Here is a 112808-nt window from a genome sequence, read left to right on the forward strand (position 1 = left end):
GTTTGTTCATCAAACTAATGAAACTAACCAACTCGACCCGCAGTTGGTCGGTTTTCTAGTATTTTAGGTCGGCTTTGGTTCAAACATTCCCAATTCAACCAAGTTAGATCAGTTTCACTTTGGCCATTTGTAAACCGACCAAAATTGAATGACCTAACCATGGATATATATTAATATTTTATATTTAAAATATGTTTTTTAATGTGAAAAAGTGAGAAATTTCTCGTGATTCTTAGTCTAAAATGTTTTATATCATAAATCTAATTTTTATATTTACTTTTTAATAATTGCACTATAATTTTTAAAATTAAATTAAATTTTAAGTTTAAATCTTTTGAACCGATTGACCAGATAAAAAATCGACACAAACCGATACAACTTGAGTGGGTCGGTTTTCACAAAAAGGTCACTTGGTTTCTGCTAACAAACACCCCAACCTGGCCAGGTCAATTTGGTTGGCCAAATAGGCTACAACCGAATTGAACCAACTCACGAACACTCATAATTTCAGCTAAATTACTAGTCTCATCTCTGATAAATAACAATAGTTTAATCTCCTATAATTATTTAAAATTCATAGCAAAAATACATAATTATTGAAAATATATTGATAATGCAAAAAACAATAATTATAAAAATACAATAAGTACTAAAAATATATTAACTTAATCAATAAATAGTATAATCTCTTATAAATATTAATCAATAAGTTATAACGAAAATACAATATGTACAATAAACTAAATTTAAAAATTTCAGTAATAGTACTTTGTCTCCAATAATAATTTAAAGTTTTCTATTAAATAACAAAACAAAATAAATGTGGACATAGTCATTGAAAATTGATCACGAAAAACAATAAATAATTACTGAAATACAATAAATATGAATTTTAGTATATATAATTATATAATAAATACATTATCAGAGTTTAAAATTATTATTAATAAATATTAAGTTTTTTAAAAGTTATTTTCTGGAATAATAACTTGATATAAGTGCAATTATTATTAATTTCAATATTATGTTATAATCATTTTTCTACTTTTCAGAATTTTAATTTATTACATAATTTCTTTATTTTAACTACTTAAAATCTAGTTTGGTTATATATTTTGTTATTTAAAATATTTAGTTATTCCAATAGTTAAATAATATGTAAAATATTTAAATTTAAAAATATTAACTATTATTGAATTTATATATCCGTAAAATCATAATTTATACTATTATTACATAATTTCATTATTAATTTTATAATATACTAAATTATAATTAATTTCAATATTATATTATAATTGTTTTTCTACTTTGTAGATATTTTTTGACTTTATTACATAATTTCGTTATTTTAACTATTTAAAATATAGTTATGATTAACTTTTAGTTATTTCAATAATATATGAAATATTTTAAATTTTTTGTATTTTTAATTTTATTTATTTAAAGCTATTATATATTATTAAATATTTTATAAACATTTAAATTGATAATCCAGAATAAACATGATTTAAATTGTTAGTACATAATTTTGTGATATATTTTGTACAAATATAAAATTATTTTTTTGTGCTTTTAATAAATGTTTGAAAGTATTATACAATTTTGTTATAATATTTAAATAATCTAAAATTTTTAATCCAAACTTTCTTTGCATAGATATAGGAAAAAAGTAGGGGAGATGATAAATAGGAATTAGAGATAATTTAGGAGAAAAACTCCCTAATAAATTAGATATAATTTTGGAGAAAGTGAGGGATAGTGGGGGGGGGGGTAGTTTAGGATAAATTTTAGGAGAAGAGATTATTTAGTTTATTGAGAATGTACATATCATCGGTTATTTCAAAAATGACATGGAATAAAAATAAAAATAAAAAATAAAAATTAAAAATCTATTTACGATAAATTTTTCATAAATTTGTTATTTTATTACATAAATATTTCGTTTTTTCATTGAAATAACATTTATTTATTTTAAAGAAATATTTATGATAAATATTTATATGGTTATTTTACAAAATTGACTAAATAATATCATTATTTTAAATAATGATAATATTTGAAAATTCAAAAATCTCATTTATTACATAATTTTGTTATTTTAACTATTTAAAATCTAGTTATGATAAATATTTAAATAATCTATAAAAATTTTAAATTTTTTTGTTATTTGAATTTTATTTATTTTAAGTTATTACATATTACTAAATATTTGTAAAACAATTAAATTAGTAATCTGGAAAAACAAAATTTAAATTCTTAGTACATAATTTCACGATATATTTTGTAAAAAATATAAAATTATCTTTTGTGTTTTTAATAAGTATTTTAAAGTTATCATATAATTTTGTTACAATATTTAAATAATTCTTCAATTTTTTTAATCAAAATTCTTTAGATAGATATAAAGAAAAAGTAGGAGAGAGGATAAATAGGAATTAGGGATAATTTAGGAGAAACTCTCTAGTAAATTAGAGATAATTTTGGAGATAAATAGGGATCAAAGATAATTTAGAAGATTAATAGGAATTAGATATAATTTTGAAGATAAAAAGGAATTAGAGATAATTTTGGTGGAAGTGGGGGAGGTAGTTTAGGAGAAATTTTAGGGGAAGTGATTATTTAGATTATTGGGAAAGTGCATCTCATTGATTGTTTGAAAAATGACATTGATTGGGAAAGTGGGTGCGATGACATTGGAAAATGATAGATAGATAGATAAACTAGTGGGTGCTACGTTTGAGATTTATTAAGCGAAAGCTAAATAATAGAAAGGGTCATTTATTAAAATATCCTTATAGTTTCATGGATTTACTAAAATCCACCATATAGTTAGCATTTTACTAAAACACCACTAAAATACCATTTTTGCCCTTATTAAGACACGAACAACCACTCTATTAGATATATTTGGTCAATTTTGTTTTATTTATAAAAAAAGTGCTAAGGGTATTTTTGGAATAAAAAATCATGAGCCTAATGGCAAAACAAATACTCCTTAATGAAAGGTTGATAAAGTAAATGATGAGGGGTTTTTGGCCCGACCTGATAAGCAGAGAACACGTGGACGCGACTTGCCAACTAGATGATGGTTCAACATCTCTGGCCACCTCGGCGAATTAAGTCACCTCGGATGGCATTGAGGTTTGGGTACCTCGAATTACCAAATCTATTAAAGACGACACATAGTATATTCTAGAAGCCCACCAGCCGCCTCTGAACCGTTCAGGATCATGTCGCGCAACCGTAGGCCTTATCCTTGTCCCCCCGGAATCGGGTGGACACGATAAGCCATATCTGCTAACACGTTGGTCACCTTCCGAAGTGGAATGGACTCCTCCTGCTCAGCCCTCTGTACCTAGGTATGCACGATTAAGTGCATTCTAACTCTCAATATTACTAATTTCCAACTTGCAATTCACCACTAAGTACTAACTTAAGCATCTGAGCGACCTTGCCAGGTTAGCCACCTCGGGTTCTCTGTTCCTTTCTCTTGTAGTTCGACCAGCTAGCTGAGCATCGGCATCTGAGCTGCCCTCAAGCTAGGAGCATCCAGATCGCGCACAATCAATTGGCATTGTCTATGGGAAACGACCGAAAAGCGAAGTTTTCTACCACAACATTTTATTTACTTAATGGCTTCTTCAAGCAACATTGGAAAAAGCGCTGACATGACTGTTTCCAGGGGACAAGAGCAGACTGCAGCCAATCAAGAGTTCCCCACGGTCTGCATCGGCCAATTCACCATCCCCGTCACTGTCTTGGGGATCCCTACCGTACTGACTCAACAAAACCAGTACCGTACCCAACCGTTGAATTCCCCGCTGCCTCAGGTAAGCACCACCTTCTCCGTGTCGTAACCTTTTGTGGTCCCCCCTGGAATCGGACATCAACAGTTTGACGAGCTGGTCCAAAGTATCCGCAGCATGCAACTACAGATGCAGTAGATACATCAGCTCAAATAGTTCCAGCAATATTACTTTTATAAGCAGTACCAACAGTAATTTCCGCCGCTGCAACCAAACCAGCATCAACACCAAAATCAGCAGCAGAACCAGAACCAGAACCAACACCATGTCCTGAATCAGCAACAGGATGTGTGCCGATCTCCCCATCGAGGTGTAGAGAACCCTTGGGTCCCAACTCATTCCCGAGGTTGGACTCCTCGAGACCTCGAGATAAGGTTGAAGGTCAGTGCACACCCACACCTTCTAAAGGGGAAAGAAACCAGAAGGATTGGCCCAAAGTCAGTCATCGCACAAGGACCAATCAACAGCTGCACTCGCGGTATGAGAATCGCGATCCACAAGTTAGTGACCATCGGCTGTGGGCATGAGGTGCGGGCTAGCGACAAGAACCCTCTGCCCCTCGTAGCAGTCAACACCAAGTTCGTGACCAAGAAGATGTTGGAGGTAGGGACCCACTCCCACCTCGCAACCAAAATTGAGGTGCAGATAATACTGGGGTCAACAATACCAACATGGAAGCAGCGAAAAAGCGATGACGTCGCAGAACACGCCGACCATCCGCCAAGAATAGTCCACTGCCGAAGAGCAACCAGCCACTGGGACCGAGCAGAGTTAGGGAGGAAGTGAGCTCAGTAGCTACACAGTTGGCTTCTGTGTTGGTGAGCCAGCCCTCCCCCCTGGTGCCAGAGATCCTTGCTGCCCCGAGGCTGAACGATTTCAAGATACCCATACTAGAGACCTATGACAGAAATTTCAATCCCAACGACCACGTCGATGCATTACAGTCTCAAATGCACCTCGCTGGAGCAGATGAAGTGAGCATGTGCGTGGCTTTATCCACCACCTTCAGAGGGTTAGCTAGATAGTGGTACATGAATATAGCACCTGGTTTGATCAAGAGTTGGGCCCAATTCGCCAACAAGTTTACTGCCACTTTGTCACTAGTAAGAAGTGCCCAAAATCTGCAGCGTGCTCTGAACATGGTCCAGAGGGACAATGAGTAGATTAGAAGTTACATAAGGCGCTTCAACGAGGAGTGTTTGTAGATACCCAACCATGATCCAACCATGTGCCTCACTGCGGTGCAGAAAGGAGTTAAGCACATTGAGTTCGCATGGTACCTCGGGGTAAATCAATCGAACATGATTGAGAAGTTCCTCGACCATGCTGAAAAGTTCATGAGCATAGAAGAAGCCCTCGGCTCAAAGGCAAAAATCCAATAAGGAGAGAAGAGGAAGAGAGTGCTAGTAGCAGCAAGCATCGGCGGAAGAAGAACAAGTCACCAAGGAGAAGCATGTCTCCCCGTAAGAGAAGTAAGTCACCATCTCGGGGTTCTAGCTCAGGTTGGCGATCTAGGACCCCTCCTGTTGAAAGGACATCCTACATCCCTTCAATGTAAAGCGAGGCAAGATTCTGATGGCAATCAAGGATTCTACCTACATCAAGTGGCCACCCAGGCTGCCGGAAGATCCGGTAACCAAGAACTCGAATGTCTATTATCAGTTTCATCGTGACATCGGGAACACCACTGAGAACTGCCAGAATCTCCGCGACAAGATTGAAGAGCAAATCCACCGCGGGTATTTGAAGAAGTACATCCAGCATGAGAGTCGGGAGTTGTCAAAATCTTCGCCTTCGAATCGGAGACTTGCAACAACTTCATCTCGAAATCAGACTACTCCACCAGCGAGTGAATCATCGAGTACATCTACAAAAGAGGTGTTGATTAGTAAGACAAAAAAAAAACACAAAGAACAGATAAGTGAATTCAGAAACATACCACCATCAAACGACCCCACGCCGTGGTAAAGAGCTTGGAACGCGACACCCCAGTGTACTTGGAGACCTCAGTAGAAAAGACAACCTCCTTGCTCTTGAGAGTGGCAATTCGAGCGTCAAAGAAGCTCTGGCCCTCCTCGGGAATTGCGCTGGAAGTAGTAACCTCGGGTTGTACGACCCGTGGCTCGGGCTCGCAAGCTGGCGACTTGGTTCCCTAGTCATCCTCAACCAGATTGATCACAGTTGATCGCAGGGACGTCTTCTCTCCTTCTCGGGGCAGCAGGGACAGTGGAAGCGGCGATGGGCTTGGCGGCTGGGGGATCAGCGTGAGACACCTCCCTCTTCTTCTTCTTCTTCTTCTTCTTCTTCTTCTTCATATCAGATAAAAGTTTGGAGACTAGGATATCCGCCATGGTACCTGTAAGATAAACACCGATTTAGCAGAAAAGCTATAAGGGAAAGCCTAAGTGTGAGGAACTGAAGTGGAGACCCACCTGGACTCAGCCCCGCATTAACCAACTTCTCCTCGGCTAGGAAAATGTCCAACTCCAACCTGAGCTTCACCCACGCACGGGTTTGTTTCTTCATGTCTTTATCTAGCTTAGTGTCGGGGTTACTAATGGTTGTTTTCCAATGTGTCAGAAACGGCCACCCCTAGCCACGGTAACAATGAAATAGTGCCTCTTCTAGGGCCGAACCTTGTTGGGGTAACTGTGCAAGATCTTGTATCTAGGGCAGGGGGTCAAGTAGTAACTATGGTACTCAGAAGAAAGGAGACTAGCAGAATTCTTGTTGACGGAACAAATCGAACTAAAAGTGTCCATGGTTAAAGGTCTACCGAAGTGATGAAATAGGGAAATGATACCTACTATGGAGATAACTGAGTTCAATTGAAACTGGCCTATGGTGATGTTAAAAAACTTGAGGATCTCTACGATGAATCGGTGGAGTGGAAAGTGCAGCCCTTTGATTGGAAATAAAGTAGAATGTTACATTGATGACATGGTCGTGAAGACACAATTTTCAAATTCTTTATTGGATGATTTAAACCGTCTTTTCCAAATTTTAAGAAATCTTATCATGAATCTCAACCCGAAACAAGTGTGTCTTTGGGGTCACGTCGGGCAAATTTCTCAGGTACATTGTGAACCGTCGTTGCATCGAGGCCAACCCGGATATAATAAAAGCCATATTAGATATGAGACCTTATCAAAAGATAAAGCAAGTTCAAAGGCTAACTAGCTGGGTAGTAGCCCTAAACCGGTTTATGTCTAAATTGGTGGGTCTGTGCCTACCCTTCTTTAAAGCAATTAAATAGAATAAAGACTTTGTATGGACCGAAGAATGCTAGCTCGCGTTTGATGAGCTGAACAAATACTTAAGTACCTCACCGGTTCTGACCCAACCTGAGGAGGGAGACGAGCTGAAGTTATACCTCTCCGCGAGTGACAAGGTAGTCAACTCGATGCCAATTAGAGAAGTAGACTAGGTTCAATGGCCCATCTACTATGTAAGTAAGGTTTTGCAGGCCGTAGTGACTAGGTATCCTAACATCGAAAAGCAGGCATATGCGCTAGTAACGTCTCAAAAATTGCACCCGTATTTCGAAGCCCACACGATCATCGTCCTTGCAGACAAACCCTTGAGGCATGTTCTATTGAAGCCCGAGGTATTAGGAAGATTGACGAAGTGGGCCACCGAGCTGAGCGAGTACGACATCCGGTAAAGCCCAAGTCTTGGTGGACTTCGTAACAGAATGCACATTTAGCACGCTGGCCCTTAATGTGGTTGAGTCGGTTAGCACATCGGAGGAGTTAACCAGCGCCAACCATCATATATAAAAATTCATCACGTATGTACCTGGTCGGAGAAGCACCAACCTGAAACTAGGAGCCCTGGATCCTCCATGTTGACGATTCATCTAATCAGCAAGGAAGCGGTGCCAGACTAATACTATACGGGCCGAGCGAGGTGAAGTTGGAGTACGCTCTCCGGTTTGGATTCGAAGCATCGAACAATGAAGCGGAGTATGAGGCACAGATAAACGACCTGAATTTAGCAAAGGAAATTGGCGCGAAGCACCTCGTAGTATGCAGCGACTCCCAATTGGTGGTGAACCAGGTCAATGGCAAGTACGAGACCCGACCATGGAAGCTTACCTAGCTAATGTAAGAGAGCTCCTGCCATCCTTCCTCTCTTGGTTCGTTCGACAAATACCGAGGTCAGAGAACGTCGAGGCCAATGCCCTATTACGATTTGCGAGCATTGGTGACAACACGACGAGTACAGTTTACAAAGAAGACCTGCCTCAGCCCAACATTCTCGGGGGGGGGGGGCAGAAGAGGTTGCTCCAGTGTTGCAAGCAGAACCGAACTGGATTGATCCGCTCATCAATTATCTACTCCACGGGACCCTACCAACGGATCGTAATGCAACTCGGAGGGTAGAGCGTTAGTCATCTCGGTATGTTATCATCGATGGGTGGCTATATAGGAGGTCCTTCACTCTCCCCCTACCTACGTTGTTTGCGACCTTCGAAAGTAGATCAGGTACTTCACGACATTTCACAAAGGACTTGCAGAGGATGCTTGGGGGGTACGGTGTTTTGCCCAAACAGCACTAAGGCAAGGGTACTATTGCCCACTATGAAAGCAGATGCACTCGAGCTTGTCAAAAAATGCAACAACTGTTAGAGGCACACCAACATCCTCCATCAACCTACTGCCGACCTGAAGTACCTGACCAGGTTGTGGCCCTTCGCGCAGTGGGGGAGAGACATCCTCGGTCCTTTTTCGCCGGCAACCGTGCAGAGGAGGTTTCAAGAAGTGGCAGTGGACTATTTCACGAAGCGGGTGGAAGCTAAGCCGCTAGTAACGATTATAGCCCGAAACGTTCAAAACTTCTTCTGGAAGAACATAGTATGCCATTTCGGACTACCTAAGGTATTGATATTGGATAACGGAAAGTAGTTTGAAGATATTAAGTTCCAGAACTGGTGTGCCAAGATGGGGATCCAGCAGAATTTCACTTCAGTGGCGCACCTCCAAGCAAATGGATAGGCCAAAGTGATGAATAGAGCCATTCTCTATAGGCTGAAAGCTCACTTGGTGCGAGCTAAGGGTTTGTGGGTGGACGAGCTGCCCAGTGTCCTTTGGGTCTATAGAACGACTATCAAGACAAAGACAGGAGAAACACCTTTTAACTTGACCTATGGAACGGAGGCAGTAATCCCAACCGAGATCGAAATACCGACCTTTGCATATCAAAGCATACGATGATGAGGTAAATGACACCAAACTCTGAACTAACCCCGACCTGATTGATGAAGCGACTTAGTCTATATCCAGACTGCGGCCTACCAACAACGGGTAGCTCGGTACTACAATGCTCGAGTTAAGAGACGTCAATTCCGAGTTGGCGACTTGGTGCACCGGAAAGTGATGGTACTTGAGCTCGGTGTAGGGAAGCTCGGACCAAACTGGGAGGGTCCGTACATGGTGAAATGGGTGTTCAGAGAGGGGACGTACGAGCTCAAGGCGATGGATGGGAAGCAGGTACCCCGAGCTTGGAATGTCAACTACTTGAAGAGATACTACGTATGAGCTCGTGAGTTAGACACCTTCGAAAATTTACTAAGTCCAAAAAATCACCGAGCTAGTCAAAACACGTATTGGAAAGTGGACTATGAGTCGCTCCCAAAGCCTAAGGGCTATGGTGCCAAGTTGACAAAAGACTTCGATGCCAAATAAGACCCAGTCACCTCCTCAGCATGGGCAAGATAAGGCATAGTTGTCTCCTTGGCATGGGCAATATAAGACCCAATTGCCTCATCGGCATGGGCACGATAAGACCCAGTCGCCTCCTTAGAAAGGGCAAGATAAGACATAATTGCCTCATTGGCATGGGCAATATAAGATCCAATCGCCTCATCGGCATGGGCAATATAAGACTCAGTCGCCTCCTCAGCATGGGCAATATAAGACCTAGTTGCCTCTCTAACATGGGCAAATTAAATAGTTCACGTTCAACCTCATCGACGTTTAGACAAGTTGGGAACATACCCTACAATGTCAGCACACCTCGGCTTACATTGACTTTGGATTTTTCCCACCTATGCCTAGCCCACCAGCTCGACACCTCAGGGTAATCTACACTTAGAGAAATTTTGCACGATTAAGCACAAGATGGAAAGCAAAAGATGTTTCATTACTTCGCTACAAAAAGGTTCAATACATTTAAAAAGAAAAAAGAGATAACTACTTATCCGATCTCGGAGGCTCGAGACATTACATATGTCTGAGAGGTCCAAGAAAAGAGGCAAATGTCAATCCTGATGGGGCTCCTCACCCCTCCTTCGACGAGCTCGGGATCTTTTGTCGGGTCCACTTCCATAGATGTGCTCGTAGCAGCAACCTCATCGGTCTCTTTAACCTCGTCAACTACTACATCAGAGTTTCCCAGCTTCCTCACCGACATTGTCATCACCATCCTCCTCGGAGTTTGGGTCTTCCCCCGCTACTTGGATCACTGTCTCTATAGAAACCCTAATGGTTTTGAGTGGTTGGAGATCAAGCTGAGGAAACGCATGTCTAGCCATCCAGCGACAAACTTTGAAGCCCTTGCGGAATACCGAGGTTGCTGTGTTGCTCATGAAGTCATCAAACTCCGAAGAAGCCTTATAAGTTCAAATAGCGAGAGCACCGACCTCCTTTATCTCTTGGGAGAAGATGGCCTCGCGATTAGCAAGAAGAGCCTTGTGTTCTTCGACCTCCTTTACTAGTTCGTGGATGCGCTCATCCTTCCGCTTCGCGTCAGTCTCCCACTTTCTCACCATCTCCATGGCCTTCAGTGTTTTGGTCTGGCACTCTGTCACCTTAGACTCGGCAGCTAAAACCTTGGCCTCCAAAATCTTCGCCTTCGAATTGGAAACTTGCACCAACTCCATCAAGCAATCAGATTACTCCACAACCGAGTGAATCATTGAGTTCGTCTACAAAAGAGGTGTCGATTAGTAAGACAGAAAAAAAAAAAAAACACAAAGAATAGATAAGTGAATTCAGAAACATACCTTCATCAAGTGACCCCATGCCGTGGCAGCTAGCTTGAAGCGCGGCATCCCAGTGTACTTAGAGACCTCAACAGGAAAGACAACCTCCTTGCTCTTGAGAGTGGCGATTCGAGCGTCAAAGATGCTCTGGCCCTCCTTGGGAATTGCACTGGAAGCAGTAACCTCGGGTCGGACGAACCGTGGCTCGGGCTCGCGAGCTGGCAACTTGGTTCCCTAGTCATCCTCAACCAGGTTGATCACGGGGGCGTCTTCTCTCCTTCTCGGGGCAGCAGGGATAGTGGAAGCGGCGACAGGCTTGGCGGCTGGGGGATCGGCGCGAGATACCTTCCTCTTCTTCTTCTTCCTCTTCTTCTTCTTCTTCTTCTTCTTCATATCAGAGAAAAGTTTGGAGACTAGGATATCCGCCATGGTACCTATAAGATAAACACCGATTTAGCATAAAAGATATAAGAGAAAGCCTAAGTGTGTAGAACCGAAGTGGAGACCCACCCGAACTCAGCCCGCATTAACCAACTTCATGTCCTTATCTAGCTTAAAGTCGGGGTCATTGATGGTCGTTCTCCATTGTGTCTGAAACGGCCACCCCTAGACACAATAACAATGAAATAGCGCCTCTTCTAGGGCAGGACCTTGTTGGGGTAACTGTACAAGATCTTGTATCTAGGGCGGGGGTCAAGTAGTAACTATGGTACTCAGAAGAAGGGAGACTAGCAAAATTTTTGTTGACGGAACAAATCGAACTAAAAGTGTCCATGGTTAAAGGTCTACTGAAGTGATGAAACAGGGAAATAATACCTACTAGGGAGCGAACTGAGTTCAGCTGAAACTAGCCTAGGGTGATGTTAAAAAGCATGAGGATCTCTACGATGAATCGGTGGAGTGGGAAGTGCAGCCCAACTATCAGCTGCTCTTTGAATACTATGACCTCGTTGGAGTCATGACCCCAGGGATGCCCTTCTAAGGGAATACTCTAGCCATGGTCCTCGGGAAACTTGTAGTACTCGGCTAGTGTTTGGAGTCTCTTCGCAATCATCACAGAAGGACCAAAGAGATCTGGCCTTGGTTTCCGAGAACCACGGGTGGTCGGGGCTTCCTTTCCGGAGTCCTCTCGCTCCTTTGATTTGGATTCCACCTCGGATGGGCTGGGTTCAGAGCCATGCGCCGAAGTGCCCACCTCGGCAAGACCAGACTTTACCATCTGGCCCGAGGAGTTCACCTCGGCCCCTGTTGACTCATTACTGACATCTAGTAAGCTACCAATGCTAATACTCAACATCGCAATTGAAGGAATACAAACCAGAAATGAAGGGGGCTTACCTAAACCAGAGAGAGGAGGAGGCGATTTCGAGGACAAGGAGAGATGACACCGACCTGGAAGTAGACGCGCGAGCTCAGACCACAAACGCATGATTTACGACAAAGAAAATGAGGACCCCAAGGCCCCTATTTATAGCTACTGTAGCCGATCTTGGACGGTCAAGATCAACGCGATCTAATGGTTCCCTGGGAAACCGATTGCACGCCTCTCGATATTGAAATTGGTTGAGCGCGCATTTTGACGCCCGTGGGGTTAAATAATCCGCGTGACGTCCCACGTTCCTAACATGCGATCTGGCTTCCTAGTCGAGTTGGGAGGGTTGTTGCCATTCCGAATCAAACTAGTGAAACTGACCAACTTGATTTCTAGTATTTCCAGTTGGCTTTGCTTCAATAATTTCCCAACCCTACTAGTGGGAAAATCCCAATACTAAAATAGTTTATACCAGAAATTTAATTTTTAAATAAAGCGATTATATTGTTTTAAAAAATGAAATTCTTTTTTAAATTTATTTTTTAAGTTTAAATTTTGAACCGACTGACCAAACTAAAAATTGACCCAAACCAATAGAACCTGAGTGACCAACACCACAACTTGATCAGGTTGATTTGGTTGGCCAAACAACCTACAACTAAACCAAACCAACCCGTGAACAATAATTTAATCTCTAATAATTATTAAAAATTTATACCAAAAATATAAAATAAACTAAATTTAAAAATCTAAATAATAGTAGTTTAAAGTTTAAACTCCAAAAATTTTGTAAATTTTTCTATTAAATAACAAAAGAAAAATATATTTATACATAATTATTGAAAATATCTTTATAACAAAAAACAACAAATAATTACTAAAATATAATAAATATTAATTTTAGTATAGCTAAATATATAATAAATAAAGATTTAGTTTTTAAATTTATTATTAGTAAAAAATGTTTTTTTTGAAATTTATTTTCTAGAATTATTAATTGGTATAAATGAAATTAGTTATTTACAATGTTATTTATTTATTGAAATAATATTATTATTTAAATTTTAAAATATTAATTATTTGTTGATTTTAATGCATAATTTTGTTATTTTAACTATTTAAAATTTAGTTATGTTAAATATTTCGTTATTTAAAATATTTAGTTATTTAACTAAATGTTTAAAATCTTAATCTATTTATTATAATTGAAAGATATTCAGTAACTGTTTGAAATATATTATTAATTGATTTAAAATATTAATTTTAATATTTTGTTATTTAAGATATTTAGTCATTGAAATATTTAAATAATATTTATTTTTAATGTTAGATTTTTATTATTTGAATAATTTAGAAAATCATAACTTATATTGTTTGTACATAATTTCGTGATTAATTTTGTAAAATTATATAATTATTAATAATATGAATATTATTAAATCAATTATAATTATTTTTTGTCTTTTTAATAAATATTTTAATTTATTACATAAAATTTTTAGAATATTTAAATAATTTTTAAATTGTTTAATTCAAACTTTCTTTAGATATATGTAGATAAAAAGTGGGGGAGAAGATAAATAAGAATTAGAGATAATTTCGGAGAGAAACTTTAGGAGAAAATTTAAGGAAAGTTAGGAGAAAGTTGGGGATAGTGGGGGAGGTTATTTAGGATAAATTTTAGGATATTAGATATTTAGGTTATTGGAATGTGATATATATATATATATATATATATATATATATATTAGGAAGTTTTTTCTTGTGAAAGTAGAGTTTCTAATTGTAGTTTTGAAAATGACATGGATTAAAAAATTAAAAAATTCGAAAAAGGGAGAAAATTTCTAAACTTCATTGTTTATATATATATATATAGAAATGCTGACATGACAGTGTTAAACCCAAACAACTAAAAAAATTACAAGTGGGTCCCATTGAATGAAATAAAAAATATTTAATGTATAACTAATAAATAAAAAATATTATTTTTAAAAATTAATAGGTGGGCCCCACTTGAAATTATAAGTGGGTCCCACTTAAAATTTTCTCTTTCAAGAGAAAAACAATAAGCAAGCCCTATTTTAACTTTCATCCTTTAAGAGAAAAATATAGGTGGTCCCACTTTAAATTTTCTCTTTGAGGAGAAAATTGATATGTGGGTTCCACAAATTATATTTGGGCCCCACACATGTGAGTCGAGGTGAGGATGCATGTTTAATAACTTTCTCTCCAAAAAGTGGAAAGTAAAGAACCTATTAATAAAACCCACACATGTGAGTCGAGGCTGTCATGAAGTGAAACATGTAAATATGATTTGCGTAAATTTCATAAAATACCCTTATTGACTTATGGTTTAGGAAATTAATTAACTATAACCTCTTAGTTTCCATTTCATCGGTGCACTACCTCTTGAGCTTTAGTTGGTGATTACGCAACGTATGACAATCCCATGCCTTCAGACTCCCTTGTACCACCTCTTGAGCTTTAGTTGGATAAGCTTTCGGTTTCTTTATATTTTACATTTTCTCCCACCGTCAATTGCGTTATTGTAACATCCCTTGCATGGGTGTTCAAAGAGTCTCTGGGACAACCTATCTTTAGCAGTTATGTTCTTATGCAACATTGATGCCGGTGTTTGTTTATTCTCTCTAATCACATGCTAACTCCCACTGAGCACTTGTACATTGTTAGCACCCAATTTTTGCTTTGTCCCTTCACCATACCTCTTTGTACCCCTATCTTAGACCCAAAAAGCTTAGAAACACAGCCAGATCAACTTAACACTTTCCAAAACCTGAAATACCCTCATTTAACACAATCCGCGAGACGAATAAGTACCTTGAGATCAATATTCGATTAGATATCACCCCCATACTTATAAAACTACAACTTAGTTATACATCAATTTTCAAGACTAAACCCCAAATATAATGGCCCTTATCTATAAAATATTCAAATTCTTACTCCTCCAAAATCAAACCCAACACACCCATCACTTCAAGATCACTAAAAAGTAATCAACTAGCGAATCCCACGAAAAATCTATAATAATCAACTGCAAAAACATCAACATCCCATTATGATGGCCCTGAATGATTACCATGATCGACCATGTCTTTATCAAATCAGAACCATCCACTTGACTCATCACCCTAATCCATGCCTACTTACCAAATTATAGCTAAAAATTTCCCTGTTTGACCCCCATCAAGCCTAAATCCTATTTTAACAAATCTCATTAATTAGAGTTTACCATCTGTCATCCCAACTTTATATGGCCAATCAGATATTGCCACTGTGTTCAGAACCCAAGAAACCACAACACGTGAAATTTCATGACCAAACACCATCATTTGATCATTGAAAAAGTAAGATTCCATTTTGGGCCCATTTATTGATAGAAAAACCATAAGTTAAGACTATTATCTGAACTAAATCAGTAAATCTATACCTCTGATCAAAGATCTATCACTTTCATTAAATTTAGGACATCCAAAAGTGTCAACCCACCAAATTTCATCACAGAATTCCCATGGTTGACCATTCATCAAATAAATATTCTATTGTAGCAAATCTTATTAATCCGAACTTGTCAGCCATAGATCTCCATCATTCATACCCTATTTGACCAATCAGACATCACCACTGTGTTCAGAGACCCAAAAAAACTCTAGCACATCAAATTTCATGACCAGATTCATTTGTTTGACCGTCATACTAGAAATATACCATTTCGATGCACCAAATTAAATTGCCACATCACCTGTCTCAACTTGAAGCTTCAAAAGGGTGATGGCTTATGTCAAACCCATTATTGACCCATTAGAATACTTTAACTAATGAAATAGAGCCCAATAGTCCTAAAAAACCCAAAACCCCAAGATATCCCTACTTGAAACTATGAACAGACAAAATAACATTTAAAAGTTCATCAAATTTATATTTCCTACCATTGATAGCCCCAAATACGAGACTGCCATGACAAACACACCCCAAACTCCCATTTGATGCACAAACCCATGAAAAACACCCCCATATAAAAAAAAATGTTTTACCAAATAGGAAAGCTTGACTGACCATTTTATTTCTTTGAAAAATCTTTGCCTATTTGTGTGAAAAACCTCAGTTGAATCCTAGGCACTATAACTGGATGAATTCATACTTGACCCCCTTCCCATTCTCTATAAATACTGATCTAATTCGAGCTTAAAGGGGGGAAGAATAAGGAAATTTGAGGGAGGCCCTCAAAGAAAAAAAGAGAATAAAACTTTCTCCTAGCCCATATACTACCTCTTGTTTACCCAAAATTCGGAGATATTCTGAATTTCTGATTCTGAACTCGTCTTTTCCATTTTCAAGTGGAAGTTGTTGTAAACAGAAACATTCCCTAGCTCAATGACCCATTTGAACTTCATATTATTTCACCATAGCTACTGTAAAACTTTTGACAAGGTACATTTGAAAGGTATGTCTTTTTTAGTTTTTCTGGGTTGTTTGAGGTTCTGAAATATTGGAGAATCAACGTTTGCAATTTCTTCTTAATTGACAATAGAGGCAGAGAGGCGAGAGTCTTAGGGAAATCAGTACGTAAGACCCGATAACATCACCTCAAAATCGGTTTTAAGAAATTCTTGCAACCATTTATGTTTTTCTCTAAAAGAAATTGAGTTTGAACAACTCTTGTAGTGGGCTGCTACAACAACTTGGAGAGAGGAGTGCCTAATGCTTTCCCTCTCCCAATCTTTGGGACCTAAAATCACTCGGTTGTGTGCCTTTTTCATGGAGAACGGAGTCTCTATCAAGGCAAGCAAACCGTTTTTTTGAATCTAAAAATGAGGGTCCATTCCCTCTAAAAAATGGGTGGCAACTCTATCTCTTTGAGTTACTACCCCTGTCACTGAGAGTCTGAGACCAACTTTCCAATATCGATAGTTGACAAATCCCTCAATCTACAGTGGAAGACGAAGGACGATGCACAAATGTTATAAAAAATTATAGTTTAACGGGAATCCCTAAAATTCTCTAAGGTTGGATATCAAATGATGATGATGTAGCCTAGGTTTTATTTTGAATATTTGAAGAATAGTATAGGACAAATTCAAAATTTCGTTGTGCTTAAGGGCGATGTCAATTGTAAAAAAACTTGAGGGTACTCAAGGATTAAGGTATCGATAGATACTCTCGATATGGAGCGTATCATATTCGTATACATGATCATAGATATAGGATACATTATTAGTGGATATGTATCTCATGAGTCGTGCGTAGCGACACGATATGTTTCTGTATTGGGCCGTATCACATCGTATCGGTTTGATAAAATATTAAATTAATAAACATTCCCAAAAATTAATACAAATTAAAAATTATAATTATAAAATTGAAAGAGTGATAATTATTGTACAATATTTGAATGTTCTAGAATCGATTGTAATATTTCTCTTTATATAAACTATTGAAATATGCATTTCTCATGTGCTTATATCTTATTTATAGATAATTCAGCTTTTAATTTAATATTATTAATGTATTTTTATAACTTGAATGCATTTTTTTAATATATCTAAGTATTTTTATATCTTTTATTTGTATCTATGTATTTCCAAAATATATCCATATATTCGGATATGATACTCAAAGACTCAATACCGATAGAAGGATACTTTCATCCTTGAGAATACATGGATATTTAAGACTAAATTTAATCATTTTTCTAAACTTTATATAGGGGTGATTTAAGAAAGTTGCCCGTACGATTTGTAGTGGACTGTGCACCCCGGCACACCACGCCGAAATGCCGAATGCAGGAAATCCGGACTCCACTCTCTCACGGTACGCATACCTATTTGGAAATCCGGACTCCACTCTCTCACGGTAAGCATACCACATTTTGGGTTTTCTCGTTTAAAAGGACGCCGCAATGGCAATTCAGCATCCTTTTGTGGCGCGAAGCTACTGCAACCTGGCGGTTACTCGTGTGTCCTGATTCCTGACCTTTTTCTCTTTTTTGGCTTATGTTATTCATCTTTGTGCTCAAAATCTGTCATTGTTTTCACCAATTCGGATTCGGTTCCCTCTGTTTCAAGTTGACGCATTTTTTCGAACATCTGTTAGACCATTCATTCAAATGATACGATGATGGCCGGAATGCCAAGCGAACGCGACCTGCTCTGAGATGGGTTCATGAGCTCTTTACTTGTTTGAAGAAGCCTTTGCCCATGAGGAATGTGACTGCAGGCCTCAAACGGCGGCATTTAGCGGCTCTATTTCTCCACCACCCTGCAATTCTTGCCACGAGTAAGTCATCTTTTCCATTTTTTATAGTCACAGGTATCTGAAAGAAACTACAAACGTACTAGAGTGAAAATTGCCGAAACTATTAATATAGAATTCTCTAAGATATACAGGATGGGATTGAATAATTATTTGTCTGTAGGGGTCAAATCCCGCTGCCACCGGGGTGGGGGTGGGGGATAGGTTACCTTCATTCTGTAGCCCCATGAAAAAATGTATGCAATGCATTTTCAGCGAGAAAAAATGACAAGATTTTAATGAGTGTTGAATTTTAATCTCTGGCTCTCGGACCCCTTTTAAGTGCCTAATTTTAATTTCCCTGCACAAATATTGTTTTTTTTTTAATATAAGTTTTTTCCACATTTCCCCTTAATTTGAAAGCAGCTTCTTATCCATTGGTGTAAAACATGGTTTAGATCCCAACATATTTGCGCTGCGGTAGGCTAATTTTAGTCGACGATCGGTAAAAGGGCTTCAGTTCTTCAACGCCTTGCTTATCTTCATATGTAATAATAATGTCGTCTACATACACTGCCAAATGATTTGTCCTGCGATAATCTTCCTACAAAACACTGAATGATCCAATGACACTTCTTTAACGCAAAAGAAACCACAGCCTTATTGAACCTGTCAAACCAGGTTCGAGAGTATTGTTTTAGACCATAAAGTGCCTTCCTAAAGCGGCAAACCTTACCAGGGCCCTTTTGGGAGGGCTTCAGCTTTGATTAAGCTGCTTCGACTGAACTATTTTGAAGAAGCTACTAGAACAAAATTCACGGGAAAGCTAATCTTTTGGCTGAACGAAGTCATATCTAGGCTTTCTGGGTTTTTCAACAAAAATAACTTCTAGGCTGTCTATGTGGGGCCCACCTTGCAAAGCCAGAAGCCACTGTGTGAAAGCCCTCCCAAATGGGCACCTAGGCTCTTCCCAAACAGCAAACCTAGTAGGTTGCTCCATGTACACCTTGTCATGTAAGTTACCATGTAGGAATGCCTTGCATATCTTCACCTGTAATAACAATGTCATCTGTATATACTACCAAAATAGTTTGTCTCCTGATAATCTTCTTGCGGAACTTTGAATGATCCAAATGACACTTCTTTAATGCAAAAGCAACCACAGCCTCATTGAACTTTCCAAACCGGGTCCAAAGGGATTGCTTAGGATCATAAAGTATCTTTCTTAAGTGGCAAACTTTTCAAAGAACATATATGTTTTGGGCACATTTGTAATTCTGTCCCGGGTCAGCTTTTATGCTGATTTCTTTTGCAACTTCTTGTTGTATCCTAAAGCATTTTAATTAATGAATTTTTTTTCAAAGTTATTGATAAAAAAAAAACAAGTAACAACAAACCCAGGAGGTTGTACACCTTATTCTGTAAGTCATCATGTAGAAAAACCAGCCCCCTTTGGTCTACACCAGCTCTTGGATTTATCAAATTGAACTTTGATGATGAAGGGGAAGTTATTGCGCTGTATTCTGGACCTATTGGAGTGGGGGATTCTCTTAGAGCTGAGATCATGGCAGTATTGGAAGGGTTAAGGAAGGCTAAGGATTGAATCTATAACAGACTATTGTTAAAGGAGATTCTAAGGTGGTTATAGAATGATTGCAAAATGAGAAAAGCAGATTATGGAAATGTGCCAATGGAAAAAGGCAGTTCAAATGGTTAACTAAAGAACTAGAGATTCAGTTCAAATGCCCCTTAAGAGATTCAGATTCAAATGGTTAAGCAACGGGTGGCAAGGGAACAAATGTTTTGTGGGGGGGGGGATGGTTAAGAATGTTTATTTCTCCCAATAGCTTATTGTTGTATCCTGCTTAATATTCACATTAATAAAATGTTCTATTATTGATAAGAGAGAGTTACCATGAATGCTCCTGATGACTTTATGCAATGGCCTTTGGCCTTTGGAGACTCTATCAGGAACCTCCACAACCATTTTCCCAATAATGCACTGTTTTTAATTATCAACTTCTCAATTCCCAGGCCCCTACCCTCCTTTCCTCTACACACCATTCTCCAATTTATTAGATGATCCATTTTTGAAAATCCTGGTTCCCAAAGAAAGTCTCATTAATTTCTTAACCTCTTTTCTACCAACACAGGGAGTTTGAATACTGACAGTTACTACCCTTGCCTCCTTTCTTTTTTGTTTTTTGTTTTTCAAAAAATATAAATAAATGGACAGAATAGCTAGAGTTGACTTGATCAACGTAATCCTCTCCAAGTACCCCCCAAAGAGATGTAGTTTTTCTTGCAAGTTGAACAATTTCTTAGTGAGCTAGAGCCTATCCAAAATTGGGTTCCAAAAGCTACTAGACCTAGGATTGCTCCCTAGGGCCTAGGGATAATCCAAGATGTTTCATTGGCCATTCCCCTTTCATGCACCTTAGCATCTCTGCATACCTTTCCATTACTGAGTCCTCAATATTAATCCCCACAATATTGCTCTTTTACAGGTTGACTCTCAAATTAGAACCTTTCAAAGCACTTAATAAGAAACTGAAGGTTTCTTGGTCCTTCCTCCCTTATATCTTCACAAAAAACAATGATACCATCAACAAATTACATGTGTGATAATCACATTCTCTCTCTCTCTCTCTCTCTCTCTCTCCCTCCCTCCCAACCCTCCACCCATGCACCAAGTCCAAACTATCTGCCCTAGAAATGAGTCTACTTAGGCATTGGCTATGATTGCAAACTAGAAGGGTGAAAGGGGGTTGCCTTGCCTCAAGCTTCTTTTAGTAGGAAAGAAATCTCTAACATGACTGTTTACCAAAATTGAGCTGGCATCCCTTTATGTTATTAATGAAATATAATTTGTTTTTGTGATAGTTAATGAAATATATAAAATATAGTTTGATACCAACAAAAAAGGAAACATTAGGACATGGGTCATGGTTGAAATAATTTATTCATAAACCTCAAAATGTTTACTTATAAAAAAAAAAAAAACTAAAAATGCTTCATCTGCAGCATAAAGGGAAGTAACTTATATGCTTGTTTTTTTTGATGGTAAAATAAAAATTCATCAAAATAAAAGAGAAGAGAAATTTGCACCCTCCTTGAGGGATGTGAAAATGTAGGGGAAGAGGTTTGTCTGAAAAAATTGCAAGAGGAGGAATTAGAGAGGATATGGGGACAAATTTGCACTCTCCTTGCAATAGAAGAGGTCCTCTTGCGAGAAGAAATCTCTTGGAGGCAGAAACCTAGATGCAAATGGATCAAGGAAGGTGATGGTAATACAAAATTCTTTCATGAAATAGCCAATGGGAGGAAGAGGAAAATTATGGTGATTAAACTCAAAGTGGATGGAATGGTACTTGACTCCCAAGAGGAAATAGCCAATTGTTTTGTAGCTCATTTTAAATCTATTTTGAGGAAACCTTTAGAGAATAGAGTAGAGTTGGAAGGTGCGGATTGGTTGAGACTCTGAAGAAAATAAAAGCTGGTTGGAAGGAATTTTGAGGAGGAAGAAATTAGGCAAGCAGTTTTGTCATAAGCCATGGAGTCAATGCTACTTTTTTTTTGATGAATAACATAGTCTGACAATTTACGTATTTCATCAAGTCAATGCTACTTTTCTAGCCTTAGTTCCAAAGAAGAAAGAGGCTAAACATCCAAATGATTTTAGACCGATCAGTCTAGTGACTAGCATTTATAAGATCCTGGCTAAAAGGTCTTGTTTGTCTTTGAGGATTAAATGGATACTCCCCTCACTCATCTGTTAAGATCAAGGTGCTTTTGTTCACTCTCTGTTTCCAGCACCCACTCTGTGAACTGTTTTCTGTGGAACATGAACAGCAAGAGACCCAGAATCCCACATGTAGTTTCCTCACCCCCATCACCTTCTCTCTTTTCCATTCTAACGTCGCCCAAGTCTCAAGGTCTTTCGTCTCCACTTCTCTTTCTACTACCCTTCCTACTAAACTTGCATATAAAGTTTTCATCTTTTCTTCCATCTTCCCAGCTCTCCTTACATCCACTGCAATATTTTTCACCGCACCTTCCCTTCCCCGCCCCTTCATCTTCTCTACACCTTACCATAGATCATGTATAAAGCCATCTAGGTGGTGAGAATGCAGCATGACCATCATGTATAAATATGCTAGTCTATATATATATATATGACTAACAGCAGTGGAAATGACCTCAAAGTACCAAAAGAATGTTTGGAGAAGTATTATAATAATTTTCTGTCAATTCACTATTGTTGTATCTAATTTTTGTTTAAATTTTCTTTTCCAGATTTACATTGTGGTATTACTTCTGCAACCGTTTCAAGGAGGTACCATTTCACAGGAGGTCAAACAACTATTGGAATTGGGAGAAGATTATTTGATTGGAATCCATCATACTTGCTGCATAGAAATTCGTATGTGAACGCCTGGTAGTTAGGGAACTTTATTACTAAAGTTGCTTCTGTTATTGATCAAAAAAGAGAGGAAAAGTTCAGCTGATTTATTGTAAGCAGGGGATACTTTATCAATAATATATAATAAGATGGGATAAAGAAACCAAATATTCTAGCGGAAACTAAAATGATATCCCATTGAAAACTCCCACCAGAAACACAGGAAGGAATAGCATAATACAAGAGTTACTCAAGGTGGGGTGGGGTCAGCCCAACAGTACAACTGAATCCTGGAAACCCTATACTGATGAGAACCTTGGCTACCAAATTAGCATATTTAGAACTGATCTAAGTTATATGTTCAATCTCTCTCTAGGAACTGTCATATAGTGTCTAAGCCTCTAGGAACTGTCAAAACCCTCTCTCATCCAGCCAATGGCCTACCTGTGAATTACTCTCTACCTCATTCTTATGACCCATAGGGATCTAAAGTGATGCCCCTTATTACTTCAATTTATTCATCTCTCATATCCTGCATTCTGTCAATTACCCTCTATCTCATTATTCGTCTTGGAATTCTGTTTTTATATATATTATGTCTTTTATGCTAATGCTTGCTGTTTTTTTGCAGTTCTTCAACCAGCTTCACAAGTGTCCATGGTGAAAGCCCATCAGCTGAGTATGCAAAATTAAGGAAGGAAACGCTTGAGAGTCAATTTGGGCATGCACTAGGAACTTATAGCTCTAAAAGCTTTTCTGCTTACTTCCATTTTGGTCCTTTTTTGGCCTTGTATCGAGCAGCAATTATTTCATTCCAAGTGGCAAAATTAACCGTATGGCACTTCTTTCTTCAAGACATACATAAACGTGCAGCTAAGGTAATGTTTATATTATCTATGCTCACTTTACTATTCAACAATTTTTTCTATTATAAAATTGGTTTAAAACCTACTAAGTGGTGCAATGAGACAAACTTACTGGTGTTATCTTCACAGTGTTGTGTTCTTGAATTACTAAGCTGAGAGTATATACTGCTATGACTGCAAAGGTATTCCTTCTCTGATCAACCTGGAAACAAGAGGTCCTTGAAGTGCAAGTGGGGGGGGGATTCATACACCTATTGCACTAAAATGTTAAACCTGTAATACAATTTTCCCTATTGACCTTGTTTGTTTTGGTAGTTTGGTATTTGTGGGGTTTGAGAGCCCTGTTGGCCCTACTTTTCATTAAAAGGCTTGCCCTATCACCATGATGGTCTAGGTAGTTTTAACTTTTAAGGGAGGGTCTAGAACTTTGGTCCATCCTAGTGGAGTCAAAAACTTTTATCTAGAAGGTTCACAAAGGGAATTATAGTGAACACAATTTTATTAAAGAAAGATCTATAAAAAAAATTATTAAAAAAAGGACAAGGAACAAGGAATTTATAAGCTGACCAACAAATGAGAAAAAAACGATTGAAGAGGAGAAATGAGAGAGAAAGAAGAAGAGAGAGGAGAAGAGAGAAAGGGAGATGTATCAAATAGGGTGTTTACCATGGGGCTGGCCCACCCTTTCTTATTTATATTAATGTGTTTAAAAATAAGAAATATGCCCTTCTTTACATAGAACTAGACATTCCTAAGCTCCTCCTAAGTGGAGCATAGATCTCAATCATGCTCAACTCGTCTTGTACAAAGGCAAGTTTCTTCTTTATTAGGTCCTTTGTCAGAAACTTAACGAGTAGGTCTTCAGTCTTGACATATGGAAAGCAAATCTCATTCTTGTCAATCTTCTCCCTTACAAAATGTTTGCCAATTTCTACATGTTTAGTTTCATCATGCTGTACAGGATTATGGGCTATATTAATGTCTGCTTTATTATCACAATACAACTTAATGGGGTCTTTAAACTCAAAACCAAGCTCGTTCAAGCATTTTTAACCCCAACAACTGTGAAATTCCATTTGTCATAGAACAAAATTCTTCTTTTGCACTAGACCGAGACACCACATTTTGTTTTATGCTCCTCCAAGTAACTAAGTTGCCTCATGGAAACTAGGGAAGGGAAGAAAGATCATCTGATTAGATGGGAAAAAGTGTGTGAAAGGAGGGTGGCTTGGGATGGGTAATGCGAGTAAGAAGAATCTCTCTCTTTTGGGTAAGTGGTTTGAAGGTACCCCTTGGAGAATGATTAGATGATTGAGATGCTGGTTTGTTGCACAAAGCTAATTTTGTTGCACCCTAGAAAGCCAGAACACAGGTCTTCTGGTAATAAGATGAAATTTTGGGAAGATATTTGGATAGGGGAGTCTCCTTTGAAAGACTTATTTCCTTCTCTATATGCTTTATCCAACCTTAAAGAGAGACCTGTGTTCGATTTTTTTTTTCTACCTTTCATCCTCAAGACTGAATTGGAACCTGGGTTTAAGGAGGAATCTTAGAGATTTAGAAATCTCCTCTGTGTCCAACCTTTTGAACCTATTGGGTGGGGTGGTACTTGATGATTCTGTTGGAGATGGCTGTGTGTGGTCTTTCAATCCTAATGGTAGTTTCTCTTGCAAATCCTTCTTTAACTCCTTAATGGCTGGCCTTTCCCTCTTCTCCATACTTCCCTGTAAAGGAGGTGTGGTGTGCTCCTATTCTCCCAACAATCAGTGCCTTTTGCTGGGAAGTTTTCCACGGAAGCATTAGTACTTGTGATATATTGCAAAGAAAAAGACCGTATTGGCTTTTGCCCCTTAGCTGGTGTATCATGTGAAGATTGAATGGTGAGACTGCCCATCACCTCTTAACCTTTTGTCCATTCATTTGCTCTCTAGGTTTTCTAGAGCAAAGTTACAACAGTGCCCAAAACATTTGCTGTCTATAGACCCCTTGCTTTGCTAAAGTGTGATCCATCCTTTAGTGTAGGGTTTCTGAGTCAGTTCATGCAGAATCCCACAATCATTCATTGGGAAGGTGTTGTGAGAGTATTGAGATATCTGAAAGGTGCTTCAGGCCAGGGATTACTATACAAGAAAGGGGGAGAATTAACCTTAGAGGGACATTCCAGTGCAGATTGGGCAGGTTCTTCAATGGACAGGAGGTTTACTACAGGGTACTGTACCTTTTTCTATGGCAATTTCATTACTTGGAAAAGTAAGAAGCAAGGTGTAGTCGCTCGGAGTACTGTTGGAGCTGAGTATAGAGCAATGACCCACACCACCTATGAGTTGATATGGCTGAAACATCTTCTTCAAGAGATAGGTAAATCTCCAAGGGCCCTCATTCAAATTCTTCATCCAATTGGTTACGATTATAGAGTCAACCTTCCAGCACTACCAAGGAGGTTTTCAGCCTTAACACCTTCCTTAGGCCCTCCAGTAAGGCTTGGATCTCTGCTTCTACAGCTTCAGCCACACTAATTGGACCACTGAAAGCCCAGATCAGATCATCAAGTGAATTTAGAATTCTACCCCCAATACCTGCCTGACCTCTATGATTAGAAAAACTGATGCAGATGCCAACAAACCGAAAAAAGTACTCAGCTAAGTTCTTGGGACAGTATTGGGTCTAATAGAAACTGTCAAAGGTGACAAATTCAAAACCTGCACAAGGTTTCTTTCTAAGTCTCCTACAGAGATACCTCTGATCAGCATGGACACTCTCATCCGTGAGTTTACTAAAGCATTTGTTTCTAAACACTCTTTTGTTGTTCTTCCCATAGGCACCACATTACACCATGAATAATAGCCTTACCATAGAGGATTCCTCTTTTACTGAACTTACAACCTAGCCATTGAAAGAGAAAATCAACCACTACGTTAGGGGGAACCCAAAAGAAACTGCTATTAAGAACCTGGCCCCAGAGTTCATGAGCAGATGTACACATGATTCACCATCACTTAGGCACATCACACACACATGAGGAGCAAAATAGAGGATCCCTTTCCTTTTCCTCAATATCCTGTCACAGGCGTTAATGCTACCATTGGAAACCTCCCAGACAAAAAACAAACTCTAGGAGAAACTGCTGCAAGCAAATCTTTTTATGGGGGAAGGGGGAGCTAACTAAACCTTGCACCAGCTTAAGGAAGAAACAGTTCACAGTAAACAGGCCATTTGAAGAAGGCCACCATTGTCTTATCAATGGACTGAGGGGTGAGGAAGACAGAGGAGAGAGAAGACAGGAGAGAGAAAACATCGCGGGCTTCTTCATCAGATAAGGCTCTATGGAAGTTGAAATCGAAAGAAAGACCATGCTCCCCTCTAGAAATTACAGAGGAGGTGGTGACCTCTTTATAAAGAGGAATCCTAAAAAGGAGAGGGTAGGAAGAGCAGAGAGGCTGTTGACTGAGCCACAGGTCAGTCCAGAATTTAATTCTAGTACCATTACCAGGACTATATCACAAAAAAAGTGAGAAGAGCTCAAAGTAAGATATTATACCTTTCCAGGGACTGAAGGAGGAGATTTTACGAGAGAAGTTGTTATCCAACTATTCCTGGTTAGTTCCATATTTGCTCTGAATTACTGAAGCCCATAAGGTGTCTTCTCCAGGGGGAACCCTCACAGCCACTTGCCTAGCACAGCAATATTCCTCTCCAAGATGTGTTCCAAGCCCAGCCCCCCCTTTTGACTTGACTTATTTATCAAGGCTGTGGTTAAGTCTGAAACTCTAAATTTGTGCACAACTTTGGCAAGCTGGGCATGACTAATGTCTATGCTCAGCTTGATGGTGAGTATTGACGTACTGTACTATTTCCTCACAGGGTTATTTTTAGTTTTTATATCTTCCTTTATAACTATAAAGATAGAAGGCTAAGTGGTAACTATTTATTGCCTGTATGACCTTCTTTTTTCATCTTTGTATTTCTTCACAAACACTAGTCAATCCAACTTAAATGTTAAAATATGAGTTTTCCCTACTTTGGACTCTGTTAAAGTTGTATTGTTTTTTTCTTTGTGCATCGTGACTAGAAAAAATGAAGAGATGAGAACTTAGAATTTTGTGGTATAAATTTTCCTTTTTCATTTTCCAGTTATTTGGCTTTGGATATGTTTAGAAGTCACCATGTCATCATAAAATAATTGTAGCCTGTCCATTTAGATTTGGTGCAGTTCTAAAATTTATATACTCATTTATTTTGCAGTTTCGGGAGACTCTGATTCGCTTGGGGCCCTTCTATATTAAGGCAAGTCATATTGCTTTTCTTTTTTAAATTAGTTAGGTGGCAATTATTTTTGTTTCACCTTTTTTTATCAGCAAATTTTACATGTAAAATTGAATGAGTAACAGTTTTTTACAGTCTGAACTGAAACCATTTGTTCTGCTGTTTAATATATAGATTGACACGTATATTGTCTCTATGAAGAATGGCATTCTAAAGAGAAGTTATAGGGCTTAGTACTAAGACAAAGAAAATTGCAATTGTAACTTGTAAATGCTGTTCAGCCGAACTGAGAAAAGAGAGAGAAAAGAGAGAGGAAGAAGAAGAGAAGGAGAAGAGGAAGAATAGTGTCGAACTGAGAAGACGCTTCGTCTAACCCAGTCAACCATATGCTTAAACATTACAAAATAAAGTACAAAGATTGAAATGCCCCTGCATATGAGGAGACATACAGTCAACACCTTACTTAAGGGGAAAAGACCAAATTACCCCTCTTTAGTCGACTCTAACACTCCTCAAGCTGGAGAGTATATCATATAATCCCAGCTTGTTACATATATAGCTCACTCTTCCCGAACTCAACCCTTTTGTGAACAGATCTGCCCATTGATCACTTGTTCTCACATGCTGAGTACTTATCTCACCATTGATGACCTTTTCCCTTACAAAGTGGCAATCTACCTCTATGTGTTTAGTTCTCTCATGAAAAACTGGGTTGGATGAGATGTGAATTTCAGCCTGATTGTCACAATATAGCTTCATGGATTTGCTTATTAAAAACCCGATTTCTTGCAATAGATTCTTCAACCATACTAGTTCACATGTATGTGCCATGGCCTTGTATTCTGTTTCTGCACTACTCCTTGCTACAACAGTCTGCTTCTTTCTCTTCCATGTCACTAGATTTCCTCCCAGGAAGGTGCAATAACCTGTAATGGATCTCCTATCTAATACAGAGCCAGCCCAGTTTGCGCCAGTGTACCCAACTATTTCAAGATCACCTCCTGGCTTGTATAATAACCCACGACTTGGGGCCCCCTTCAAATACCGCACAATTCTAAGAACTGCATCCTAGTGAGGTACTCGAGGATTTTGCATAAACTGGCTTACTACACTGATAACAAAAGAGATGTCAGGCTTAGTGATAGTTAGATAATTTAGTTTTTACACTAGCCTTCTATACCTTCTAGGATTATCAAACAATTCACCTGTGTCACTTCCCAACTTTACATTCAGTTCCATGGGAGTTTCAACTGGTTTAGCACCTAGCAACCTTGTTTCTTCTAACAGGTTAAGAACATATCTCCGCTGACAGAGGTTGATGCCTTCCTTTGATCTAGCAACTTCTATACCCAGAAAATACTTCAACTTCCCAAGATCTTTTGTCTGAAAGTGATTTTGTAGGAATTTCTTCAATCTATCAATCCCAACTCTATCACGACCAGTTATGACTATGTCATCCACATATACTATTAGCAAGATCTTCCTGGCCGCAGAGTCGTAGCTAAATATTGAATGGTCAACTTGACATTGTCTCATTCCAAACTCCTTCACCCCTTCACTGAATTTTCCAAACCAAGCAGGGGGAGACTGTTTGAGCCCATAGATTGCCTTCTTGAGCTTACACACCTTACCATCCTCCCCCTGAGCAACAAACCCTGGTGGTTGTTCCATGTACACTTCCTCTAGAAGATCACCATAGAGAAAGGCAGTTTTAATATCAAGCTGAAAGAGAGGCCAATCATGTAGGACAACTAAGGAAATCATCACACGTACTGAGCCAATCTTTGCAACGGGAGAAAAGGTTTCAACATAGTCTACACCATAAAGTTGAAAGTACCCTTTTGCAACTAAACAGGCTTTCGGGTGTTCTACTCTCCCATCTGGTAGATACTTAACAGTATACATCCACTTACAACCAACAACATGTTTACTTGGGGGAAGATTGGTGAATTCCCATGTGTGATTGTGATGAAGAGCAGAGAGTTCCTCTTCCATAGCTTTTCACCACCCTGGTGAAGTAAGAGCTTCCTGAACATCCTTAGGTGTGGATACAAAGGACAACAAGGTAATAAACTCACGATGGGAAGCAGAAGGTTGAGATACATAAACATAATTGGATATAGGATGTAGCGTGCAACTACGTTTACCTTTCCGCAATGCAATAGGAAGGTCAAGATCAGAAGGCAATCCGGTTGTGGAAAGAGCTTGATCAGCCACTGGAGTAGAAGGTGGTGGAGGTCTTGGCCTCTGTCGATGAGTATACACTTGACGAATTGGTGGTCTTTTCAGTACGCTCCTGCATTGGGGAAGGTGTAGACTCAGGCATAATGGGAACCACTGGGATGTAATTATCAACTGGAAGAGGAAGAAGAACCTCTGTAGGAGAAGGGATATTAGAAGTAGAGAAGTATGGCACCGATTCAAAGAATGTAACATTAGGACATACAAAGGATTTTCGAGTAATAGGGTTGTAGCGTTTATACCCTTTCTGGGTCCTAGAGTAGTCAAGGAAGATACATTTAATGAAACGAGCATCCAACCTGTCTAGCCCAAGACCAAGATTTTGAACGAAGCACACACACCCGAAGATCCTGGGATTCAGAGGATATGGAGACAAAGTGGGAAATAAGATAGAGAACGAAGAATGGCCATCATGAATAAATGAGGGCATGCGATTAATGAGAAAACAAGCAGTCAGGAATGTATCACTCTAGAAACATTTAGGAACATTCATATGATGAAGGAGAGACCGAGCTGTTTCAAGTAGATGTCGGTTCTTCCTCTCAGCCACCCCATTTTGTTGAGGGGTGTGGGCACAAGATGTTTGATGAATAATACCATGTTGTTCCAAGTATTGCTGAAATGAAGAAAGAAAATACTCTATGCCATTGCCGGAATGAAGAATTTTAAGTGAAACACCAAATTGTGTACGCACTTTAGCATGAAACTTTTGGAAAATGAAAAATAATTCACTTCTTTCTTTCATTAAATAAAGCCATGTCATTCTTGAACAGTCATCAACAGAGAAAACAAAATATTTGTAATCGTTATAAGACTCAATTCTGATTGGACCCCAAACATTTGAATGAACTAAATCAAAAGGACTCAACATACGACTATCAACTCTAAGACTGAAGGAAACCCGATGGTGTTTCCCATATTGACACGACTCAGATTGCAAAGACGACAAATGACTCAATGACGGAACAAGAAGCTTGAGAGCTTTAAGAGATGGACGACCGAGTCTACAATGCCACTGAAGAGGAGTCAAAGAGGTTTGAAGTGCAACCGTAGATCCACCACCGTCAAGATAATACAATCTGCTAGGTTCATGCCTTCCACCAATCTTCTTCTTCGTCGTTAGATCCTGAAAAACACAAGAGGAAGGGTAAAATGTGTTCGAATAATTGAAGGGTTTGGTTAGTTTACTAACGGACATAAGATTAAAAGGAAACTTGGGAATGTATAAAGCAGAAATCAAAGAAAGAGATGCTGTGTTAACATTACCAACACCATAGATGGGGGAAGTAGATCCATTGGAAAGGGTAACATTATTTGATGTAGAGGTTGGAGAAAGGGAGGAAAACACACATGGAGTCCCGATCATGTGATCAGAGGCTCTAGAGTCAATTATCCAAGGTGGGGGTTTGGATGCTAGGCAAGCTATACTTGAATGAGCAAGGGTGGCAGTATTCTGATGTGAGGTGGCCTGAAGAAATCTCTCATACTCCTCTCTTAGAATACTCATCATCTCTTTCCCAGAAGTAGTTGTGATTGTAGAAGATGCTGGATCAACTAGTTGAATATCACTGACTTCGCTGCCACCAACAGCTGCATGATTAGCCCATGTTGATGGAGGGCCATGCAAATTATAGCAGAAGTTAACTGTGTGTCCTTCTCTCCCACAATGTGTGCATTTTCTAGTAGTGCTCCCCCTTCCTCTGCCACGACCTCCCCCTGAATCACGACCTCCTCCACTACCACGACCTCCCATAGGGTTACCATGGCCTCCCTTAATTGTACGACCACCTCCTCTGTGCCCATAAGAACCACCTCTAGTGCCAACAAGTGCTGATCTGTCAGAAGGTATGTTACACTCTGTGGGGGTGAGAGATATCCTACGGAGACGGGCAAACACTTCTTGTAGAGTAGGGAGAGCAGACCCTCCCAATATCTGTGCCCTGACAGGTTCATATTCTGCTTTCAGTCCCACCAAGAACCGTGTAATATCTAGTTGTTCCCTTTGTTTCTGCTGAATTTTGACATTCGGAGTCAAGGGATGATAGACATTAAGTTCATTCCAAAGATTCCTCATATTGGCGTAATATTCTTCAAGAGTCTGATTTCCCTGCTGCAAAATGAAGTATTCCTGTTAAAGTTGATAAACCCTAGTGGTGTTGTCTTGTCCAGAATAGAGTTTCTTGGCATGTTTGCATATATCCCTTGTTGTATCTAAAAGCATGAAATTAACACTGATTCTAGGATCCATACTGTTCCACAACCACGTCATAATTTGAGCATCCTCCACCGACTTGGCCCACGGAACATAGTTTTCACCATTAAGTTTGATGGAGGTCATCTAGACATTTAAAAAATCAGGAGATCATGACACTAGATTTCTGGTCACCACTCGCATCACTCACTGAAGCCATTTCAATCTACAAAGTAGGTTCTGCCTGTCACACACAAAAAAAAAGTTCCAACCACTGTATTATCGTTCGTCAACTACCACACCAGCACACTCGCAATCACCACATACTTGCCCTAGCATACATTCGGCCACTTCAAACACCACTGTACTGCTAACAAACAGATTTAAAACCACAAAGAATCCCTCTTGAAATGGCTCATTAGAGGGTTCAGATCACCACGACTGCACCTACTCGACCACCACAGCTGTCACACATGGTGACAGCAGTCCACGAGAAAAAAAATTGTTTTTCTGTTCACTTGACTTTTGTACTCTTCCCTTGTCACCAGAAGTCAAGCCACTGAAAGCCTAGAGGTTGCCACAGGAATCTGGGTTGTGCCGCATTCTTCTACCCCAGATTTCTCGCACCAGAAAAAAACGAGAAAAAAAGAACTGAGAAATGTTAGTTGAGAGAGCTGTAATCGACTGCTGTCAATGGCGCTCTGATACCATGTCAATGCTGTTCAGCCGAACTGAGAAAAGAGAGAGGAAGAAGAAGAGAAGAAGGAGAAGAGGAAGAGCAGTGTCGAACTGAGAAGACTCTTCGTCTAACCCAGTTGACCCTATGCTTAAACATTACAAAATAAAGTACAAAGACTGAAATGCCCCTGCATATGAGGAGACATACAGTCAACACCTTACATAAGGGGACAAGACCAAATTACCCCTCTTTAGTCGACTCTAACTTAAAATACTTATTATTATTGTAGAGATACAGTAGATTAGACTGGTGTGATCCCTCCTTATGTTTTATGTCATGCTTTTATGTCTTTTATTAGTTGCTGTTATTGTTTTTTCTTTCCTTATTTGGGCAGCAGGTGTATGTACCACTTTAATTTTATAACATATAAATACTAATAGTGGGGCAGCAGGAACATCATAACTGCACTCTTTTTTTTTTTTTCTCATTATCTCTTGTCTTTCTCCTCTTCTCCTCTGTTCTCTTCTTCTCTTTTTCCTTTTCTTTTCTTTGCTGAATTCACATCAGAACATAGATTGACTGTGAACTCTTTCAGCCAACCTGGTATCAGAGCCAAGTTTAGGGTTTGTTAGGGTTCTCATGTGGTCTTAATCCAGCTAGTTGCATGAGAACTTCTTAAGGCTGGTTTCAGTCTTGTTTGCCTGATTCTTGGAGGTTATTGGAGAGACCTGTTGCTGCCCAAGACTTGTGTTATCTTGAAGATTGCCCATAGCCAGGAAGAATCAGAGATTTCAGGCTGATCATAGGTTTAGGGTTTAAACCTTTAATTGGTAGTGGCGCTCAATGTTTTCTGAGTAGAAAATACATCTCTCTTGAAATCGACAACTTGTAGGGGTTGATTGATTGGATTCTTTTTGAAGGAGCTGCAGTTTTTTTTTTTTTTTTTTTTTTTTTTTTTCTAGGGCTGGTTCTAGGGTTTTCATTGGGAAATTGATCAGTTCTAGGGTTCTAGCCTCTCTTTAGTTACTTTTTCCTACCTCTTGTTTTTCTGAGAGCTTTAATTGGCCTTGGGTTGCTGTACAGACATCTTTCAGCCTATAATTGGTGTGTTTCTGAACCTCTTCCCTATAGATTTGCGAGTTCTTGGTGGTGTGTTTACCATGGAGACAACCAGGAAGGAATCAAAATCACTTGGGGAAGGATCTATGGGGTTTGGAAGTATGTTGGACAATTCTTTTCAGATTACTACTGTTAAATTTGATGGTACAAATTACTAGGAATGGGTTAATTGGCCTTGATCTTTTTGATCAATAACAGAATTTCATTAGAATTATAAAAAGATAAATACAAGATTAGGAGAGGTAAACTTTCTTTTCTTTTCTTTTTTTTTTTTTTTTTTTTTTTTTTTGAGAATGGGTCATAGTTGTCAAGGCGTCAAAGTACCATAGCCATATTTCCTTAATATTTTTTCATAATTTTCATGAGAAAAGTATAAAGTTCATGTTAAAGTATAGAAAATCAACATATTGATGAGAAGAAAAAGAAGAAAGAAAAGAGAATTGAAAAAATATGGGGGCTGAACCCTTATTTTTGTTATAGGAAAAGAAGAAAAGAAAACGTAGAAGATATGGAAGAAAAAGTAGAAGAAAAGAAGAAGAAGAATATATGGAAGAAGAAAATGTGTTGAGTAGACAAAATTTTAAGTTCAATACAGCATTTAGCCATTTAGCAATGTTTATGTTGATTAAACCCTAACAAATAGGAAAATAATAAAAAGAAATTAGTATATAAACACGCAAAATGAATATTTTAGTTTAATAATGTCTATTTTATAATTATAATCTCAAAAAATAATGAACAAAAAGTATTTTATAATAGGAAGTACAAAACTGCTTGATGATTAGGCGAGGTGAGCCTCCAAGGGCACCTTTTCACCTAGGTGTCGCCTTGACAACTATGGAATGAGTAAAGTGACTATTACAAAATGATCAAGAGATTACAACAGCAGCCCCAAAAGAGGAGCCGGATATACAAGATCCAAGCTCTAGATCACATTACAAATCTAACAGACTTCTGGTCCTCAGCTGTGCCCCAAGAACCGAGGTCTGGAGACCTTTTACAACCGCAATTAAGGACATTAGAAATGAAGGATGCTGCACCTCCGAGGCTCTCGCCGACGAAAAGCCCATCTTGGATAAGAGCATTGTGGCAGTAATTCCCAACCACTAGACCTTAGCGGGTTACAACATCTGGTTGTTGCTGCTCTTCTCTCACCATAGCTTTCAGAGTTGAGAATTTGTTGTTGATCCTTGTCTGTGCCTTTTGGTATCATGACTCATGAGTGCTCATAGAAGCCAGGGTTAGGTTTTGCGAGGTCCCATGAAAATGGAGAAAAGAGAGAAAGGGGAAGGAAGAGAGGAGTGGGTCTATGCAATGCAAATGAGGTCAAACCAAGCTTCCTTCTCTCTCTCTCTTGTTTGTAAAATATTCGATACAGAGACGATATGTGCCTTGAGAAGGACAAGAGAGATGGTTTTGTTAGTTTCTAGAGCAAATTTTATTCTCTGACCTATATAAAGGTTTCAATTTTCTAACGGTTAGGTCACTGGATCAGAGTGGGGGAGAGAATTAGAATTTGATTCTCGATGCTTGTATGGGAATCTTTATAGAAGTTGATGGTTGTTGGCTTGTTGTATTGGTGACTCACCAACTACTAATATCCCCGGTTGAAGAAAGGAGAGGGATATAAAAAGCAATGTTTTAAAACGCGGAGGAGTGACGCGAGGCGTGAGGCATAGTTCAGAATGCAAGAGGCATAAGCCTTCCGTACACAAGGAGGCTTACGCCTCCTTAAGTGGGGAGGGGGTTAGGAGGAGGATGAAGAGGAAGGGGGGATCTCATTTTTTTTTTATTTTAAATAAAAATCTTTTATATTAAAAAGAATAAAGATGCATAGCTTCGACAAGACCCCCCTAACTCAAAAAAAAAAATTGGGCTGCATCGAAAAGGGGGGCCGGGGGGTTTGGGGGGTGAAGCCCCCCAGCTCAAGGGGCAGGGGGCAAACCACTTTCTTTCCCCTTATCTTTTCTTCCCTTCCCTTCCCTTTCCTTTCCTTTCCTTTCCTTTTCTTTCCTTTCTTTTTTTTTCTTTTTTCTATCTTTTTATATCAGATGTGCATGAGGTGCATGAGGCGTACGCCTCTAGCACGCCTCATGAAAAAACTCTAGGCGTACACCTCCCACACCTTTTAAAACACTGATTAAAAAGAAGACATAAATCAATGGTATATTTTTGAAAATTTGAAAGAAAATGAAGGACAAAAGAGTCACAAGTGCTTATTGGAGAAAAAACCACAAAACGCCCAAAGCAGTTGAAAAAGTTGGGTGCCAAATGCAAATTAGTGGTTATTCGAATAAGCACTTGTTTTTAAGCACTTATTCAATAAGCACTTATTTTTAACATAAGCACTTCCAAACTTGGCCTAAATATTCTAATATATAAGATTATATATTGTATAACATATATAATAATATGTTGATACTTAATGTATAATAATATATTAAAGTAGTCGTACAAGACTACAGAGACTTTTTAGGTTTTGAACAAAAAATAAAAAAGGAGAAAAGGAGAAGAAGAGAGAGAGAGAAGAAGCATTCGTGGGAGAAGCTTTGAAAGAAGAGAATGGTTGGAGTGCTTAAAACAGCCCGCCCCACTCCTTAATTTATATACATGTTTTCCTAATTGTAAAAGAACTTTAATGCTTACATGGCAATAAAAGATAAGATTAAAATAAAGCTAATCTTAGATAAGATAGAATAACTAATCCTAGATAAGATAGAATAAAATTTATCCTTATCCTACTAGGAAAGCTGATCCTAATCAATTAAATCTAAGTACATCTCAGGGTGTTACACGAATACTCTCAATGTGGGGTCCACAGTTTCTTGCACTCCTCCTCAAGTTGGGTAGTAGATATTTGTCATTCCCAACATGCATAGATCTTCTTCTAACTTCTTTCTTGAAACAGCCTTGGTGAGAAGGGGTTTCTCATAACCAATACCCAATTCCTCTATTAATGACCTCAACCATAAAATCTCAGCCACACCATTTGCCATGGACCTATATTCAGCTTCAGCACTGGAACGAGAAACAACACTTTGTTTCTTACTCTTCCAGGAGACCAGATTACCTCCAACAAAGGCACAATATCCAGAGGTAGATCTTCGGTTATCAACACACCCAGCCCAATCAGCATCTGTGTAGACTTCTATCTTCATGTGGTCATTTTTCTTGAACAAAATGCCTCTGCTTGGGGACCTCTTCAAATATGCTAATATCCTTTCAACCGCATGGAGGTGAGTAGCTCTAGGAGAGTGCATATACTGACTAACTACACTGACTGCATAACTAATGTCAGGTCTTGTGAGGCAAAGATAGAGAAGCTTTCCAACTAATCGTTGAAACATAGCTTTATCTTCAATAGGCTCTCCACCCTCTGCACTAATCATGTGGTTCTGTTCAATAGGTGTGTCCGCAGGCTTAACTTCCAACTTTCCTGTTTCTTCTAGCAGATCAAGAACATACTTTCGTTGAGAGACAAAAATCCCATGCTTGGATCTAGCTACCTCAATGCCCAAGAAGTATCGTAGTTCCCCCCAGATCTTTTACCTCAAACTCTTGATGAAGGAGTTGCTTAAGAGACTCAATTTCACTAGTATCACTCCCAATTATTACAATATCGTCCACATACACTACAAGCAAGGTTACGGAGGAATCCACTCTCTTAATAAACAAGGTGTGGTCTGGCTGAGCCTGCACATATCCAAACCTATCAAGGGCTCGTCTGAATCTGTCAAACCATGCTCTGGGGGATTGTTTTAGTCCATATAGAGCTTTGTTCAACTGACAAACCTTTCCTGTCTTCGTACCATAAAATCCTTGAGGCAACTGCATGTAAACTTCTTCCTGTAAGTCTCCATTGAGAAAGGCATTTTTAACGTCCATCTGATACAACGGCCAAGAGTAACTAGCTGCAAGAGATAATAGTACTCTGATAGTGGTCATCTTTGCTACTGGTGCAAAAGTTTCTAAGTAGTCAATACCATATGTCTGAGTAAATCCTTTTGCAACTAATCGGGCCTTATACCTTTTAACAAAACCATCAACATTATGCTTCACAGTGAATACTCATCTACATCCAACCGGTTTCTTTCCTTTAGGTTGATCAACTATCTCCCAGGTATTGTTTCTGATGAGGGCATCCATTTCTACTTTTATTGCATCTTTCCATTTTGGTACTTCCAATGCTTCCTGTATTGTTCTGGGAATGGGAATATCAGCAATGGATGCAAGAAAAGACTTGTAGGAGGGAGACATGCAGTGAGCTGTGGTGCAACGGCGTTTGCCTTTATGGACTGCTTTGGGGGAGATCAAGGTCACTGAATGAAGGCGAAGGCTCCATGGTTGAATGTCTCTCATCTGTAGTATCTGTGGTACCTGGATCTAGATCTGCAGAAGGAACTGGGGCTACTGTGGTACCAGGATCTGGATCTGTAGTGGGGACTGGGACTGGCCTGCACTGCTGATGTCCAAAATCAACTTGTCTCCATCGTTTGTGATAAGACTCTCACATCCTTGCACCTTTGACATCCTTCCCCATTACATCCTTCTTCACTTAATGGGATTGGAATAGGAACTTCCGATGAGCTACTCCCGACTTCACTATTCTCCCCCTGAGAAGAAACCCTTGGATAATAGGATTTATCCTCAAAGAAGGTGACATCCATTGAGACAAATCTTTTTCTAGAAGTCGGTTCATAACAACAATATCCCTTTTGAGTTTGGACATAACCAAGGAAAATACATTTGGAGACCTTGGGATCAAATTTGGAACGATGAGGGCCTAGGATTTGAACGAAACAAGTGCACCCAAAGGTTTTGAGGGGAATGGTAAATAATTCTTTATTAGGGTATAAAAGGGTAAATGGAGTTTTCATGTTAAGAACCCGTGAGGGAATCCGATTGATGAGATAAACAGCTGTAAGAACAACACTCCCCCAGAAACGTATAGGCACATTTTAGGTAAACGTAATGCCTCTGGCTACCTCCAATATGTGTCTATTCTTTCTTTCTGCAACCCCATTCTGCTGTGGTGTATGTGGGTAGGTACTCTGATGGATAATCCTATGATTAAGCATGTAGGAGGCTAATGGGTTTGCAAAATATTCTTTTGTATTATCTGATCTAAAAATTTTAATTTTGACCCCAAATTGGGTTAAAATCATTTGATGAAAGATCCGGATTAATGCTGGAACCTCATCTCGAGAACGTATAAGGTAAACCCAAGAAAATCGAGTGTAATCATCAACAAATAATAGGAAATATCTGTACCTCCCCATGGCAGTGGTATGATAGGGTCCCCAAACATCAGTATGCACAATTTCAAAAGGAATATTGCTTCTGTTATTACTTAATGAATAGGTAGTCCTGCAATGTTTTGCAAGCTCACAACTTTCACATTTCAAACTAGTCATTTAGACAGATTCAAATATACTGGGAAACAAACTTTTCAAAGCCTGAAAGGATAAATGGCCCAATCCATTATGCCAAAGCATCACCTGATCAACAGGCTGAGAAACAAAGGATTTCTTAGTTTCACTATCTTCTTGATGAGCACTTCCTCCAAGTAGGTAGATTCCATTTGTCTCACGACCAGTCCCAATCACCTTCCTTGTTTCCAGATCCTGGAAAACACATCGATCGGGAAAAAAGGTTACTGAACAATTTTGCCCTTTTGTAATGCTACTAACTGAGAGCAAATTAGTATTAAGCTTAGGAACATGCATGATAGAGGATAGGGAAATTGTATCAGACAACTTGATGTCTCCTTTGCCAGAAATAGGGACAAGAGATCCATCAGCAATGGACACTTTGTGTTTACCAGAAGATAAATGATAGGTAGAGAATAGTGAAGGCAAGGTAGTCATATGATCAGATGCTCTTGAATCTATTATCCAAGAATGTTCTGAATTACCTGGAGCTGAAGCATGATAAGCTGAGTCCCGATTACCTGATTGAGCAAAAGATGAGGTTGAAGGAGCTTGTGGTGGCTAAGGAGATGATACTGAATTACTGACTTCACTTTCTAATTGTGTCAGAGCAGCTCAGAGAACAACTAGGGTATCAAAAGGGGTACCTCTTAAAGCCGTTGAGGCTGCACTATCAGTGTTGACAGCCATATTGGCATTACCCTTTTTGTTTATGAGTTTTGCTGGAGCTAGATGTGGATGCAACTTCCAATAGGTGTCTTTGGTTTGTTTAGGTTTCTTGCAATGTTCACAAACTAGGTCCTTTTTAGCCTCTTTCTTCATATCCCTTTCCTTTTCTCCCCTTGGCTTGGGTTTAACTGCTGCCAGGGCAGATTCGAAAGGCTGCAACTGTAACATGACCTTTCTCCTAGTCTATTCATTGTGCACTAGGGAATAGGCTTGAGATAGAGTCACACTTTCTCTTGTCAATAGATGCTGTCTTACAATATCATATTTTCAGAATTTAGACCAGCCAAGAACTCAAATACTTTGTTAGTTTCAATCTGCCTTCTGTAAGTCTATGCATCTTTCTGACTCTCCCATTCAATCGTCTCAAGGTGGTCAATCTCATGCCACAGGGATTTTAGGGTTGAGAAATAAACTAAGACCTGTTTTTCCCCTTGTCTGAGATTTTTGACCTCACATTTTAGCTCATAAGCCCTAGCAACATTAAGGGGCTGAGAGTAGGTTTCTTTCACAACATCCCAAATTTCTTTAGCTGTTTTTGTCCATAAGTAATTTCGGATGATGTGTGGCTGCATAGAGTTGCACAGCCATGTCATCACCAAATAATTTTCCTGAATCCACTTAGCATAAGTGGGATCCTCCTTGGTTAGTTCCTTCACATCGCCCAAAAAATAGTTCAGCTTTCCTCTTCCCCCAATGGCCATCATGGCTGATTGGGCCCACTCTAAGTAGTTTGAACCATCAAACTTCACAGTTGTAATCTGGAAGGTGTTTTCAACCATGCTGCCTGAACCCCCAAAAACACCCTCCCCTTGGTTTTAAACTCCATTAGAATGCTTCCTAATTACTATACCAATTGGCCTATTGGGTCTGTAGCAGATAACAGGAGAGTTCTGATTTAGAAACCCTAAGTTTGTGACAGTTGGCCTATTGAGATTGAACTGTATCAGTCCTGTTAAAAGGAACTACTGGATCTTCCAAAGAGCAAAGAAAAAATAAAGGGAGAGGAGACAAATCTGATTACCTCCCTGAAGCAATAAGAACCCTGAAACTTGAGGGTTTTCTCTTAAACCCTAAAAAATGCAGAAAGGAAGTTTTTTTTTTTTTTTTAACCGTACCTCTTATATCAAGAGATCCTTGCTGCCGATTTCTGGTAAGGCTTGAAAACTTACCAGAAAATTCTGAGAAACTCTGTTCTTGATAATCAGCTTCAGTCTTGAATAGCGGAAACCGATCTTGAACCAGAATTCTTCTGAAACTTTGATCACCACCTCTAGTCTTGATCAAGAACTGACTTGATCCTCTTCTCTTCCTTTGATTCTTCCTGGTTATCAAAGATCTGATCCAATCTTTGGACTGTTGCTGTAGATAACCTCCAAGAATCAGCCGAAGGGAGCTTTCTCTATTCTTCCAGCTCTAGGCGGTTCTCATGTGGCTGGCTGGTTCAAACTCACATGAGAAGCCCTGAATTTGGCTCTGATACCAAGTAGTCTGTTACGGGCCCGAGCGTAGGATCGCGTCACGGGTCGTTCCACGGCAGGAACCCCTGATCTTCCCTTGCCCTTGGCCTTGCGCACAGACCCTATTTTGCCTATCTAGTGGGTGATTTGTCCAAAGAGACCACCCGAACTCTCCCTTGGGGTGATTTGTCCAAGAGACCACCCAAACTCTCCTCACTCTTTTCTTGGCTGGAAAACTGAATGCTTTATTTCAATTCGTGGCTCCTTAAATAGGAGCTTACAGAAGGAAATTCCTAATTAAACTCAAACTCCAATTTGAACTCAAACTCCTAATTACCTATTCCTAATGGTAACTCACTCTTACTTAAGATAAGGATAAAGATAAGGGATAAGGGATAAGATAAGGATAAGGTGAGCTGGCGGCGAGTTGGCTTGATGTGTCCAGATAAGGGTGGGCCCACCCCCATGAGCTGTCGTGTGGGCCCCGCTCTACTGCTGCTGCCGGGTGCGTGCGTGCGGCTCATGGTGCCACTGCCGCGCGGTGCGTGCGCGCCGTGCTGCTGCCGCGCAGTGCGTGCGCACGCCTCAGGGTGCCGCTGCCGTGCACACGCCTCATGGTGCTGCTACCGTGCTGCTGCCTGGCGGTGTGTGCTGCGCCATGGTGCCGCTGCCGTGCGGTGCCGTGTGTGTGCGCGGTGCGTGCTGGCGTGCAGTGCGTGCGGTGCGCGCTGCTGCCTGGCGGTGCGTGCTGCGCGCCATGGTGCTGCTGCCGTGCGGTGCCGGGCGTGTGCATGGTGCGTGCTGCTGTGCGGCGCGTGCGGTGTGCGCTGCTGCCTGGCGATGCGTGCTGCGCGCTATCGGCGGTGCATGCTGCAGTGCTGCCAGGCGGTGCCCACTGTTGTGCGGCCTGTTGTGTGGGCTGCTGCCTATGACTGCGCCGCGGTGCCTTGCCGGATGGTGTGACCATAACATAGTCGTACAAGATTACAAAGACTCTTTAGGTTTTGAACAGAAAATAAAAAAGGAGCAAAGGAGAAGAAGAGAAGAAGCACTCGTGGGAGAAGCTTTGAAAGAAGAGAATGGTTGGAGTGCTTAAAACAGCCGCCCCACTCCTTAATTTATATACATGGTTTCCTAATTGTAAAAGAACTTTAATGCTTACAAGGCAATAAAAGATAAGATTAAAATAAAACTAATCCTAGATAAGATAGAATAAAACTTATCCTTATCCTACTAGGAAAGCTGATCCTAATCAATTAAATCTAAGTACATCTCAGGGTGTCCCACAAATACTCTCAATGTGGGGTCCACAGTGTCCTACATATATAATAATATGTTAATACTTAATGTATAATAATACAATAAAGAAATTAGGTTTTAATCGAAATAACTGAAAATTGAACCTTAAATTTTGGTTTCGGTTCGGTTTCCCATTTCAAACTTTGGTTTATTTGGTTTGGTTTTTAACCGAATAGACTGATTTCCTCTAGGAGTGTAGAGATACAGTAGAGTACAGTAGACTGGTGTAGTCCCTCCTTATGTTTTATGTTTTGTTTTTATGTCTTTTATTAGTTGTTGTTAGCTGCTGTTATTATTTTTTCTTTTCTTATTTGGGTGGCAGGGGTATTAGTGTCTTTGTACTACTCTTTAATTTGCTAACATATAAATACTAATAGTGGGGTGGCAGGAACATCATGACTGGACTCCTTTTTTTCTCATTCTCTCTTCTCTTTTTCTTTTCTTCTGTTCTCCTTGTAAGCCCACCAAGGGATGAGGATGGCCTGGATTCAAAATTCTGGAGGAGAATAGTGGTGGTTTGCAGAGCTTGGCGGTTCATGGGGGAGGAGAGAGAAAATGTGGGTCTTCTCCTCCCCCTTAATGGATTTGGGATCTGCTCCTCACAGAGGGCACCTCACATGGACCTCACAGCCCCATCCCACAATGTATTGGGAACATCTCCCAATGAATAATAACACAGAGTATGGGAGATGTTCCCAATACATGGTGAGATGGAGCTGTGAGGTCCGTGTGAGGTGCAATCTGTGAGGAGCAGATCCGGACTCTCCTTAATGGGTTTAATCAACATGGTGTTAATCGGCCCCCATATGGGTATGGGGTCCTATTTATAGTGTTTTGGACTGCATCTTCCAAAATCTTCTTATATTTCATTTTTGCTTATTTTGCCCTTTAATTAATGCACATGTGTTTAATTGCTATTCTGGACTGTTCTCAAATGTTATTATTCTTAGAAGATTCTAGCTCTTGAATTGTTTGTAAATAATTAGTGGATAATTGGTCTGACCCTGTCTGGTTTGACCCGGATTTATGCTGGGGATGCTGGGTTAATAATGTACTTATATAAACCCACTGTCTCACACTCCTCTGTTCTCTTCTTCTCTTTTTCCTTTTCTTTTCTTTGCTGAATTCACGTCAGAACATAGGTCGGCTCTGAACTATTTCAGCTAACTATTATGAAGGAAAGCTAACACTAGATTATTTCTAGTTTCAAATCACCACCAGAAGCATTCCAATGGTAAAATTCAATGAGAAGCGTGATTGGAGCCTTAGAATCACCTTAGGGTTCTCTAAAAATTACTTATATAGATTTGGGAATGGTTCCTTGGATAAATTTGCATTAGATAACTGAATATTTGCTGTGGGAAATAAAAGCTCAGTTATTTGCTTTGAATAAAGAACTGCCTCACTTTTTACCTAATTGAAGCAGTGCTCACAGAAATGATAAAAATGCCAGTGTCAGCCTAAACAAGAAGAAAAATGCTAATAATTCCTCAACTACTGGCTCAACTCTGAAAAATCTTGAGTTGACATTAGTTAGGATCTAATGGACATTTGGATATGTTTGCACCCTAAAAACAAGATGTGCAATGACTGAAGTACTTTGCTAGCTGTAAATTAAAAAAAAAAAAACAAAAGCCAACAGTATTGGATAAATTTGCATTAGATAACTGAATATTTGCTGTGGGAAATAAAAGCTCAGTTATTTGCTTTGAATAAAGAACTGCCTCACTTTTTACCTAATTGAAGCAGTGATCACAGAAATGATAAAAATGCCAGTGTCAGCCTAAACAAGAAGAAAAATGCTAATAATTCCTCAACTACTAGCTCAACTCTGAAAAATCTTGAGTTGACATTAGTTAGGATCTAATGGACATGTGGATATGTTTGGACCCTAAAAACAAGATGTGCAATGACTGAAGTACTTTGCTAGCTGTAAATTAAAAAAAAAAAAAACAAAATCCAACAGTATGAGACTTCAACACTTATAACACGTGCACTTTCCGAAGGTATATAGAGGGATTGTTTATCATCCCTGTGTATTCTTCCCAGAAGTATTCATTGGACTAGAGGCCTCTTCAGTTTGTTAGTTTTTGTGTTAAGTTCTTTTTCATTCTTCGTCAGCGGTTTCTAAATATTTAGGCAAATATAAATGCTTGATAGATTTTCAAATTTGTCTTGTACTCCTGTCTTCAATTACAATGTAATGCCTATTGTTATACCATTGCTCTACTACGACTGGCTATTGCCAGTGCCCATTAATATGTTATATGTTTTATAGTTGCAGGACATGAAGTTGGAATTAGAGCTCCAACTGTGGAAATGTTCTCATTCATTCGTTTGATCCATGTGTTATTTGACATATTAATTTTGATTTTTCTTTTTCTGAATAACAGCTTGGGCAGGCTCTAAGCACTAGGCAAGATATATTACCAACTGCATACTGCCAAGAGCTTGCTAAGTTGCAGGTACATTTTTTTTCCTCTTAGATGACTGTCAGAGAAAATTACCATCTTCCCATGTGTTCTATAGAATTTTTGTATGTGTGTGTTGTGTTAGTCCTGGATATTTCACAAGGGCAAAAGAGGAAAAAAAGAAATGGTATGCAATACATGTGTGAAAAGGGGGTTATAGAGATGAGAGGAAACACAAAACAATGGCCTTGACCTGAGGCTAAATCCTCTCTATGGCCAACATGCTTGGAAACATACCTATACAAAAGCACCTACTTTACATGAAACTCTAATTCTTTAATGCTGACTTTCCCTTCTTATAACTGGAAAGTTTCTATTTTTCTAGGATGAGATACCCCCATTTCCTACTCGGGTTGCAATTCAGTCTATTGAGTCTCAATTGGGTAGACCTGTTGCACAAATATTTGCTGATATCAGCCCGGAGCCAATTGCAGCAGCATCGTTAGGGCAGGTTTATAAAGGTTAGAGAGCTTGTTATTGTAAATAAGGGAATATTGTGCATTGCTTAGGCTATATCTATGTTGTTATATTATCAGTGTGCTTGTTTTAATCTCTTAAGTGAGTGTTCCCTTTTATTGTTTCAAGTTTGCAGCTCATTTGCATTCTGGGGAGCTTGTAGCTGTTAAAGTACAAAGACCTGGTATGTCACAGTTATTGACACTTGATGCCCTGTTGTTTAATATGATTGGAGGCCAGCTGAAGCGATTTGCTAAGGCTCGGAAGGATCTCTTAGTAGCAGTGAATGAGATGGTGTGTCTACTATTCTTTTCTTGTTTCTTTGTGATGCCATGAAAATTAACCTTAATTACCTATTTGTGATATATATTGCTACTTTTTTTTTGTCAGGAGATATACATTGCTATTTTGTTAAAATTTGTATTTACTTTTGGTTGATGCTGCAAATTCTAACACCTTGAGCATTGCTGACAAGAATAAATGGGGAAGCTTATGCTACAAGGGTATCTAATAATACATGATCATGTTCAATGTAATATGCATTCTGAGCTTATTAATTCTAGGCTCTTTCTAAGATTCTTTTTGGAGTTTCCATTATTTGTAACAATTGTTTATTCACTTGATCTCAATTTACGGTTATCCTTAGTGTTGAGAATGTTTCGGCAAGGGTGTTTCATCATCCTTTTGTATTTGGGCACCCAAGTATGGGCTTTATTGTAATTTTTCCTTCAAAATATAAATAACATGTTTGAGGATGTGAACAGTAAGAAACACACACCTCTTCAATACATTCTTCTTCTCCTTCTTCTCCTCTTTTATCTTCTTGTACAAACTCTAGATCTACAATTCTAGATTTGAAACTTGGTATTAGAGCAGGTAGAGTCTCTTGGGATTACCTTTCCTGCTGAAATATGCCGCAGAAATTCTCTTATAGATTAGCACTGATAGTGTTCATTGGGGAAATGTCGATTCCGGTAAAATTTCATGTCGTTACCCATGGAAGTGGAAATATGTCATGGAAATATTAGGGAAATTAGGGGCATTTTAAACCATTCTCTTGTTTAGTCATTGATTCCTTATTTTTATGGAAAAATACTGCCGTTCTCTAAACGAGTCCTTCAGCATCGCAAACAGCCTCTTCTGTGACCACCTTCTCTATCAAAGCCTTTTCAGCCTCTGGGGCCCCTGATCTATCTAAAGGGCTCTTAGCTTCTTCCGTCATTTATTTCCTCAGACTCAAACTACTTGGCTCAAGGAGTATGTGTTCTTCAAACTGCTCAACCCCGGAAAACTCTTGGGCTGAATAACCTTCCTAACTGGCTCCACCCTTGGACTCAATTCTAAAGGATTTAAATCTCCTGTGCCCTCTGTTATAATCCTTCTTAAAATTCAATTGTTTCCTGCCCAGATTGTCGCCCTCTTTTATGTCCACATGATGATGCAGGAACTGAATGGTCAAAATTGGAATTGTATGATATTTTATGTATTTCTGTATTTTTGGACAGTAGGGGTATTTTTGTCATTTTGCAAATTTCTGTGGGATCCAATGATAGGGTTTTAATTATCTAGGTATAGTTTGTTTATGTTTAAAATTTCAGAGTCATTACATAAGTAGGATTAGAGTTATTGAGTCTTCTTTAAATTGAAATAGGATATGACAGCTTAGTTCGAGTCCTACTAGGATTATTGAGTCTATCAGTTTGACACCTATGACTATTATGAGTCTAACAGTTTGACTCCTTGGATTATTATGAGTTTAGATTCTATAAATATGTATAGGCGTTTTACACAAAGGAAATGAATTATATTGAGTTTTCTTCAGCTTATGCTAGCTATGGTTGAGTGATTCTAGGCACCCTGTGAGTGATTTCAGGTAATATCTCTCTTCTTTCTCTTCTTATTTTCTCTCTTATTCCTACAAGAGGCCATTATAGCCATTGACAGCCATAAAACTCTGATCAAGAAGACCATTCAACATTCTCCAAGGACTAGAACTGAGCTGGTCCTACATCACATGCTCCCCAAAGGGATCACGTGTTGAGCTGCTGATAACAGGCCCAGCCAGTTGTTGTTGCTCTTCTTTCTCGCGAAACACCTGTTCGCCTTCCTCTTCTCCCTTTCCAATCTCCCTATTCTTGATATCAGCATTACAAGAACCTTTTTTCGAATAAACACCATAGGATTTATTCAGTCTCGAGCTTTACACTCAACATCTCTTCACTCTCTCCCTTCTTCCCCAAGCCTTCCAATCTGCTTGTGCCATGTGGATTACACCAAACCCTACCTGCATCATCTTCAACCTCTTGTCTCCCATACCACAGGGACGCTTCAGTTTCTGATGTCATCCAGAGCTTCCACCATCTCCCTTCAGCGAAGAGATTGATTGTGCAGGGAATCCTATCCAGTTTAGTTCCTCCAACTATAATCTTCACTGCATGAAGGTCAGCAGTGTAAATGTCTTCCAACACTCCACCACGTGCAACTTCTAACTTATCGAAGACATGATCCGTCTACAAGTTGAATAGCAGCCCAAAAATCTTCAAGATCACACTCCCTTCAGGTACTGAAATTTCATTGCAAGACGGTGTCCAGTTCGCCACCGTCACCAAGCCTTTTGACGTTTCAACATTCATGAACTATGCCTTTGATTTTCCTAGGTTCAGAGCTACTTTACAGTCATCAAAAGGAATAATCACAGCCAAATCTGGATTTGAAATTATAATCGTAACATCGTTAAGAATTCTCTTCCAATCACTTACCTTCTTCTTTGCTGTCACTGTCAATATTTTGCTCCAATCTTCCTCGCCTCCTCCCAACGCAAAATTAGGAGCGCCACCAGCTCCTTCAAGCATCACCTCTTGATTCCTATTGACCTTCTGTATCCTGAAACTTCTTCTCTACCCCTATTCCCTTTAATTTTTCTTTTTTCAGCTAATACCTTTCTTCGTACTCCGGCAGCACCTCAACAACTGCAACCCATCTTGTCTATTTCTTCCTTCTCGCAAACAAATAGTCTGCCTCCTGCCATCTTCCATCTCTTTGTCTAACCTCAAAACACACCCTTTGTTATTGACTTTTTTATCAATTGAGAAGAGCTTCTGATCCCTTCTCAAGTCACTTCTCTAGCTTGGTCTGGTCACCGTATTGATTGCTTCCTCCACAAATCCTTTAATCCAACCTGCAATGACTTGGGACAGGAAAACCGTGGCCCTCCCTTCCTCTTCATGCATCAAAATGTCTCCCCCTTTAAATTCCTCTACCAGAAAACTCTTTTTCTTGACGCAGTGGAGAGGTAAGAGGGAAAAGATGCACAAAAAGGAGGAAGGAAGAATGGAAGGATACTGAAGGGGGTGAAGTCAGGAATATAGAGGTCTGCAACTCGGGAGGAGAGTGAAGGAGAGAGCAGTAGTATTGACGCTACTGATAATGTGTTAAGAATTGAAGTCCAAGTTGGCAGACTTGGAGTGGACTTAGGATGGAGGGGACTGGTGAACAAGGGGATGAAGATGGGTCGGGGATGACGAAGGTCAGAGTTCCAGGTAAGTTCCATTTTCCAAATTGTTCACATTTCATTTTTTTTTTCAAGACAAAAGTATGGTCTGATTGGCATTGGTCCTACAAACAAGTTTAAGAAAGTTTATAGGAAGATAGGTTCTAGTGTCAGAGGCCTAAAGAAGAAGCTTGATGAGAAAGGGGTATTGAGACTCAAACTAGAGAGGGGGAGGAGCTGCATCGGTGTTCTGTTCCTAAGGATGGTGTGGCGATTAGGTCGGAAGCGGAAGAAAAGTAGCTTAGGGGGGATCGAGAAAGCAAGATGCCTCTAAATGATTCATTAACAGTCAGGGTGGAGAAGGGAGGAAGGATGGAGATTGAGAGTTTGGTAGAAAGGGGTTTTAGGATTGAAAAGAGTTTAGGCTTATTTTTCTTAGGTGGACTGGAGTTCGCTAGAAGGGCTTTTGAAGGTTTTGAAGAAGCAAGAGAGGAAAGAGTCTCAAGAAGTCTGTTATTGGCGTTGGTGGAGAGGCATTGAATGAGGATGGGGATGAACAAGATGAAGCGTTTGAAGCTGAAGATTAAGTTCTTTCTTGGTTGGGGGGCTTCTTTCTGCTTTATTTTTGAGTTGTAAGATTGAAGGGCTTTTGAAGCTTTTGAAGAAGTAAGAGAGAAAAGTCTCAAGAAGTCTGTTATTGGCGAAGGTGGAGAGGCATTGAATGAGGATGGGGATGGACAAGATGACGCGCTTGAAGATGAAGATTAAGTTGTTTCTTGGTCGGGGCCTTGGGGGGCTTCTTTCTGCTTTATTTTGAGTTGTAAGATTGAATTGCTCTGCTAATCATTGGGTTGGGTGTTATTGTAACACCTATTCTGCTGTTTGTAAGCTGCTCTTTTTATTTTAATGATTTTTTTTACCACAGAAAAACTAAGTTTGCTCAGTTTTTGCGCATGTCTTATGTTAGCGTAGGGTATTTCTATCTTTTTACCTAGATTAATGTTGCTGATCTGTAATGTTGTGTTGGAACCAATGCTCCTAACTTAAATAAAGGCACATATGTCTTTTCAATCAGTTTTAATAATATAAGTTTTGTCTGGCCGACTGGGAGAAGGTTATGTTGACTTCCAATTCGAACCAGAATTTCCCCTTCTCTCTCTCTCTTTCTTCCACCTTTCTACCTCTTTCTACCTAACCGATCGCAGACAGATAGAATTCTAAGGCAGGCCGAATCATAACATGGTATCAGAGCTTGTTGAATCTGCCTAGATTTCTGTCTGCCTAGATTTCTATTCTCTGCGCACCCTATCTAGGGTTTCTCCTTTTTTTTCTGCATTCGACTGGAGATAAGGGAAAGGGCTGAAAAGGAGTGATCGCCCTCTTCCCTTGGAGGTTTCTATGCCTCTAGTCAGGTCGTGTGTGGTCGGTTGCTGTGGTTTCTAAGATTGCCCTCCCCTAATCGATGAAGAATAGAGGGCCGATCTGTGTGGTGCAGTGGCTGCCATGTGTGGATTGATTTCCTGCTCGTGTGGTTGTTACTTCAGTGATAAGGTAAGAGATCTCAGTGCATGATATCTGTTATGGATCAAATAGGAAGTGTGTTTTAGACCATATACTAGGGTTTCAGACAGTAATGTGCTAGGGTGTATGTTGGTTTTTGTGTATTTCGAAGGAAGAGTTATAATCATATAGTGGTGAGATTTTAGGTAGTCGTAGGAGTAGGGTTTGTGGTGTAAAGAGCACACTTTTCAGCAACAAGTGCTGAAACCAATGTGACAGGTGTGATCTAGTTGTGTGTAGTGTGCAGAATTCAGTGGTAATAGAATTCAGCAAGTGTGCAGAATCGGTGATAACATAATGGGAGATAACAGTGATTGTAAACCTAGTGTGATGGTGCCTACAGACTACCTGAATGTTCAGATGATCTCCATTAAACTAAATGGAGAGAATTATGTGCCTTAGGATAAATCCGTCGAAGTCTTTCTGAAGGTAAAAAGAGAGGAGAAACCCTCCACTAACTCTCATGAGTATGAAGACTGGGAGCAAGAGGATGCTCAGATCATCACATGGTTGTGGAATAGTATGGAACCCGGGATTAGTGTAAACTTCATGTTTCTTGACACTGCCAAAGATGTGTGGGACCATGCGAAGAAATTGTATTCGGGTCCGAACAATACAACCAGAGTGTATCAGCTGTATCAAGAGTACTTTAACCTGCAACAGGGCAATCAGAGTCTTGACGAGTACTATGCCAACATGAGAAACATACGTAATGAGTTGAATGTCTATCACCCTCTCACTTCTGATGTCAAGATTCAGTAGCAACAGAGAGAACAACTTGATGTGACTAGATTTTTGGTGGGACTGAAGTCTGAATATGAACCAGTATGGGCTCATATATTAGGAGGATCAGCTCTTCCCTCCTTAGAAGAGGTATTTGCTTGACTCCGGAGGATTTCTATCGGATCTACTGAGAACTCTAATATCTCAGATAGATCTACCTTTGCTGTATTGAGGGGTCGTGGTACTCGAGGTGGAGCTCGGGGAGCTTAGTCTGGCCGTGGTGGTGGTAGTGGTTCTGTGTATGGCCGAAGTGGCAATGGTGGGCCTACTTATAATCGTGGTGGTGGTCGTACTGGGGGCAGAGATTCAGGGGGAGCCCGTGGTAGAGGACGTGGCTCAGGCCCGAGGAAGTGCACTCATTGTGGTATGGATGGACATACCATTAACTATTGTTATGATCTACATGGTCCACCCTCAACCTGGGCCAATCATGCCGCAACCAGTGACTCAAGCTCCAGCTTTAGACAGGAGAATCATTCATCTGATCAGATACCTCCCACACCCACAGATGGTCCCGTGAAGGAGATGGTGAGCGTTCCCCGTGATGAATATGAGAGGTTTATCCAATCACAACAGAACACGACGACTTTTGCTCACTCAGGTATGGCTTGTCTGGCATCCACACCCAATCCCTGGATCATTGGCATCCACACCCAATCTCTGGAGCCTCCGATCACATGATTGGAACTCTAGGTGTGTTTTCTTCCTTATCTCATTGCTCAACATCACAATCTGTCACCCTTGCTAATGGTTCCACATCCTCAATTTGTGGTGTTGGTAATGTTGACCTAGATCCTGTATCCCTCTCCTCAGTTTTGTATGTTCCTAATTGCCTTTTAATCTTATGTCTGTCAGTAAGCTGACCAAATCACCTAACTGCTTCATTACCTTTTATCCTTCTATGTGTGTTTTTCAGGATCTCAAGACGGGGATGAAGATTGGTGGAGGGCATGAAGCTGGTGGACTGTATTATCTTGACGGTGGTGGTGGTAGAACTTCAATAGCTCTCCAGTCATCCCTTTCTCCTCTCCAGTGGCACTGCCAATTTGGTCATTCGTCGCTAAAAGTCTTGAAGTCTTTGGTTTCATCCTTGAGTCAGCTTTCTGTTTTGGATTGTCAGTCATGTCAGTTTGGGAAACACCATCGTGTTCCCTTTAGTTCTAGGGTTGATAATCGTGTGTCGATTACTTTTTTTTTTTAATTCATTCAGATGTTTGGGGTCCTTATAAAGTGATGTCATATAATGGATACAGATATTTTGTCATTTTTGTAGATGATTTTTCAAGGATGACGTGGCTCTATCTAATGAAAGAAAGAAGTGAATTGTTTACCATTTTTCGGAAATTTTATGCTGAGATTCGTAACCAATTTGGTACCCACATCAAAGTTTTCCGTTTTGATAATGGCTGCGAATATTTATCCTCATCATTTCAGGAATACCTGGATCAACACGGCATTATACATCAGACCTCATGTACCTACACCCCACAACAAAACGGGGTGGCTGAGAGAAAGAATCACCATCTCCTGGAAACAACAAGATCCCTCATGCATCACATGCATGTTCCCAAACCCTTTTGGAGTGATGCAGTGCTTACCTCGTGCTTTCTGATTAATCGGATGCCCACTTTCATCCTTGATGGTCATTCTCCGTTTCAGGTCTTGTTTCCCGCTTTGTCTTCGTTTTCCTCTTACGCCGAGGGTATTTGGGTGTGTCTGCTTCGTCCATAATCTGGGTCCCGGGAATGACAAGTTCGATGCCCGTTCTCTTAAGTGCATCTTCCTTGGCTATTCTCGGACCCAGAAAGGGTATAGGTGTTACCATCCTAGTTCTCGACGGTCCTTTGTGTGTGTTGATGTCACCTTCTTTGAGTCTACTTTGTTTTTTTTGGGGTCTGGTGATGGTTCTTCCTCCTCTTCCACTTCCCGTTGTCGACCCTCTTTCCTTGGTTCCAGCCGTGACCAAACCCTTGCCTCCGGTGCCACCACCTGTTGAACGCCCACCTATCTGTCATGTGTATACACATCGCCCATGCGTACCAGCTACTACTCCTCCGGCTACATCTCCGTCGACGGATCCGACACCAGACCCGCACTTAGCATTTGAGCTTGACCTCCCCATTGCTTTGCGGAAAGGTAAACACACTTGCACCCTTCATCCTATTTCTAATTATGCTTCTCTTACTCACCTTTCCGCTTCCCATCGCCAATTTGTCACCTTGTTATCATCAGTTGTTGTCCCTAAGGATTTCCAGGAAGCCCTTGCCCTTCCAGGGTGGTGCCGAGCCATGGAAGAAGAACTCTGTGCCCTTCATCATAATCATACTTGGGACCTCATTGCTCTTCCTCCTGGGAAGCAAGCTGTTGGTTGTAAATGGGTTTATACGGTTAAGTATTTGCCTGATGGTAGTGTTGAACGCCTGAAAGCGCGATTGGTTGCAAAAGGGTACTCCCAAACCTATGGTATTGACTACACAGAGACCTTCTCACCGGTTGCTAAGATAGGGTTAGTTCGTGTTGTGATCTCTCTTGCAGCCATGTATGAGTGGCCACTATATCAGCTTGATATCAAGAATGCCTTTTTGCATGGTGACTTACTTGAGGAGGTCTACATGGAGCAACCTCCAGGGTTTGTTGCTCAGGGGGAGGATGGTAAGGTGTGCAGACTAAGGAAGGCTATATATGGGCTTAAACAGTCTCCTCGAGCATGGTTTGGTAGGTTCAGTGAGGTGGTAAAGAAGTTTGGTATGAAACAGTGCAAAGTTGACCATTCTGTGGGTGGTGTATCTAAATGATATTGTTATTACTGGAAATGATAACATGGGTATTGATAGGCTGAAGACTTGTCTGCAGGATCATTTTCAGACAAAGGATCTTGGTAAGCTGAAATACTTCTTGGGGATAGAGGTAGCAAGATCCAAGTATGGTAATAACCTGTGTTGGAGAAAATATGTGCTTGATTTGCTGGAAGAAACAGGCTTGTTGGGTGCCAAACTAGCTGAAACACCCATGGACACAAATACCAAGCTAAGTAGTGATATGGGTGAAGTGTTTGAAGACCCTGGCAAATACCGACGACTTGTGGGCAAACTGAACTACCTAACCATTACTAGACCAAACATCTCATTTGCGGTTAGTGTGGTAAGTCAGTTCATGCAAAAACTTCTGATTTCTCATTGGAATGCAGTTCTGAGAATTGTGAAGTATCTAAAAGGGGCTCCAGGTTGCGGTCTGATATACAAGAGTGGCGGAAAACTTGAAATAGAAGGGTATTCTGATGCTGACTGGGCCGGTTCTATGTCTGATAGGCGGTCTACTACAGGCTATTGCATTTTCCTGGGAGGTAACCTGGTGACATGGAAAAGTAAGAAGTAGATGGTTGTGGCGAGAAGCAGTGCAGAAGTAGAATATAGGGCTATGGCGCACACCGCTTGTGAATTAGTGTGGCTAAGGAACCTTCTACAGGAAGTAGGGTACAACATCAACACTCCAATGAAGCTCTATTGTGATAATCAGGCTGCAGTTCATATTTCCTCTAATCCGGTGTTTAATGAAACAACCAAGCACATTGAAGTTGACTGCCACTTTGTGAGGGAGAAGGTGCTGAATGGAGAACTAGACACTACACATGTTAATACAGGAAATCATTGGGCTGACTTATTTACAAAAGGCTTGAGTCGGGGAAGAGTGGACTACATATGTAACAAGCTGGGAGTATATGATATATACTCACCAGCTTGGGGGGGAGTGTTAGCGTAGGGGTATTTCTGTCTTTTTACCTAGATTAATGTTGCTGATCTGTAATGTTGTGTTGGAACCAGTGCTCCTAACTTAAATAAGGGCACGTATGTCTTTTCAATCAGTTTTAATAATATAAGTTTTGTCTGGCCGACTGGGAGAAGGTTATGTTGACTCTTCCAGTTCGAACCAGAATTTCCCCTTCTCTCTCTCTCTTTCTTCCACCTTTCTACCTAACCGATCTCAGACAGATAGAATTCTAAGGCAGGCCGAATCATAACATCTTACACAGGTGTTATCTTAACACCTGTTCTGCTATTTGTAAGCTGCTCTTTTTATTTTAATGAATTTTTCGTTTACCACAAAAAAAACTAAGTTTGAAAGAAGACTATAGAACTATGGAATCTATAGTTCTATGTAGAAGTTTGGGATGATATTGAGAGAGATGAAAGATTATGAGGATGTTATTGGAGGGCATCCAAATATGAGAGAAACTGGGGTTGGTTTGGCACAAAATGACGAAAATAATCAAAATGAGAAAATTTTGGGTTTTGATGAAAAATAAAGAAAAAATTACCTAGGTTAGTTCCATTCCTTTAAGAATGTTGAGAAGCGAATATCTTTAAGAACTTATGGCTATTGATGACTACAATGATTTATTGAATGATTAAAGAGAAAATAAATAGAGAGAAAGAAGAGAGGAGAGAGCCCAATATCACTCAATAGGGGTGCTTAGAACCACTCTAGGGCATGGAAATCACTCAACACTGAGCACACGTTTTAAGATCTTGAATAAAATCAAAGCATTCATCATTTTTTGCACCTCAATAGTGTATATAAACACTGCTTTATTCTTTCCTTTTGCTAAGTTACCTCAATTCATTTCATTAATATAAACAAATTTGTACAATAAGGATCCAAGAAAAGGGGCAAAGATCCCTAGAAAACAGCAGTTGTAACTGATCCCAGTACAACCTACTTACCCCTTTCTTAGCTAAAGAATCAGCCAACCCATTTGCATCCCTTAAGACCTATTGAAATAGTACTGTTATCCCCCTTAACCGCAATTTGATTTTCTTCCGTAAATCCAAACTATCTTCTTTTCATCCTTCATCCAACTTAGCTCCACTTGAGAGTTCCCTTAAATAACTAACCTTTCCAAACCCAATTCTTTTGCTTTGTGGGCTCCATATAGAACGGCAGACAACTTGGCTCTTGCGGAATCTCCTAGGCCAATAGGACCTGAGAAAAGAGCTGTTATATTTCCATCTTTATCTCTAAGCACTCTCCCAATCCCTGAAGGGCCTGGCTTACCAAAACTGTTCCCATTGAAGTTAAGCTTAATGAAATTTTCCAAAGGAGGTTCCCAAGCTTTTAAGGTCCTGATCTTCCCTGTTGATGATGAAGCCACTTTCTTCCACTTCCTACTTAAGTTGTCAAAGGAGTAGGGTGAGAACAAGTCCATAGATTTAATCCAATGGAAAAACAATAATTGTAGAATTTCCACTGTCATAAAAAGCTAAATAACTCCTAAACCACTTATTCAATTGCTTTGGAACTTTAAATATGAGTAAACCTTGACTAGAAAAATCAAACTCGTTAAGGCTGAACCATATAGACAAAATGTAAAATGACCACAATCCCTTGCTGTCTAAAAATACAAAAATATATAAAAATTTCAAAAGACTTCCGGCTTTGGTTTTCTTTGCTCTTGCATCACCTACCCTTTTTGGAAATGGAAGGATGATGTGGTCTATCCAAATTAGTGGACTGGAACAAGATTTGCAAGCCTAAATCCAAAGGGGGGCTGGGTGTTAAAAGGGTGAACGATATCAATAATTCCTTACTAGGGAAGTGGTTTTGGAGGTTTGGGGAGAGTCAAGGAGGGCTGTGGAAAAGAGTGGTACAGGCCAAATATGGAGATAGGAATTTTGGATGGGACAAGGAGCTTCAAATCAAATAGATAAATACTATGGGTGTTCAGTTTGGAAAGGAATTGAAAAAGCTTATAATTTGTTTGCAAAAGGTGTGAAACTCAAAATAGGAAGTGGGGAGCGGGTCAAATTTTGGAAGGATGTCTGGTGTGGGGAGAGGTCCTTGTCTGAGAGCTTCCCTGCTTTGCTTAAAGTGGCAATGGTAAAGAAATCAAGATTGGTGAATGCTTGCAAGTTCAAAATGGTAGCATGGTCTGGACCCTGCAGTTCAGGAAGAATTTAAACGACCAGGAAATGGATGAGTGGCTGGGCTGCTGCAGCTTTTATATAGTACACAGGTGGAGTTTGCTAGGTCTGACAGAAGTCTGTAACTGGAATAAAACTGGAAGATTCACAGTTCAATCCTTTTATAAGGCATTGGTCAATGCAGGACATTCAGTCCCAGCTCATATCATCTGGTGTAAAAATGTACCTTAAAAAATATCTTTCTTTGTTTGGATGGCTTACATCAATAGAATACTTACAAGGGACAACATTGCTCGGAAAGGCTTTTTGCTTGATTCAGCCAGCTGTGTACTATGTGAAGGACACTGGAAACAGTGGATCACCTATTACAGCACTGCAGCTTCTCCTTTGTGATTTGGAACAGAATTTCACACTTGTTTGAAATACAAAGTTGCTGCCCAGGATCAGTAGGACTTTGTAAAGGGTTGGAGGGTGGAAGGGATGAGTAAAACAAGAAAATTAATCTAGAATATAACCCCACCGGTGGTTTTTTGGTGCCTTTGGCAAGAAAGAAATGCCTGAGTCTTCAAAAGCAAGATAAGTTCTGCTGATTTTATTTATCAGAAAATTTTGGGAAAGATGTTCTCTTGGTTGGCTGGTCATTGGTTGTTTAAGGGTGTAGGTTGATTCTTTTTTTGTACATGCTAATCTTTTTGTAAAACAGGGTGGGGGTCAAGGTTAGAAGGAACACTTTTTTTTGGTTCCTGAGTACATCTTGCTGTACACTTTTTTTTTGTTTTGTGATGAATGAATAGTATTTTATTAAATGGGGATAGAAATAGTACAAGCATGAAGCACCCTAAGAGGAGGCACGAGGTGTTACCTCCCCTTAAAGGTGGTTCCAAACCCAACTCTTTTCAGATTACAGTTACAAAATAGCCAAAAACAGAGAATCCCTTGAAGCCCCTTATTTAGCTAAAGAATCTGCGAAAGCATTTGCCGATCTACTAACCCACTGAAAGCTAACTGACATGGTTCTCGTAAGCAATTTGACTTTTTTGATGATGTCTCTATATCCCCAAACAACAGTTTTTGGGTCCGACATCCATCCCACTATCACCTTAGAGTCTCCTTCAACTATCAAATTAGTCACTCCAAGTTGGTTGGAAATCTGTAGTCCTTGTTCCACAGCTTCTTAGCCCTTGTAGAGTCTCCAAAACCCATTGGACCTGAGAATAAGGACAGAATGCTGCCATCCTTATTCCTCAAGATCCCTGTTATACCCAATGGTCCTGGATTGCCTTGACTGCTCCCATCAAAGTTCAACTTTACAACTCCTTCCGTAGGGGGTAACTAACTTGCTTGTGTTCTATTTTTCTTGGATGAGGTGGATGCCACTGCTGCCCAACTCCTTCGAAGGTTATCACTAGAGTAATCCACAAAGTGATCAATAGTTTTTAGCCAAAGGATTGCCCTTGTCAGTATACAATCCTTTATTTCAGCAATGCTTATCTCCTCTTGGAAAATTCTAGCATTTCTTTCCCCCCAAATGGTCCATAAGAGGGCTGCCCTAATACATTTCCACATTACTTTCCCTCTCTTTGTTGGCCAACCAAAAAAAGATGGATCAAAAAGTAGATTTACTTTAGGAGGCAGGTTCCACCTGTACCCAAACAACATAAAAACCCAATTCCAAATATTTAGCTGTAAAAGAGCAAGAAATCAGTAGGTGATAACAGTTCTCATTCTGCACTTTACATAAAATGCACCAATTGGGGGACAAGCATGAATAAGGTCTCTTTTTTTGTTCATACTAATGCAATGATACTTTACCTTCTCTCTCTTTCTTTCTCTCAAAAATAGGCCTATCTAAATTGTTCATCATGAAGGCAACCTTTTGGGTCATGTTTTTCGTTTCCATCTCCACATCAGCCCTACAACTACAACCTATTTGGGCTTTTCTCAAGCAATATTAACCAGCCAGAGTGATAATTTTTTAATTTAAACAATACCAAAGAAAATGGTTATTCATTTTGGTTGGGGTGGGGGCTTTTGGGATGAAGTTTGCTTCATGGAGAAAGGGTTATAGCAGGAACAAAAAAGATTGCCAATCATGTCCCATAGGGGAAATGTTTTTCATGATTCCCAAACCTGACCACTTTAAACTGTCTCTTGTAATCACAAATTGTCTAGAGTTCCACCTATTCATATTGTTTGCATTCTTTTATGACATTTTTAGCTTTTATTCTATGATGATAATAATTTCACTGTGGAATACATGAAGTGACAGGTTAGGCACATGTTTGAAGAAATTGATTATGTCCTAGAGGCACAAAATTCTGAGCGCTTTGCTTCTCTTTATGCATGCTATCGAGGTAAGTTATTCTACACAATAACTTATGTCGCCATTTGCTAAATTTATTGTACCTCAACTCCAGAAAGTAATTTTTCTTGTCATCCCTGATCCTCTATGAATCCTAATGTCAGAGCATATATGTGATCCCTTACCTGTCTCATTGGACTTGTTGGAAAGTCAAATAGGATAAAATCTTATTCAGATCCAATGGTTGGTCTGTTTTGGGTGTCTCTCCAAGAAGTGACTCAATAATTGAATAGAATTTGTTGGTAGGTTATATGATAATTATGTGGTTAGTGCTCTTTGAGAATGATGCTTTGAAGTTCCTCTTATCTTTTGAGTTGATAAGTGCTAATCCTACTTTGAAGAATAGGATAGAGATCTGATTTTCTTTTTCTTGCTTTTGGTAGTCTTATTTTTTTCAGTTAAGAAGTGCTAATCTTGCTTTGAAGAGTAGGAATAGAAATCTTTTCTTCTGATTGCTAATTAAAATGCTTTATTAATTCAAGAAAAGAAAATTTTCTGAAGAGCCATAACACCTAAGCTCAAACAGTTGGAGTTTTACCCCGTATTTAGCCAATGCGTTGGCTAAACCATTTACTGTCCTTTGTAACCATTAGAAGGCTGCCTTTGGTTCCCTATCAATATGGGAAACACCATTGGGTTTCCTTTTGTCCTAGAGTTGATAGTTGTATGTTGAGTCCTTTTGCTTTAGTCCATTCAGATGTTTGGGGTTTGATTAGAATTGAGCCCTATAATGGTTACAAGTATTTTGTCATTTTTGTTAATGATTGTTCAATGATGACATTGATTTATTTAATGAAAGAAATGAGTGAACTATTCTCTATTTTCCAATTATTTCATGCTGAAATACGCACACAATTTGGTGTCCCAATAAAAGTTATTCATTCAGATAATGGCTGAGAATACTTTCTTACTTCATTTCGACAATGTTTGGAGCAGCATGGCATCGTTCATTAGACTTCTTGAGAGTCCACCCCCCCTCCCACACCCCCCCACAAAAAAAAAGGGGGGGGGGTGGCTGAAAGGAAGAACTGTCATTTACTTGAGGTTGCTCAGTAGTCAATCCCTTCTTCATCATATGAACATTCCTGAATAGTTTTGGAGTGTAGTGCTTACGGATTGTTTTCTCATTAATTAGATGCCCTCATTCATCCTTAATGGTTGTTCTCCTTTTTCTATTTTGTTTCCCATTTTGTCTCAATATCCTTTGACTCCCAGGATCTTTGGGTGTGTGTGCTTTGTTCATAAAGTCATTTGTTTGTCCTGATGTCATATTTTTTGACTTAGTGCCATTCTTCTCGGGTCTTGCTGTATCTCCCTCTTCTCCAATGGGTCCCCTTCCTCTTCTAGTTGATGATCCCATTCTGGTTGTCCCTATTGTGACTAAGCCTTTACCTCCTCTAGTGCAGAATCATACTAAACGATCACTGATTAAGGTTCAAAATATCGATACGCTTGATACGCCAGTACAGGCATATTGGGCAGTATCGGTAGTTTTTTTAGTTTTGTTTTTTCAAATCCGGTTCAGAGGAGCCGGTTTAAGGTCCGTCCACCCCTTGAACCAGTCAAAACCTTGATACACCCTCTGGAGGGGCGTATCGGGAAGCTTCTGATACAATACTTATTGATTGATACAAGCCGATATGTATCGATACTTTGAACCTTGCCATTGATCCGACAAGTGTATACTCATTGACAGACACTAGCACCTCCTCCGGCTTCTACTTCGTCATCGGATCTTGTAGTTGCTCCTATCACAGTGTTGCCTCCTTTTGAACTCAACCTTTCCATTGCACTGTGGAAAGGTAAACGTAGTTGTACTTTGCATCCCATATTGCATTATGTTCTATTTCTCATCTTTCCACATCATATCGCCGATTTGTTTCTTTGTTGTCATCTATATCTATACTTAAGCATCTCCAGGAGCCTCTTACCTCACCAGGGTGGTGTCAAGCTATGGAAGATGAACTCTCTGCTCTTAAACACAACCACACGTTGGAGCTCACCACTCTTCTTCCAGGTAAGCATGTTGTAGGTTGTAAATGGGTGTATACTGTTAAATACATACCAGATGGCAAAGTGGAGCGATTGAAGCGCGACTGGTTGCTAAGGGTTATTCTCATTAGCAAGTATGTATGATTGGCCCCTGTTTCAGCTTGACATTAAAAATGCCTTCCTCCATGGTGATCTTCTGGAGGAAGTTTACATGGAGCAACCACCATGGTTTATTGCTCAAGGGAGGATGGTAGGGTGTGTAAGTTCAAGAAGGCAATTTATGGGCTGAAACAGTCTCCTCATGCTTGGTTTGACAAGTTCAGTGAAGTAGTGAAAGATTTTGGGATGAGACAATGTCAAGTTGACCATTCGGTGTTTAGCTATGATTTTGAAACTGGGAAGATTTTGCTAGTGGTTTGTATAGATGACATTGTCATAACTGGCAGCAATAGATTGGGGATTTATAGGCTAAAGGCCTTTCTACAAGTTCACTTCCAGATAAAGGATCTTGGGAAGTTGAAGTACTTGGGTATAGAAGTTACCAAATTGAAGCAAGGTATAAATTTGTGCCAAAGGAACTATATTCTTGATCTATTGGAAGAAATGAGACTGTTAGGTGCTAAACCAATTGAAACACCTATGGAACAAAATTTTAAGTTGAGCAGTGATGTGGGTGAAATGTTTGATGATCTTGGAAGATATAGACAATTGGTGGGAAAGCGAAACTTCTTAACTATTACTAGAACAAATATCTCCTTTGCTATTAGTGTGGTAAGCCAATTTATGCAAAACCCTCAAGTCTTTCATTGGGATGCAATTCTTAGAATTGTGCGGTATTTGAAGGGAGCACCAGGTCATAGGTTGTTGTACAAGCCTGGAGAAAGTCTTGACATAGTTGGCTATATGGATGCAGATTGGGCAGGCTCGGTGTCTGATAGGAGATTTACTACAGGTTACTACACCTTTATTGGGGGAAATCTGATGGCATGGAAGAGTAAGAAGCAAACTGTTGTGGCAAGAAGTAGTGCTAAAGCTGAATACATGGCTATGGCACACACTACATTTGAGTTAGTATGGTTGAAAAATCTTCTGTAGGAAGTTGGATCCTCAGTGAGCAAACCTATGAAATTATATTGTGACAACCAAGCTGCAATATCCATCTCATCTAATCCAGTCTTTCTTGAGAGGACAAAACACATAGAGGTTGATTGCCATTTTGTAAGAGAGAAAGTCCTTATTGGAGTGATAAGCATAGAGCATGTGAGTTCAGGTGATTAGTGGGCCAAATTGTTTACAAAAGGGTTGAGTTCAGGAAGAGTGGATTATATATGTAACAAGTTGGGACTATATTACATATACTCTTCAGCTTGAGGGGGAGTGTAGCCAACTGAACCATTCAAACACTTGGCTAACTTTTTGGAGAAGTTTTCAAGAGTTGGGTTCCTAAAGTTACCTCCCTAGGGTTACCTCCAAGTGGGAGGTATCCACGTCTTCTAACTAATAAAACCCAACTTCCTCTGCCCCCAAATTTATTCTGACAATACATCTCGTTATAATTAACTTGTAGACTTGACATTTGCTGAAGCAAGTTGATCATAAATTTTAGGTTCCTCACTTCTTTACCCTCATCTTAAAAAAATTGAATGATGTTATCTGCCAATTACAAATGTATAACCTAGGGGTGTCCATGAAAAATCGAAAAACTGAAAAACCGAATCGAACCAAGAAAACCGAACCACAAAGTGCGGTTAACCGAACCGGTCGGTTCGGTTTTGGTTCAGAATTTTTGAAAAACCGAAGGACCGGTTTGGTTTTTGGTTAACCTATAAAAAAACCGACGGTTAATCGAACCGACCGGTATATATATTCATATGTATATTCTATAAATATTTTTAATATGTCACATATTTTCTATGTATTTTATATAAATATATATTCATTATATATAAATATTATACTTATATTATATTTATAATGATCTATTTACAAATATATTATATATTTTTAAAATATTTATAATATATTATATATCATTCATTATTTATAATATAATATTATACTTATATTTATATAATATATATTATAAATATAAAAAACCGAAACCGGTAGACTGGTTAACCGGTGGTACCGGTTCGGTTTCGGTTTGGCAAAATGAAAAAACCGGTACTACTGCTTCGGTTTACAAAAAGGGGCCATGGTTCGGTTACACCCCTAGTATGATCACTACTCTACTCATCTTCCATCCCTTTATCAATTGTAGTCTACCTACCCTCAAATTGAACCTAATGAATACATCAACTATGAGGGTAAATAGGAAAGAGGAAAAGGAGTATGGATCTTTTTTTACTCTTCAAATGGGGGTGGGGTGGGGGGGATATTATTTTCCTTGGGAAGTGGTTGTGGAGATTCAGCTATGTGGTGTTATAGACAAGAACTCAAGGAAATTAGATGGCTGACCAAGAACCTAGATATAGCAGCTTGGTGGGTACAAATATTGGCAAATAGTTTGGCTGATGCTGTAGCCTAGGGATCAAATCTGTTGGGCGTCTATATATGAGGCTGTATATAAGCATTCTACATACTTAATTGCTGTCCATATTTAATATAATTTCAGTTACTTACCAAAAAAGAAGAAGATATTTCCATAGTGTTAGTGTAAGGTGGCTTAAGTAGAGAGGTGCATTCAGTGTGTTCTGATCAGCATATACCAATGAGACTAAAAGAAAATTCTTCAAGTGCTAAGTAATCACGAAACAACATGTTTAAAAAATAGGTGTGGCTAATGATTTAAAAGGCATGCCTAGGCGCACAGGTGATGCACATTTTAAGCTATGTGCCATGCCTATGTCCTAGGTGAACCACTTTCAAAAGGCGTGCACCTGGTGCGGCTCAGCCCATGCATGCGCCTTTTTTTACTTTTTGCAGTTTTTATATCTTTTTAATAAAAGATATTTTTAAAAGATAATTAAAATTATAAAATCAATTATTTATGTGTTAAAATTTTTAAGACCCTAACATAGACATGTTTTGGCTTGCATCAAGGGGCTTGGTACAAAAGCAGCTTGTAGAATTTGGAACTAAAGATGTAACATCACATTAACTATTTGAAATAAGACATTTGAGAAAGAAATGAAGAAATTAAAAGTTTGACATCCTTGATTATGTTTTATATGTTATGTTTATGTATTTTATTTTAAGCAAATAGGCTTCTTTAAAATATCTAGTTTAAAATTATAGTTTGAATTTTCTTTATATGTTTTATATGTATGTTTATGTATCCGGTGTTTTGCAATTTCTTTTTGATTTTTTTTTTTCTTTAAATTTGTGTCTTGCTTAAAAAAGGTGTGCACTTCGCCTTGTGCCTTGCACCTCAGGTGCAAAGTGGCCTTTGCGCTTTTTTTGCGCCTTGTGCTTTTAAAACACTGGTTGTGGCTGAGATGGATAAGTAGCAAGACTAGAAAGAGCATAATATGAAATGAGACATTGGACAGGATTTAAGGGTAGCTCCAATTATTGACAAGATAGGGAAAGTTGACTGAGCTGATTTGGCCATGCGAATAGATGGCTGTACCAGCGAGGAGTAGCTTAGTAGGCTCTAAAAGAGCAAGGTGAGGACCAAGGAAAATGTGGTGTGAAGTGGTAATAAAAGATATTAAGGACTTATAATTTGACAGAAAACTCTCTCTTGATAGTGAAGAATGGTGAGACAGGAATCATGTAGCTGACCCCTAATGGTTGCGATTGAGGTTGAGTTGGATTCTGGTATTGTTGGTACTGGGAAACTCTTTAGAGTTTTTAGATTTCCATTTTAGATTTTTTTGATAGATAGATTTCCATTTTAGATTATTTCTCCATATATTTTAAAGTTATTATTCAGAGGAAAATTCTCATTGTAAATATGTATATTGTTAGATGGTCTAAAGTGTTGCAGTGTTAGTCATTTCAGTCTATGTTACTATGAAGTAATCTATAAATAGCCAATTGGAGAGAGGTGTATGACTTGGTTCTCTCAATCTTTTATCCTTTTTCTCTTATCTTCTTCTCCTCTACTCTTCTCCATTTATAGTAGGTTGAATACCAGAATATTTGTGTTCAAAAAATCTATGAATGATATAGTCTCTACTCTCTACATTTCGAAAATTACTGCAACACTTGTTTGCACTGTTCATTTTATTTTTCTCTCATCATGCCCTTCTTTTTTTGCTTTGAGATTTCAAAATTTCATTAAATTTGTTATTTGTTGTTTTTCAAGCATACAGACTGGAGTTGATCATAACTGCCTGTTGATTGACAGATCATGGTGAGAATACTCCACAAAAGGATACTATAAGAGAAGAGAAAGCAAACTTTATTAGGGTTCCCAAAATATATTGGAACCTTACTCGTAAAGCTGTGCTAACAATGGAATGGATTGATGGAATTAAGCTCACAGATACAGACCGATTGAAGAAAGCCTGTTTGAATCGGAAGGAACTGATTGATATGGTATATGATAGAAATTGCTCTTAGACATTTTATCTGTGCAATAATGTGTTCTTGAATCAACTTTAGAACTATTTGAATCCTTACAACTTTTTAGGAGAAAATCCTCAAATTTCCCTTGAGAATTTTAACAAATACTAAAATCTCCCTCAGTTTATTCTAATCCTTAAATTTCCCATATAATAAGATTCCACTGTTAATATCAAAATGGGAGCAGCATTGAAAATGCCATTATTACTGTTACAGGGTATCCCCAGAAGACAATCTTTACAGGGTGTCCTTAGAAGTAAATATATTGTTTGTAAGCAAAACCAAGCATAGCACACAATTGATGTTCAAGGAACTCAACGTTTTAGTGACTATTGAGCTATTCTGATATCTATATATATGTGTGTGTGTGCGTGCGTGTTATTCTCTCTCTCTCTCTCTCTTGTTAGAATAAGTGACGGTGATTTTTGTCTTGTGTTCCCATGTCAAACAACAGGGGAGGTTAATATCCTTTTAGAAAGGTGAGGGGAGGTTTTAGTATTTATTAGAAACCTCAGGGGAGGTTTAAGGAGTTCTCCCTGTTTTACTAACAATGTTGCCCAGCTGTATCTAATATGGTGTCTTGATACCTTGTGGGCTTATGTTTTTCACCTGGTTTTCTAGGGACTCTACTGCTCACTAAGGCAGGTGCTTGAAGTGGGTTTCTTCCATGCTGATCCTCATCCGGGAAATCTAGTTGCTACAGTTGATGGCTCTCTTGCATACTTTGACTTTGGAATGATGGGAGAGATTCCTCGCCATTATCGTGTTGGGCTTATTCAAGTGGTAAGAACTTCTTGCAAGAAGACAACAAAGAGATCATAATCTGTCACGTGGTTTCATATAGCCTTTTTGTATAGTTCTGTTAGTTTCATCTATGTAGATCTATATTCCTTAGGTTGGTATATGTTAAAACACTGGTAACTTGCAACCTATTATTGATATAAGATGTGGAATTTGGGGAATAGAGTTTCTCACAATCTCTTGCATGTTTCCAAGCTGTTTTGGTTGATTCTACAATCTACATTTCTAAATAAGTATTCCCCATATTAGACTTTGTATATTTGAAAAATTCCAATTGATAAACCGAGTAACTCATATTTCTTTTCTTTTAAATGTGAAAGTGAGATGAGTATTGTTGTCCATTGTTGATTTTAATGTACAAATGTATTAATTATCCATAACTTCCCGATAACATGGAATTTGTTTAACTGGAATCTATGTTACATGGATATGGGCTTGAGTTTTAGAATTTGACATGGATACGAGATGCCAGACTTGGTGAGCCCGAGAAAATAGGATTGATAGATCACATTGGTATATTTTAGTTTTTACTTTTTAATATTATGTTTTTCAATTCATATGCATAAACGTGGTGGAAGGCGGCTCTAGGCTGTCCGTTAGTTGGCTGCAGAAGGAAGACTTCAGTCTGTGGAAGTTCTTAAATGAGAAAAAGAAAATTAACCAGCTAACTCAGAAGTCAGAACATGGAAATTCAGGTTCAGTAGTTCAAGAGGAGTGCTAATTCTATGGCAGATTCTTTGGCCAAACAAGGGGTGGGAAGAGCTAATCTCTTTTGGGCATTGATATAATCTGTTTTCTACTTTTAGGGAAGGTTAAGTGATTTTACCCCTCCCTGTTGTAACTTTATCTTTTCTATTCCTCTTAATAAAAGTTTCTGTTATCGATAAAAAAAATCCATATGCATAAAGGTGGAGATCCCCCACCTCTGATGCTTTTTATTTATTTTAGTAGTGAAGTTGATGAGTGAGTTGTTGAGGAGTGTGGGTAATAGAAATCTATTAAAGGGTTTTAGAGTGGGAAGAGAAGAAAGAATTGTCTTACATTTGCAATTTGTGTGACGCAATCATAATGTGGGAGTTCAAAGGGGCTTAAGATATGAGATGTCTTAAAAGAATTCTAGAAATTGTAGAAAAGGTTTCTAGATTGAAAGTCAATATGGCTAAGTGCAGCTTAGTGGAAATCCAATTAGAGCCACATGAATTGGAGGAATGCGTAGCGATATGGGATGTGAAATTAGACCATGGCCTCTACAATATTTGGGTTTTCCAAGATAATCATCATTCTAGAATGTAATCATTTAAATGATTCTCTAAAAAATTGGCAGTGTGGCGAAAGAATTGTATTTCTATGGGAGGAAGAATAACATTCATTGAGTCTACCCTCTAATCTACCTACCCACCTCCATTTGGCGTTTAAGACCCTAGTGAGAGTAGTAAAGAGATGTTTGGGTTGGAGAGATTCCCCTTAGTGATAGGTTCCCTACTATTTGTTCACTGTTAGAAAATAAAAGAAGAGTGATCTCTTTCGCTTTTATTGATAATTCTTGGGACCTTGGTTTGAGGAGAGGTCTAAGGGAGAGTCAGAAATGGCAATGGTGGATGAATTAGTTACCCTTTTAGGGTCAACCTATCTGGATCAATCTTGTTTGGATAGTAGAATTTGGAAACCTACCCCATCTAGTGTATTCACTTGTTCCTCTTTCTTTGATGTCCTCATTCAGTCAACAAACCCTGCAAGGAGCCTTCCTTCAAAGGAGGTTGGCCTGTACCTCCAAAAATTTGGGCTTTTTGCTAGGAGGTGGTTCTCCAAAAAATCAATACTCTAGATATGTTGCAAATAAAAAGGCCAATTTTTTGCTTGTCACCCCATGTTTGTAGCCTCTGCTTGGGTTCTGGTGAGACAATCACACAACTATTAATTTCTTATCCATTTGTGTGCTTTATTTGGACTTGGTTGTCTTTTATCTTTGGTTGCAGGTGGTGTCCCCCCTTGGACGTGGGAAGCTTTTTTGACCCAAGATTTTTTAGGCAACCGAAGAGACGTGGAAGATAAATGTGGGGAACCATAAGAGCAGCTATCCTATGGTCAGTCTGGGAAGAAAGAAACAATAGGATCTTTAAAGGAGTGGAGAAATCCAAGGAGGAAACTATAGAAAAAATAACCATGACCACTGTTCAATGGTTGAAAACTTCGGATTTGTTTAAAGACTTCTCAGCTGAGGACATTTACAGGAATTGGGGAGTAGAGGCATCTACAACTTCCTTAAAACTTACTGTGCTGGAATTGTGGTCTCCACCAACACAACAAAGAGTAAAACTGAACTTTGTCGGGAGTTCTAGAGGTAACCCAGGCCCTTCAGGTATAGGGAGAGTATTCAGAGATGAAAATGGCAGAATTGTGGCTATGTTTTCGGGGCGAAATAGGAGTGGGGGACTCATTGAGAGCGGAGGTGATGGCCTTGCTTCAAGGTGTAAGATATGCCAAACAATTGGGGTTACACCAAATTGAGATAGAGGGAGACTCTAAATTGTTGATTGATTGGCTGCAATCAGGTAAGTTGGGAGCCTGGATTTATAGACAGCCCCCAAGGGAAATCCTAAATACAACAACGGAGGTTGGTGCTTGCTTCAAATGGACAAGGAGATCAGCTAATGGTTTAGCTGATATGTTGGCTAAACAAGGGACTGTGGGGGAGAGTATGTTTTGGGCAGTAACAAGGGACTGTTGGATGAGAGAGCATGGACCTGACACCCTAGTGGCATTTTATCTAGTGCTTCCTTTACAAAACACACCATGAAACCAATGTTCTGTCCTCTCCTTTCCTGATGGAAGCAATTTGAAATAGTCCCTCTCCAAAAATTCTAGTTTTCTATTGGGAGGCAATACTTCAAATCATAATACATTCTGCTTCAAAGGAAATGGAAAATCTGTTGTTTATCCCATCTTGTGTTGTGTTCTATGTTTCACTAGTGGAGAAGCCACAAACTATTTTTTTTTTACTTTCTTGTCAGTATGCATCTCAGGTATGGTACTTTCTACCTATTTTGGGACTTCTTGGACAGCACCATGAAGCATCTTAGATCTCTTAATGGCAAACGTGGTTAACTGCCATATGAAAAGAAAAAATGTACAAGCACTGGTATCCTATGGAAATTTGAGTTGAGAGATATGCTAGACTATTCATGAACAAAGAACAAGGTACAGTCATTAATAGATCTCATCAAGGTGACAATAGTTCATTAGGTTCTGGTAAGTGAAGAATTCAAGGGGGTCACTATGGATGTACTATTGAGACGTTGGAAAACAGTGGCTGGTTTCTCTGTTAAAAGTCAACCCAGAATAGTAGATTAGAGCCCTCCTGGAACAAGCAGATGAAATTAAACTTTGACGTTTGCAGATTAGGCAGCTTTACATGAATCCGGTATACAAGGGGAAGTAAAAGATGATAGAGGAAGAACCTTACTCAGATTTTCAGGGCTAGCAGGGTTCAGTATTTCATTGAGGGCTGAAATGATGGCTATAATTCAAGGTTTAATGTTGGTAGCATTAAACAGTTGGAGATATCTGATTGTGGAAGGGGATTGCCTAGTTGTATCCACTGGTGTGTACAGAAGAAGAGACCCCTTGGACTGTTCTTTTTCCTATTAGAGAAGCAAAATCAATAAGCAATAGCCTGAACTGCTCGTTCAGGTGGATCCCTACGACTGTTGATTGCCTAGCTGACAGTCTAGCAAAAAGCTGGGTGATGAGGTGGAGTCTTCTTTGGGGAGTGCCTGGGTCTGGGAATGAATTGTAAAGTTGTAAACGGAAGTTTTGTGGGAACTCACTTCCTATGGTGTATGGAGTCTTTTGGTACTCTACAAGTGTTGTGCAAGCCTTTTTTGTTGGATTCTAGGGCTGCAAACTACTATAGCAAGGTACTGTTGTACCCGTATTTGGGCTTAAAGTTGTTGTAGTGTGTTTTTCATCTTGCAGTTGGTGATTAGTGTTGTTGATCCTCGTTGTTTGGTGTCTTACCCCTCCAATGGCCGCTTCCAGTAATAGCTCCAAGCCCGCTCAAGTAGTGCAATTGGATTTCATGAATTCCTAGTTAACCACCGTTAAGCTCAATCATATTAATTATGTACTATGGGCTAAATCTATGGAAATTTCTTCGATTGATAGAGGGAAGTTGAAATATGTCAAGGAAGATCAACCCTAGAGTGGGTCTGAGGGTTAAAGTGAATGGGTGCAAGTAAATGCTTAGATTATGATTGCTTTATGGAATGATATGGAAAACAACATTAGTGTTAATCTCATGTTTCTGGACATTGCCAAGGAAATTTGGGAGCATGCCTAACAGTTATATTCATGATAGGACAATGTGACAAGGATCTATTAACTGTATCGGGATTATTTCTCTCTCCAATAGGGTGATAAGAGTGTAGAGGAGTATTATGCTACTCTGAAAAATTTACGGAATGAGTTGAATGTTTACCAACCTCTCTCCCTTGATTTGAGGGTACAACAGGCTCAAAGGGAACATTTAGATGTTGCTAGATTCTTGTCAAGACTGAGATCTGAGTTTGAACCTGTGAGAACTCAGATTTTAGGAAGTAGTGATCTTCCTTCCCTTTCCAAGGTGTTTTCTCGTATTTGTAGGACATGCCAACCCTAGAATGATCATTCTATCGCTTTAGAGAGGTCTGCCTTAGTAGCAACTAGAGATGGTGGTAGAAGAGGTGTTAGGGGGAGAGGTACATTTAGAGGTGCCTGTCTTGGTTTTAGTGGTGGTCATGGTGGAAGTGAGGAAGAGGTGGTGGAAGAAACAGTAGAGGTTGTGGTACCGTGAGAGAGTGCACACATTGTGGCCGTGAGGGACACATAGTTGCTTTTTGTTATAACTTGCATGTCCCTCCATCTTCCTGGGCTAATCATGCTGTAGTTGAGGATGACACTAGTATGAATAATGCTATTGATGCGTTGCCTACATAGGAGTTGGTAAGAGCAATGAACTGGTTCCATAATCCGTGAGGGATATGAAGGACTTCGTCAAACCTCTTTTTTGCCTTCCAAGTCCACTGCTACCGTTGCTAAGTTAGGGAGAACTTATTTAGTATACAGTTTTAACCATTCACCATGGGTAATTGATTCTGGAGCTTCAAATCATATGACTAGATCTTCAGATCTTTTTGATTTCTTGTCCCCACCCTCTACTACACCGTCTGTTACCTTAGCTGATGGTACTTCTCCCATTAATGGTATTGGTAATATTTCCCTTGGTTCTGATATTAGTCTTAACTCTGTTTTTTACATCTCTAAGTTTCCATTTAGTTTCTTGTCTGTAAGTAAACTTACTAAGTCATAAATTGTTCAGTCATCTTCTTTCCATCCTATTGTATTTTTTAGGATCTCGTGTTAGGGAAGATGATTGGTGGAGGTTGTGAAGCTGGAGGATTGTGTTACCTGGATGTCTTAGTTGGATTAGTCTAGTGGCATTGCCGTTTGGGTCATCCTTCACTTAGGATTTTGAAGAAATTAGTCCCTAATTTGGCATTAGTGTCTCAGTTGGATTGTGAAACATGTCAACTTAGCAAGCATCATAGAGTCACTTTTGTTCTCGGGGATGATCATAGAGTCCAAAGTCCTTTTGATCTTGTCCAGTCCAGTCAGATGTTTGGGGTCCCAGTTGTGTGTCGTCTTACAATGGGTTTCAATATTTTGTAATCTTTATTGATGATCATTCAACAATGACATGGATATATATATATATATATATATATATATATATAATGAAAGAACGTTCAAAATTGTTCTCAATTTTCCTTTCATTCCATGCTGAAATTCAATATCAGTTTGGTGTTTGTATTAAAGTAATTCGTTCTGATAATGCAAAGGTGTATTTTCATAGTTCATTTCAATCTTATTTTGACACTCACAGCATTACACATCAATCTTCTTGTTCCCACACTCCTTAGCAAAATGGTGTGGCGGAATGGGAGAATCGGAGAATCAACATATTATTGAGATAGCTCATGCCTATTTACTTCAAATGTCTGTTCCTAAAACCTATTGGAGTGATTCTGTTCTTACTTCATTTTTCTTGATCAATCGTATGCCGAAATCAGTCCTTGCTGGGGACACTCCATTCTTTATCTTGTTTCGTTCAAAGTCCCCTTTCTCTCTTCCTCCGCATATTTTTGACTATGTTCGTTTTGTCCATCGCTTGGACCCTGGACATGATAAAATTGAGTCCCAAGCAATCCGATGTATCTTTTTGGGCTCCTCTTGCACACAAAAAGGGATACAAATGTTATGGTCCTATCCTTCGTAAGTCGTTTGTTGTTACTGATATCACCTTCTTTGAGAGTCTTATTTTTCTGGATGGGAACCCTCTCCCTATGTTCCTCTCCCGTCTTCTTTAGGTGATGTGTTTATCCCTCTTCCCTATTGAGGATTCCATTTGACTATCAATTCACAGAGTGTACGTTAGATGTGCTTGAGAGCTTGCACCAATTTGTACACCGGGTCAGACTCTATCTTTTGCCCCTCCATCATCGGAACCATCAATAGATCCTCCATTTTCAGATCTTGATCTACCCAATACTGTACGTAAGAGCAAACATACTTTCTTCCCAAATTTGTCGATATTATGGTTTTTGCTCCCTATTCTCCTCAGTAAAGAGTTTGTTTTGAGTTAAAACCCAATCAGTTGGGTGCATCCACATGCAACCAAAAATCAAGAAAAACCACTACTAAATACAAGAAACAATAATGAATAGGGGAATGTGACCAGCAGTCACCTGATAGAAAATAAAAGACCTACACCTCGAAAGACCAATCTGAACCTCTAAAAACTCAAAATAACCAGACACACCACAAAAAGCAGCAATACCAAAAACATTCACCCTTTCTAAACAAAAACAAGACATGAACAACAGCCTACATCGCTATAACAAAATTTACCCAACTTTCCACAAGATTAATTAGAAGCCTCTTTGCTTCTCCTGCCAACTTTTTTCAATTTCACCTTCTTAGTAGGCCCAATTCCAAACAACCCCCTTTCAGTCTTCCAAACACTTATGAGACTTGAACTATTTGAGGAGTTTTCTGGCTGTTGAATCAAGGTTCTTTAATGACATTATGGATTCAACAAAGGGAAGAGTCCTCTCAAGTGTCATTTTAGTGTCAACATGGGTATGTCACCTATTTTGGAATTTCCATGTAACATAGATGGAATGTGTTGGACTACCAATTTGTATTCTGATAGGATTAAACTAGACATTGGAAGTGGTAGCCAGGTTTTAGAAATCTTTGTTTTTTTCCTTCCATAGTAAAGAAATATAAAATTTTGTTTTTTTCCTTCCATAGGATAGAAATCTGTGTTTTTTTCCTTCCATAGGATTAAACTAGACATCTGAAACCAACAATATATCATAAACCCTTCAACCAGTTCCGAAGTTTTGTTGCTGAAATATAAAATTTGATCAGATTATCTTTTTTTTTTTTTCAGCTTGTACACTTTGTCAACCGTGACTCTCTAGGCTTGGCAAATGACTTTCTTTCTCTTGGATTTATTCCTGAAGGAGTTGATATATTGTTGGTTTCAGATGCCTTACATGCATCCTTTCATGATGGAGCTAGGCAATCTCAAGATTTCCAGGTCAGTATTCTTAGTTCTTTTCTTGTTTTTCTCAATCGAAACATTTTCTTGACTGTTTAACCCCCACTAACTGAATGTGTTGTTTTTATTTCCTTTAAATATGATAATAATACAGAATTTTAGAATGTGTATGGTATGCAGATCAGGCAACGACATGACTGATGCTTTGGCAAGACAGGCTGTAAATAGATATCTACTTTCTTGGTGATTTCAAAATATTCAGGGCCTTAGGAAAAAATGTCTATACCACCCTTCATATTTTTGATAAATATCAAAACCTCCCTTTCTGTTCACCCTAGTCCTTAAACATCCCCTGTCAGGCAAGGCAGATGTCAGTCTTGACTAAATATGAAAAAAATGTCCAATGTGCTCTTATGGCTTTCCATGAAATCATTCCATTCTTCTCTAAATCCATATACCGTAAAATTTCCTTTTTGTTTTCTTACTGGCAACCGAGATTGATGGGATAAGGAATGAAACCTATTCTTATGTAATGAATTTGGTTGAAACCAGCCAATCATCTATAAAGTCCTGTCACCATTGGTAACCACAGCTAAATGATTCAAACAAATACAATTTTGTGCACACCCACTCTTCTACTTTTTCCTAAGAGTTACATATTAAAGTTTTCGTAGGGAATAAAAATTCCTATGAAATTGCAAACTATGCTCCTGGGTAATTCCAGGTTCTGTCCAGGAGCTGCTGTTAACTTGGCACATTTCTGGGCTGAGTTAGAGCTAAAATGTGTGTTGGAGGTTATTCCTGCGGCTGTTATTGGGCTGATGAGGGGAACAGGAGATTATTCAGTGGCAAGTATAAGGGGGTGGATGAGCTGATTAGGTTCCTGGTGGGCAAGTTGGATTCCTGGATCTTAGTCCCCAAGTATTTCTCTAATCAGAATGTATATGCGTATGAACTTCAGAAGTGTGGGATATGTAATCTTGTTTTTGTTCCTCCTTTGGGGATGGAGGCTGAGGCTTTACTCCTGTGCCCCAAGGAGCTTGTTGAATTGTATATCTGTTGCATCCAATAAAATTTTCTTTACCTTTTTCAAAAAGAAAAGAAAAGCTTCTTTGTACCCTGAAAAGGATTGGGTGAAGTCATACAAACAGCTGAAAAACTGACAGAACATTAATTTCCTAGTACACCTTTAAATCTCACCTTGATTTACAGAAATACCCAGACCTGGTGTAACCCACAGAAGATGGTCCCTAGTTACTCCGTTCTTGCAACAGCATCTGGTATTGTATTAGCTAATCAGGGTGTTCATATGAATGAGCTGTTCAAGGTGGATGGCAACAACCTAGCTTCTCTAACCAACAGTTGGATTACCTTGGGGGCCCTCTGTCTGCTTTTCCATTCAGCTGATGACAAGCTTATAATTTCCTTCCCCAAAGGTTGGATTACCCTGGGGACTCTCTGTCTTCTTTAGACCTTGAAGGAATGCAAGAATCTCAGCTCTTAGAAAGTTCCCTTCCCCAGTTAGGCGTGTGAAGCTCATCACTATATCTTCATGATGATCTGTGACACACCCTGGATCACCTAAACTGCACGCATTAAAATCGAGCTTCATTTCCCCATTTCTGAGGGAGATTGATGCACTCAAGAAGTCACTGCAGCAAGAATTTAAGACCCAAGCATGGGATATTCATCTCTTAGAGGAAGTATGTGTTGGACCTACTGTAGGAACTAGGAAGCTAGGAGTTAAACCAGCTGATACTCCTATTGACCTGAACTACAAGATTAATGCTTTGGATGGTGAGTTGGTTAAGGATGCTGGGAGATATTAGAGGTTGATGGGCTGGTTACTATATTTATGTATGACACGCCCAGACATTTCCTATGCTATTAGTGTTGTGAGTCAATATATGCATGTTCCTCATGCAATCAGTTGATCTACGACTGCATGGATGAACTCCAAGAAACCCTAACCTGGCTCTGATACCAAGTAGAAATCTGCTGAATCCAAAATCTGCAAAGAAAAGAAGTTTCTTGTGGAAGAAGAGAAAGGGAAGAGAAGAAGTTGAGAAAGAAAGAGAAAATCAGATCTGGCTGCCCTCTCTCCCATTGGTATTTATACTTTTAAGTAAAAAATGTAATCTGAAGAGCTATACTCGAAGTAGCAAGGAAGAGAAGAGAACCACAGAACTGAAGAGAATGTTGAACTGTACTATCCAGTCGACCAGTCCTTTATTTATAGATGAATATAGTACAAGGTACAAGAAATTACTGGGATGCCCCTGATTAGTGATGGGACACCCAGATGACTTAAATCATTAAACAGGATTAGGCCCATTAACACAAGCCCAATTACAAGATAAGTTAAACATAAGAATGGGCTAATAAGAACTCTTATCAGCCGAACATCACTCTAACATTCTAACACTCCCCCTCAAGCTAAGCATGAATATCAATCATGTTTAGCTTGCCAAGTATGTCCCTGAACTTCGTTGATGCCAGCCTTTTAGTTAATACATCTGCAATCTGCATCTCTGATGGAGTATAAGGCACACAGAGTTCTCCTGAAATAATTCTCTCTCTGACAAAGTGTCGATCAATTTCAATATGTTTTGTCCTGTCATGCTACACAGGATTGTTGGCAATGTTGATAGCAGCTTTATTATCACAATACAGCTTGAGAGGACCCTCAGTCTTGATACCAAGCTCATTAAGGAGAGTCCTGAGCCATAAGAGTTCAGCAACCCCGTGTGCCATAGCCCGGTATTCTGCTTTTGCACTTGATCTAGCCACAACATTCTGCTTCTTACTACGCCATGTGACTAGGTTTCCTCCCAAGAATGTACAGTAACCTGAGGTTGATTTTCTGTCTCCAACGGACCCAGCCCAATCAGCATCAGTGTAGGCTTCAATTTCAAGTCTGCTGTTTTTTCTGAATAGAATTCCTTTCCCTGGGCAAGTCTTCAAGTATCTGAGGATTCTTTCCACTGCTCTCATATGAGGGGTCTTTGGTGAGTGCATGAATTGACTGACAACATGCACTGCATAGGCAATGTCTGGCCGAGTAAGGGATAAGTATATCAGTTTTCCTACCAACTTTTGGTACCTTTCCTTATCACAGTATTCCTCACCCATTGATTCTTGTAATCCATGGCTTGGTTCTATTGGAGTGTCTGCTGGCCTGCACCCCATCATGCCTGTTTCCTCTAGGAGATCTAGCACATACTTTCTTTGACATATGTAGATTCCTTCTCTTGATCTAGCAACTTCAATTCCAAGAAATTATCTCTGATTTCCCAGGTCTTTGATCTCAAATTCTGAAGCTAAGAACTCCTTCAGCCTCTTCATTTCTTTCACATCATTTCCAGTAATCACCATATCATCCACATACACAATGAGTGTTGTAAGTTTGTCATCCTGTCTCCTTGTAAACAATGTATGATCTGCACTGCTCTGAGTGTACCCTACTTTCTTCATGGCCAAACAAAGTCTCTCAAACCATGCCCGTGGAGATTGTTTCAAACCATATAATGCTTTCCTTAGTTTACATACCTTCTTTCCAACATCATATCCAGGTGGGGGTTCCATGAATACCTCTTCATGAAGATCACCATTTAGGAAGGCATTCTTCACATCCAGCTGATGAAGTTCCCAAGAGAATTTTGCTGCTAGTGACAGTAGAACCCTGATTGTGTTGAGCTTTGCTACTGGGGCAAAGGTTTCCTTGTAGTCAATTCCTTCCTTTTGTGTAAATCCCTTTGCCACAAGTCTGGCCTTGTACCTCTCAATTAACCCATCTTCCCTGTGCTTTACTGTGAATACCCACTTGCACCCAACAGTGCCTTTCCCTTCTGGCAGGTCCACCAATTCCCATGTCCTTGCTTTCATTAGGGCTTTCATCTCCTCATTCATGGCTTCTTTCCACCTTGGATCAGATGCCGCCTCTGAATACCTGGAAGGGACACATACAGAGGAAAGAGCAGACACAAAGGAATGATAGGCAGGGGATAAGTGTGAGTAAGAAACATAATCGGCTATGGGATGCCGAGTGGTACAAGAACGAACAGGCTTACGGAGAGCAATAGGAAGATCCAAATCTGAATTGAGTGAATCAGAATTACCTTGGATTGTAGAGACAGATTGATCTGAGTTTAACTGGTTGCAATCATGAGGTTGAGGGGCCTTCTTCCTTCTACTGTATGTAAGTATCTCTTTCTCTTGTTTACTGGAACCTTCAGAAGCATCAGCCGAATCTGGAGAAGCAACTGGCACAGTGGAAGTCTCACTAGGTTGACCCGGAATGTTACAGCTAGTAGTAGTGGAAGGTGATGAAATGGGAATAAAAAAGAAGGGAGAATGAGAATCCTCTTCCAACCCACTACTCTCCCCCTGAAGAGGATTCTGAGAAGACTGGAAATAGGGTTGAGACTCAAAAAAGACTACATCCCTGGCGACATATTTTTTCTTGGAGACAGGATCATAACACTTATACCCTTTTTGCGTAGGAGAGTACCCCAAAAATATTCCCTTTGTAGCCTTAGGATTCAGTTTGGTTTTCTTTGGATCTTTCACATGTATGAAGCATGTACAACCAAAAACCCGCGGGGGAAGAGGAAATTCTGGAAGAGTGGGACACAAAACAGAGAAAGGGGTCTTCATGCCCAGTACCTTAGATGGCATCCGATTTATTAGGTATGATGCAGTGAGAACAGCTTGAGACCAATATTGCTTGGGCACATTGTGCTGGAAAAGAAGGGCTCGAGCTGTCTCCAATAGATGCCTGTTCTTGCGCTCAGCGACCCCATTTTGCTGAGGGGTGTAAGCACATGATGATTGATGTAACATGCCTGCATCTTCCATGAATGAGTTCAGGGATCTTTCAAAGTATTCAGCTGCATTGTCTGAATGGAATTGTTTGATCTTTTTATCAAATTGTGTTTCAACCATCTTGCAAAACATCATAGTTATCCGGGGAACTTCTTCACGTCCTTTCAACAGATAAATCCAAGTGCACCGAGAATAATGGTCAATAAAACTGATAAAGTAACGGAAGCCATCAATGGAAACAATGGGTGAAGGACCCCAAACATCAGAATGAACCAAATCAAGAGGGGCTTGAATTTCATTACTAGAAATTGGATACATTGATCTACATTGTTTTGACATTTGACACACATCACAAATTAAACTCTGACTCAGAATGCCCTTACATAATTCGGGAAACAACATTGCTAAGGAAGAAAATGACAAATGACCTAGCCTAGCATGCCACAAGTGCAGCCTAGCTATTGACTCCACACTTTCCGAACTAGTAGTAGAAGCTTGCAAGGCTGAGCTGATATCTTCATCAAAATAGTAGAGGCCCCCATACTCATGACCACTCCCAATTGTTCTCCTCGTCAATCTGTCCTGGAAGACACAATGAGAAGGAAAGAAAGTTATACTGCAGTTCAAGTTTTTTGTAAGCTTTGAAACAGACAACAGATTTGAGGTAAGACTAGGAACATGTAGGACAGATTTAAGAGAGAGATCCTTGCTTAGGTCAACCACCCCCTTGCCGGAGATGGTGGAGAGGGACCCATCAGCTACTCTCATCTTATCCTGGCCAGACAACAAATGATATGTGGAGAATAAGGAGGACATATGTGTCATATGGTCAGTGGCTCCGGAATCAATCACCCAAGAGGTAGAATTAATGGAACTAGATGCACTAAATGCAGAGGCTGTACCCGATTTGGCAAGAGAGGTGGAAGCTAAAGAATTGTTCTTCAGACGGGCTAATGCCCGACTGAGAACCTCTACCTCACTAGCTGTGAAGCCCAAAGTACTTGGTCTAGAGGAGTCGGCAGCCTGCCTTGCGGTGGAAGATGACACTGTCTGAATACTCTGTGAGTTGTCACTACTGTTGTTGGTGGCAAGATTCCCACTTGCTGTGTGGCCCTTATGTTGCCTTTTGTCCTTTCTCAGAGCAGCTGGCTTCAGATGAGGGTACAGGACCCAACATTTCTCCTTTGTGTGTTTCTCACCACCACAATGTGTACACTTGAGGGACTTCTTGTCTGAAAATCTATTCCCCTTAGTGGAGACTAAGGCTGAATGTTCTCCAGGTAGTTCTGTTGACTGTGTCTGCGAGTTAACTTGCATCTCTTTTCTCCTTACTTCTTCATTCCTCACCAGGTAGTAGACATGGTGAAGCTCAGGTAATTCATCTCTCCCTAGAATCTGTGACCTTATACCTTCATATACAGGGTCAAGACCTGCCAGAAACTTGAAGGCTCTGCCCTCCTCAATCTGCTTATCATGCCTCCCCTTATCATTAGCATTTTCCCAATCCAAAATCAAATGGTGGTCAAGCTCTTCCCAGAGGCCTTCCAGTGTTGCAAAGTAGGTTGCCACGGACATGTCTCCTTGCCTTAGGGCTGCAATGTCTTGGTTCAGCCTGTAGATTCTAGCATTGTTCTTTTTCTGGCCATATGTCTTAGATACTTTCTCCCAAATTTTAGCAGCTGTGGGGAAGTGATGAACAGTTCTGGCCACCCTAGGAGTCATAGAGGCCAGCAACCAAGACATGACTGTGGCATTTTCCTTGCGCCACACGGTGTATTCAGGACTGCCAATTTCTGGTTGTTTCTTGTCTCCATCCAAATAGCCTGTGAGCTCACGAGAGGTAATGAACAGCATTGCTGAGACAGACCACTCTCTGAAGTTATACTCATCTAGCAGCACACTTGTAATTTGCAAGCTGTGCAGATTAGGGTTTTCCAGGTTTGAGGACCTTGTAACAGGTCTGTTATCTCTAGAGGAAACTTCACCGGATAGTGAGGACATCCTGACTTCAGTCCAAGAGTTGTTCACAGTGTTGTAGGTGGTTCTGTTTAGGACTGGCCGAAGTGGTCACAGTGTTCACAGTGCTGGTAGAAGTGTTCACAGTTCGGGTACTGTGCAGTGCTGTTTAGGACTGGCCGAAGTAGCAAGTACAGGGCTGTAACTGAACCAGTTCACAGTGCTAGTAACTGAAGTTACTTCAGTTAGGGCTTGTTCTGCAACCTGAAGTAACTGTGCAGTGCAGTAACTGAAGTTCACAAAGTAGGACTGATAACCGACCTGAAGAAAATCTGTAACTGAAGTTACCACAGTTCTGCCCAAGTCTTGCTGGGGCACGAAGCTGCAACTGTAGAGAAGGCTAAGTCTTTACCACTCGTTCTGCGCAAGTCTTGCTGGAGCACGAAGCTGCAACTGTAGAGGAAGCTCTCCCCCTTTCGGCTAGTGCTAGGACTGCTGAAATCAGTCCTCAACTAGGTCTGTCCTATACAGACCTCTCTTAGTAGCCCAATAGCTACTATTTGCTGGAGATAATCTAGTAGGACATCTACTTCTGGGTCTTACTTCCCTTGAGTCCTACAACCAAGAGAAACCCTAAGTTCGAACTTGCTTTACTCTCTTACACTCCTAGGTCTTCACTGCAGCAACCCAGAAAAGGAAGAGAGAAGATGAAAAGACAGCAAGAGAAGAGAGTGCGTCTGCTGAAACCAGGAAGGAGCTAATGCTCTGATACCATGTAATCTGAAGAGCTATACTCGAAGTAGCAAGGAAGAGAAGAGAACCACAGAACTGAAGAGAATGTCGAACTGTACTATCCAGTCGACCAGTCCTTTATTTATAGATGAATATAGTACAAGGTACAAGAAATTACTGGGATGCCCCTGATTAGTGATGGGACACCCAGATGACTTAAATCATTAAACAAGATTAGGCCCATTAACACAAGCCCAGTTACAAGATAAGTTAAACATAAGAATGGGCTAATAAGAACTCTTATCAGCCGAACATCACTCCAACATTCTAACAAAAAATAAGTACAATAACTAATATGCCCTTATAGGGCGGCTAACTCATAAAACTGTATAAAAAACTTAAAAACATCACTCCAAAGGGTCCCAACAAGAGTGCTGTTGTCCCCACTCACTATCTAAACAGAGAATAAACAAAAACAACTAACAAATCTGCACAAAATCTTCAACACTGGCCACTGCTGCCCAACCTTTTATTATGCCATCAACGGGTAAACCCTTCAATTTTTTTTTTTTTTATCAACACCCAATTAGCTACCCTCACCTTGATAGTCTCATAAACAAGGTTTTGTTTATAATTTCTTTATTCTGCTAATGCAGCAACTAATTGCCATATTTTTACCAATTCTTGAAAAGCAAATTACCAACTTTCTGATTTTTATCTGATTTCAGGGCATAATGAACCAGCTGTATGATGTCATGTATGAATTTAACTTCTCTCTTCCCCCAGATTATGCACTTGTAACAAGGGCTTTAGGATCGCTTGAAGGGACTGCAAAAGCATTGGATCCTGAGTTCAAAGTTGTGGAGAGTGCATATCCTTTTGTTATAATGAGACTTCTTGCTGACTCAAATCCGGATATGAGGAAAATACTCAGAGAGCTTCTTATCTGTAATGATGGATCCATCAGGTGGAATCGACTTGAACGTTTGGTGGGCTTTTCTCCTTGTTGGCATTTGTAATGTACAGTTCAATTTATATTTGCAGTGTGTTCTAGATTTTGGATGATGAGGTCTCACCTTTTGTTTCCAAATTCTTCAATATGTGATGCCACCTTGAATTGGTTGATTTCATGGTGAGCATATTTGCTCCGAGGAAGGCCTTATGGACATCTTTGGCCCCCATCCTGTCATATTTGTTATTGGTACTCTACTCTGGTGGGAATACTTGATTATATGTGATATTTTGGTGTGAAATCTAATATATTGTGAGCATTTTCGCATGTTTTCTGGAACAAATTTTGTGGCTTTTTTACATGTTGCGATATTTTCTCACTGAATCTGCAGAAAAAAACTGACGTATTTATTGATGCCTTTAGGCCCCCACATCTGTATTTTCTTGGTTATTCAGTTTACTATTTGCTTGGCAGAACTGAATTTGGCATATAGGTACAGATTTTGGTTTCAAACAATTATAATCCTTTCTCATGTGGGAGTTTTAGCAGGGAAACAAATTCAATGGAAGAGGTCACATTGAATTATCTCTTGGTCTTCAATCTTAAATGTGCCTTGGTTTGCATTCCTATTAATTTAATAATAATAGCAGTGCTAACCAGGGTACATTTAGGATTGGAGACCAAGAGATAACTCAATGTGACCTCTTCAATTACCTTGGTTCAATAATTCATAACAAAGACTTGAAAGAAGAAGAAGAAGAACTGTTTACTGTATTAGAGAAGTAATACAGGTTCGAAGAGAAGAAAGAGAGAGAGAGAGAGAGAGAGAGAGAGAGAGAGAGAGAGAGAGAGAAGGGGTTCGGTGGTTAATGATCTGCCGCCCCATACACATCTTTATTTATAGTGGAAATAAACAATAATGCCAGCCAGCCCAACTTAAAAGAAATTAAAAACTTCTAATAAAAGAAATTAGAAACTACTAATAAAAGAAATTAGAAACTACTAGGTGTGGGTATGAAACCACTCACACTAGAGCCTGAGTGTGGGTATGTGTTATGGGCCCGCGATCTTGTCACGGGTCGGTCCACGGGGAAAACCTCCTGTTTTCCCTCGTTCCTCCCTTTTCTTGAGGAACCTATCTTGGCGCCTTAATGGTGATTTGTTCAAGAGATCACCAACTCTCCTCTTCTCTTTCTTGACTGAAAATTTCGATGCCTTTATTGAATATCATCAGCTCCTTAAATAGGAGATTACAAGAAGATAAGAGTCCTATTTTTAGGAAGACTCCTTGCTAATTAGGAAGACTCCCTAATAATCTATCCTACTGAACTGATAAGATAAGATAAGACTCCCTACTAATCCATACTACTGAACTGATAAGATAAGATAAGACTCCCTACTAATCCACTCCTTGCTAATTAGGAAGACTCCCTAATAATCTATCCTACTGAACTGATAAGATAAGATAAGATAAGACTCCCTATTAATCCATACTACTGAACTGATAAGATAAGAACTGTATCTAGCTAGAATTAGATAAGATGAGAATCAGCAAATCTTGCTCCCTTTACTGCTGCTGCCGGCGGCGATATTTCTTCCCAATAAAGCGTCCACATCAGTATGGAACCCCACACTCGTGGCTAACCAACTATTTCTTCACAAAGTAGAGATTGAGGGGGATGCCACCCATAGAATTAGAGTAGGATGGGAAAAATGGTAGGGTGTATCCAGAGTCTTATGCGATGGGTGAGCTCAACCACTGTTTTTAACCTGTTGTTGATCTGGATGATTGCACTGGTTGACCTGTCACTTGGCCAAGGTGGTCTGGTTTAGTCTCAAACCCATCAACTAATAAAAACCTGTTGACCCCATTCAGACCAACTATTCAAGCTGTTTACTGGTATTCAGTTCAAACTGTGACCAGAACAATATTAATTTTGAAAAAAAAACTTTTAGTGGAAATAAGTTGACAGAATAAAACTGTAAAAGAACAAAATGGGAGACTGAAAATAGGGAACCTTTTCTCCATGGCTGTCAATGGCAACTCTAATCTATGAAGACCACAAGAGATAAGTATGGCAAAGTCTTCTTCTTCTTGGTTGCTGCTAGTGGTAAACCAGCTGTAAACTGTGATGGCCGCTGGAAGATCTATATACCCATTTGCATCATGGGTACCATCTAGATTTGATTATGCTTCTTTTTTTTCTTGTCCCTATTACCATAAGTTAGAGGCAACTTGATCTAATAACTAATATTATATGTCGTCATTATAGATAGAATGAGGCTGTAAGCTTGGACTTTTCTTGTCCCTACCATGCTCCATCTATCATGCATCTGAATTTGGTATTTTGCTTCAGGTTGCAGCTATCTCTGAACAAGCGTCAGGACCATCTGATGCCTCAAAATTTTCTGGATGGTCCCTTGACATGCATGCTGTTGTTACTGCCACGGAAGATCTGTTCCATTTTATTCTATCTGAAAAGGGTCGTAGGGTCCAGGTTTTCCTTGTTAGGGATATACTTAAGGCAGCGGATACCTTTCTACTAGAGGTTTTTCCATGCATATTTGATGAAAAATTTGAAACAAGGGATCTTCCAAAATCTGAGGTATTTTTCATCAATCTAAATTTCTGTTGACTGAATATGTTGCCCTTATGATGGAATTTCAACTAAATCCAAGCTCATAGGGAAGTATTGGTTTGCATTTCGTGTCACATGTTGATGTGAGCAGGCAAGCAAGTTACGTGCAGTACTTTCAAGTGAACAATAATAAACACAGCAATACAAAGATGAAACAACAAAAACAAAAGATCTTTATAGATTTCAGAACTAAACTTGATGTAGGGTTCCTTGCTACACTAATAATTGCATTAAGCTGGCCTCCGGTATGGACACGTAATGATAGAGGGATTGGAAGGCATGCAATGGGTTGACTCATGACTGCTCAAAACCCCACTCTTGATACTTGAAAATCCTAATTGGGGCTGAGCTACATCTCAAGTAAAAGAAAAAAAAACAGACTTCCACAGAAACAACCCCTTTCTCTTTTATAGGAATCAATGGCTTGTTGGGGAAGCCAACTAAAAAGATTTAAGCATAAACCCATAGAATGTTCCCCTCCTCCTCCCTTCAGAACTAACTCCTTAATATATCCAGGCCCAATTGGAGTAGGTGACTCTTTAAGGGCTGAAGTTATGGCTGTCATGGAAGGATTGCAAGAGGCAAAGAATTGAATGTAAGAATTAAGAAAGCTGATTATAGAAGGTGATTCAAAGTCAGTAGTAGAATAATTGCAAAAGAAAGAAAAGGGTTTCTGGATTTTCAATAATGAAAAAAAGAGATTCAAGTGGCTGATTCAAGATATGGGTGTGCAACATAGTTAGGTTAAAAGGACAAACGGTTTTGCTGATGTATTAGCAAAACGAGGGGCAGGAAGGTAACTTTGCTACACAACAGTGAAAACATCCAAGAAATCAAAACTCAAAAGAAGCACCCAACTGCCCTTGACCAGAATCTAAACTATAAAATGACAAAAATACCCCTGGACCCAAATTGACTACACAGCTATCCAAAACAACTATTTGGGATCCTACTACCAAACTTCCAAACTTAGAATATATTTACATTTCTCTCTCTTTTTTTTTTCTTTTTCTTTTTTTTACTCTTCTTTTCTCTTTTTTTTTGGGCTCATCATTCTTGCTGGGTTAAAAGAGCTTGACTCCATGTAAACAACACAGTTAGCAACCTTACACATGTCTTCATCCATAATATGTTTCTCAATATTCCAACTTGCTTCAGCTCCGTCTTCTCCTTGAGTCACCTCTTCATCTTTATTTGAAAGAATGTCCTTGATGGCCTTAGTTACATCCTTGTTTCCTTGGTGTTATCTCTTGTCTCCAATATGGGTAGATATTCTTTTTTGAAGATAAATAAAGAAAGAAATTCAATAAAATACAGCCGAGTACAAGAGATTTTGGTGACAAGGTGTTGCCAAACCATACACAACCAAAAGACTTAAAAACACAATATCTTTTCAGAATATGAAATATTCACCGTACTCCAAAAATTCGATGCAAATCCTTCTCCTTTAAAGCCTTCAAAATCAGGGAGAATCAACACACAATCCATAAGCTTTGCTCCAATGCTTGCATCTAGCCTCTCCTTGCTCTTTATCTTTCCTTCAATAGTAATTCTCTTTCTTTCGACACTTCCCAACATACTCCAAAAGGAACACATCTCCATAAGATTTTTGCTTTAATGCTCCCTTGAACACTAGCCCAAGTCTAAAAATCTCCTTAGGCACACTTGGGGAATGGGGACCATCCTCCTATCTTTTGAATGACTGCAGCTTACAGATGGAGACTATTATGACGGAGGGAATTCAAAAATATTCTTAGAAAAGGAGAGAAGTGGGGAGGCTCTAATGGAGACTATTATGATGAGAGTGGCTGAAATCCTTGGAAACTTTCTCATCCATTACAATGGATGATATTATTAGTGATAAAGTTCAGATGTGTACCAGTTTTAGTTATAGAATAACAGAGGAAAAGGAGAGAAGAGTGAAAGGAGAAGAAGAGAAGAGAAGAGAAGGAAGGCTGGTTTGAACTAGAGAAGTCAATCACTCTCTAGTTGGACAGATTTTATTTATAAGTTTCTAATTAAAAGCACAAAGGCAGTTGTTCCCCTATTTAAGTTTGAAACAAAACACTTAGACCAAACTATAATAGATAGTAAACCACACTCAGCATAGAGAAAATTGACCAAACTACCCCTATACAGCTGACTCTAACACTCCCCCTCAAGCTGGTGAGTGTATGTCATATAGTCCCAACTTGTTACATACGTAATCCACTCTTCCTCGACTCAGCCCCTTGGTGAACAAGTCTGCCCATTGACTTCCTGTGTTTACATATGCAGTACTTATCACTCCACTGAGCACCTTCTCTATCACAAAGTGACAATCAAATTCTATATGTTTTGTTCTCTCATGGAAAACTGGATTGGAAGAAATGTGGACTGGAAGTTGATTGTCACAATATAGCTTCATGGGGGTATGGATTGGGTACTCCATTTCTTGCAAGAGATTCCTCAACCACATTAGTTCACATGTTGTGTGTGCCATGGCTCTATATATAGCTTCTACATATCTTCTTGCCATCATAGTTTGCTTCTTGCTCTTCCATGTCACCAAATTGTCCCCAAGAAAGGTACAATGCTCTGTAGCAGACCTTCTATCAGATATTGAACCAATCCAATCAGCATTTGTGTATCCCTCTAACTCAAGACTTCCTCCACTCTTATATAACAAGCCACAACTTGGAGATCCCATAAGGTACCTTACAATTATTATAACTACATCCCAATGTGGAACTTGAGGTCTCTACATAAATTGATTCACCACAGTAACTACAAATGAGATATCTGGCCAAGTAGTGGTTAGGTAATTCAACTTACCCATCAATCTCCTCTACATTCTAGGGTCTTCAAACTCCTCACCTGCAGCGCTACTCAAATTGACATTTGGTTTCATGGGTGTTTCAGTTGGTTTAGCACCCAACAATCCCATATTCTCTAACAGATCAAGGACATACTTCCTTTGACATAAATTAATACCATGCTTAGACCTTGCTACCTCTATCCCCAATAAATAGTTTAATTTACCAAAATCCTTTGTCTGGAAGTGATCATGTAGCAAGGTCTTCAACCTATCAATCCCCAACTTGTCATTGATGGTATTAACAATGTCATCTACATATACCACCAATAAATTCTTCTTAGCACCTAAATCATAGTTAAATGCTGAATGATTGACTCGACATTGTTTCATGTGATTTTTTTTACCACTTCACTGAATCTATCAAACCATGCATTGGGAGATTGTTTAAGTCCATAAATGGCCTTCTTGAGTTTGCACACCTTACTGAGAAAGGTGTGTAAACTAAAGAAGAAATTGATGCCCTACACAAGAATCACGCATGGGAATTAGTGGATCTTCTTAAAGGGAAGGAGCCTATTGGGTAAAAGTGGGACTTCATCATGAAGAACAAGGTTGGCGGATCCATTAAAAGGTATAAGGTGAGGCTTGTAGCTAAGGGCTTCACAGTTCACACAGACATATGGTGTAGACTATTGGAAGACATTCACCCTTGTAGAGAAAATGAACTTCGTAAGGGTGTTATTATCCTTACCAGACAGTCTGGGATGGCATCTTCATCAACTTGATGTGAAGAATTCCTTCTTGAATGGAGATTTAGAAGGGAAAGTGTGCCACCTTAAGAAGTCATTTATGGGTTGGATCTCTTCACAACTTTGTTTGGGGTAAGAAACTTTCAGCCAAGGTTTGCTTTAGAGATCTTTTCATTATGGCCAAAGCTCAGAGGTAGTAAGAAAGCCAGACTGACTTGGAGATAAAGCTTGGAACTTGGATTGGTCAGTGGTAGCTGTTGGCAAATCTGTTTTCAGACTGGGTCTTGGTATTGCCAGAATTTGAAAGTTTGTGCTTACAAATTTTTTAATTTGGATTTTTTTTTTTTCTGTTTTGGTTCTGCTTGTAGGTGTTGCCTCAACACCTGATTAGCTTGTAATACTTCTTTTCTTTTTAATGGAATTTTTACATTTACTATAAAAAAGGGTTTGGTTTGGTTATTTCAACAAGGCAGTTCAATAGATGGGGTTCAAACAAGGCCAATCAGATCGTACTATGTTTGTCAAGAAGGGAGGCAACAAACTTGCACTCTTTATTGTCTATGTAGATGACATTATCATTACAAGTGACTGGGAATTAGAAACTAAGAAGTTAAAGCAGTTTCTTGCTTCTCAATTTGAAGTATCTAGGTCCTCTTAGGTATTTCCTTGGGATTGAAATTTCTAGATAAAAAAAAGGGTATCTTCAACTCTGAAAGTTTTGGATCTCCTACAGGATGCTAGTAAACTTGGGTGTAAGCCAGCTAACACTCCCAATGAACCTAATCACAAGTTAGGAGATGCTGAAGGGGAAACTGTGGTTGATGTGAGACAATTCTAGAGACTTGTTGGGTGAATGACTGATTGTTGTATCTTTCTATGACTCGAGTAGACATTGCTTATGCTGTTGGCATGCTTAGTCAATAACTCAATATATGCATGCCCCTAAATCCACACATAATTTAGATGTTGAAAGGGTGTTGAAGTTCTTGAAGAAACACCTAGGGAGAGGTATTTTGTTTGTTAATCATGGACACATGAAAATTGAAACCTACACAAATGCAGATTGGGCCAGTTCCCTAGATGACAGAAGATCAACCTCTAGGTACTGCACCTTTAGGAAGCAACCTTGTAACTTGGAGTAAGAAACAGTTGGTTCTGGCCAGGTCAAGTGCTGAAGCTGAGTACTGGGCGATGGCACATGGAGTTACTAAACTGTTATGGGTGAAGGACATGTTCATTGAGTTGGGGCATCCCTTTACTGGTCCTATGATATTGTATTTTGGTAATAAGGCTGCTACCAGAATTGCCCACAATCCTCTCCTTCATGATCGGGCAAAGCATATTGAAGTGGGCAAGTTAGCTGATGTACTTATTGCCCCTAGTCACACTGAACTTTGTAACAAGTTGGGAATGATAGATATCTATGACCCAACTTGAGGGGGAGTGTTGTCTTTTCTGTATTTTTTATGTACTTTTAGTGTGTCAGTGTCAGTACTGTCCTTTCACATTTATTTATGGTTGCCCTAATATAAATAATAAGATGGGCAGCCACCCATTGACTTTTTGACTCCCAAACTGTACAATCCTCTCTTCTCTTCTCTCATGCTTTCTAATACTGAATGCACTGACCATCCCAATGATCAGTCAAATATCTAGATTGCACTTTCTTTTTCATTTTTTACCATTCCTTGTGGGTTTTGGTGGAGTGGAAGGTTTGTCACTACCTCACTCATCAAAAAGAAGTTCATGATACCTCCTTTAAAGCACATGCCTTGATTTCCCACCCTGCACCTCTTTATTGTTGATTGCCACCTAGATGATCCTGTTGGATGTTTCTAACTATAAAGGTCTATCATATCCCATGGGGCAACAACCTACATAAATAAAGATAGAGAAAAGTAGTCCAAAAAGAGGAAGTCTGTTGGTTACTTGGTTGAAATTCTTCAGTGCATTGCATTTTTTTCTCTGATCAATGTCAATATAGGTTCTTCTAAGGGTACAACATGGCTTAGACTCAAAACCAAACTGGAGTGATCAAACCCAACATTTGGGGCAGGTTTAGCTGGAATTGATAGATCCTCAGTTCAGCATCCATTTTATGATTATAAGGCTTGGTTGAGGCCTTTGACTTATATTTATTATGGTAGGTAACATTTGTCTTATAGGTACAATTGTTAAATGAGAACACTTTTTTTTTTTGACAAACACCAATTTTTGTTGTTATAATTATTAGTAGAAAAGTCTATGATGAAGGAAAGACATGATGATTGAAAAGCTTTGACTAATAAAAAACCCCCTTGAATTTTGATGGAAACCCACCTGATTGGTTACCACTTTCATAATGCTGGTTGATTGGTTATAAGTTTTTCTGGTATCATGTCTTTCTGGCATCATGATTGACCTCATTATTGGTAGTATTATTTTTAGTATTACAATTGTGATTGTGAAGCTTATGTCTGGCTGTAAATCCTAGTTTGTTCAAGTTTTTCTTAAACTAGGTTTAAGCAAGGTTGGAATAACAACAATATGGATTTACACTTGGCTTAGATAGCTCTGTTTGGTACATCAACTGATCAACCATATTTCTGGGTTGGTATGGTACGCAGGATATCTGATACACACAATAGATGATGGTGTACATTGCTTGGAAAATTTTCTACCGTTCACTTTTTTTTTTTAAAGCACTGCTTCAACATCGCAATCTTTCTTAAGTTTGTATTATATTCATTAAGGTTGTGATCCTATGCAGGGACATGAGATGATCAGAAGGGTGCTAAAAGGGTTTCAGTCTCTCTATCAAGCAGTAAAGCTAGCCCCAGAGGTTTGGATGGCAATGCTAATACGTATGGCAGAAAAACCTGAGGTTCATAAATTTACATTGGATGTCATCTCTGCCTTAGCCACACATTGTGGTAATACGATGTCGGAAGAAATATGGCTTTGTATATCTAGGCTCTTCCACCAGATGGAAAGAAACTACGGACAGAATGATTTGTGAAATAGCCTTTCTTCGATCCAGAATACATTGTCATATACAGTTACAGAAATATGGCTAGAAATTCTAATCTATGAAGGCGTAGATTAATTCTCAAGCACTCCAAGAAATTATTAAGGGTGCTTGGATTGTTTTTAGAAGAAATAATTCTCAAGGTGCTTTGAGTGGTAAACAAAATAAACACAATGGCATTTTGTGCTTAGCTGTCTGGTAAGAATTTTCTCAAGCTGTCTTGGAAAACAGCCTCTGTGTATGTGTAGGGATCTGTCCCTCCCCAGACTCTGCATTGGTGGGAGCCTCGTGCACTGGGCTGCCCCATTTAGTCTGGTAATAATGGGTGAATTGAGATAGGATGCCCAGGTAACTGGGTACCCAATACCTGTGGATTGCAGTGTTGCACTGAGACGCTACAGAAACACTGGTATCAGTAGAGACATGAAAGTCTGGAGCTGGGACTTGTGAGAAGGTAGTCCAGACAGACTTATGATGTTTCTGGGTTAGAGTTGGCCTACTTCGTTAAAGATGGTAGTGTAGTGCAAATGGTAGTTTGGCTAAGTTCCATTTTTGATGTCGCTCTAATTTCTGGTAAACGGATTTTTACAATTTATTAAGTTGTGACGGTGTGCAACTGCGTGACTTCAAGAATATTGGGCCTGGCTTGGGTGGATTTTGAGCGTGAAATCATAGAATGGATTTGCTAGTTGAGCCATCTAATCATCCTTTCACTATCCTCTATACAAGGCAAGTTTCAGCCCCAAACCCTTCGCATGTGTTTTTGTGTTATTAACTCTTTTTTTGGGCAAACTTTTATATTAAAGACTTGCAAACTTGAATAGCTAATATCAGTCGGGAAAATACCAATACAAGGTGGCAATCTATCATCAGAAAAAGGATTTAGGTTGAGAAATATACTTCTTCCTCTTCATGTGCCATCTGAATGAGGTAACATTAATCTTCGATAAAATGGTACAATTCATCAAGGCAAGTTGGACTTAGGGGCCAAGGAGTTCTATCCTTCTCATATTATTGAACCATGTGTGCTCTGTCTATTTCTATATATTAAGGATTCTAAAAGGTTGTGTTAGGTAAAATTGCAAGTTGTGATTTCAAAATTGGAACTTTCTTGCACTCACCAACTTCGAGTGCAAAAGTTTTTTTTTTCATTTTTGGAAAGCAAATTTTTTTCTCCCATTTTAAATGCAAACATGTTAGGAAATAACAAATTTGCTGTCATTTGTAGTACAAAAAGATAATTCTTAACCAAATGACCACAAAACTGAACTTGAATGCAGACTTGCTTTGGTTCAGCATTTGCTTTAGCTCAGCCTCTCCACAAGGTCAAGCATGTAGCCCTTAGGCCATTATCTCTCCCCATAGAATTACCAATGGTAGTTGAGAGGAGGTAACAATCACCAAGGCATCAACATTCTATCAACTGAAGCCTCCATGCCATTTTACTTCCATCCAGAAGTCACATGTTTTAACTGCTACAACAATCAGTTGTTATTAAAGGAGATTGAAGAGAAACAATGTGCAAGCAAAGTGACGAATCCAGTCACCCTCATTTTTATGTTTTGTTCTCCATGGATGTCTACTCTGCTATTTCAACTTGCTTTAAACCCAAGGTTCAAAATATCATTACGGTTAGTGCTTTTTTTTTTTTTCTGTGCATCAGGGAAAAAAACATTGATTCTGTGTGTGTGTGTTTTGAACCGTGTTTATAACCAATTAGGTCTGACCAATACCTTGAACTTGCTCCAAGCTCAAGCTAACCACCTATTGCTGCCTTGGTTCTATCTGTTGGTCCAATTCCAGGACTTCTAAACTTGACCAGTGGACCATTAACATGTGCAATGACTCTAAACACCAAGTCGAAGTGAAAAAAAAGTAGGTCGAAGATTACAATATGAACTAATAAGGGTAATTAGAAGTTACATATTATCTTTTTGACATACCTTTCTAGCATCCTGAGTTCATAACAAGATAATTGGTGAACAATGATTGTCACTATTTCTTGAACGGGGGTAACATTGCTGCCATGTCACACTATTTCTTGATGGGGCAATACCTGTAATTTGTATGCTGCTTCGTGAATTCTTAACGTTGAAGCATCTCTTACAATCACTTCTATACCCATTGAACAAAAACAAATTTCCTTCTATGAAGGATTACATGGTTCATCAATTGCCTAGTTCTGTTTGGTCTTACTCTTATCCATACTAAGAAGCTACCTTACTGGTGTTGCAAAAAGTATATTTTTAGTCCCAAATGGTAACACAAGGGGTATGCCTGTATCGACCATTCAACTTGCACACGCACGCACACACACACAGATAGAGAGAGAAAGAGAGAAGAAAAAGAAAAAAAAGGAAAAAAAAAAGAAAAAGAAAAGAAAAAATGTAACGAAAACAAAAAAATAAAAAAAAAAGAAAAAGAAACAAAAACAAATTTCTGAAAAATACAAAAATAAAGTGATGTGTTAGAAAAAACAAAATGAAATAAAAAGCATAATATAACAATTATAAATAAAAAAATTATGAATATATGGAAAATCAATTAAGAAGTTCAAAAAAATCAGAAAAAAGTTGAAATACAAAAAGAAAAAAGAAAAAAGAAAAAAGAAAAAAGAAAAAAGAAAAAGGAATAAAAATAAAAAAAGAAGAAGAAAAGAAAAAAATAAAAATGAAGAAAGAAAAAGAAATAAAAAAATGAATTAGAAAGAAAACAAAAATCATTTAAATAAGAGAATTTCTGAATATTTCTTTAGGGTAATTAAGGAAATTAATCATAACACAAATAAACAAATAAAAAATATATTAATAAAAAACAACAAGAATTAAAGATCTAAAAGAAGAGAAAAGAAAAAGAAAAAAAAATAAAAAATAAAAACAACAACAAATAAAGTCACCTTAGATTAATCAAAGAGTAAAAAAAAAAAGAGATAATAGATAAGTAATAGCTAAGTTGTAAAATGTGGGACCCGTGTAGAGTGATAACATGAAATTAAAAAAGAGAAACAAGTAAAAAGTAAAAAGAATTATTATAATAGAATCAAAATTAAAAAAAGTAAATAGAATAAAGATAAGATAAAAGTTCAGAAATAAATAAAAAATGAAAAGATATCGAAAGCCAAAAAAAAGCACAAAATACAAAAAAAAAGAGAATCCAAAATCCAAATAAAATGCAAAAAGAAGAATAATTCAAAATAAAAAAAATACAAAAAAGGAAGTGAAACCCAAAATCCAAGAAAAGGAAAAAACCAAAATACAAAAACAAAAGAAGGAAAAGATAAAAAAAAAAAGAGGAAATGAGGAAAATTATCATAAGGACAATAAATAATAAAAAAATTAGAGGAAAAAAGGATGAGGATAATCCTGTTTTCTTTGAGTTTGTTTTAATAAACCGAAGTTTTGTAAAATGTAATAAATGTATTATCAAACAAAAAAAAGAACAAAAAAAAGAAAAAATGATAAAAAACCAAATCATTATAAAAGAAGAGAAAAAAAGAGATGAAGAAGATGTATGCAAAGGAATAAGAAAATAAACAAAAAAAAAAACACAAAAAAGGGATAAATGGAAAACTAAAAACAAAAGAGAGGCAAAAGAGAAGAAAAAAAGAAAAAAACGAAAGAAAGGAAAGATGCCCAAGTTACGACATAGAAGAATAAGCAAAATATGAGATAATGATGCACAATGATATAATTGATGTCCATTTTCGGAAGAGGTTATTCTTGAAGATCCAAAATTCAAAAAGCATTGCGGTTCAGCCCAAATTCTTTATCATGTTTGAAGTCTCTCTTAAAACCGTTTACATCTTTTAAGCGGCAATCCTACCAAGCCCAGAGGCAACAGTGTCGGCTTTGATAGTAGGGTACCTTCATCAGTTTAAACGCAACTTCCGGAGTAGGGAGACAATGCTCTCTACCCTACTTCCACATTTATCAAGAGCATCTTTGCGTCATTGTACATAGTGCCTATCCCTTTCTATTTCCGTGTCATTCAAAGACACACACTGAACTACGTTTGGCCTGATCCCTCTCACAGGGGTACGTAGAGCATCCCATCTCACGAGTCCGACCTTTTCCTTCAATAAATTACTAGTTTTTCCCAATCATTTTCTATCATTTGCTTTTTCCTAAACCACTTATTCATGATGGAACAATAAACTCCATTGGGTCTCGTTACCCTTAGAAAAAGATGAAGATTCCCTTTTCTGAGAAAGATGCATAATTGAAGCCTAAAAAATTGGGGATTTGCAATGAATCACAAAGACATGTCTTCGTAAAAAGCTAGTTGACAATCATTGACTCGCATATGGAAACACTCAAGAAAGGGGATAGTCCAATGAATAAAAACATTGATGCCCACCCCTACCCACCTCACTAAACATTCAAACAACCCTAAGCCTACATCCTAATCTTTTTCCGTGAGCACCCAAATATCCTTGAACTAGGGCATTTTTTGACCATTTAAGTATGTATCATCTACTAATTTCCCTAGAGCTAGCACGGAGCAAGGATATCATCATGACCTAGTGCTTCACCAATTGATAAAAGTAAGGACTGGAGGCCACCTTTGGTCGTCTTAATTCTCAAGTGACCCTATTATTACTTAAAACCTGCTTGTTAGCCCGATTGAGCCATGCATAAATACCTTTTCCTTGGTAAACTAGCTAAATTTCTGGTGTGCCTTTTTGCAGGGCCTAAACAAAAAAAAAAGAAAAGAAAAAATGAAAAAAGGAAAGAGAATAAAAATAAAAATAAAAATAAGTGAAAAAAAGGAAAAGAGGAAAGAGCAAAGAAGAGACTAGGGCAACTTAGTATGGGGGAATGGTCAAGTATGAAAAATTTGGAAAGCTTCAAGGGAATGACAGTCAAAGAAGATCAAACTAAGGAATCTGGGACAGATGAAAAAGTAGGGAGAATGATAGAGAAATATTTGAAGAAGGTTTAAAAAAACTAGGGCAAATATATGTTTCAAATCATTTTTGAATCAGTTGGCTTGAGTATTTGTTTGCCGATTCTCTAACATGTGAAGTCCACCATGATCAGTGAAGAAACATGGTTCATATTGGAAAATGTGAAGAGTACGTAAAAAAAAGAAAAGAAAAAAGGAGAAAAAGCAAAAGGAATGAGTGAATATAAAAAAAAATGATGATGAGGAGAAAATAACAGCCCTACATGAAGGTTGAGCATCTGGTTTCCCATTGTAAATGAATTTTTGAGAGTTTCACCCTTCATTTCACATCCCCCGTCCTATACCACGTTTCGTCTCATTCACTAAGTCCTCATTGATCCTTTAACAATTGGTAATTTAGCATAGGATAGACCTGGATGGTAATGATGAGGGATTTTGCTCTGAACCTTCTTCAATTAAGCATCTCTCATCACAAATCCTCCTGTTAACCAAGAACCGGGTCGGTTTCCCATAAAGACCAGGTGTTTCCTAAAGTGAATATATGATTGTCTCTTTTGCATTTTCGATGCAGATACCTTTATTGTTGCTAAGGTTTCGATCAACTCTTTTGAAGAGGGGCAAAATACTTTTATCTCTTGCCAAGGCGTGATATGGGTCCCTTTGGACATAATTGTTCTGTCATGAATCAATGCTAGTAACATCTCATGTTTCGGTCTCGTAGCTTCTTAGAAAAATGTACAATAAAAAGAAGATAAAAATTTCCATCTCCTTTATGTCTGAGTTGCATTGTTTGTCTACTTTGGAAGTTACAAAGAAAAAGTAAAGAAGAAGAAGAAGAAGAAGAAGAAGAAGAAGAAGAAAAGGAAAAGAAGAGAGAGATAAAATGCGGGCAGCCCATGGTGTTTGACACTCGAATCGAACACAAATGTCTCAAAGAAGAAGCTCAAGCCACACCACTACAAAAGTCTTCCAAAAAGGGATTTAGTTATTCATTGTGCACCAAAAAATAAATGAAATTAAAAAATAAAAAAACAACAAAAAAGATAAGTAATAAAAAGAAAAATGCAAAGTGTGGTAAAAATGTGAAGAGAAATGATTCCCAACATGGGGAGTGATCAAGTAAGAAATGACGATTAAGCTAAATCGAAAATATTTAGATGATATTTTTTGAATTATTATATCACATTTTGCATCTGATATGTTGTTTGCATTTTCTAATTTTCAGTCTTGTCATCATTTTCATCATTTTGCACAATAATATTTTCCGCTATTGCACATGAATTTTGTCTGTGCTTTTGAACATGAATTTTTCCGCTATTGCACAATAAGTTTCTCGCCATTACACATGAACTTTTCCGCTATTGCACACGAGTTTTCTGTCTCTAGCACAAAATAAATCAAGATTTTCTGCTATTGCACGATTATTCTTCCGCCATTGCACATGAATTTTTTCGCTATTGCACATGAATCATCTGCTATTGTATATGAATTTTTCCACTATTGCACAAATAAGTTTTCCACCATTGCACATGAAGTTTTCCGCCATTGCACATGAGTTTTTCGCGCTTTTGCACATGATTTTTCCCGCTATTACACATTAGCTGTTTCCACTATTGAACATGAGTTTTTCCACTCTCTAGCACATGAAATTTTTGTCCACGCTATTGCACATGATTTTTTTTTGCTATTGCATAGAATTTTCCAGTATTGCACAATAAGTTTTCTGCCATTACACATGGAGTTTTCCACCATTGCACTTTACTATTGCACATGAGTTTTTTCGCTATCGCACAATAAGTTTTTCACCATTGCACATGAGTTTTTCATGCTTTTGCACATGATTTTTCCCGTTATTGCACATGAGTTTTTCCGCTCTCTAGCACATAAAATTTTTGTCCACGGTATTGCACTTTTTTTTTCCGCTAGTGCACATGAGTTTTTCTGCTATTACACAATAAGTTTTCCACCATTGGACATTAATTTTTCCGCTATTGCACATGAATTTTTCGTCATTGCACATTGTTCACTATTGCACAATAAGTTTTCCGCTAACGTACAATAAGTTTTTTGTCATTGCACATGATTTTTTCCGTTGCATAGCACATGAGTTTTCCGCCTCTAGCACAAAATAAATCAAGATTTTCCGCTATTGCACATGAGTTTTCTGCAATCACACAATAAGTTTTCCGCCATTGCACATGATTTTTTTTTTTTTTTTGTTATTGCACATAAGTTTTCTACCTCTAGCACAAAATAAATCAAGTTTTCTACCATTGCACAAAAAAAATTTTCGCCATTGCACATGAGATTGTCCGCTATTGCGTAATAAGTTTTTCATTATTGCACAACTATTCTTCCGCCATTGCACATGAATTTTTCCGCTGCATAGCACAAGAATTTTTTGCCTCTAACACAGAATAATTCAAGATTTTCCATTGCATAGCACATGAGTTTTCTGCCTTTGGTACATCACAGATGATGATTTTTCATTGCATAACATATGAATTATTAAGAATAATTAAGTTAGGATTTTCCTCTTCAATCTTTCTTTTCTCCTATTTCTTTTCTTTTAATTTAGATTATTGCATGTGTGATTTACAACAAATTTATATTTTTATTTCAGTTTTTTAATTTTTTAAATCTCTACAAGTTGTCTTCTGCACTTTGGAATGCATACATTTTCAAAAAGTTACCCAAAAAAATAATAATAATAGAAAACCAATCAGACAATTGAGTGCAATGGCCTTTAATAGATTTTATTACATTTTTTTTTGGCAAATGAAGTTTTTAATACATTTTCAGTTGTAAATCATGAACTAGTGACTGGATCATGTGGGTCAATGCTCAACCACCTAGGTCAAATGAGTTTTGACTAAGTCAATAATTTTTTTTTTATCAATTTCGAGGTTTTAGAAAAATCGAAATTGGAAATATGAATGCGTGATGGTACAAATGGCTTAACCATTTGGATCAATAATGGGTTAAAAACATTGCGTGGCGGTACTTAAAAAGTAGGGAAAATATAGTGAATGCGGCTATTAGTGGATTGGGTTTTGGGTTAGATTGGGGTAAATTAGGTATGAGTCCCTGACCTAGACCTTTAGGGTTTGTAAGTGTTAGATTCTAATTTGCTTGGAGATTAAATCCAATGGGTATTCGATTGGTTAATCACATAATAGAGCACACCTAAACTTTCACTCTGGAAAATGGTTTTAAAATTCCCACAAAAACTTTGTTTTTAATTTTTTTTTCTCATTTTTAAGTCTTTTCCCACATAAGAACTTGCTTACATTCTTTAGAAATAGAGAGACTTGCTACTATGCAATCGCAATGAGATGCACTTTAGATGGAACTATATGCTTTATGATAACATAGAGGTGTGTTGAGGTCACACGTGATACGCAATGAGGTGTGATGTGATGAGACGATGAGATGAGATGTGATATGATGAGATGCACAAAAATTACAAGTTCCTCATCACAAATCATGATGTGCAGAAATCACTTGTAATTTGTAAATCGTGCAAAAATCAATGTGCATAGAAATCACAAATCACTAATTGTAAGCGATTTATAAATTGCAAAAGCACAATTCTGAAGTTGCAAATCACGATTTCCTAAATCGTAAATTGTGATTTGTGATTCATAAATAACGATTTGAAAAATTGCACCTTGACTTAAACTGCACATAAGGATACATATGAACACTTTTAGGAGACTAAATTATGACCATTAATATTTTAAGTTAAATCCAATAGTCATAACTTGATCAGAATTGATCAAGAGACACTGTTCAAACATTAATAGTCATTGATCGTTAACTAATTGTGAACTGTAGAAAGAGCCTCTTCAAACATACACACTTCTTTTCATAGTGACTATAAAAGGGTGTAAGTCAAGCTGCTTTTTTACACAAGTTTTCATTCAAATTCTTAGCACAAACACTCTTGTCTCTCTCATTCTAAATTTCTGCTACTATCTCATTGAAGGTTTTTTTGGAGATTATTGAACTTTTCTGATTGTAGTTTTTTGCCCAAGGATTTTTTTGTATCCTAGAAAAACCAATTTACCTACAACCCAATAACACACTTAGTCGACTAAGTTGGGGCAAAAAACATTTAGATACGTTTAAGAACCTCTCCGGTTTTCTATAACTACAATTCCAACAATATGTACTATGTCCTGAACCAACCCTTTTATCAATTTGGCTTATCAGTTGTTACATAATTCAATTATTCTTAATAAGCCTAAAAAAGGGTTCTATAATTGTGTGGTTTCTAAATCGTGATGAATTTTCTTTTATTTAGCAAGAACAAAAGACCTCATAATGAATTTTCTTTTATTTAGCAGAAACCAAAAGACCAAATAACCAGTTTGAACATTGAGATTCAACTAATTTGGAAGGTTCTTCCATAAGGACCAAATAATTCCATTTCATGTAATTATTTATTACAAAGAACTATTTTCAAAAAAAAAAAAAAACTATTGTCTAGGAAACAAGTGTACTTAACTAGAAAAGAAGGATAAGGAAAATATAATATCTTCACATTAAAAATACAACTAGAATCTTAATAATAAGTAGACAAGCATCATCATCATCATCATCTAATCCTTGCCCCATAAGGTTGCTTAAACGAATCCTATTTTGTCATTTGGTTCTGTTTAGTGTCATATCCATTGTTAAATTATGGGGGTTTAATTAATTTCTTAATACTTTAAACCAAGTCATTTTCAATTTGCCCCGGTTCTTTTAGCCCCTTTAGCTTATAACATATCACTTTTTCCAATCAATGTCAAATAATTGATGTACATATTAGTTTTAGGGTCACTAATACAATAATTATTGGGATTTAGGACGTGTGGTTATATTAAATAGTTAATGCCCTTTCAAGATATGTTCAAGTTCAAAACTTGATAACAGGAACATTTTGCATCCATAAGTATTGATCCTTTGAGTATTGTTTCTAATAGGTAGGCAGATGGTCTTTTATTAGGGGTGTTCACAAAAACCAAACCGACCAAATTGATCTAATCCAATTCAATTTGGTCAGCTTCTTAAAACATTTGGTCGGCCTCGGTTAATAAATGTAAACAACCTGATTGGTCAGTTTGGTTTCGGTTTTCAAGTAATTAACCCAAATTGAACCGAGTATGGTTAGTAGTCTAATACTTTTGTTTTTGGTATAGAGACGACTGAACTCCCTCCACCTTTAAGATTCTACACAATACTTTTTACAGATATAGACAGTTGGACTCCTCTTCAATTATCACCAGTGTTTAGAAAATCGGCTCGGATCAACTGGTTGAACCGATTGAATCATGACTCGGGACCTTGGCTGGTTTGGTCATACCCCCATAACCACTTTGGATAAAAAACCGATGAAAACCAACTAACCAATTGGTTTAATCGGAAAACCGGTTCCGATTTCATGAAACCACTTCAATCCTTAACTAATAGAATGTTTAAAATGTGCTCACTAAGGTGGCGTTTGATAAATCTGAAAATTCAGATATGAAAAGTTAAAAAGATATTAAAAGTGTTTGAAATCTGAAAAGAGGCATAAATGCTTTTCTACTTTTTAAAGGATCTGAATCCATAAGTTTGTTTGTGTTGGATCAAACCTTTACCATATGAAATTTACTGATTTTACTATTTTACCCCTAAAACATACCATTTGGGGATGTTGAGTACAATTTGCATTATCTCATAAAATATAATTTTCAACCTTAAAATAATATTAAAACAATACAAATAAAAAATAATAAATCAATAATTACTAATTAATAAATGAAACGATTAAAATTAAAAAAATTAATGACTATAAAAATATTAAATTAATTAATAATTAATAAAAATATTATTATTATTCACAGAACCATGCAATAGCGGTGGCAGTGGTGGGAAGACAAGGGAGGGAGAAAGAGAGAGAGAGAGAGAGAGAGAGAGCCAGGAGGACTGGGGGAGAGAGAGAGAGCCGCCACTGCAACTTGCAGTGGCAGTGGCAGGAAGATAGGGCGAAGAGAGAGAGCGAGATAAGAGAGAGGTAGAGGTAGAGAGAGAGAGAGAAATGACTCTTCCAAGTTCCAAGTTTCTAGCACTCTATCTTCCATTTTTCTAGGCTCCAACTATTGTGAAGTGCAAAGTGTGAACTATGAAAACGAGTTAAACGACTAAACAACAAAAAAGGTAAAGTGTAGTTGTGCAAACTTGGTTTTTTATGATTTTTCTCATTTTCCTATAACTATGTAGACTACTAAACTCTATAAACTGAAGAAGAAGAACCTCCTATAATTTTATAAATTGTGTAAAACTATAAACTGAAGTAAAGTGAACTAAAATCTGAAGACAGTTTGAGTTGTTTGATGAGGATTGTAGTCCAATTTTTTATGTAAATTCAATAAGAAAGATAACAAATAGAAGAAGAGAAGAGAATAAAGAGAAGAGAGAAACAAAGGAGAGAGATGAGAGAAAGAGTGTGGGGTTAACAAGAAGTTGCCGCCCCACTTAGTTATTTATTTTAGAAACATAAATAGCATAGCAATTACACTAATACCCCTACTGCTTACATAAACATAAATAACTAATATCACTAACATCACTAACAACAACCTAACAACAAATATAAAAACTTAAAGCAAGCAGGCAGTAGTGGGGACCACAATAAATAAACTAACAACAATATAACAACAATCATTGTTGCTCTACATCTCTACACTCTCCCTCAAGTTGGGAATAGATGTTAATCATTCCCAAATTGCGTAAATTTGTTTCCAACTTGGTCTTTGTAATTGCCATAGTGAAGAGATTAAAAAGTTGCATGTTGGAGGCAATATATGGAAGGCACTTCTTGAGAAGCAACTCTCTGTTTGATAAAGTGTGTATCCACTTGAATATGCTTAGTTCTGTCATGTTGTATCAGATTATGGGCAATGTTAATAGCATCCTGATTATCACAATAGAACATCAAAGGCTTCTCATAAGCAATGCCCAATTTCTCAAATATGGACCTTAACCATAACACTTCAGCCACACCATTTTCTATGGATTTATATTCAGTTTCAACACTAGAATAAGCAATAACATTTTGTTTACTACTTCTTCAAGAAGCAAGACTTCATATGACCATTATTTCTAAAGAGTATTGCCTATGACTGGACATCTCTTCAAGTAAGCAAGTATCCTCTCATCTACAAGGTGAGTGGTTCTGGGGAATGCATAAATTGACTAACAACTCTGATTGCATAAAAAATGTCTGGTCGTGTGAGGCAAAGATAAAGAAGTTTCCCAACCAACCATTGAAACATAACCTTGTCTTCATGGGGCTCTCCACCTTTTGCACTTATCTTTTGATTTTATTCAATAGGTGTGTCGGAAGGTTTAACACCTAGATTCCTAGTTTCATCCAAAAGATCAAGAACATACTTCATTTGGGAGACAAAAATCCCATGTTTGGATTGTGTTACCTTAATGCCCAAGAAATAACGTAGTTCTTCAAAGTCTTTGACTTCAAACTCTTGGTGAAATAGTTGTTTAAGAGAGTTAATCTCACAGGTATCACTCTTTGTTACTACAATATTATCCACATATATAGCAAGTAGAGTCAAGGAATGATTCAATTTTTTAATGAAAAAGGTGTGATCTGATTGGGCTTGGACATAGCCAAAATTTTCAAGAGCCAGTCCAAATCTATTAAACCAAGCTCTCAGAGACTATTTCAATTCATATAAGGTTTTATTCATCCAGTAGACCTTCTTCCCTACTCCTGTACTATGGAATCTAGGAGATAACTCCATATACACATCCTCTTGTAAATCACCATTGAGGAATGCATTTTTAACATTCATCTAGAACAATAGCCATGAGAAGTTCACTATAATAGACAATAAAATTCTGATAGTATTCATCTTGGCTGCTGGTGAAAAGGTCTCCAAATTATCTATGCCACAAGTTTGTGTAAACCTTTTTACATCTAATCTTAGCCTTATACCTTTGAATAGAGCCATCAACATTATGTTTTATTATAAACATCCAACCGGTTTCTTCCTTTTAGGTTGATCAACTAACTCCTATGTATTTTTTTTGAGAAAGGCATCCATTTCTACTTTTATTGCATCATTCCACTCATGTACTGAAAAGTCTTTCTGCACTGTCTTGGGAATGGAAATAGTAAAAATAGATGCCAAAAAGGATTTATAGAATGACGACAAATGATCATAAGTCATAAATTGAGAAATACAATGTGTTGTAGATGAAATACAATGATGCTTCCTTTTACATACTATAATTAGAAGATTAAGATCATCCAAAAGAGGATAAGACTTTGCAATGGGAGGTATTTCATTTGTAGTGGAAGGTAAAGAAGTTGTGGTACCTGGATCTAGAGTCGTAGAAAAAACTAGAGCTGGCCTAGACTGTTGAGTACTAAAATCAACCTACCTATACTACATGTGGAACACCCTCAAATCTCTAACTTTTGATAACCCTCTTCTCTACACTCTCCTTCAATGATTGGGACAGGTAATGGGATTTCTAATGTAGGAGAACCCATCTCACCACTCTTCCCCTGAGAAGAAACTCTATGATAGTAGGGTACATCCACAAAGAATGCGACATCCTAAGAAATAAATAGTTTCCTAGAAATAAATTCATAATAGGAATATCCCATTTGAGTTTGTCAATACTCAAGAACAAAATATTTGGAAGCTTTAGGATCAAAATTGGAATGATGAGGTCTAAGAATCTTAACAAAGCAAGTACATCCAAAGCTCTTAAGAGGAATAATAAACATGTCCTTATTGAGATATAATAAGTTAAATGGAATTTTCATGTCTAGACTTGTGAAGGAACTTGGTTGATGAGATACACAACTATATGGATAGCATCCCTTAGAAACACATAGGAACATTGGAGTCTAGCATAATGCTTCTAGCTACCTCCAATATATGCCTATTCTTCCTCAGCAACTTCATTTTACTGAGGTGTACGGTGTAGGTACTATGATGAATAACCCCATGGTTAAGGAAATATGAAACCAAAGGTTTTGCAAAATACTCTTTGGCATTATCAAATCTAAAAATTTTGATTTTGACTCTAAATTGGGTCAAAACCATTTGATGGAAAGATTAAGTCATGATAGGAACCTCATATCGAGAGTACATAATATAAACCAATGAGAAATGAGTGTAGTCATCAACAAACAACAAAAAACATCTTTATCCCCCCATAGCAATGATGTGATATGGCCACCAAACATCAGCGTGCACAATTTCTAAAGGAATAATACTTTTATTGTCTAAAGAATATGTTGTTCTACAATGTTTTGCAATTTCACAACTCTCACATTTTAAACTAGACATCTGGACTAACTCAAATAAATTGAGAAACAAACTCCTTAAAGGCTTGAAAGACAAATGACTTAACCGATTATGCCAAAGCATAATCTGGCTCACAAATTGAGAAACAAAAGACCTTCCAACTTCTTTAACTTCCCTATGTGGATGCCCTCCAAATAGGTAGATTCCATTCGTCTCACGTCCAATCCCAATCACATTCATTGTCTCCAGATCCTAAAAAACACACCGATCAGGAAAAAAAAGCCATTGAACAATTTTCATTTTTAATGATGCTACTAATTGAAAGCAGGTTAGTACTAAGTTTAGGAATATGTAAAACTGAGGATGAGATGGAATTAGATAGCCTAATGTCTCCCTTCTCAGAGATGGGAACAAGGGAATCATCAGCAATGGATATTTTGTCTTTGCCAGAGGATAAGCAATAAGTAGTAAACAAGGAAAATAAGCCTGTCATATGGTCAAAGGCACCTAAATTTATAACCCAACAAGATGCATTGTTACTTGGGGGTGAAACATGATATGCTAAAGCCCTTGTACATGGATGAGCAAATGTTGAAGTAAGAGTAGCAGATATAACTGGTGGTTGAGATGAGGGTGCTGAAGTGCTAACTTCACTTTCCAACTGAGTCAGAGCTTCTCGAACAATAGCTAAAGTGTCTAGGGATGTGGTTGTTGTGCTAGATAAGGGTGCACCTTCAGTAGTGATAACCACATTGGCATTCCCCTTTTTGTTTTTGAGCTTTGTTAGAATTAGATGAGGATATAATTTTCAACAAGTGTCCCCGGTATGCTTCGGCTTCTTGCAATGGTCACAAACTAACTCCCTCTTATCTTCCCTCTTTATGTCCCTTTCCTTGTCACTCATAAACTTTGGTTTCACTACTACTAGAGCTGATTCCATAGGTTAAAACCGCAATATAACATTTCTCTTACTTTCTTCATTGTGAACTAAATAATTGGCCTAAGACAAGGTCACACTCTCTCTGGGTGAGATGTCTCACAATATCGTATTCTAAATTTAGACTAGCTAAGAATTCAAAAGCCCTATTGGTCTCAACTTGTTTTCTATAGGTTTTTGCATTCTTCTGACTTTCCCACTCAATGGTTTCTAAGCGACCAATTTCATGTTATAAGGATTTCAAAGTAGAGAAGTAAACTGAGATTGGTTTGAGATTATTTATTTTACATTTCAGTTCATAGGCCCTAGCAACATTATGTGTCTAAGAGTAGGTTTCCTTCATAACTTTCCAAATCTCCTTAGCAGTTTTTTCCCACAAGTATTTTCGGATAATGTGAGGTTGCATAGAGTTACACAACCAAATCATGACGAAATAATTCTCCTGAACCCATTTGGCATATGATTGGTCTTCTTTGGATGGTTTCCTTACATCCCCATTCACATAGCCTAATTTCCCTTTGTCCCCAATAGCCATCATAGCTGACTGATCCCTTTCCGAGTAATTAGAACCATCAATTTTGACAGTGGTGATATGAAAAGTGCTTTCAATCATGTTTATAGCCCCCAAAACACCTTCCCCTCGAGCCTTTAACTTAGTTCCTACCATTTCTATAAGTGGTTAATCAGAAGAAACCCGTTCTTTGCAAGAAACCTAAAAAAGAACTTTTTATGTTGGAACAGATTTGGTAATCACCTAGAAGTTGTTGTGTTCCCCCAGAAAAAAAACTAACAGTCAATTTAGAATGCTGAAACTAGTCTAGAATTTACCTAGAAAACTATTAATAGTCAGAAAAATAAGATTGAGAATAGAAAACTAATTGTAGGGTTAACAAAAACCCTAGAAAAAAACTCTGAGAAATAAAAAACTCTTAGTTGCTCCTTCTAGATAGATCTAATCTATCTCTAATTAGTGTCAATCTCAAGGGAAAAGGAAGACTTACTTAGAAAAAGCTGATCACCACTTCAAATCCTAGATTGAACCCTAATCTTGAACTTTCTTGTTCTTATATGATTCTCCCTGATTACCAAACATTCTCCAAGACTCTACAAGCCCTTGGACATCTGATGAAACCTTCTAGTAACCTCCAAGAATTAGCCGATGGATTAATCTTGCTAAACTTTCAGCCCTTGGAAGTTCTCATGCTCAACTGGATCAAACACACATGAGAGACCTTAGGTTGGCTCTTGTACCAAGTTGTATGATGAGGACTGTAATCAGTTCAATTTTTGAAAATTCAATAAGAAAGATAACAGAATATAGAAGGAGAAGAGAAGAGAGAAACAAAGGAGAGAGATGAGAGAAAGAGTGTGGGGTTGCAGCCCCACTCAATTATTTATATTAGCAACATAAATAGCATTGCAATTACACTAATGCCCCTATTGCTTACATAAACAAAAATAACTAACATAACTAATTTCATTAACAACAACCATTATTGCTCTACATCTCTACAGTTCATTTGAAAGTTGAAGCTATAAATTTAAATAAACCATATAGTTCGAACTTGATGCTCTTGTTTTTGTTTAGAAATAAATAAGTCTATAACTGAACTGTTGTTGTTTATTAAACAAACTTGGAAGAGAATAGTGGAACTGTAATAAAAGGAAAAAGAAAGCCAAACGACCCAGGATAACCAATTGACCATCCCCAAACTGGCTCGACCAAACCAACCCTTCATGTTTGGGTAAATTTCCCTTATGACCAGTCGGTTTCAGATTACTTGTTCATAAAACCAACCAGTTTGGTTTGGTTGAGCAAGAAACCTACAACCTAATTAACCTGATCCATGAACACCCCATCTATCTTTTATGCATGTGACCAAACTATCTCAATGTACTTGTTCTAACTCCTATTGGCTATTGACTCCTAGGTTCCTTCATATGACCTTATTTCTAACTCTGTCATTACTAGTTTTACTATTCATCCATCCAATCATTTGCATTTCTACCACACTAGTTTTTCAGACATATTTCTTAATTACCCAACACGGTGCTCCATATAACATAAGATTAAATTAATTTGTATGATGATTAGAATATGATTTTAATTGAGAGTCTACGTGTTAGTTGTTAATAAACATGCATCCTAAGTCTATGAACTCAACGGATACCAATAACCTTGAAAGTAATACTGGCATTTTGTTTCTATATATTACAAAAGAAAACATCAAATGTGGTCCGCCCATTAAAAGAAAGCAAACGACAAAACATTTCTAAAACCAATCAGCACACAGCATGATGTCGAAACATCAAATACTCTGGAAGATATGTCCTAAGAGATCATAAATTCATAACATATAATTGAAATAATAATATCCTTCATGTACTGAATTCAGACGTTAGGTTTTACACACACCAAAATCAAGATTGCTCACATTACCTCATGTGTTCTTTTTAGCAACCATTATAATCCATCTTTTCTTGCTATTAACATTTATCATAGCCATGCTTTTGGAACCTGTAGTACTCCAATCTCTAATTTTCAAATCTTTCTTGGATTCTTGGCAAGTGCCAAGGAGTAAAAGGCAAGATATATATCGACACTTCATGATAAGGGTAGGCAGGTAAAAGTAAAACACTTTGTACTATTAAACTTCCAATGCTTGATACAACTAGTGTTTTACAAGGCATGGGAGGCGTATGCCTGGAGGCGGTACCTCCAAAACACCCTGAGACATATGTTAGAGGCGTTGACACTTTTGAGGCGTATGCTTCATGTGCTTTTTCATGAGGCGTGCTAGAGGTGTATGCCTCATGTGCTTGATGCACACCTTATGTAAAAATATAGAAAAAAAAACAAAAAGAAAAAAAAAGAAAATGAAAGAAAAAGAAAGGGAAGGGAAAGAGAAAGAAAGAAAGAGAAGAAAAAAAAGAAAATATAAGGGGAATGGCTTACTCGCGTCCACTTCGACAAGATCCCCTTTTTAACTAGTGCTATGCATCTTCATTCTTTTTAATATAAAGGATTTTTATTAAAAATAAAGAAAAATGCGATCCTCCTTCCTCTTCTCCCTCCTTATTCTTCCTCCTCATCCTCCCTCCTCTTAAATAGGCTTACACCTCTTACATTTTGAACAACACTTCACACCTCTAGGTAGTGGAACATCTCGCGTCATGCCTCTGCGTTTTAAAACATTGGGTACACCTTGCAATAAACAAACAGATTCAAATTTTAGAGAACTTGGTGAAATTACATCACAACCATAGTGTTCCATATTCTTTAAATTGAAGCTAAAATGGTGTTGGAGGAAATTGGTAGGCCAAATGATACCGGTGAAATCCCTTCTCTGCTTTGGAATATGTAAGATTGTGTCCACAAACAGATCTCTCAATGGACTCAAGAACATACACAAGCAAATACTATTTGATGTTTCTTTTAACTTGAAGAAATAGAATGTCTCAGTTTTGAATGAAGGTATGCCCAATATTTTGTACTTCTTGATAAATGAGGCAAGTAAAAAAGCAAAATGCTTTCTCTTGTTAAATTTCCAATGCTTGGTACAACCTGCAATAAATGAACGGATTAAGATTTCAAAGAACTTGGTGAAACTACACTAGAACCAGGATGTTCCATATGGTCTTTATTGAGTTGGGCCGATTTTTAGTTATTGGGATTAATTATTTATCTCTTATTTTAAGTTGTGACTGTTGGGTTAGGAAGTTGTTGGGTTTTAGGCCCATTAGTTTATGTTTTTTAAGTTGTGATTGTTTAACTCTTAAGTAGCCGCCCTACTAAGAGCATTCTTGTAATCTCTTGTTCTTTTAAGTTAAGTATATAATACAATGAGAGATTGGCGGCCAGAACTAATTCAATTCTAGATGACATCCTAGTCTTTTTCTTCTCCTCCTTTCTTCTCTACTGATAAAACTCTTCACCATCTTTTTCTTTCTCTTCACAAGGGATTCATCTAGAATTGCAATCAATGGTTTCTACTGTCTTTAAATTGAAGTTGAAATGATGTTGGAGAGAATTGGTTGGCCAGATGATACTTTGGTGAAGTCCCTACTCTGTGTTGGAACAATATGCAGATTTTATCCACAAACAGATCTCTCCTTGGATTCAATAGTAAACCATTTGTCTTTTTTTGATGAATAACAAAACATTTCATTAAATTTTTTTTAAGATGGGTTTACAACTGATACAGCATTTAGTTTCCCCAAGAGCCGCAAGATGCAGCCTAAAAAACAATATAAATTATAGTGTAGCCCATAATAAATGATCCCTATTCACCCATTGTTTAGCTAGTAGGTCTGCCAGCCCATTTGCCGATCTTCTCTCCCACTGAACTCTGACTGTTATATTAGAAGTTGATCATTTGAATCTTCTCAACGCTCCCCTGAAAGGCTAATAAGCTGCTGTCTCTGGTTCTTTCAGCCACCCTATTACCGCTTCAGAGTCTCCGTCTATGACCAGATTTCTGAGATTCATCTCTTAAGCGATGAATAGTAAACCATTTGTTAATGGACAAAAAGTTGAAAATTCCTCCTTGAAGAAAAAGATAACCCCAGTTAGGGGTGAGCTAGATATTTTCTCAGCTCTCAACATAGGGGGCAATGGGAACATCAGGAATCAGGATCATAGTCACTCAAGTTTTGTGGAGGCAACCATGCCAACATCCGGGGAAGGTGCTATCTTGGTCGCGCTGGAGTTCCTACAATTGGCTTCTCAAAGAGTGGCCTATGAAAGGTGGTGGTGATTGAAAAAGGGAGATATTGGGGGTCAGTGTAAGCCCCTGATCCCAGCAGCCCCCAAATGTCCCAGAATGCTTCCAAAGCTGCCATCAAACTTTAAGATAAATTCTGCATAAGGCCTAGGTTTAAGAGCAGGTCTGAGAAAGGGATCAAAACTAGAAGTGTGCAGAACTTCAATAATGTTTCTATCTAAATTACTGTAATTAATTCCATTGAGTTGCTTACAAGTCAGCATCATCGCTCTCCCCCTAAGACCTTCCAGT

General features: G+C 38.5%; 1 protein-coding gene across 5 annotated transcripts; it reads left to right on the forward strand.

Moving 5' to 3' along the window:
• The first annotated feature begins 17862 nt into the window (after window positions 1–17862).
• LOC104611710 (Protein kinase superfamily protein) lies at window positions 17863–92842 on the forward strand. Of its 5 annotated transcripts, XM_088893324.1 has the most exons (15): window positions 17863–17980; window positions 18221–18403; window positions 22655–22796; window positions 23392–23638; window positions 27869–27910; window positions 45427–45498; window positions 45830–45965; window positions 46097–46254; window positions 59981–60065; window positions 66360–66550; window positions 67199–67360; window positions 74871–75020; window positions 83222–83482; window positions 85803–86051; window positions 92380–92842. In XM_088893324.1, the coding sequence occupies exons 2-15, from the start codon at window positions 18325–18327 to the stop codon at window positions 92626–92628; spliced, it is 2223 nt and encodes a 740-aa protein (XP_088749450.1). In that variant the 5' UTR covers window positions 17863–17980; window positions 18221–18324; the 3' UTR covers window positions 92629–92842. The 5 variants fall into 5 exon arrangements, with proteins under 5 accessions (XP_088749450.1, XP_010277189.1, XP_010277191.1 ...); XM_010278887.3 differs by lacking the exon at window positions 17863–17980 and having other exon boundaries at window positions 18045–18403; window positions 22655–22781; XM_010278889.3 differs by lacking the exons at window positions 17863–17980; window positions 85803–86051 and having other exon boundaries at window positions 18045–18403.
• The last annotated feature ends 19966 nt before the right edge of the window (window positions 92843–112808 follow it).

Source organism: Nelumbo nucifera, chromosome 8 (genome assembly GCF_055504915.1).
Source record: "Nelumbo nucifera cultivar China Antique chromosome 8, China Antique-T2T, whole genome shotgun sequence".
NCBI classification, from domain to species: domain Eukaryota; kingdom Viridiplantae; phylum Streptophyta; class Magnoliopsida; order Proteales; family Nelumbonaceae; genus Nelumbo; species Nelumbo nucifera.

Coding starts and splice junctions, on each gene's coding strand:
- LOC104611710 (XM_088893324.1), top strand. CDS start 18,325: ATGAGGAATGTGACTGCAGGCCTCAAACGGCGGCATTTAGCGGCTCTA. Junction 45,499..45,829: donor AAGAGCTTGCTAAGTTGCAG/GTACATTTTTTT, acceptor CTATTTTTCTAG/GATGAGATACCCCCATTTCC. Junction 86,052..92,379: donor GGGATCTTCCAAAATCTGAG/GTATTTTTCATC, acceptor GATCCTATGCAG/GGACATGAGATGATCAGAAG.